Here is a 140,509-nt window from a genome sequence, read left to right as displayed (position 1 = left end):
AAAGCTATATAATAGTAAACTTGGATCAATTTGATAAAAAAAATACACTCCCCGTAAAATTTGAAAATATTTGAATAAGTTTGTTTTAAGTATTCAGGCAATCACCGGGGCAGTATAAATTTTTCTAATATTTTTAATAATTGCCCAAATTGTCTTTAAGAAATATGACCATTTTAATTTGACTATGGATCCTTCGTTTAAGATTTCTTGTTAGAGGTCTCCAATGACGTTAATGACGTTGGCGGGGCTTTTAAGCTCCGTTTCTGGACTTTTAAGTTAGAAGCACTTATTCGTACCGTTTGTGTAAAAAGTCGAGAAGCACTTATAAAAAGTTACGATTCTTAGCTTTTGTTTCATGACTTCTACTTTTTCCCCAAACACTTTAATCACTTATAAGTCTTAACTAACTTCTAACTTCTACTTCACTTTTTTATTTTAAGCAAGAAGCACTTATTTTAACCTCACCCAAACGGCCCCATTATATCTTTGGGTGAGCTTAAAATAAGTGCTTCTTGCTTAAAATAAATAAGTGGAGTAGAAGTTAGAAACAAGATAAGACTTATAAGTGATTAAAGTGTTTGGGAAATAAGTAAAAGTTCTGAAACAAAAGCTAGCATTCCTAACTTTTTTTTAAGTGCTTCTTGACTTCTTATACAAACGGTACGTATAAGTGATTTTAACTTATAAGTCGAAAAGTCCGGCTTAAAAGGAGGGCCAAACACCCGCTATGTAAAATTTGCTGAACTTGTAAGACATATGCTTCAATGGTATTGGCTAAATTAGTTGGCTATAATTAAAAATAGTATGTTATTAATATTTAGATTGTTATAAATAGAATATATCAGTTTAATATGGTAATAAATAACATGTAATCAGCGGGAAGGAAGAAAATAAATTGCAGGAAATGACGTGGAATTCGCTACAAATCTGTAGCGGATCGACAAATATAGCCATCCATAGGAGGATGACTATGATTATACAGAAGGGTTTGTTGTGGTGGGAGTTACATCTTTTTGTGAACATTGGCTATAAAATTTAATTTTGGAAAGCCACCTAAACTTTTAGCTAAAGGCTTGGGAGGGTTGGAGATGCTCTAAAGACTTTTAACATCCGTATATTTATCGAGTGAAATTGGTCTATTGGGCCAACACTTTTAAGAAGTAATATGGTCTTCTAGGAAGAAATTGAAGTGTCCAGACTCCAGATTATATTCACTAAAAATACGATCTCCTCCCATTCAATTTTATATAACTTTTTTCATCATTTGATATATTTAAGATTTTTCTAAATATAATTTTATAATTTATTTGTTGACAAAAATTTAAATATTTATACTTTTATTAAAAAGAAAAGTTAAAATGAGTAATGACAAAGCGGCGGTCGTTTTCCAAATTTTATAATATGTTGGCTGGATTTTAAAAATATAATATGTGTTTCCCGCACATATACAACTCAACGAGACGAGGACTCGAGGAGTAATACAGCCCCTTGAAGCTACGGTTTTTTGGCTACCGACGAGTTTTGGAAGTTACCGAGTTGTAGAAGGAACTTCTGGTTCGTTGTATTATTAGTAGCGTGGCCTTATTCATTTTGAACAGGGGATAACTTTGACAGGTCGACCCACTTCATTCCTGTTAAATTCATATGACATCCAGCTAATACTCCACAGTCCACACCTCCTTCTCCCTATCTTCTTATCTCTCTCCCTCATTTTTTATCCAAATTAAACCACAATGTAAATGTGTCAAAATTCCAGCTCAACTTCAACTTCAGAACTGTGTACTTTTTTCTTTTTTTCTTTTATTTTTTTGTGTTACAGTGTGAGCAGCATTAGTCATGTTCTCACAAGCAGTTGTCTATTGACAATCTGACAAATATTATAAAGACCATATAATTGAGGGTCTAGTTGTGAAAGGAAACATAAAGAATTGAAGATAGTGAAGATAGAAGAAGCATATGATTAGGGCAGTGCAGGAACTCATATAATATGAAATACTGTTGATTAATCAAGTTAGCACTAGAAACAAATTTCTTGTCATTGGTTATCGACATGGACCATATAGGGTCCTCAAGCATATTCTTTAGTGTAAACAATGGAACAAAAATATGAAAATTGGGTAGTACTTTAAATTTTTCCATAAAATTTGTATATAATGAAGATCGTTTTTTCATCGAAGACTATATATATTTTGAAAGCTGAACTTGCAAGATATTTTAATATGAATAACATGTTCAGCTTTCCATACATATACATGATTTATGAGATCTTGGATAAAACAGTTTACCGTACATCGGTACATGTATTATCCATGAGATCTCCGATAAAATAGTGGTATTCATATAACTTTCTTTTTTATATCATATAAACTAATTCCGTGGGAAGATTATTTTTAGTTTGCATAAAAGTTAATTACACAAGGACGCAGGGAATAGAATCATCAGATTCTGATTTTTCAATCATCAGTATAAACAAGGACTGCATTATTTCTGACAATTAAGCAAAAGTGCTAAAATTCCAGTACTCCAGTTAGAAAAAGCCCGGTTTCCACTTATAGAGACTTGGCAAAAGTATGTGACAGCTCTGAACACTTCATTTTCTAGAACCAAGCTTTACAAGTCGATCACTGAACTTTATATTCTTTACATCACATTAAGAATATATTATAAAGGAGAAATAAGTCACAATAACTTTTATATAAGGATGGTAAAGTGGGAATATTATGAGGGAAATTATGTACCACAAAATTAGAATCCAATTGGTCTCTTGTTGTTTGTGGTGATGTAGTGGAGTAGGCTAATACAAACCCCAAAAAACTAGCTACTCCCTCTGTCCCAGTCAATTGTATACGTTTCTTTTTCACTGCTCGACACGCTTTTTAAGGCGCTTATAAAACATAGTTCTACAACTTATTTTTAAGATTTTCTTTTTTTGTATAAAAGTATAAATGTTATACTTTTATACAGAAAAAGAAAATCTTAAAAATAATTTATAAAACTATATTATATTGAAGCATTAAAGTCCGTGCCGCGCCCCCGTCCCCCAATGTATACTATTGATTGGGACGGAGGGAGTACTATAATTCAGGAATCGTCCAGGGGCCTACAGATAATGAATGGAAGGTAGTTAAATGCAGTCAGTAATCAGTATCACCCTCATCAGGTGCTATTTACTGTATTTCAGTGTCCTAGCATCTTAAATTCTTCTATGATCATGAAACTTTGTTTGTTCAGAGTCCTGTTAATAAGAATTAGAAGTTTAAACTCATGTTAACAACCATATTGATGTTTGAATTAGTAATTTTGTTGTCTGGAATGAGAATTCTATGAGTAAATTATCGTTATCCCACCTGACAGAGTGATTTCTATATTTATCATTCTCATTCTCGATTTCAATTGCCATCCATTCTCATATCCTCTATTTCTATTCTCGATTTTAATCATCCATTCTCATTCCCGATTTCAATTCCCAACTATCATTCAGAATTACCTGTTAATTCTTGATCTTAATTCTGTGTAGCAGGAGTGAAAGTTCTTTTGACTGACCCAGCATATATATACATAAATGAAAACAGATACTCCCTCTGTTTTTTTTTATATGACGCTTTGACTTTTGGCACACATTTTTAAGTGCTTTGACCGGGTAGTTAAAAATATTATTTTTTAAATTTTCTTTTTCTGAATAAAAATTTTGATTATATATTATTATTCAGAAAAAGAAAATTCAAAAAATAATATTTTTAACTACCCGGTCAAAGCACTTAAAAGTGTGTGCCAAAAGTCAAAGCGTCATATAAAAAAAAACAGAGGGAGTAGTAAATTTCAGATGAAAAAGTGTGAGAGTAAATTTGACTAACAAATGTATTTTTAATAAACTTTAAAGAAAGATGATGTCAAACATTGAATTTGGCACTTTATAAAGTCCAATACAGCTGCTAAATCACATGGTGATCGAAAATCCATGAAATAAAATACTCCTACTACTCATCACCATCAAAGATAGAATCAATAATTTATTAGCATGATAGCTCCCTAGCTATCTGTAATTGACAATTACATGATCATAAAAAATTGTTTAGAATTAATTCCTGTATATATAATTAACATAAACATCATGACAAATAGCCATCAAGAAAATTTACAGATTAACAAGTTAAATGAAAAGAAGGGTCATTTCTATACTATAGAATTTGCATATCTTTCTTCAATTCTTCTCTTGTTACATATCTGCCCCTTGTAGCTCCATGCACTCATCTGATGTAAATATTTATTATAATATTTTGTAAAGATGATTTTATAGAATAAACAAGAAAATGAGGATCAAGAAAGTAGGGATTGGGAGCTTTGTAGATGAGGAAGCTGGTGGTGGGGTGTGATAATAAAAAGGAAAGTATGGTACAATAGGGTTTGGTGGTGGTGGGGTAGGGTAGAAGTTCCCGGCCGGCGGGAAGTAGTTTCCGGTGGTGGTCGGCGGCGAGTAGCCGTAATTTGGCTGAGAAGGCGGCGGAGGAGAGTAGTAGTTGTTGTTGCCGCCGGAGCTTGGTGGTGAGGGTGGCGGAGGGCAGTTGGATGATGATGGTGGGGGTTGTGTGGGGGCGGGTGGCGGCGGAGATGGGGTGGCAGGCGGCGGCGGGGAGGCGTAGACCGGAGGGTTGCATGGGTTGTCACAGGCGGCGCACATTGTGCATTCGACCTCGTACTTTGATCCTGCCCATGTGTTTGCACTCACAATTCTTGATGAAATTAGGAGTTGTAGTAGGATGAATATGTTGAGTGAGGTTCTTGAGGGGAGGATTGTTTTCATTGCAAGAATTTTGGGAGAGATTGAGAGAGAGAGAGAGAGGAGAGTTAAGTGGAGGGTGTGGTCATAGTTTTAAGGGCTATAGTATGTGTAAATGAGGTTTGTGCCAATTATATGGATACATTGATGTATGGTATGGGACTGTGGTATAATATAGTAGGACCATAAAATACTATCAGTGCCTTTACAAGTGTGAGATTATTTGTCCCTCAATATTTGCTGTACAAAAATCTTCAAGATTCCCATTGTCATCTTTGTTTATCATTCTAAATTCTTCCGGTGAATATTATACTGAAATTATTATTTTATTTAATAGAATAGACGGTATCAATGACGGAATATATTTTTTTAATATTTTACATGGAGAATATATCCAGAAAGTTGTTTAGATCGTGAGTAAGAATGAGAATCGGTAACTTCTTCTAATTCTGTTAACCACGCTCATTAATTATAAACTACATTTCTCTATGATTTTCAATTTTTTTTATTAAATTATCTTCAACTTCGCAGAACTCAACTTCTAAATACCTTTTCTTCTTTATACGATCTTGTATGTACAATTCTTTGTTGGTCATTCCTTAATTGCATAATTAAATATTTTGTTGTTCAGAAAATTGAAGTACCAAAAGTTTAGAACTCATTTACTGTTTTATTGTAAATTCCTACAGGAATACATTGACCTTATATATCTAACCGCATTGTGGGTGTTTGGCGCGGGCTCATAAGCCCGGCTTCTGAATTATAAGTTAGAAGCACTTATTTGTACCGTTTGTGTAAGAAGTCAAGAAGTACTTAAGAAAAGCTATGAATACTAGTTTTTGTCTCACGGCATCTACTTATTTCCCAAACACTTTTATCATTTATAAGCCTTAACTTGCTTCTAATTTCTACTTCACTTTTTTACTTTAAGCAATAAGCGTTTATTTCCCATTATCTTTTAAGGCATTCAGTAATGATCACTGAGCTTGACAATGAGTAACTAACTATGAAAAGAAATGTACATCTACATCAGAGCTGTTGGTGCTTGAGGGTATTACTAGATCTCGAGGATTTGAATACTAGGAGTACCATGGGATAGATCTTCCTCTTTTAATAAGAAAAGGGCAGCTCCATTTATGATTATTATGGTGATATGTGATATGTGCAACGCAAGCATTTAATTGCTACTTTGCTGGTAACAATTTTTTAACAGCTTTTCACTTGGAAGGAGCACGTAGAAATCTGAAATCAGTCTCAAACTCCTTTGACGTGCTACAGACTTTTGGGACTGTTTGGTTAAACTTAACAAAATTATTACTCCCTCGTCTCAATTTACTGGTTCCTTTTAAAAAAAATACACATATTAATAAAATAATTGGTTAAATATAATTTTATTTCATATATCATTAATTAAGTAGCCGTATAAATTTTTACCGCGATGTAACAAGTTAAGAGACGAAGAAGCTAGTGCAGGTAGTTGAGGCGTAGACCACACATCTCTTCCAGGCTGGTAATGATGTAGAGCTGTAGTATTTTCAAAGCAATTGTTCCATTTTGTACAAACACTACAACTACCCATGTTTTCTCCTCACTTTTTCATTTTTACGTTCTCTTCTTTTCCAATTTCCAACAACTTTTGTAATAAACAGCAACGAATTCAGAAGAAAAAGAAATATTTTACAGTTACTATTTACTAAATACTCCTAAGTTTTAGTACAAAGTAATATTTTAAAGTCATAATTAATTTTGAAAAGTAAAATTTTAAAATTATTTTTGATTTGTTAGCAAATAACAGTGGACGGTGAGTCGGTGACTGATTTGTACCAATCAGCCCACTCTGTTTGGATTACAATTATCGTATACATTATTACATGTTGGCATTTTTTTTTCCGCTTGTATCCTCGCTTCTAATATACTGTATACTCTCTTTATGCTATCAATCAATCAATATGCTTATATAAAGGAGAAGCGAGGGGCGTGTAGGTGGCGCCTCTCACATCGCTTCGTTCTATTTTTCTAATTTTTTGTAATTTTTGGATGAAAAATATCAAAAATTAGAACTACCTTTTTTAGTTTTGGGAATATTAGAAGCAAGTTTCAGAATCTCATTTTGTTTCAGATTATTTATGGAATATAGTAGCTTGAAAGTTTTAATCTGATTTTGTTTCAGATTATTTAATTATGGGAAAGACAGATTATTTATGGAATATAGTAGCTTGAAAATTTTAATCTGATTTTGTTCAGATTATTTAATTATGGGAAAGAGTAGCAAACAAGTCTCTCTGTACCTATAAATACCCGTATAGATTGTAGGGTTTTGATTCATCTAAACACAACCTCCTCGCTCAATACCACAAGCCTACCTGATAGTTCTCTTACTCGATTTTTAAAGGAGAAGCGAGGGGCGTGTGGGTGGCACCTCTCACATCGCTCCGTTCTATTTTTTCTAATTTTCTGAAATTTTTGGATGAAAAATATCAAAACTTAAAAATACCTTTCTCTTTCTCGATTTCTAACTCGGAAGTGAAGGCTGTAAGGTTGTTGCAAGCAAATGTCGTTATAAACCGTTATATTGGAGTCGACAAATCCAAACATGGGAAAAAAATATAGTCTTAACATGATATTGATGGTCGATATCAATAAATTAATTATTAGAGATGTATGTTTGTTGGGTATTCTTATATAATATTTGTTTTGTTCATCGGACATGTTTGTTGTTGTTGATTTTTATATTATTTACTTTGTATACATGAAAAAATTATTCATGCATTATCTGTTTGCTCCGTTCAAGCAACTTTTAAGAGAGTAGTTATATTTAAGTTAGATGTTTTTGTGCACAATCAATCCAAAAAAAATTGGAGGAAGGTGACAATGTAAGAACATGATCACTTTAAAAAAAACCAAATAAAATTAAGATTCGTCATGCTTTAAATTGTTAATTACGTGTATAAATTTATTTTCATTTTTTCACCATGAATTATATTCCAATTTTGCAATTTTATTATATATTAGTATTGGTATTACATCAAGATTTTTATAATATAAATTTATTTTATCCTACAAATATTAACTTTGAAACATTAATATACTTTTTATAGACAGTCATAAAATTATTTTATTCTACAAATATTAATATTGAATCATTAATATAATTTTTATAGGCCGCCGCAACGCGCGGTTTCTCAACTAGTCAATATGCTTATATAAGTGAGAAACGAGGGGCGTGTATGTGTCGCCTCTTAGATAGCTCCGTTTGATTTTTCTAATTTTGTGAAATTTTTGGATAGAAAATAAATAAAAATTACCTTTTTTGTTATAGATTAATTGATATGGTATATATCTTAACATAAATTAATCTGATTATGTTTCAGATTATTTATGAAATATAGTAGCTTACAATTTTTTTTAATCTCATTCTGTTTTTTTTTTTTGTTGCATATTAATTAATATGGTATATATCTTGACATAAATTAATGTGATTCTGTTTCAAATTATTTTTGAAATATAGTAGCTTACAATTTTTTAATCTGATTCTGTTTCAGATTATTTAAATATGGAAAAGAGTAGCACACAAGTCTAATTGCACATATAAATATCCCTACAGGTGGTAGGATTTTAATGTTCATATAACTAGAATATAATGTTTATCATTATTAAAACTGAGGATGGTTTCAGATTTGCATCTCAATATCTTTTTGACTTTTACGCACTTATGTTCTTTCAAGTTTACCATCTGTTTTATTGATCAATCAATGTATATTCTTTTACGCACTTATGTTCTTTCAAGCTTACTATCTGTTTTATTGATCAATCAATGTATATTGCTAGATGTCATCAATCAGTTCTGTTAAAGAGCCATATGCTTTTTACATGCAGGGCTTATGTTTTTTACATGTAGGACATGGTGTATATGTCTAAGAAGTAGTACTTGAAAATTAATGACAATGTTAGCGGAAAAAAACGTTTACTTTAAAAAAAAAACACAACTAAAATTAAGATTCGTCATGCCTTAAATCGTTAATTATATGTAGAAATTATTTTCATTTTTTCACTCATGAATTATAGTCCAATTTTGTAATTTTATATATTAATATTGGGTTGCATCGAGATGTTTGTAATATAAAATTTATTTTTTTCTACAAATGTTAATTTTGAATCATTAATATAATTTTTATAGACTGCCACACAATTATTTTATTTTACAAATACAAATTTTAAATCATTATTATAATTTTTATAGGTCGCCGCAACGCGTGACTTCTCAACTAGTTGAATTCTATATATTAGCTTGACTCTCTGAACAAAAATTTGATATTTAGATTTTTATTTAGAAAAATATTATGAAATTATATTTTATAGATATCTTAAAATGCGTGCAGATAGAAAATGTATGGAACATATTGGGAAGGATGGAGTATTTCATTTCTCTTTTTATAGTTTCAGTTATTAATTTATCTTATTAATATCATGTTAACGGTGTTCTGAAAATTTATAATTTATTAAAGAATTAGCAATTAACTTTTATCGAATGCAATCCAATTTGACTAAAACCGTCAAATTTATCAAAAAAAATTACGATAATCCGATAAATCAATCAATTTCAATTATCAATTATTAGTCCCCGGCAGAAGAAAAGTGCGAATATTGTAGTACTTCTACTAGTTATTATTAAAGCAAGCATTATTGATAAACTATTTTACATTACATGTGTGATGTATGTAAGTTGGGATGCAGATTAATGCACAAAGCCAGATTAAGAGCTGCTTCTTAATGGAGTCATCACTCATCACTCATTAGCCGTGTCCGCACTACTATAGTTTATAGTAGTATTGTCATAAACAATAGTAGAGGGCTTAATGATTAATTCATTTGATGCAAGTTTCTATCCATAAATACCAGTGATTGTTTTCTATTTATATTAAGAAGAAATCGTGTAATGAAGGAGATTCCTATTGGTACAGATGGTACTTCGAACTTGGAACTAGCATGAAGAAATTAACGATACTTCTTTATCTTTTGAGTGTTCCGCCGGATCGGTCGCTCAAGATCTTTGGTCTCTACCCGGACCCGATGAAAGAAATGGGATCACTTCTTATGGCCTCGTTGATTCTGATCTAGTTCATGGCATAACTGATTGGTTAATCCTATTGATTCTCTAAACTAAAGTTCGAAAATTTGATCCTGTCAAGTAATAAATTAATACTCTGCTGTCTCAAATCTGATCGGAATTGAATAGCCCAAAATGATAGGTTAATCTTCTGTCATCTCAAATTTAATCACGATTGGATAACCAGATGAGGAGTTAGTAAGGTCTACAAGTCTAAATCATCAAAAACAGTTCAAACATAAAGGCCTTAACATAAACAGTTCAAGCAAATATGGAACAATACAAAGAATCATGTCCTGTGAATAGAATAAATTTCTGTACATTAAGATCAAGTTCTTGAAGATAAAAAAACTAAATTGAAATTGTGTTATTACAGTTAGAGAGATTCTTCCAGTTTGCAAACACCCACAGATTTATCAAGAAACATGTCAAAGATTTGCATCCGCAGCAACCCCTAAAATATGCTTGTTCTTAGTTCATCCTACCTATCGTTGTAAAAAAATTGCATGAGAAAGTGCATCACCATCAGCTGAATGTCATCTTTTAAGTAACTCAACTTTTACATCTACTGTTCTATGAACTTTGAAATACACAAGCTGAACAAGTTATCAAATCAGTTAATGGAGTGAAATCAACCTCCCCTATTTGATGCAAAGCAGAAGTTTATTCAGCTGCAATGCACCCATATACACCACCAGAAACTGCATATCATCCGCATAGCAGGAGCTGAAGTAAAACTAGACAGGAAGGTTATCCAAGGGATACCCATCGAAGTCAAAATCATTTTCAACTGTTACGATCCCTTCTTGCTGCTACATAGGAGCAAATTAGAGATCAGCACAAGACGGAACTTTTAATCAAGAAATACGTAGAAGTTCTAAAACTTTGAACGAGGAAGGACAGAAAAGCTTACATGCTTTAGAAGTGCAGACATGAGGTCTTCTTGATCATATTGGTCAGGCAGTAAATTATTATAGAAATTTCCTTCAAGCAGTTCAGCCTTGACTCTTGGTGAAGTGTCAGTAAAATAAGCATTAAGCTGCTGACCAGTGTTTGGCATATTCCTGTGTCCATTCTCTTCCACTCCCGAGAAGATTCCCTTGCCAAAAGATGAGCTACTGCTGTGGCCACTGGAAGGATAACCTTGTTGCAGTAAAACAGATGGCAAAACAGAAGAATTCCTGCTCTGCTCAATTGCATCTCTAGATGAAAAGCTTTGTTGAACTAGGGCTGCTTGTGAAACATCAAGGTTTCCTCGCATATTTGCATGTTGTAATGTGTCGAAGGCCAATCCAGAATTCTGTATGGTCCAATCTTGAGATTTGCGCTGCTGCTGCCCACTATATACATCATAATTTGAACCCCCTTGAGATCCTTTTATCTCGATAGGTGCCTCTTCTCGGGGTATCACTTTGGAAGCCAGAGATGAAATTCCAGAATTGCCCCCAAGAGGAAAGCTATTCCTCATCAGATCATTAGAGTGGTGTGTTGAGATTCCTGCCACTGGAGAGGTTTGAGAGACTTGATGATTGTATACTGGCCGTGTCAAAACTCTACTTGTCCCATTTGAAACAACATTTGAAACAACAGGCTGCCCGATGGATGGTGGAAGTCTTGAAACATAACTACCACTAATGTCATTTTGTATTTGAGATCTTGACTGTGGTTGAGCCATCTGCATCATCAGAGAACTACCTTGGGTTCCATGAGAGCCGACTTGCATATTAATTCCAAATGAATTGGCAGCTTGATGAAAATTGGCAAGTTGCTTTGGCTCCATATTTGTTGGGATACCATGGAGGAAATTCACCTGCTTACTATTGCTCAGGTGTTGTTGTTGCCCTTCTCCAAAGCGTAACTTTGGAGTTTCAAAACTAAAAAGGTTTCTTTGATCTAGAGGTGATACAACTGATTTCGACGAAGACCTGCCAAACGCTGCTGCTTGAAGTGCTGCAAGATTTTGTGCTGGGAGTTGACCACTTGCAGCATATGCTTGAAGTTCTAGATCATTGAACGAAGATATCGATCCATAAGTTGCTTCTGGGTTCCCCATGAAAGAGCCATTGAGTGCATTCTGGTGCTGGCCGCTTAATCTTCTAAGATATAGGCGATATTTCTGCAAAGAGTTACTGCTGTGATGAGGACTTTCCAAAGGAGATCAAGGAAAAAGTTCGCGAATGGATAGATTATAAAGAACAAATTAAGAGATGCTACATTGCTTCATCAAATTTAAAGAGCTCTCGTGAAAATATCCTCCAAAGATCAAAGAAAATTACCTGAAGGTGACTGGCTACATTTTCTCTAGTGAGTCCAGGAACATTCATCAACTCTAGAATTTTCTTTGGAACAGCCTCTGTAATTACATAAGTCAATATATAAGGAAACAAACAAATCAATATTGTATCATTGAACACCAAAACACATCTTGCAAAAGAGGCCCGTATTGTCCTCTGAAGTCCGAATTGTGAAATTTTAATTTTAAATATACACACAAGTCCTGATAATTTACTTCGAAAGCTCCTAAGAGGCATAAGTATAGGCAACATGATAAGTAATGTAATTTAAAACCTACAAGAGACTTGCCACACGAACCTGTGCTTTATAGTTACTCAATATAGAAGCATTTCATAACTTACACAGTTACATAATCTGTTATAATAGAGACCCGTCATTATACAAAGAAAAGGAATGTAGGACACTAAGTAGATTTAGAGGGAAGATCTACTAAAATATATGTGTATAAGGATACTCTATTAAAACTAACACAAAACTCGCTTCTGTTCTGCAAAAATTAATGAGAAGAACAAGACTGAAAGCTATTACTCCCACTTATAGAGTTTATCAGTAGGCAACTACTCTGGACTACTCCTGAGCAGGATAGGTTCAAATCTCAAAAAAGGAAAAAGAAATCCCACGTATGTGTAATATTACAATAATAGTAAATAGTTAAGCAATGGCATTATTATAGTCTCTTTTTTTTTGCTAAGCGGAAATCGCATTATTATCCCATGAAGATATCAAAATACTGTGACAGATTAAATTCATTGAATAAATTGGTGGATTAGGTTCCTTAATGAGTCTATTACCAATTTTATGTTTTCTGTTCCAATCCAATTACTGATCACAAAATTCAGTTTCCAAACTACTTTTACATAAAAATGCTCACTCAACCTAAAACAACACATCACAACTGGAAAATATATAAGAAAGTGCAAATTATGTCATTATCATTCTGAATATGCATACATGCTTCATTTAACTTGAAAGAAAATGGCTGCTATATAGATCACAATCACATATATGTCTGCAGAACTCAATTAAAAAACTAAGGAAATGATTTTTTAAAGAAAAGATCATATTGATGATAATCATTTTACTTTTGTTCTTCCCGTACTTGCATCCAAATCCATTCATAGCAACACTAAATATATGTCGTGTATGATTTCACATTATTTGCCTCAAGACCCGAATTTAAACCTAGTATGGTTCTTCATTAATATTATAAAAGCTAAATACTCTACAATTCAATATAAGGTTTCAAAAAATTAAAGTAAGAAATAAGTTGGGGAAAAGTAAAAAACAATCATATAATACTATGTATCTCGATTCTTGCCTCTCAAAATGCCGTCACCCCTAAATTTCGTCACCCACTCACCGGGCTACAATTGCACATACCCTTAGAGCATCCCCACCCAACACCAATATAATATATTTGGTGTAATTTTTACACCATTCTAGATTTTTTCAAAATTTCAAGTACCCTTATGTTTGTTAACAAAACATATTTATTAGATGTGTGTCCCATTTATACCCTATTATGTCCCAACAAAACAAATACTTTTGACAAGTTTAGAGGGAATATATCTTGTTACACAAAAGATTACTTTTGGTGTAATATTTATAGTGTAGGTGGGCTCCAGTAGATTTTGTGAGTGATGTAATTTGTACACCAAATGTTGTAATGGGTTAGAGATGGTCTCATAATCATTTAGCTAAATAGTCAACCCCTAACTTTCAGCTCATAAAGATATCATAAACTCGGACCACCCATAATTAGATAATTTTACTTCAAGATCTCTTGTTTTTTATATTTATTTGGGCTCGAATGGGTTTAGTTGACTTAATTTATGTAGCAATAGTTGGTTTGTTCACTGGATGCTATCACTATCAAGTTCTCAAATTTGATAGGAATGATAATATATAACATGAGAACTAGACAACTCGCAAAGATGAAAAGGTTGCCCTTGGAAATTGCAAGAGGGCTTTCCTTTCATGGATCAAAAAACTAGTGTGACAGGAAGTAGATCGTGGCTGGACTTCTACAAATGGTTTTCTTCTACCACTAAAATATATGGATGTCAATATAAAATTAAAAAAACTTCTTGTTGATTCCTGTTCGTCAGTTTGCATGATTTCATCTGCCAATTACCTACATAAATGGTGTCTCTTGGTCCTCAATAATTTGGATAATGTACCAAATGACTTGCTTGAAGATATTAAGCATCTCAGTTCAATTTTCTGACTAAAGTTAGAAAAAGGGACCAACAGAAAATGAGTAGAAGTCAATTTCCCTGGGAGCTTTCTGACTTAGATAGCAAGGAAGAAAATGACTAGGATAAAGTTAGTAAATTTTTACCTCCATCTCTGCTTCCGAGTCTAAAAGAGAAGTAAAGCAAATGTAAAGGAAGTAAAACTACCTTCACTTTGACTCTAACAATGAATTGAATCGGTGTAAAGTTAATGAAAAACTCTTGGAATAATTTTGTAATGCCAAGTTAGTATTCCTCTTAACAATCTTTTACATGTCCAATCAATATCCCCTGTACTTCCTACCTTGGTAACTAAAACTCTTAGGACTCGACATATTTACTTCCTTTACTTCCCACTGTTTCCTTTCCGGGAGAAAATATTGATAAATGGAAAACCAGAAAAAGATAAGATATAAAGAAATGAGAAAGGTCTAACTGACATTCTTCAAGATTTATATCAAATTGGATATATAATAATACCTGAACATATTAAAACTTATGTTTTTTTTTTTGCCTCGTAACTTGACTTCAAGTTTAATCATCTAGTCGTGCTCATGAAAACAAACTAATAAGCCCTCATAATTTTGTTTATATGTTAAAGAACTCTAGAGAATTCTTTAAAACCACGCCGACCGGCTATAGGAACTTGTTTAAAAATTAAATAATATTGGCATACAGCTATAACCAATACATATTATTCATATTTGGCAAACCATAAAAGAAATATCAGAACAGCAAAAAAAAAGTTCTTACTGTCAATTCCAAGTTGATTCGCGGCTGCTACAAACTGTTGGTGAAGCTCAACTGACCAGACAACCCGTGGTTTCTTTAATGACGATGTGTCATCATCTCTATCGTCTGCATCTTCTTCTTCATCCTTCCTTCTCTTTGAGTTTCTCCAACTGCCTTCATTTGCAGAAGACAAGTAATCAGCATCGTCAGGTGTCTGTTGCTGTAGCTTCCCATCTTCCACACTGCCGGATTGCTCAATGTCCTTCCACACATGTTTCTTTCTGCGTACTACATGCTGCCATATGTTCTTCAATGCTTCAAGACGAACTGGTTTGATCAGGTAATCACAGGCACCATGAGTTACACCTTTCATTACTACGTTCTTGCTATCGTCCGCAGACATCACTGTTTGAATAATTATACGTATTGATTAGACCAATTGAACGAATACCATCTATTTTGTACATTAGATTACTACAAAATCCCGGAGAAAGGTAATATGCTGCTTACTGATAACAGGGAGGTCCATCTCCAGTCCAATGTGCTCAAGAAGCTTAAACCCATCCATGTCAGGCATGTGAACATCACTTAAAACAATATCATATCCATTTCTGTTCTCCCTTAGTAGGTTTAATGCAATCTCAGCTCGATTGCATTTTGTCGCTGAAACCCCAGAAAGCAATAAAATCAATAACCAATGACCACATAAATAACTGGATGCCATTGACTTTTCAAAACAAGGATAAATGTGTATCAATAAATGCCAGTTGATTTGTGTATAAAGTTTCCATTCCTAGCAAGGGCTGGGGAGTACTTTTTATACAAAAAACACAGTCAAAGACCAAAACTTACAAAGTTCGGATATCATCAAACACACACACATATAACCCAGAGAGAGAACTAGCTACATACGCCAATCCATATGTAATAGATCTCAGTTCTTGCACAAACAGATACCGGAATAAACTTCGTATCCAGTATCTAAGTTGGCGCAAAATCATACTCCATAGACTTAAACCATCAATTTAACACCCAAATCTCAATAATTTGCTAGTCACTTGCCTAACCTAGACTACTAATCTCTTAAGAAAAACATTAATAACAACAAATAAAGCCCAAAATTGGTAATTAAACTATATCCAATTCACTACAAGAGGACCAAACACTAAATATCAAATAAAACTTTGACCTTTACCAACCCAAACAACCAAACCAAGAAAATCCCAAACTAATCCAACTCCAAATCACCCAAACCTTAAAAGCAACACATGCATACTCACACACAACCCAACATAAATACATACATATGTGTCTTTATACCTTCATAGTGACAAGTCCTGAGCATTTTCTCCAAGATCATGAGACAAGTTGGATCATCATCCACCACAAGGACCCGAAGACCCGCAGGAAACTGTTGGGTCGACCCATGAGAGCTTGAACTTGGCATAGACCCAGATTTAGCTACTTGAACACCACCCAGTTTCATCTTCTCCCCAACTCAACAACACATCTCTAAACCTCAATTAAACCAAACCCCAGCTCAAGAAAACACAAACCAAGAAATACCCAGAATCTGTTTTGACTAGAAAGAGCTAGACAGCATCAAATCATGTAAAAAAAGATGTCTTGTAAATGGGTTTTTTTTATGTGGGTGTGTAAGATCGAAGACAGGGTTGTGTAAGTGAAGGAGTTGAATTTAGTTTGATATATCTGAAATGAAGTTGTTGATATATTTGTGTTGAAAATGTAAGTGTTATTAGTTTAATGTAAGAAGGTGGGACCAGTGGGTCTTCCCATTGAGTATGGATCCAGCTCACTTGCGAGCTCCACAATCTTCACGCCAGCTCAAATCGTATTCTGTAACATATTCACACTACAATTTATTGCAAATGTTTGTGAATATGCTTCCTCAATTCTTCAATATATGATATTTGGTTTTTTTCAGGTGTTTTAATTGATATTTACAATTATAATATAATATATTTATATTTTGAAAATGTATTTTTAAAGATATTTTTATTAAATATACAATAAAATCATTTTGAAGTGAGAATAAGAAATTCAACATCCTCTTGAAAAGGCAGAAAGAATATATGTCATGATCAGTATTTTGAAACTCAGTCGATTAAACTGGTAATCAGTAATCGGATGGATTTTGACATGATCAGCAAAAATTAGGTAAAAATCGGTTAATGTAATAATCGGTGAAAATGAATTTTAGTCAGTGATATTAAAGATATTCTCAGACCATCTGCAATCATTAGAAACTCTTAGCTAAAAAAACAATTGGCATATCAAAAATAAAAATATTTCAACCTCTTGGAAAAATCACACTACGATCATACTCATCATTTGTCTATAATTTTAACCAATCTCCTATGAATGGACAGACCTGTAAGAAATTCGTATGACGCATCATTTATTGTGGTATTGAACTGATATATTATATTTTAATAATTTAAAACAATAATAACAAACATTTTTAGATTATAATCAACCAATATAATTAATACCATCGAATCACGATATTTTACAAATTTAGCAAATTTTACGTAACACCTCACCGGTCCAATTTAGTCACGATTATAGCCAACCCATTAGTGATGGTTGGAGTTTATTAATTTTTGCATGTCAACTCACTTTTTAGCTAAAAGTTTTTCACGAGAAAGTTGTTTTTAAGAACATCTCCAACGAGATTGACTAAATTGATGGATAAATTGGATCAGTAGAACATTATGTAAAAACTGTTCAACATGTAAAGTGCTTCAATGGTATTCACTATATTGATTGCTCATAATTTAAAAATAGCATGTCACTAATATTTTGGATTGGTATAAATAAAATATATTATACTTCAATATGATAACAAATAATATATATTCTTACAGATCTATTATTTATTACATGCTTGTAAAGGTTCGATAAATATAATGATTCATAAGTATTTGGCAATAATTATAGGCAAAAAGATGGTGTATTAAAATATGATATTTTCATGAAATTATTTAAATTTTTTATTTATAATATGTCAATTTACGTATAGCAAAAAAGTTTTTATAGTTGGAATTGCTCCAACAAGAGTTCTATCTATGATTGAAGATAGTACAGTACTCCCTCCGTCTCTAAATACTTTTCTCATTTATCTTTATCACGTTTGTCAATACACACTTTTGATCATAAATATTTTTTGATTTTATATTAGTATTAAATATAAACGTACTATAATGCTGAAATAAACTAGGGCATGCAAAACATATTACACTGGTTTTAATAAATTTAAAGTGGGCGAGAAACTGAGAATCGATGTCATAAAAGCTCATGCATATGACGCGGAGGGTATGCTTTTTCGATTTCAAGTTCGAATCTATTAAGTATTTGCTGCCAAGCCACACTTCAAACTACAAAATTATATATGAACAAATTAAACTCTGATTCGATTATTATATTAATATTTTATTGATTTTTCGAACTCAAAATAATTTTTGATCATTCGCTTCGACAGTCATCAAGAGCTTACGAGCATCTTTCACATCTATACATCAGTATAGCTTCAACGTAAATTATTTATTACATCCGTCTTTTATATTTATCAATAATTTTTATCATTATCTAACACATATAATAACAAAAATATAATTATACACAGATATTATTTTTTGAATTTCTTTCAAAGTTCATTCCAAATGTAATTAAGTTTCAAGTGATTTGCAAGGAAGTGATGGGTGATACTTGTCACAATAATTTATGTATCGTGCACTATAACACCTTGGAGAATTATATATTTCAAATTGTCATGGCCTCCATTATGTAAGGTGTGATCTCGTTAGGTGTAAACCATGTGATTTTACAAATCATAAAATTTGTAAAGTTCTCAACTGGCATTTTAACAATACATTACAGCGCATGCCATTTAATATATCCCATTTCTATAGCAAATGGCTCTGCTAATATATACTTGAGATTATGCTTTACAATTAGATCTAATCCAAGTAATTAAAGATTTCCTAGTTGATACGTAGATCTAATCTCCCCCTCTTATTGTTTGCTTTTTCTCTTTTACTGGGATACTAATCACTTACAGGCATGTAGCTTAAGCACCTGTTATTCCCCCTTTTTGAATTCATATCAAATTATACAAATTCATCACTTGAAAACTATATATTTATAACATTTTCATACAAATAAAAATGTCATATACAATATTAAATCTGAGTGATGAACTGAAAAAAGAAGATGTTAAGTTAAAAAGGAAATACTAACAACTTTGTTGTCATGTTGAATAATATTTTATATAGTATTTCAAAAATTCCTGATTTATTAAATAAATTTTGATTAGCTCTTAAAATATTTTTAAATCCTGATCACACTCTTGTTTAACTAAAACTTTAATTTATCGAAAAGGTCTTTTATAAATCCTGACTAGTTCTGAATCAATATATCAAAATATTAGTTCCGATTCTCGACTTGTACAAGAGCTTGTCTGATTTCTCAAAGTTCACATCAAGTGCAGATAATTAATTTTATCAAATAAATAACTTTAACAAAATTCTAGTTTTGATAGATGAATAATTTAGATAAAGCAATTCTCGTATATCCAGGCTTAAGTGAAGCCTTTAAGTTATCACAAAATAATTAATCCATCTGTTAATTAATTACAATACACGCGTATATACTCCACAAACATGCATGTCAAATTCAACACAAGGCTTGAAACAAGCAGCCGTATAAAACAACACTGAATGCTCTCGAAAGCTAATGTCTACACACAAATTGAAATGAAACAGAGAGACACATAAAGATGGCATAAAAAATGGTTAGTGCAGTCTGCATATTTCACTTTCTTTGATGGTGAGAAAAAAGCAAAACCAGAGGCCACCCTTCCATCACTCATTCTCCTTTTTCCCCCATAAGCCACAAAACAATGAAACACAAGCACAGGGATCTTATGGAGTATTTAGTATATCTCTGTGGTTTGCTTTTTAATCTCGTTTGTCCTAATTATATTTGTTTAGTCTAATCTCTTCTTTTTAAGCTGTTTTTTCAGTCCAGAAGGCCACTCCTCCTGTTCAACCCTTTTTTCCTCCTTTCACTATCTCTTCTGCACATAATTTGGCAGATAATTCCCCGGTTTTCGATGTGTTGTCACGTGATTACCATGCTTGGGCAATCAAATTCTTTTAGTATTAACCCTTTTTTCTTTCTTTTTTTTCATACCCACACATTTTCTCCTGCCTTGGCCGATAAAAACAATATATAGCTTCTATCAAATACGGAGTATATATATTATTGTAGCATATTCCTTGCACTTATTAATTATACTCCCTCCGTCCCTCTGATAACTATACATATGGATTGGGCACGGAGACTAAGAAAAGTGTATAAAGTAGTGAGAGGAGTAAGAAAAGTGGGTAAATTAGTGGATCCCATCAGTATATAATTGATAGATTTGAAAAAGTAGTTGAAAGTAGTGGTTGAGTGGGCTTTTTATATTATAAAAATTTGCTATTTTGGGAAAGTTTTGAAATGTATAGAATTGAGTGGGACATCCAAAAGAGGAAAGTGTATAGAACTAAATGGGACGGAGGGAGTAATATTTATGGATGTAGAAATTGAAATTAGCATTAATCGATTGACCTATATTCAGATTAATCGGAGATCTGTTAAAGGTTTTTTCAATGAATTAGACATTTTTATTTAAAAATGTAGTCAATAAAACGGTAAAATGGCTTTTGAAAAATTATCAGAATTGAGTGTGAGAGCTTTTATTTCAAAAGGGTCACTCGATTTGAACTTCCTATCCTCTGGACGCTCACCCGAATTGAAGTGAGTCCGAATATATCACCAATTCCATTGGGTCTTGCATCTTTCACCAAAACTTATTAGAATTAATCAAAATTTTTAGATAAACTGAAGATATTAAATGATGATATTATAAATATATTAAAATTTTATTATAAAATTGAAAAAAATTACTCCCTCCGTCTCAATTTATAGGTCCAGTTTGGAAAAAAAATTTGTCCCAAAATACTTGTCCATCTCTCCTTTCAATACAAATTTATCTACATATTAATTGTGATTTTTTTGAAACTCAACATTATTCTCATTTCTCAATGCACTAAATCACTATATTTATTGTGATTTTTTTGAAACTCAACTATATTCGCACTTATCAATGCACTAATTAATGATACATGAGATAAGATTCCATCTAACCAACTTTTTTTCTTAATATGTGTGTTTATTTCAAAATGGACCTATAAATTGAGACGGAGGGAGTAATATACTGCAACATGATAAAAAAATGGTACCCATACATGTGTTCATAATTTGTCAAGCTTAAAAGTTGTGTGACGAGTGTTAGTATAAAATAAGTATAAAAATGGGTAGGTAAAAGGGGTAAAGTTTTGATGGTGGAAGAAAGGTGGTTAAATTTAAGGGGTAATCGAATAATATGCGTAACTGTCATTAAGCATTGTGACAAGAGAGTCATTCCACGCCAAGACAATAAAATAATATTACGATTGGGTTCACGTAATGGGCTATCGACACGTGTCATACCCTACAAAAGGTGATGCCAGAATAGCTAAGTATGCTTTGTCAACTTTGCCACTATCTTTATACTCCTATATCTGCTTCTGCCTTTACCCCCCTGGATAATGATGAAAGATATCATGCATATACTTTGTTTCTGCAGCGATTTATATATGCAGGCTGCCATATTTGTGTTGATTCAAACATATGATGTTTTTATGTATTTTTAAGTTTGTGGATGGTGTATAGGCAGCATGTAATGGGATGTGTTGTAGCCGAAAATTATTATGTCAAAAGTTTAAACGGACGATAAGATTTATCTTCAAATAAACGCTGAATACCAGAAATATTTTCTTTTTTGTTAAACCGGTATCGGGGTCAGCTTGCGCGCACCTCCACTAATCAGGTCAGAAATATTTTTGTTTTTGTTAAACCGGTATCGGGGCCAGCTTATGCGCACCTCTACTATTCAGGTCAGACTACTAGCACACTCATACCCGAAGTATGATAACCCACTTACTTCCGGAGTGTCCAGAAGTAAACCTTAAGCGTCTCTGTCAAATCATCTGGTACACCTGGTGCGGGTTATCAGAAATATTATTATTATGACACATGTTTGGAAGATAGTATAAATTAGAGTGGAAGTTAGTCCCAAGCCAACAGCTAGTTGTGTTGTGCCCTACAAATCACGATTCTATAACTCATATTTTTACCTGGAAACTTATAATTGGAGTTGCGTACAAAAAGCATGAATTTTACACAATTATTGGTAGAGTAGCGACGGAAATAGGACATTAACAACATATAATATAAAAAAGTTTTATAATGATATAGTTCTAGGTATTATATTTGGAAAATATTAATATAATATTTTGACATCAATTGAGTTTATTATATTTTTAGGAAGCTAAATTATTTTTTATAATTTATATATATATAAGTAATTTTCTTTTAAGGTCAGGAGCCCCCATTCCTTTTACTAGTTGCAAGTTGCAAGGGGTTACATTCTTAAGTTTTTAGTGTCACGCTCCAGAACCATGCCATATATTCCAAAAGTACAAACATTTTGGACCATATCTTTACTTCTTAGTCCAATTGCTTAGGCCCATAGTGAATTTTTTTTTATGTTAATGACCCAAATAAAAATGTCTGAGTATGAACAACAGACATGGTAAACCACTCGGCCCATAGCTTTACTACACACATTAATTACGTGTCTTGCTGTCTTCTGTCAAGTACTTAAAAAAACATATAATTTATTAAATTACTTGAAAAAAAGAACGTCATATTTCGCAGTACACCTTTAAAATTTATAATTCTACTCCAATAATTTCCTGTTTGGATATATCAGTATCTTTATTTTTCTAACCTATTTTCAAGAGATTTGATCGTATATTTTAAAATATCATTTTACAATTTTCATTTTGAATATAACAATAATATTTTTATTTATAAAAAAAATAAAAAATATAATATTTTTAAACACACCATCAATATTCTTAAAAATGTGTGGACAAATCAAAAAGGCTAATGTAGCGAAATAGAGAAGTTCATTTGATAGTTTTAACTTTTTGAGTGCCACTGAATCAGACACTTTTAACGGTTTTAACTTGGAATAGTAATTTATTATGAAGAATTCGTACGGTATTTTATGGCAAAACTTGCACCGTGTATCTCATATATTGTAATTTAAATAATTTTCTCAGAAGGAAAGGACTTGCAGTATATTAATTCTTTAAAAAAAACAAAACGAGGATCGGTTTATCGCTTAGGATTAATATTATAATTCAAATAATTTTCTCGAAAGAAAAAGACTTGTAATTTTATGTATTACTATAGTAAGACACCAACAAGGATTCGTTGCAGTGGGTAGTTAAAGATTTCTAATTTTCTATATCTTAATTTACACTCTTCTGTATTGTATTGACTGCAAGTATTCAAAGTTTGGTTAGTAACTGATGTGCAGTCCTAAGTAAGTAGTATTAATTTATGGGCTGGCTGACTAATGACTAATTGATCTGTATTTTGTTTCTTATGCATGATCCTATTATTAAAGTTCACCAATAATCACATCCCTGTTTATGAAATCATGCATTTTTAATATTGTATTGTTATGATTTTATATTGCTAAACAACCAATCAGACCATATTTTGATAACTATAACGCTAACAAAATGTGTAAATGTCGCAAGAGCATGTCATCAAATTGCCTATGATTGTGATCGAAATTTGTCTATATTAATACGATCTTATCTTCATTATTGTTGAAGTATATTTAATACTAGCTTGTTGCAAACCACTAATGTGTTAACCATATGACGCTGTCCCTCAGAAATATATGACTATTTTGCCTCTGTTTTTTCCATCACAACACGTTTTTATGATTTTTAGGTGAACTTAAAATAAATACTTCTTATTTGAAAATAAAAAAGCGAAACAGATTTTAGATGTAAATTACGATTTATAAGTGATTAAAGTGTTTGAGAAAGAAATAGAAACCATAAAATAAAAGCTAAGTAAACTCAGGTTTTTATAAATATTTCCTAACTTCTTACGCAAACGGGTATGAATAAGTGTTTCTAACTTATAAACCCAACATTCAAGCTTTTAAACCTGACCAAACACCCCTTAATTTTATTTTTTTTTTATTCCCAACAAGTTCTTCTCCATAACAAGAAGTCAGAATGCCGATATCGAAGAATCATAGGAATTTCCAACGAAATTTTCACGTTTAATCGGTAAAACTTTGGCAGCTGAGAGGAATGTTGTGAAGCTGATAATTGAACAACGAGGTATCCAAGTATACGATTGAATTTATTTTTCTCAATACAGGAGAGTAGTAAATCAAACATTACAACTCACAGATAACGAATTTGATTACAATTTAATCATCACAGCGGCCACAAATAAATATATTACAACTGAAAGATAACTTGAGAAATTCAAGCATACAAAATATAGCAAATCAATAGAGACCAGGATTTGCCAGAAGGTAAGCTTCAATTGCCTTGAACACCATTCCTGATTGTTCAGTGGCTTCCTTGACATTATCTTCCGGGATCACGGCATCACCGATCGGCGTATAAATCGTAGTGTTCTTCACGATGCATCCTCCATCAGTAGGCACCACTGTGAACTTACTAGTGATGGACTCAATTATGTTCAGTAGGAGATCGCCTTCGATTATGCTGTAGGAGTATTTCAATGCCTCGGTGTCGATTTCGTCGATCCTCTGCTTCACCACGGTGAATTGGCTCACTGCAAAATTTTCGACAATTTTGGTTCGTAAATCAAATCAAATATATTTGGTATGGGTTACCTAGTTGTACAAATACCTTATCATCGGAAATAGAGAATTTAGACGAAAATTCAAGTTTACTTGACAATTGTCATACGACTCATAACATTATTAGGAAAATGTATACAATTGCTTGTTAAAGATCAATTCTCCCAAAATCTTGAAATGTTGGGAGTGAGTCGGGAGTGAAACACGGATGTCAATTTTTGGAACATAAACTCGCGTCCGCGTTCTTAATAAATTTTGAGAATATTGGGATTTAGTCGAACCTGAATTTCCCATGATCTGAACTTGGTACCATATAAAGTAATCAATTCTTTCAACTCTTAAGATATTGGGAGGAGGGTTTACTAATATCATATTATTATTCTGACAAGAAACATACCTTCTCCAAGAGTGACTTTCTTGATGGTTCCAGCTCCGCCATCTCCGGAAATTTTCTCGACACTCTTAATAGCCTGGGGCAAAACCTTAGGAATAAGGTTATCCATGTCAAGGAGAAAGCCCTTGAATATTGTTTGTGCAGGGACAGCGGACACAACCTCAACATCAGTAGTAACAGCACCCATAATTTATGGTAAAAAAAAGAAAAAACTTTTATGTGTTGATATACAAAAGAAGTTGATTTCACTTGTGCTAGCAAGCTAAAACTTAATAAGCTATATGGAAATGAATGAATTAGTAGAGGCTATATATACTGCAGGAGCTGAGGTTCCTTGTTTGAACACAATTTGAAATGTACAGGAGCACAATTGGACACAACTCTTAAATAATCAGCATCATGTTGAATTCAACTTGATAGCACATCAAAGATGAACATACATTCTTGGCCACTTTGATTTGGACATTTTTTGTCGCGTTGGAATTTAGATTTGATTCCAGCCTCCTGATACACACATGTATTTTTTTAGTGTGGTCTTCCTCTTCTACAATAATGCAAATATTTTAAATTTATATAATAATTTAATAATATTATTTATTGAGCAAATTTTCGGCAAAAAACTTATGTTGATGCAGGTTTAAGGGCCTAAATTGAGGGATCCAAAGTATGCATGTGAATGGATGAGTAAACTTCTGCTAAAATACAACCGTTTTATGACTCTTGTCTTTTCTTTTATTTTTTAAGAAGTTATATGTCCATTTAATCATACAGGGAACAATGAACGTGCAGCTAATTATATGATTGCTAACAATTATTTTCTCCGGTCTCATTATATATGTTTTTTCTGAAAAAGTTACTATCATAGAAAAAATTATTAGTTAAGTTTTTAATTTTTTTTGTCTATCCCTGATAACTGATATTAAATTATGTTTTGTTTATAGATATATGTATATAGTCAAATATTGTAAATGTAACATTTGAATGAAACTTTTCAAAAATTTTCTTGAACAGACGAACAGATAAATATTTTGGGACAATTTCATTTTTTTAAGGGACAATTAAAATAGAACAGAAGAGTTTTTTAAAAAGAAAAATTAAACAGAAGAGTGTATTTTACTATTTTATACATCGATAAGCTTAAATAAGTGCAAACTCTCATTTATACTCAAATGCTGGCTTGATTTTTCATAGGAAAACATAATTTCAGAGGTTTTTCCTTCTCTTTTTCTGAAAAATATTCAACATATATATTTTTATTCAGAAAAAGAGAATCTAAAAAAAAATGTTAGTACGTTTTTTTTAAAGGTCAAAATTATTAAAAAAATCAAAGCAAATATAATTATGAAACAGGAAGAGTATTTATTTCATTTTGTATGTCACTTGATTTTTTGTATAGCTTTTTAGATCTTCTTAGAGCAAGTTCAAGAGTCCTAAGTTAATAATGGATTATGTTAATAATGGATGTTTAATTATGTTATGAGTTGAATTCATATATTATCAATAAAATCTAAGATCACAAACAGAATAATCACTACTATAATTTCCCATGATAATAAAGGATACGAATGTGTCGGATTTGGACTTTTCTTAATTCGATTTAAAAGGATATTTGAATATCTGTTAAAATTAACCAGAAACTATATAAAAACATGTGTTATCAAGAAGATATAAATTCTATATATAAAAAACCGAGAGAGTGCTTACTGTGGTTGAGTATACACATTTCTATGGATCAAGTACACAGCTAGAAAAATTGACATAATTAATCGTCTAATCACATAATTTTTTGGTTGTGTTAAACATTTCTCATTAATTTATTTATTAATATATAGTGCGTTCATGAACATCTTTTAGCAAGGATGACAGATTTTTATTGATTTCAATTTGATTAATGATTTTTCATCTAATAAAAAAATAATTGTTAGTGTGTGCGCTCATGGACACGCATTATAAATACTCATTAATTTAAAGTGAAGTTGAATATAAAATTTTCTGACGCTCGTTAAATTTGTTTCTTTTCATAATATTCTTTGCGTCCGAGCTAATTGTTTATCTTTGGTTTGGCCATTGAAGTTAAGAAATATGTATAAAATATTGAAAAAAAAGAAGAAAAGTAACTGAAATGATGAAACTGACTATTTTTTATAAATTTTGAAATATAAATACTTGATGAACATCACATAATTAAAACCCTAATGAAACGTTTGGACCCGAGTGATTTAATTAGACAGGGATATAATAGTTGAATATGTACCGGGAACTAGGAAGCAGCCTGTACCGGGCCCGACCATAGCCAGAGTCTAATCCACTTGCATTTTTCTTTTCCCTTTAGTTTTGTTCGCATTTCGTCTCTATTTCCCGGAAATTGCACTTATCAATCAGTTAGATAAACGAACAAAAAAAATGAGTCAAGTAAAAAACAAAGCAGGCAAAATAGGTGCGTAGAAACTAAAAAGCGAGAAGTAATGTTAGTGTTATATAAAAATTATTTTAATTTTATTTAATTGTTTGCTTGTATGAAATTGGTTAATATATGTCAGGAGATTACGGGTATGGACATTTTTTAGTTGGTACTTGTTTCGCCAAATATGGGTATTGGGCCTTGCTTAAGAATTACTCCAATACCTTCGCACCTGGCTAGGGTACATGTCACGGCAGTTCTCACTGGCATGCCTATAGGCATGTATTTTACAAAAAGGCATGCCCAAATGGCATGCCATTTTCCATTAAATATAGCAAAAACTGCTGCATCATTACAGGATCGATACTAAAGTGCACTTACAAATATAACAAAAGTTAGTAAATATTAAGAACAGAACTTATTACAGTACTAATTTATATTAGTAGTTTATCTAATATTTAACTATGACGTTGGACTATATTTTTAAAATTTTCAATATTTATAAGATATAATATTTATATAAATTTTATCATTTATATAAAAAATTAGTAAAAAAGCATGCCAAATGGACAAAAGGCATGCCTAGGGCATGCCCAGTATGGCATGCCCAATCGGGCATGCCCGTGCCGCTGTGACATGAACCCTACACCTGGCACCTAAATAAAATTCTAGGAAAAATAGATTTTTCAACCACTCAATTTATTGTACTTTTAAAAATTTACCATACAACTAATTTTTTTTTCATTTTAATCACTAATGTTAGGTTTGGATTTTTTTTAGCCATCAACTTTGATTCGGATTTGATTACTAGCATTATGATAACTTTTTTTGTCACTAAACTTATTGCGTCTTTAGAAACTAACCACTCAACTATAAATTATTTTTATTTTACTCACTAATGTCAGGTTCAGCTTTTTTTTGGTCACTGAAATTAGGTTCGGATTTTATTATTAGCATTACATTTACTATGTAGCATTATTAAAATATAGTGGTAGTTGTATTTGTAAAAAAAATAAAAAATAATATAGTGGTAGTCTGTAATGTTTTGATGATTTGATATATGTTTGTATCTTTATATATTGTATTTTTCATGTCTCCAAAGTCATTTACCTTGGGTGATAAGAATTTTACACGCATTTTATGGCTTTTAAAAGATGCAGTTTCATAAATACTTTTTTTTCTTCCGAATGAAAATTTAGCGTTTAAATTTTTACACACAAAAATAAGCTATAAAACTATGTTTCATAAGAGTCTTAAATAAGTGTTAAGCAGTAGAAAAAACTGTAAACTAATGAGAGGGAAGGAGTGAGTAATAATAACATAAAATGATGCATTATAGAGAACAATCATTGAAGATTAAGTTTTCTTCTCTATTTATTTATCTTAAAAATTGTAATAAGATAAAGTTATTAAAATTTTTGAAGATAAATTTAAGAGAGATCTTAAACTGAGCTAGTCGATTGAAACTTAAATAACAATAACGAAAGATGATGCATCATATCACTCAAATACACTTTATCTTATGAGAGTGAATTGTTTAAAGTCATTGATTCCATATTCATGATTTATTGAATTTTTAGAATTCTAATTACGTTTTTTCCTGATTTTAATTTTTCATCGGCTCATTTTATATTATTATTACTATATATAAAGATATAAACATCCGACACATCATCAAAATAATACATACTATCACTATGTATAAATAATACTACAAAAAATTATCAAAATGCTAGTAATCAAATCCGAACTTAAGTTGGTGGCTAAAAATAAAATCAAACCTAACATTAGTGACTAAAAAGGAAAAAAAATTAGTTGAGTGGTAAGTTTCTAAAAACACAATAAGTTGAGTGGCAAAAAGATTTATTTTCCCAAAATTCAAAGATGTTAAAAAGAAATATTTGAACAGGATAGATGGATTGTATAAGTTGTGCATGTCATACAATAAAGGGAAGTTCTCCAGAGAAGAAGCTAGGAAGGGAGTAAGTATTGAGTGGGTGTTTGTGTATGGTTTAAAAGCCCAGCTTCTCGTTTATAGGTTAGAAGCACTTAATTCGTACCGTTTGTGTAAAAAGTCATGAAGCACTTATAAAAAGTTAGGAATGCTAACTTTTGTTTCAGGATTTCTACTTATTTTCCAAACACTTTAATCACTTATAAGTCTTAACTTGTTTCTAACTTATACTTCATTTTTTTATTTTAAACAAAAAGCACTTAATTTAAACTCACCCAAACTGCCTCTAAACTTTGCTGCACTGTTTGAAAAGTTCCACTTTTTGAAAGTTCTTGAATAAATAAAAATTATTTATCAATATTGTGGTTTGCTAGTTGCTACTCCCTAGCTAGCACGTTCAAATTTTGGACATTTGCGTAGAGAATAACCTCTTAGCGTTATACGGAGATCTTCCGAAGTCCACTGGACCATTTAAATTTTTAATAAATTATTAAAATTTAAATTAAAATACAAATCAAGTAAAAATCATCATTAATTGATCTCATCCATATCAATATATCATCATTCATCTTCCAAATAACATCACCTATTTAGAGTCAATATCGGTTCCCACTCAATTCATCATGGATCCGTTATAGACTCATCAAGATTCTATATAAGGTTTGAACAGGCTCTACCGGATCAAGTGTCAAAATTTAGTTCCATCATATTTTCCCTAAACTCTATCCGATCTTGTGAGACCCCATCGAAACCCATCCCGAGATACATTCCTGATTCTAAAATATATTTTTTTACTAAAATTTTCGATAGTAGTATCAACGATTGCATTTAATAGAAAGTGCAATGCGATGATAAATTTCTACTTTTAAATCGCATAGAAATTATACAGTGATAGCAAAGGAATTGGACTCTCGTGGATAATGAGCTGATCCACCTATGTCTATGTGTGTCGGAGCAAATCCAAAAATGTCCTAAAACAAAATTTTAAAATATTTAAAATAAATAAATGCTTAAACAATATTCAAATGGTGTCTTAAAATACTAGCACATCTAACGAGCATCTTATTTTTAGGCACCACGTGCTTTAAACCATTTCTATCAATAAAAGAATAATTTCCTTCTATTTGAAAATATCTTTCTCCTCTTCCTTTTCATTTCCCTCTCATAATAATTCAAATATATCACTATTTTAATAATTAGACACAATAATGAAATATATTGTTGAAATTGATATATGAGAATGATATTCTAAATCACTAGACCATCATTTTTTATTATATTTTCAAAACACTCAATAGATTCTTATATTCGAACCGTATATTCGTTTTGGAACATATTACAAAAATCAAACATAGCGAGTGGAACTCCAGACAAGTTTTTTCAAAGTTGTGATTAACCATTTGTCCAAGGGTAAACAATACCCGATCAAAGCAGCTAACTTAAGTTAATTTAATGGCAACTCTATTTTGTTGGACTCAGTTTATTAGTTATCCATTCCTAAATGTAAATTCTTCCAATATATTAATTGAATTAATTAGTTTATCAATACCTGTCACAGAGCTCGTCTATAAAAATTTAAGACATAGCTCAAGTAATCTTTGACTTTTAACGAGAATAATATCATTTTGTGTAACAAATTAGAAAGTAACTCAAAATTGAAAAAAAGTTTAAGTCTAGAGGTACTATCTTAATAATTTATTTTATTTTCATGATTTTGATTATAAAAATCCATATCATTTGATTATATATCATTAATGTGATTATTATTATTATTATTATTATTATTATTATTATATATTTAATAAATCATAAAGGCCACTAAGAATTTAAGAAAGACTCTTTCAAAAATAATTTATTAAACTATTACTCAGACAAAAAATGATATAAAATCTAGACTACGAATCTCCGATACCGACTCCCTCCCCTTTGTGGGACCAGGCCCAATTTATTTAAAAATATAAATAATTATATTAATTCATCCTACCAAACTCACAAAAGAAACCCAATACTATCCCTCCTCGTAATCCAATCTTGTTTACACAACTGAGTGGAATCCGCGTCACATATATTTGACCAAGTTATATCCAGCTATATACTATACTACTATAGTCAATTGTCTCTGAAAAATTGGTTTATGTAACCGAAAGTGACTCCTATTACAAAGTCGTCTTTTTATATACCGATTTGTTTTTATTTATGACATTACAATACGAGCATGATGCAATTTTGCTACCAAGAAATCAAGATCTGGCCTATAAATAGCAGCTCAAACTTCTCTCATTTTTCATCATCCACACTCAATCTTTCTTTTCTACATCTCTTCTTTAGCTCCTTCATTTCAACTGTATAATGGGTGTCCAAAAGAGCGAAGTAGTTATCGCTTCTCCTGTCCCAGCAGCTAAGCTGTTCAAGGGCATATGCCTCGACATCGATACCCTCCTTCCCCAGGTTCTCCCCGGGGCCATCAAGGGTGCTGAAATCCTTGAAGGCGACGGTGGAGCTGGAACCGTCAAGCTCGTCACTCTCGGAGATGGTTAGTACTACTTTTATCAATATGGCATCGTATCATGTTAGTTGACCAACTCCGTCTGTTTATTACTACATATATTTAATTTAAAATAATGTTGATATATTAGTAAGAATCTATTTATCTAGATTTTAAGTCAGAGCCTTAAAGTTATTTATGATTTTAAACTGGAAAATGTATGTCAGTTATAAGTTGGAAACGAGTTAGTTTTTCTTCCGATGACTTTGTTTTATGATAAAAATTATATGCAAGTCATAAATTACATATAAATCACTTATATTTTTGTTATTATATTTTTAATAACTCATATATTAGAAAAATCAAAATTATCCAAACAAATATTTTAAACTGCCAATTATCATATTAATTCACTTTTAAGTCATAAATCATAATTTTAAAGTCAGCCAAACCAGCTCTAAAATCATAAAATACATGCTTACACAGTTTTTACGTAATTGCAGCGAGCCCCTACAAGACCATGAAGCAAAAGACTGAGGCCATCGACAAGGAAGCGTTCACATTCTCATACAGCATCATCGACGGAGACATTCTTCTGGGATACATCGACTCCATTACCACCGAGTTCACATTTACACCCACCGCTGACGGAGGCTGCACCGCCAAAAGCGTATCGACCTTTAACACCAAAGGCGATGCTGTGGTTCCGGAAGAGAATATTAACTTCGCCAATGAGCAAAACGGCATCATTTTCAAGGCCATTGAGGCTTACCTCATTGCAAACTAAGGGATCGGTTTCGCCAGAGCTTGAAGAAACCTTTTGTACAAGTTGCGAGTTCATAATTTTGTTTGCGTGTTTTGGTTTGTGTATTTCATGTTCTTGAAACAAATAAATTGTCTCAGCTTTTGTACTCTCTGTGTGTTAAGAAATCCTATAGTTGGAAACGATTTTCCCTGTAAACATATATATACAATATTTGGTTGTTTTCCCCATTTATCTTCTTCTATGTTTGATAATCAATTACCCGCCAACAATTTCGAATAAGAGGTCGTGAACTGTAAGTAAATATCATTTAAAAATAATTAAGATTAAAAATTTAAATTTTCAAAATGAAATTCTAGTTCCGAATTGGTTGAACGATTTTCCATTCGATTTCAGATTTTGTCTCATTAAATCAGATTGTGAGTTTAATTTGGGTTTGTTAATTAATCAAATTTGAATTATACAATTTGTTAAAATTTTAAATAAACTATTACATACATTAAAATTGCTTAAATGTCAAAATTCCTTTATTTTTGATATTTTTTAAGAAAACAATTTTGTAAGAAGCCGACCTTAATTATTTAGAAAAACGAAGCCGACTAAATAATATGGCATTAATGAATTCAGATTTAATAAATCTAGTAAGCCGGTCAGTCTCAAATCTCTTGTTTGTGAGGTTGACTAAAGTTGGATCATGGATGGTATGGGTGCATAAAATTTCTGAACCATCTGAATCTGAACAAGAACTTAACAAACACGTTGACTATTCTCTACTTGCAGTCTTGCAGACTTGCAGTGTGGGAGTAAAGGAGTAGTATAATGTGTAGAGACAAAAAGTAAGCGGTGAAACGGTCCTCCATTTTAATGATAGCCTAGGCTCTTGCAGGGGCGGACCCAGGATTCTAAACTTACCGGGGTTGGAGAAAAAAAAATTCGCACGTCCAAGAAAAAGACAAATAAGCAAACTAGTATATAAACATGAGTTTTGGTCCATAACAACCATTTGTTACTGAGCCCTTATCCAACACACAGCTTCAGAGTCGTTAGAGTTGTATTTTAATGGTCGGGATGAAAGCTTTTTTTAAAAAAAAATCGGCTATAATTTTCCGCGGATCGGTAAAAAAATTTAATCCAGACCCTTCAAATATAGATCCGACGATCCTGGTAGTGTGTACGGTCCCTGACAAACGATTGTAAGGGACCAGGACCCTATAAACATAAAGAAGTTAATTGAACCGATATACAAAAAAAAAAACAAAATAATTTAAACAATCAATTAGATTATAGCATTATTTACACAATCAAACAAATCCGAATCAAAAAATTCGAATCAATTACAAATTATTACTTTAATAAAAACTAAAAAGAGAAAACAAAAGAACTGTGAACACACATATTTGAAGAGGAGACCGGTATCTCTATGTGAAAACAAAAGCAGCCAGAGGACGCCGAGTCGCCAACGCAGGTTGAGGTTTTTTATTTTATTTTCATGACTTTCTCTGTTTATCATTAGCATTGCAATTCATTCCGTCAGCTCACAATTCATGTGGGCTTCTAATATCACGTGGGCTTCAATTAGATAAGCAAGCTTGAATTGGATTAGTAAATGGATGGGGCTGGATTTTTAATTTGAATTAATTCAATAACAGGCCGGGCTATGTAAACAATATAATACCAGGGCTAGATTAATCTTTTACCTGGGCTGGACTACTAACTATATATAATTGCTAAGTGGGCTGGTAGATTTTGACCCGGGCTGGAGCCAACCCTAGCCCAGCCCACGGTCCGCCCCTGGGCTCTTGGAAAGATTTACTCTCTCTGTCCCATTTTAACTGATGTTTGACTTTTTAACACGTATATTGAAGTGTAAAAAAACAATATCTACACTCAATAAAAAATTTTAATTATTATATCAAATAAAAGTTTAGAATCTAAACTTTTATTTGATATAAATTTTATAAAAAATAATCATGTTTAGATGTAATTTTTTTAACATCTTAAAATACGTGTAAAAAGTCAAAAGCAGTTAAAATGGGACGGAGAGAGTATTATATACTCCCTCACCCTGCTGGTTGTTGGGATGAAGTTTGACACGTATATAATATTTTTTGTCTTTTGAAATGTAAGTTGTTTAAATTTTAATATATATATATTTAAATTTTGTGATTGTATCGTTAAAATTATTATATTTAACATTTTTAAATTATTATATTGATTATATAGTGCATGCGTGTGTCATATTATTAATCAAACATTAGCCAATTGGAATTCAGCGTAGTTAAAAAATGATTGTTAGTATATAGTTATTATGCATTAGAAAACCTGCATGTTAGAGAAGAAATTTGGTTTGCTTCCCAAACTGAGATGAATGCTAGAGAAGAAAGATCCAGAACACATAAATATGGGTTTATAGCATCGTACGAGCATCTCCAACAGATTAGAGCATTTCCGAGAGGTTCTTCATTTAGGCTCCTAACTTAGATTTAAGGAGGGAGACGAAAAATGTTGCTTCAAGAGACTCTTTAAGTGGCTCTTAAATCTTAAGAGCCTCTTGTTTCTCTATCCTCTCTCCTCAAAGTTAAGAGCCACCACATGGCTCCTAACTTATCTTTTTACAATAAAAAAATCTTTCCCTCCAATTCACCTCCATCTTTCACTCTCTTTTGTTGTAGTGGAGTCCAATATATGAATAAAATATGAAATAGAGAAGAGATGTAAAGAGTATTGTTGGAGTTTACACTCTTAACTTTGTTCTAAATGGCTAAGAGCTACATTTTTTATATTATATTTAGGAGCCAACACGGAGACTCTTGGAGATGCTCTTAGTTACTCCCTCTGTTTTTTTTATATGACACTTTTGACTTGTGCATGTACTTTTAGGTGAGTTAACCGGATAATAAAAATTATTATTTTTAATTGGTTTTTTCTGTGAATTAAAATTTTGATTATATATTTTTATTCAGGAAAAAAATATTTGAAAATAATAATTTTAACTACCCGATCAAAGCACTTAAAATATGTGTCAAAAAGTCAAACGTCATATATTAAAAAACAGAGGGAGCATATGAGTTCCTTTTTTTTTTTGATAAATGAGTTAATTCAATAATAAAAAGCCATACGGCATCTACATAAACAGTCGCGTCGAACAAACAAAATACAGAAATAATCACTGATTAATCCATTCATCTTGGAGATAAAATCACGTGATTTGTTGAAGATGATATCTACACAAACTTCGCCACTTTCGCTTCCGTCACAAACAGTTTGAGCTATCGACTGAGAATGCAATCCCTTGACAATTTCTATTACTAAATCAAACATCATACTCACACAAACGGTGAGAAAATAACAAAACTCACACAAACGGTGAGACAACAAAAAACCAAACCAAACGTGATAACCTAACAACCAAATGCGTAAATGAAATATTGGCTAAACCAAGTCAATCTTAGATCTGGGGAACAAAACTCACAGAAACACGATATCTCGGGCCACTTTCAAGGATAAAAGCACCGGGAAGAACGAGAAATCCGTAGTTCCGTGGAATTGAGATCTAAGAAAAGAAGGCCAAATCGGAAAAGGTTTTGAATCCTTAGATCCGGAAAAACAAATGCCAAAGAAGTTTTATTGGAAGAAAAAAGCAAACACAAAAGAAGAGAAATAAAAAATTTTGGGGCTTTCCACCGGTAATGGAAGAATATGCACAAAAATTCACGCCAACAGAGTCCTTACTTAACTCTCACCTTTTGCACACTCTTTCTCATATTTTTTTTTATCTTTTTGTTCAAAAAATTTGAATATAATATAATAATAATAATAATAATAATAATAATAATAATAATAATAATAATAATAATAATAATAATAATAATAATAATAGGGAAGGCAAATAGGGATCATTGTTCGAGTTGTCAATCAATACGGAGTCAATTGAAGTGTTATATATTTAGGATACCTTCTTATTACACAGCTGGAGATGTTCTAGTCTATCGAACTTAAAATTCCTCCAAATACAAAATATTTCTTATGAAGAGCATCAACAGAATAATTTCCAACTAACACCCAATCGAGAAAGAGATTGATGCTTATTGCCCAGTTTGTAATGCTGAAGCAGAGACTACTCTTCATGCGTTCGTTACACCTCATCAGTTCGCTAATTACAAGACTTATTGGGATAGTGTTGAGAGTCTAATTACAGCTACAGAGCATGCTTCCTTTTTAGAATGGTTGAGCAATACTTTCAACCAGGTGAAGAGTTAAATCGGAGGGTAATGCTAAGTTGGGCCCTATGGAAGAACTGAAATGAGTTAGTGTGGCACCAAAGTATTATGGAAATTACAGGGGTGACATGTCTGCACAACGGGCCCTTATACAACACTTTGGGCATGTTTGGGAAAGACAGCTTATGGCTTTTTTTATAAAGAGTCAGCTTCTACTTCTCTTGACCCGTTTGTGTAAAAGGTTAGAAGCACTTAAAAAAAACCGACAATACTAACTTTAGTTTCACGACTTCTGCTTCTTTCCCAAACAATTTAATCACTTATAAATCTTAATTTACTTCTTACTTCTGGTGCACTTCTTTACTTTATGCAAGAGACACTTTTTTTAAGTTTAACCAAACGACCCTTTCTCATCCCTTGTTCGAGTAGTCGAAGAATGCAAAGAGAAGTAAGAATCAGCAGGTGTCACTACAGTTTGCAAAATGACACGCAAATAAAGTAGCCCACCGCTCAGTGAGATATTGATTCTACCATTGATCGTGTTTGGTGTGTAGATGATGCACACATGGACTTCATTCACGTAATGTTGAACGATTTGATAAATTAGTGAAATTTCATTTCTTGGGCAAAAAAAGTCCCAAAGTCTATATAGGTTCTAAGTGAAACCAACTCCTAAATTATACAGCTAAATTGAGCATCAGTGGAATCCATCTTCTCAATTATAAATGCAAATAGAATTAGTACATATAACTAGAATTTAAATTAACATATGTAATTCATGTAACGGTCTACATCGCATGAAATTATTTATCTGAATGATAACATCTTTGTAAACAAAACTGGGCCAAATAGGACCATAACCAAGTTCACGTGTATTCTAAAATGTTAATACTAACATGAGTATTTTCTTTTCAAGGTATAAGTTAATTCTTCAATCAATTAACTTTAAATTTGGACATTATTGAGCAACTTTATGCCCACGTTGTATTGTTTAAACAACGTTTGTCCGGTGTATATTTATGACCTTTCAACTCAAGCTAGCCAGTGAATGCTTTCTAGAATATATCTTTTGAAATTTCAACAAACACAGCACTAACTTTTCTTTTAACAGATTAGAATCGTTTCCTAAACTTTTAAAATTAAAAAATACATTACTATAATATTTATCAACACCTCAACATTCATGTTAGCGTACTATAAATAGGTGCTCTTGGTGCTCTACTATCATCACATCAATCTTCCAGCACAAACCTTGAGCTTAATCTTTCTACTAATTTTTAGCAAAAACATTCTAAAGGTCATGGGTGCCCAGAGCCATTCACTCGAGATCACTTCTTCAGTCTCCGCAGAGAAAATATTCAGCGGCATTGTCCTTGATGTTGATACAGTTATCCCCAAGGCTGCCCCTGGAGCTTACAAGAGTGTCGATGTTAAAGGAGATGGTGGAGCTGGAACCGTCAGAATTATCACCCTTCCCGAAGGTTAGTTATATATCTCACCCCATCTTGTTGATGTATCATTTCTGATACCATATTAATTTGAGGGGATTATTTCCCGACATTGTACAATTAATAAATTTTTTGAATACATATATAATTCTCTGCTGCAGGTAGCCCGATCACCTCAATGACGGTTAGAACTGATGCAGTCAACAAGGAGGCCTTGACATACGACTCCACCGTTATTGATGGAGACATCCTTTTAGGCTTCATCGAATCCATTGAAACCCATCTTGTCGTTGTGCCAACTGCTGACGGGGGTAGCATTACCAAGACCACGGCCATATTCCACACTAAAGGTGATGCCGTCGTTCCTGAAGAGAACATCAAGTTTGCAGATGCTCAGAACACCGCTCTCTTCAAAGCTATCGAGGCCTACCTCATTGCTAACTAAGCTGAACTTTCCACCGTGTTTTAATAATCTGTCGTTTTTAAATTTATGGGAAGAGCGCCAAAGATGCCTCAACTTCATAATTTTATGAGCGGGCGATAGAATTGCAACTTTTTCTTTGTACTCTGTTTTAATGAGCAATTTCATTTGGTAACAATATGTGTAATCTTTTTAAATAAAATATAGTACCGACATTAATGTAATCTTTCTGGATCATCTGTGCTTTCATATGTTACTTATATTTTTTAGTTAAAAATGTAATTCACTTGAACCTTAATGATATATAGGTCATCCCAATTAATTAATTTCAAGTTTCGGTTTGAAATTAGAAAGAGTAAAGAATTTGTAGTATGAACGATGAGTCGATGACAGAAAAAAGAAGCTTGCAGTGTCCCAAAAAGATAAATTTAATTATTTCATTAAGTGAGAATGATAAGACTCAGTAAACCTCCTCAGTTAGTCCATCCAACCCTTATAAGCCTGATAACTGGTGATTAATTGTAATGATGTTTTATTACTATGGGGCAGTTTGGCTGGACTTAAAAAAAGTGACTTATTGCTTAAAATAAATAAGTAGATTATAAGTGAAAAGTTGATTTGGACTTATAAGTTATTAAAAGTGTTTGAATATATATTGATTATAAGTGATAGAAGAAGCTAAATCCCCAAAATAAGCTAGGTTTCCTAACTTCTTTTTTGGGGCTTTTAAGCTTCAATATAAGTGCTTCTCATAATTAGCCAAACACCTCCATTTAAGTAGAAGTCGACTTCTATGTTAAAAAAGCTCCGAAGTCGGTTTGCCAAACACCCCCTATATGGGTCTATTCTTGGCATCTAGACGCTGTTGTTTACTACCTCCATCGCATGTTCAATAAAAGTTTTCTATAGTGTTATTATTTACTTAGAGCAAGTCCAACAGTGTCCTAGTTAGAGCCCTAAATATAATATAAAAAATTATGTCCTAGTAGTTTAGGACATATTCTACCAACTTCAACTCCAACAATGTGCCTTATTTTCACTATATGTTTAATATTTTATTATTAAAAGTTCACTTTCATCATTAAAACATAATATAAAGTAGAGAGAGAAAGAGAGTATTTGTAGGAATTTATTATAAAATATGGGATAGGGCAAGGAGAGAGAATGCCTCAAAAATAGGGCTTAAATGGATTGTACTAGTGATACAAGGCATCACTAGGACATTGTTGGAACAATCCTTTTTATCAAATGCCCTAAATTTTGATTATGGACATGATTTAAGGCTTCTCTTGGACTTGCTATCTTTAAATCACATTAGCAAGACAGTTTGAGCACAAAAACTCATGTCTAGATCAGATTCGGATAATGCTTGAAAATTGTTTGCTTTGCGGAAGTTTGACACTATGGGGTTATGATCTACAGTAATAAGCTACTCCCTCCGTCCCTTCCATTTCTTTACACTTTCCTTTTTGGGGTGTCCCATCCAATTCTTTACATTTCAAAACTTACCAAATATGGTCAATGGGTCCCACCACTTCTCCACTTTTCTTTTCTTTTCACACTACTTTTACTCCACTATCTCCCTTTTATACATTAAAAATTAGTGGGTCCCACCAATTCACCCACTTTTCTTTCTATTTTGAACTACTTTATTCATATTTCTTAACCTCCGTGCCCAACCCATTCGATAAGAAATGGGAGGGACGGAGGGAGTAATTCTCTACCTGCCCGGGGAATAGGGATGGGCATTAATCCCGACCCGCCCGATCCCGACCCGATCCCCGCATCGAATGGTGCGGGGATTCGGGGATTTTTTCGGGTACGGGCCGGGGAACGGGGATGACTTTGAAAAAAAATCGGGGATCGGATCGGGTACGGTTTTTAACATTCCCCCGGCCCGATTTTCCCCGATTGTCGACCCGATCCCCGACCCGATTATTATATTATATATTATATATTATATAAATATATATATTATAATCATTTATTAACATGCTATATACCTCTTTAGGTCAACTTCAGTCATGGATTTTCACATGTTTATAATCATTTATTAACATGTTTATATACCTCTTTAATATAATTAAATTTATTGAAATAAATTTTAATATTTATTTCTATTGTTTCAAAAAAAAAATTATTTCTATTAATATAAGTCTTAAAACTAAAAAGGTCATAATTAAATCATTGAAGATCTGTTTATTAAAATGATTAGGTATTAATTAGACATATTAGAAACTAATTGTAATTATGAATTTAAGTATTTAAATAGAAATTTTAGCTTAAATTAAAAATCCCCGAATCACCGCGGGTATCCCCGAATCCCGATCGGGCCGGGGATGGGGATGGAAAAATAATCCCCGATGGGGATCGGGCCGGGGATAGGGATTGAGTTTGGATTCGGGGATCGGGGCCGGGTATAGCAATCCCCGACCCGAAGGGGCCCGATGCCCATTCCTACCGGGGAACCTCGTCTTTCGTGATAATATATTTTAATCTTGTTAGCTCTCTTTCAACCAATTTCACATGCAGACGTTTTATACGCCAGTATAAAATTGATTTTATGCGTCGCACTTTCTGCGTCGGTTCTATAAGAAACCGTCGTCTTAGACACCTCACACTACAAGAAAAGCGGCTAATTTCGACCGAAATATAATTTCGACCGTATTGACACATATGTGTCATATGTGTCGGGTGCTGGCTTAACCGACACATATTGACAATTTCTCTAGACCTTCTGCATCCGTTCCATATTTAACCGACATTAAACCATTATATGCGTCTGGCTTCAGAATGCCAATGTCTTAAATTAGTTATAGTGTCGGGTATTGAAATGTCGACCAGCTAGGAATGCAATTGGACTGGACCTCTTATATTATTATGTTTTAGAACGCCGACGCCTAAAATACTAGCGTCGTGTTTGTGGAATGTCGTTACTATAGATTAGGTAAATAAAAAAAATTATAAATTCATTTATAATCAAATTATAATAAACATTATGCTGTGACTCTATAAACAAAAAATAAATGGTTATTTCATACTCGAGCACCTCAACATTGACAAAACAGGACAGAACACCCTATCCAACGCAATACTCTTGTCCGAATGTTTCTCAAAATGTTTTATACTAGTGTAAAAAAAAGCCCTAAGTATAATTAAGTAAAACTCCGTTTTAATTGGTTTGTTAGTATATATGTTTACATGACCTACTACTAGATAAGTTAGTTCTCGTGATACTTATAGACGGCAGGCGACTTAGGTCAACAATGGACGCTGGTAAATAACCTAGACTTAATCACTGATAAATAGTTAATTATTGTAATATAGGAATATCTACGGTAACAATATTAGAGCTATTAATTAAGTTACTAATTGACAAGAGAGGTGAGTAAACAGAAAGCAGGTAAAAACAAGAGCTTGCTGGTGTGTGTTTAGTTGTTGTGAGCTCATTTCTTTATAAGCAATATAAACTGATCAAGAGAGCATATACAAATTTAGTACATGAGTAAAACAGAATAGCTACATTTTATTGGTACTGTTTATATAAAAGATTAATAAATCAATTTCTAACTTATAAGTTTGTATATAAGAAGTTGAATTAAATTCTTGTAGTTTTTTTACAACTTATTTTTAGTTACGGTCTTTCTAATGTGTGCCCAAAAGCACACAATAAGCACGTACTTTCATGAAAAAAGCTTGTTTTGATTGGTGGAATTGGTGTGAATCCAGAGGGACTATTAACATTTATTACTCATCCACCAATCAAAAGCTAGTATTTTCATGAAAGTTAGTGACTATTGCGTGTCCATGGACACACCATAGAAAATTCGTTTTAGTTATTGAGCAGGGGAAGTTTATTGAGCAAACAGTGGATTGTTTGAACAATGTCTGTCCGGTGTACATTTATGACCTTTCAACTTAAACTAGTGAATGCTTTCTAGAGTACATTTATTTTCAACAAACATTGCTTTAACTTATCTTTCAGCAAATTGGAATCCTATTCTAAACTTTAAAATTAAAAAATACATTATAATATTTATCAACGCCTCAACATTGAGATGTTAGCGTACTATAAATAGGTGCTCTTGGTGCTCTACTATCATCACATCAATCTTACACCACAAACCTTGAGCTTAATCTTTCCACTAATTTTCAGCAAAAACATTCTAAATATCATGGGTGCTCAGAGCCATTCACTCGAGATCACTTCTTCAGTCTCCGCGGAGAAAATATTCAGCGGCATTGTCCTTGATGTTGACACAGTTATTCCCAAGGCTGCCCCTGGAGCTTACAAGAGTGTCGAGGTCAAAGGAGATGGCGGAGCTGGAACCGTCAGAATTATCACCCTTCCCGAAGGTTAGTTATATATCCAACTCCATCTTCTCGATGTATTATATCTGATATCATATTAATTTGAAGGGGATTATTTCCCGACATTGTACAGTAAATAATTTTTTTTGAATACATATATAATTCTGCTGCAGGTAGCCCGATCACCACAATGACGGTTAGAACTGATGCAGTTAACAAGGAAGCCCTGACATACGATTCCACAGTCATTGATGGAGACATCCTTCTAGGGTTCATCGAATCCATTGAAACCCATCTCGTAGTTGTGCCAACTGCTGACGGAGGTAGCATTACCAAGACCACGGCCATATTCCACACCAAAGGCGATGCCGTGGTTCCTGAAGAGAACATCAAGTTTGCAGATGCTCAGAACACGGCTCTCTTCAAAGCTATCGAGGCCTACCTCATTGCTAACTAAGCTGAACTCTCCACCGTGTTACAATAATCTGTCGTTTTTAAATTTATGGGAAGAGAAGGAGAGATGCCTCAACTTCATAATTTTATGAGTGGACGACAAAATTGCAACTTTTTTTTTTTGTACTTTGTTTTAATGAGCAACTTCATTCTGTAACGTTTGTAATCTTTTTAAATGAAATAAAATACCGGTATTGATGTAATCTTTCTGAATCGTCTATGCGTTACTATTTTACTTAAATTATTAGCTAAAAATGTTATTCCCTCAAACCTTAATGATGTATGTTTGCATACTTCTGGACTTTATCGGTCTCTCTAGCTAGTAATGCCACATTTGATTTGTGAGTACAAGGCTGGAGACCCCGCCGTTGCTGAGTTGTTAGAGCAACTCCGGTGGAGGTTAACTCCTGCATCAGCATTTGTGAAGAGGATCCTGCTTTCAAAATTAGCAAATATTAAAAGTTGGTTGGTCCCACTAACCTCGGCTCCACCCGTGTCTGCTGTGTATTAAGAGCATCTCAGCTTCCCTATATGGTGTACTAAGCTATCAATATAAGGAATATGACATCCCTTAAAAAATTAGGATGCCCACTTCATTCCTCATTTTTAAGGATTGTGGAACCATTCCTCATACTATTTTGAAAAATAAAATATTCACTTCTCTACTTTTCTCCCTCTTTCCCTCCTTTCTCTCTCCTACTTACAAGTTGAATATAAATAATATTATAATAATAATAGGGAATAAAAATAGAGAATGTTGTTGGAGTTTCGATTCAATAAAATGTAGTGATCCCTTAAAAAATGAATATTTTATTATATATTTAGGGAATATGTTAGGACTCTGCTGGAGATGCTCTTACTATATTCCAAGGGAATAAGGGATAGTAATTCCTGATTTTTCGATTATTTTCGGATTAATTCATAATAAGTATTTTATTTTATTATATCATGATTTGTCAAAATAATTTAAAATAATCAAAAAATCTCTGATAAAATTCAAAAAATATCTCATGATTTCAATACAAAATAAAAGTTCAGCTTAGAATACAAAACTACAAAATAAGGCAAATTCTGCCGCTGAATCTTGGTTAAATTACTATGGGTTCTAAGAGAAATATGATCGTAAAAGCTTATTTTATACAGAAAAGTTAAAAAGTTGGAAAAGCATTTACAATAATATTTAACAATTACAAAGATTATAGAACTTAAAAAATGAACGATGACAAAAAAAGAAGCCAGTGCCCCAAATAGATAAATCTAATTAGTGAGTAGTATTTCTTTAAGTGAGAATGATAAGACTCGGCAAACATTCTCCTCGGTTGGCCGTCCAACACTAAGCCTGATAACTGGTGGGTGGCATCTAGACGCTGTTGTTGACCACCTCGATCGCATGTTGAACAAAGGTTTTGTAAAAGAGAGAGCTACATAAGAATTTTTGGCCCTATTTGAAAGTTAGAGGTTTGGGACAAAATTAGAAATTTGGGGTGGTTTAGAGGTTTGACAACTAGAATCCGCTAATATAAATGTTTGGTAGTTAGCGGATTGATATAGAGGTTTAGACCAAAAAGCTAATTTTGAAAAAGATAGTTTGAGGAGTTTTTTGGATTAGAAGTTTTGGTTTGGATCAGAAAAAACTAATCAATCAGCTATTAACCAAACAGTTTTATTGAGGAGAATATACCACAGATACAAGCCAGCAAGGACAAGGGCAGAATAAGAATACAAGAAATATCTTAAGGACATATTAGTCATTTCATACTGTTCAAGTTTGTTAGTTGAGCGGGAACTTGTGTAACAGAATTCAGTTGTGCACTCTTGTATATAAACAGAGCTATAGCTCAGAGATGAATACACTTTTTTTTTGGTTTTACTCTCTGAAATTTCTTTCTTTCCATTTAGAATTTTCTCATGGTATCAGAGCGAGGTTCGCTCGTTTTTCCGCAATTTCCTCGAGTTATCGTCTCCGCCGCACACACTCGTTCATCACCATCGCACAACACCGCTACTCACCGCTACTTCCTTTATCGCTAACGCTATTTCCATCGCTCAATCATCATCTCCACCACTCAATCTTTGTTCACGTAGTTGTACATTTGAGTTGTTGTAAATCGCAGCAATTCAGATAGATCTGTGTTAAAGTCTCTTTGAAACATTCTGTCAAACAGTTTAATGGCGTCGCATTTGTCTGATAATGAAGAAACAGTTACAGATTTTGATGGCGATTTCACTACAATTAGCTTGGAATCAAGTCATCCACTGTATTTGCATCCTTCAGATCATCCAGGACAGATACTTGTCGCTGAATTGCTTACTGGTGATAACTTCAATGAGTGGAAAAGGTCTATGAGTCGTGCTCTCTCTGCAAAGAACAAGTTAGGGCTTGTCACTGGAAAATACAAAACTCCAGGTAATACCTCTCCCTACTTTGATTCATGGCAGAGATGCAATGACATGATCATCACTTGGTTGTTGAACTCCATAAATCCTGAAATTAGGTCTAGTTTAGTGTATGATACACTTGCTTCTGTTGTATGGTCTGATCTGCACTCTCGATTTACTCAAAACAATGGACCACGGTTCTTTGAGATCAGAAAGGATCTAGCTAGTCTAGTTCAAGAAAATATGACTATTTCTGCATATTATACAAAATTCAAGAAACTCTATGATGATATGGTTAGTGCATCAAATGCTCCAAAATGTACTTGTAGTGCTAAGTCTGAAAATGTGCAATATGAAGAGAAAGTGAAAGTTACTCAGTTTCTCATGGGACTCAATGAGAATTTCACAAATATAAGAGGTCAACTTCTCATGATGGATCCACTTCCAAAGATGACACAAACACTTAGTCTATTGCAGCAAGATGAGAGGCAGAGAAACTACTCAAGTTTCAATACATCTGTACCAGAATCTACTGTTCTCATGACTAGAAGTGTCACTGATGGAAACAAATCCAACTTCAAGAAGTCAAACTCTGGAAATCCTAAGTCTCAGACAAAGAAAGGCACAATGGAATGCACTCACTGTCATGGAACTAATCATACCAGGGAGAGATGCTATCATATCATTGGATTTCCTCCAAGAGCAAAACAACCAGCAGGCAAACCTAAGTTTCAACCAAACTCTGGTTCTAAAGTCCTTGCTCAGGTCAACAAAGTTGGTGATAATGGAGATAACTCTACTGCTCAGTCTGCAAGTAACTCCTCTGCAGGTTTCACTGATGATCAGTACCACCAGCTGCTTGCTCTTCTCAATCATTCTACTAACTCTCATTCTGGTGATCCTCCACAGTCAGGTAATTACTGCTCCTCAATGACTACTATTTGCCTGGCTAGTTGTCATACTTCCTTGGATTGGGTATTAGATTCTGGAGCAACTGATCACATAACATGTCACAATACTTTGCTGATTAATCCTATTGTTTGTGATATAAACATTTGCCTTCCAAATGGACACATTGCACATGTCAAGACTAAAGGACAAATTCAGTTAACTTCAGAGTTAATCCTTCATGATGTCCTATACATTCCTGATTTTCACTTTAATTTGGTGTCAATCAGTAAACTTAGTTCCTCATCAAATTTTGAAGTTCACTTTAATGCTCATCACTGTATTGTTCAGGACCCTATGAAGAGGGTGATGGGGATTGGTAAACTTCATGGCAATCTTTACAAACTTATTTTGCCTAACAGCTAATTCAATCCGCTACTCAAAACATTTATTTCAATCCGCTGGTCAAAATATCTAATTTAATCCGTTAACAGCTAACCGCTAACAGCTAATCTCCAAACAGGGCATTTAGAAATTCTTTTTCGATTACAAATATGGCCGTTGGGTGATATATCCGGCGAGTAGAATTATAACAAAATTTCATTATGTTCCTGAACTTTTTTCATTTGAAACTTAAGTGAATATTTACGAAAACCACTAAACATAACAGGATTTTGTTGCAATAAAAATTCTGTATGTTATATAAGTCTTTTGATATACACATACCAGGGACCAAGGTTCCTATCAAGCAAGATAAGAGCCTAGAATTGTATATAATTAAACTTAAAGAAAAGATTAATATGCGTGGCCCGTTCTTTAAATCACAGTAGCAAAACAGTTGAGCAGGGTCCCCCAAAGATATGCACAAAAACTCATGTGTCTAGATCAGATGAGGATAATGCTAGAAACTTTTTGGTGTGTAGAAAACTGACTCTGTTAGCAAAATTTCAGTGCGATTTAGTTTTGTTAAAAGGGTTTGTCCAGTGTGCGTCCGCGGAATTTGATATGTTTGGGAGATTTTGATTGGTGTGGTTGGTATATTTGCAGGAGGGTCTACCATTATTAAGATATGAGAGCCAATCAAAATCTCCCAAACTTCTCAAATTCCGCGCTTAGCATGTGCCCATAGGCACACACTAGAAAAACCGTTGTTAAAATATCATTTTTATATAATTATATCAGCTGAAACGGGGCATGTGTGCAAGATCATTCATAAATGTATCTTTCAATTTTAGGATAACAATACGTGAACATGGGTTATTTTTTAGAGTAGTGCTAACATGCACAAAATTGGGTACAGAATTTTGCACAAAATGATATGGCAACTGAGGTGGAAAGTTTTGATTGGTACTATTAATGCATATACAGGGGGTCCATTTCAATTAAAAGTTGACACATACTCATTATATGAATGCTTTCGTACCCAATTCTGTTCATCTAGCATTTTCCTATTTTTTAACGTGTCAACAAATTCTAATAATTTTACCTGGCCGGTGAACACCGTCTTCCAAGATAATATATTTTAATTTGGTAACCTCTATTTTAACCAAATTCGCATGCAGGACGACTTAGGTTAATACACATTGTACTGTGAGTCTTTAAACAAAGAACAAGTGGCTCATACTCAGCCCTCAACATTGACAAAACCCGACACAACACTCTATCCACCTACTATACTTTTGTCCGAATGCTTCTTAAAATGTTTTTTATATGTAAAATAATGCCCACCCAAGGATAAGTAAAATTCCCGTTTAACCAGTTTGTTACTCCCTCTAATCCATTATAGAGGACGTTTGATTTTCTACACGTATCTTTGGGAGGCTTGACCACATGTTTAAAATTAATATTTTTTAATTTTTTTTATAAATAAACATATTTATGTTATATTTTTATTCAGAAAAAATTGCAAAAATATTAATATTTCTTATACGGTCAAAGCCCCCAAAATCACGTGTAAAAAGTCAAACGTCATCAGTATATATGTTTACACTTACAAGAGGATATTCGTAATACTTTTAGACGACAAGAGACTTAGGTCAAAAATGGACGCTGGTGAACAGCCTAGACTTGGTCAGTGATAAATAGATAATTATTACTCCTTCTATCCCATTTTAAGTGTCCTGTTTGACTTTTGAATGGTCAAATTGACCAAATTTTAACTGAGATTTACACATATAATATAATTTTTAAAAATAAAAAAATTTATGTCACTTTAAAGTACATACAATATACTATAAAATGTAATTTTTAGTTTTTTAAAATAATAACGAATTTGTTCTTTATGCTTGGTCAAAAGTTGGTCAATTTGACCGTTGAAAGTCAAAACAGGACACTTAAAATGAGATGGAGGGAGTATAATATAGGATCTACCATGACATTAGAATTAGAGCTATTAATTAAGTTACTAGTAATAAGTAAGAGAGGTTAGTAAACAGAAAGCAAGTAAAAACAAGAGCTTGCTGCTGTGTGTTTAGTTGTTGTGAGCTCATTTCTTTATAAGTAATGTAAACTGATCTGGAGCATATAGAAATTTTATACAGGGCTAAAAATTTACAAGGATGAGTATAATACTGTATGTGATTGACGCAAAACGAAAATCGTTTTATAATATGTCTCTCGGATTGTCATTATAATAGGGATCACTTACTCATCCATTAAAACCTTGTTAAAACAAATTCAATGAGATAAAATATCTACCAATGATAAAAAGGACAATCTCTCTTTGAAAAAAACAAATAATTCAATAATTTTAATACAAGATTTAAAATTTTAAATAAATAGTTATTTTTGTGTCAGAAATTTTAAATAAATTATTGAGCAACACTGGATTGTTTGAACAATGTATGTCCAGTGTACATCTATGACCTTTCAACTCAAACTAGTGAATGCTTTCTAGAATGGGTCCTGTTCCTTGACAACCGGTTGTTAGATAAGGGTTATCTAACACACTGTACGGGGGCCGTTAGATCTATATTTCAAAGGCCCAGATCCAATCTGAGATTTTAATGTATCCGCTATAAAAAACCGCGGATAGGGAAAACTCCCTTCCGCGGTAAATAACCGCGGATAGGGAGTTTTCCCTTCCGCGGAAAATAACCGCGGATACATTAAAAACCCAAAATTGAATCTGAGCCCTTAGAATATAAATCCAACGGCCCCCGTACAGTGTGTTAGATAACCCTTATCTAACAACCGGTTGTCAAGGAACAGGACCCTTCTAGAATACATCTTTTGAAATTTCAACAAACACAGCTTTAACTTTTCTTTCAACGGATTGGAATCCTTTTCTAAACTTTTTAAAATAAAAAAATGCATTATTGTAATATTTATCAACACCTCAACATTGATGTTAGCGTACTATAAATAGGTGCTCTTGGTGCTCTACTATCATCACATCAATCTTCCAGCATAAACCTTGAGCTTAATCTTTCTACTAAATTTCAGCAATAACTTCCTAAAGATCATGGGTGCCCAGAGCCATTCACTCGAGATCACTTCTTCCGTCTCAGCAGAGAAAATATTCAGCGGCATCGTCCTTGATGTTGATACTGTTATCCCCAAGGCTGCCCCCGGAGCTTACAAGAGTGTTGATGTCAAAGGAGACGGTGGAGCTGGAACCATCAGAACTATCACCCTTCCCGAAGGTTAGTTATATATCCAATTCTTCTCGATATATCATTTCTGATATCATACTGATTTGAGGTGATTATTTCCTGAAATTGTACATTAAATAAATTTTTATATAATTCTGTTGCAGGTAGCCCAATCACCACAATGACTGTTAGAACTGATGCAGTGAACAAGGAGGCCTTGACATACGATTCCACAGTCATTGATGGAGACATCCTTCTAGGATTCATCGAATCCATTGAAACCCATATGGTCGTTGTGCCAACTGCTGACGGAGGTAGCATTACTAAGACCACTGCCATATTCCACACCAAAGGCGATGCCGTGGTTCCTGAGGAGAACATCAAGTTTGCTGATGAGCAGAACACTGCTCTTTTCAAGGCTATTGAGGCCTACCTCATTGCTAATTAAGCTGAGCTCTCAACTTCGTAATTTTATGAGAGCGGAGGAATTGCAACGTTTTCTTTTGTGTTTTGTTTTCGAGCAACTTCATAATTTACAGAGTGAGTGACAGTCAGTGACAGAATTGCAACTTTCTCTTTGTACTTTGTTGTGACTTGTGATGAATAACTTCATCTGGCTGGTAATGTATGCGATCTTTTTAAATAATATGCACTATTATTAAACCAATAATCATATTCATTCTCAATTCTGTGTTTCTCATTTCTCATTTAGTACAAACATTCTTATAAGAAGTAACTCCAGCTTTCTGCTTCTACTTTCCTTGCGTGAAGAAGTAAGGAGTATTTTTAAGAAGTCATGAGAAAGAAGTTGGAAATAGAAAATGCTAGTTTTTCTTTACAACTTCTACTTCTTTTCCAAATGCGTTAATAATTTATAATTATTAATTTACTTCTCACTTCTACTCCAATTCTTTATTTTAAGAAAGAAGTCATTTTTTTTAAGCTAACCCGCACGACTCCATTTATTCCTCACCATTCATAGAGCACTTGATCCGTTTCTGCCTTTTCTATTATTTCGTAAAAAATACTTTGACTTATCCCCGTATCGCATACTCTCAACATTACTTCCAGAGCTTTCTTGTACTGTGTTGCTGAATTCTTCTCATTCACATACTCAAGTTCTTCCTCCACTGCGCTTCGAATAGTATCACTTCCATAGTGATGTAAAAGCTTAATTAATTCCAGAACTTGAAACCGCAGTGTTGGCTTCTCTACCCCGTGCATGTTGTAACTCTCAATGAAATTGAACAAGTCATCAAATAAAGTTGCCATAATTTTCACTAGCTCGTAGGTGATCCTGTTCATTAGTAGTTGATTTCCTTGTTCATCTACTTGCACCGCAGAATAACGATTAGTGGATCTCACACAAGGTTGAATATCCGAAATCCCCAGCTGATTTTCACCTTCACTTACTTCCACATCATGATAATCATTAGTTGATCTCACACAAACTCGAACATACTCAATCCCTTGCTCATCTTCACGCTCCCCTGCTTTCACCACATAATTACCATTACTTGATCGTATACAATCTCGAATATGCTCGATCCCTTGGTAATTTGGCTGCACCAGTTGAGAATGCAGACCAGATTTAATTCTGGCTTCGATGTTCTCGGTACCTAGCTTATATTTGTATAAATCTAAGCGGTTCGAGTGGTCCTCTGGTATAGTGTAGTAATATACCATGGACATATCAGTGGAGGGAGTCCACGACAGAAGTGAATGCACTAGTTCAGACCATGCCTCTTTCGCAACTGCTTTGCTAGTGCTGTCGAAAGCCATTTTTGTTAATGGATGCATAGAGTGTGTTGGGGAAATAGGAGGATTTTATCCACACTAAGAAACGCGTATGCAGAGAGAACCTATTGTCTTCTGTTTAACCTATTAAAGGACTCTTTCTTAGAACTTTCACTAACCATAAACCATTTATACATGTCTATACATTTCTCATGTAAAGGCATTTGGCACAATTGCGAATTCTAATTTCACGTCGTGATAAATTGAAATTTTAAAATATTATTTAGATAATTTTAACATATTAATAGTTTAGGAATTATAAAAATAAAAATAAAAATAAATTCTAAGTAACTTATGTGTCTATGGATAAATTTTATCAAAACAGGTTGAAAAAATTGAATCGCTGAAAAAATAATTTTAATTAATTTTTAGTTTTAAATCAATTTCTGACTTTAAATTGACTTCGGACTCACTAAACGATTTTTTTTTCAAATTCAAAGTCAAAATGACCTTAAAACCTGAATTTAAGACCATGCAAACACGATCATAAAACATCTTTAATCGATTAATTCATGTTCACCAATGCTTTTTTTTTTTTTTATAATATTAGATAAGATAGATGTTTCTGTCAAAAAAAAGAAGAAGATAAGATTGATGGTGAGCTTATAATTTCGGTTAATGGGCGTTTGGCTGGGCTTAAAAGAAGTAACTTATTGCTTAAAGTAAAGAAGTGGATTATAAGTGAGAAGTTGGTCTGGACTTATAAGCTATTAAAAGTGTTTGGATACCGTGGCTTATAATTTTTTAAGTGTTTGGATAACATAACTTATAAGTTGGTATAGTTTCGTAATTTTGTAATATAATAATTTGTTTCTTTTAAAAAATAAATTATTATAATATAAGACCTTTTATTATTAATACATGAAAGATTTATAAATACAAAATTTTAAACTCCGCACTAATTAAAAAAAATAATAACTGCTGATAATACAAGTAAAAAGATAAATCCTTTATTTAAAACTTATATTCATTTAATACAAGTAAAAAGGTATCTTTTATTATTAATATATGAAATAGTTTAGGAAAAATCAATATACTTATATAAAGGAGAAACGAGGGGCGTGTAGGTGGCGCCTCTCACATCGCTCTGTTTTATTTTTCTAATTTTTTGAAATTTTTGGATGAAAAATATTAAAAATTAGAACTACCTTTTTTAGTTTCGGGTATATTAGAAGCAAGTTTCAGAATCTGATTTTGTTTCAATTTTGTTTCAGATTATTTATGGAATATAGTATCTTGAAAGTTTTAATATGATTTTGTTTCAGATTATTCAATTATGGGAAAGACAGATTATTTATGGAATATAGTATCTTGGCGCCTCTCACATCGCTCCGTTTTATTTTTTTAATTTTCTGGAATTTTTGGATGAAAAATATTAAAAATTAGAACTACCTTTTTTAGTTTCGGGTATATTAGAAGCAAGTTTCAGAATCTGATTTTGTTTCAATTTTGTTTCAGATTATTTATGGAATATAGTATCTTGAAAGTTTTAATCTGATTTTGTTTCAGATTATTCAATTATGGGAAAGACAGATTATTTATGGAATATAGTAGCTTGAAAATTTTAATCTGATTTTGTTCAGATTATTTAATTATGGGAAAGAGTAGCAAACAAGTCTCTCTCCACCTATAAATACCCGTATAGATCGTAATATTTTGGATCATCAAAACACAAACTCCTCTCTTAATACCACAAATTTACCCGATAGTTCTCTTACTCGATTTTTAAAGGAGAAGCGAGGGGCGTGTAGGTGGTGCCTCTCACATCGCTCCGTTTTATTTTTTAATTTTCTGAAATTATTGGATGAAAAATATCAAAAATTGAAAATACCTTTCTCTTGCTCGATTTTTAACTCGGAGGTGTCGTTATTCTGCAACGATAAGTGAAGGCTGTTACAGTGAAGGTTGTTGCAAGCAAATGTAGTTATAGACCGTTATATTGGAGTCGACAAATCCAAACACGGGGAAAGAATATAGTCTTGATAGGATATCGATGGTTGATGTCAATTAATTAACTATTAATGATGTATGTTTGTTGGTTATTCTTTTATAATATTTGTTTTGTTCATCGGACATGTTTGTTGTTGTTAATTTTTATATTATTTACTTTGTATACATGAAAAAATTATTCATGCATTATATGTTTGCTCCGTTCAAGCAACTTTTAAGAGGGTAGTTATATTTAAGTTAAATGTTTTTGTGCACAATCAATCTAAAAAAATTAGAGGAAGGTGACAATGTAAGAACATGATTACTTTTCCAAAAAAAAAATAAAATTTTAAGATTCGTCACGCTTTAAATTGTTATTTACGTGTATAAATTTATTGTCATTTTTTCACCATGAATTATAGTCCAATTTTGCAATTTTATATATTAGTATTTGTATTACATCGAGAATTTTATAATATAAATTTATTTAATCGTACAAATATTAACTTGAAACATTAATATACTTTTTATAGACAGTCATAAAATTATTTTATTCTATAAATATTAATATTGGATCATTAATATAATTTTTATAGGCCGCCGCAACGCGCGGATTCTCAACTAGTTAAAATAAAAAAATTATTGGACAAAAACGATAGCAATTACTAGCTTGCAGCGAATTACTTTTAGACTAAATACTAATGCATCGTAATCTAGCGCCAGTGAAAGGAAAAAGCTGAGTATTGAGAAAAAGCCAAGTATGAAGAAAAAGCTAGGCAACGAAGCTTTTTTTCTGAGCTTTTTTTGGTTTGATTAACCACTTCAGGACGGTTGCCAAACATACCACAAAAAGTTGAAACGGGCTTCTGAGCTTCTAAGCCCAGAAGTCGTCGTTCCAAACACCCTATTCATTATTCGATAAATTGATTAATTCTCACTAATAACTTAATTAATATCCAATTAATTCCTATTCACCGATGACTCACCGATAAAGTTGCATCGAAGCTTTTTTTATTCTGGAAAATATCAGTGGCAGCCTGGCAGGCCCACCGAGAGTGTCCGGGATTAGGGTCCAATGCGTATAATTTATGAATTTTTCCACAAATGCTAAGTAGTGTGTTTTAACATAATTAATTCGTTTCAAGATTTCTTACCTTTTTTAACTTGGATTAAGATTCAAGATCTATCCCCCAAGTCCCAACCCCCAACTTGATTCCAGATCCCCTACGGTCTATCTATGTAAGTTATGACTTCTGATCTATTTATTCACCTATACAACTAATAATGTAGTCGTATCTTTATATTTGTCAGAACACAAATATATGTTCAAGAAACTTGAGTTACCGGGTAATTTAACCTCCAGCAAAAAACATGGCACTGGTGAAATCATCCATGCACAAATAGAAATATTACGTTTGGGAAGGTCTTACTTGAGTGTTTGAGACATCTTTGCTCAGTTGTCCTGGAAACGATTTTACGACCCGTGGCTTAGAATCTAATCTCCAAATTATCTGAGATCTTTTATCATTACCCTCAAACAAGTTGCGGTCCTGCAGGATTTTCTAACAATTCTTTCCAAAACCTTCTAAGTCCCATTTGGGACCTGATACGCCCCAGCATCAGTCTTAAAGAATCTAGACTGCCTCTGTAATTTCATCACCTCTATTTTCACATTCCCTGGAGTCCTGTCCAGTTGCTGAGCTAATTAGCTCATAAGCGTGGTTCGCAAGATTAGACAAGGCAGCTACCACATTACGGATTGGTGGACGGGCAGCACCCTCCTCTTGGATACACATGGATGCCACTGCTACAGCCTGGAATAGATATCAGATAATTTGACATATTGATTTTTGAAAAAGAAAACGATAAATGATATTGTGTTTACATTTAAAACTCATTACAAAACATAAAACAAATTAGTATTTTTACAAAATACACGACACGACAACCTTCTACCCATGTTGGATTACTTAACATTATTCACCCGGTGCACATTAATTGACCTTTGAAACTAAAGATAGCAAATGGTTTCTAGAATTTAACTTTTTAATTTTTAACAAACATTGCACTAACTTTTTGTCTGTCGATTGGTATTGTTTTTTAAATAGATTTTTTAATTACGTTGAGGATAAGAATAAACCATGCACTATCATATTAATACAAATTATCAACGTCTCAGCGCTCATGTTCTCGCACTATAAATAGGTGTTCTTCGTGTTCTACTATCATCACATTAGTCTTACAGCCTAATTCCTTTAGCTCTCTTTCTGCAACTTATTTTCAGTGATCATTTTTCGATAGTCATGGGTGCCCAGAGCCATGTACTCGAGATCAGTTCGTCCGTGTCAGCAGAAAAAATATTCCAGGCTATAGTCCTTGATGTTGATACAGTTATCCCCAAGGCTGCTCCCGGAGCTTACAAGAGTGTCGATGTTAAAGGAGATGGTGGACCTGGAACCATCAGAATTATCACCCTTCCCGACGGTAAGTTACATAAAATTTCTATGTCAAATTAATTTAAGATGGCAAATTTTTTTTGAGCAATGCCCTAAGTTGATACACCAATATTCTTGACAACTAAATGTTAGAAAATGGAAAGTTTAAAGCATATTTTTTAATATGTTCTTGATGTAATTTCCGGGACATTTTCTTAGTGAAATCCATTGAGAAATAGAGTTGAATACAGTGGCTTGAAAGAGCTTGAAATGAGAATGTGATTCATTTAATCTGGACAAATGAATCTGGTCAGTATATCTGATAGATACAGATTCATTGAATCTGGACAAATGAATCTGGTCAGTATATCTGATAGATACAGATTCATTGAATCTGGACAAATGAATCTGGTCAGTATATCTGACAGATACAGATTCATTGAATCTGGACAAATGAATCTGGTCAGTATATCTGACAGATACAGATTCATTGAACCTGGACAAATGAATCTGGTCAGAATGTCTGACAGATACAGATTCATTGAACCTGGACAAATGAATCTGGTCAGAATGTCTGACAGATACAGATTCATTGAACCTGGACAGATGAATCTGGACGGTGTGTTGGTGCCTTGGCCTCACTATAAATAGTGAGCCTCGACACTTGAGTTGGAGCACGGGAAAAACACAAACACCATTCTCATTCTTCTCTCTTACACTCTCACCATCTACTCCGATATATACACATATACATACTGTTCTCGGGCGAACTGAGGTGTTGATCGCTGTTGATCGTACTCGTGTCTGTGAGCGGTTCGGTCTGTGCTGTTTTATCCTGGGAGCGATATTGCGACTACCCATCACAGCGTAGTGGGGCAATAATCACTTCAAGAACAGTCTAGTCTTCATCGAAGGGCTAGGCGACTCAGCTGTTCTGTATACTAATTCTAGCGACGGTGTAAGGTGCGCCTTTCTCTTCTTTTCTTGTAATTTATCAGTCACTGATTATTGTATATACGATCTTCGTGCATGCTATATTGTTGTGGTTTCGTTGGCCTACTCTTGTTTATATAATATAACTGCTCTATACATTGTTGCTGTGATTTTCACTGTGACTCCCAACAATCTTGAAGTGATTATCTGTTATATTGTGTAGTAAGCAAGATGGTTAATGAGATTGTGGATTCTGTTGTTGGTGGTGGTGCTGGTTCTGGGTCTGGTGTTACTAGTAACATCGATTGGACTACGTATCGTTTTCCACAGCCCATCGATTTATCAGGTATTCCTGATAAATTCGGTGGGGGAGTTTCTTTTTCTCGCTGGCAGAAAAAGATGAAACTGTGGCTTACGGTTAAGGGTCTGTGGCCGGTGTTACAGTACGAGAAACCAGTTGTGGTACAGGAAAAGGCTGAAACCCTTAAGGCCTATGCTATGTGGGAGGAAAAGGATGGGGTGGCTAGGGCTGCTATTCTAGCAGCCTTAACGAACACTCTGTTCGATGTTTACTCATCTGACTCCTACACTGCTAAGACCTTGTGGGAGAAACTTGATCAAACACACAATACTGACTCGCAAGGGTTGGAAAAGTATTCTGTGGCTAAGTTCCTGGACTTCAAACTGGTGGATACAAAATCCATGACTGAGCAGGTGCATGAGTTTGAGACGTTGGTGCATGCTTTGAAGGAGTCCGGAATGGACCTTCCTGAAAAGTTTTTGGTTATGTCTGTGATTGAAAAGCTCCCTAAGTCTTGGGAAGAGTTTGCACTCTCCCTGAAAAGACAGAAGGGAGAGATCACTTGGACTAACCTGATGCTGGACATCTCTGTGCAGGAGCAGCACAAGTCCAAACAGGGACATGTGATGCCAACTGAATCTGGTAGCTCGAAGGTCAATGTAGTGACTGTGGGACAGAAAAGAAAGTCTGTCGCTAAGAAGGTGAACACTAAGCCCAAAACTGACAAGGGCAAGGCTAAGAAATCAAAGGCCAACAAACCATGTTGGTCTTGTGGACAGGTTGGTCATTGGAGTAAGGACTGTCCTGTAAAGAAAGCAAAGAAAGCTGAGGTGGTAGCACAAGCAAATACTGTGCTTGGAACCACTGATGGGCCTGTGCTTAACATGGTTGTTGGTGAGGTTGTTGCCTCTGAAACCAATGACGGGTATGTTAAGTACAACCCTGAACTATTTTCCACTTATCTGTCTAATGAGTGGTTGATTGATACGGGAGCTAATGTGCACATTTGTGCTGATATTACTCTGTTTGTATCTTATCAACAGGCTCATGGGATGACAGTGACGATGGGGAATGCTAGTGCGGCTCAAGTTCGTGGAATAGGAAACGTGGGCCTGAAGTTTGCTTCAGGGCGTGTTCTATCCCTTACTAGAGTGCATCATGTTCCCGAGATTCGTAGAAATATTATTAGTGGAAGTTGTTTAGTTAAAAATGGCTTTGAACTTTCTTTAAAGTGTAATAAAGTAGTTATTACTCAGACTGGTGTGTTTTTTGGCAAGGGCTACTTGTCAGACGGCTTGTTTTTAATAAATGTGGAGCCTTTTTTAGGCGGTTTTATTAATGATATTTCTTCTCCTTCTGTTAATAATATTGAATCATCCGATTTGTGGCACTCTAGGCTTGGTCATTTAAATTTTGGTGCTCTAAAGAATATGATGAACTTAGAGTTGATTCCAAAGCATGCCATTGATAAGAAAACTAAATGTCAAGTATGTGTGACAGCTAAACTAACAAGGAAACCTTTTCATAGTGTGGTTAGGGATTCTGACTTGTTAGATTTAGTGCACTCCGACATATGTGAATTTGGTGGTGTGTTGACTAAGGAACACTGTAGATATTTCATTACCTTTATAGATGATTGTAGTAGATATTGTTATGTTTATTTGCTTAAACATAAAGATGAAGCACTTGAAAAATTCATTAGATTTAAAACTGAAGTTGAAACACAAACTGGTAAAGTACTTAAACGTTTGAGATCTGATAGAGGTGGTGAATATACGGGAAACACCTTTAATGAATTTTGCAAGAGCAATGGTATAATTCATGAGGTGACTCCACCATATACACCTGAGTCTAATGGGGTGGCAGAACGAAAGAACAGAACTTTTAAAGATATGATTAACAGTATGTTGATTAATTCGGGGTTGCCTAAGTACATGTGGGGAGAGGCTCTGAATACGGCTTGCCATATTCTGAATAGAGTCCCTCTGAAACATATGGACAAGACACCTTACGAATTATGGAAAGGCAGGAAAACTAGTCTAAAGTATCTTCGTGTGTGGGGGTGCCTTGCGAAGGTACTTGTCCCTGAACACAAGAGAAAGAAACTAGGGCCGAAAACTGTTGATAGTATCTTTCTGGGCTATCCTGAAACCACTACAGCTATGAGATTTTTAGTATTAAAATCTGACATAGATGGTATAGTGGCAAACACGATAGTTGAGTTTCGTGATGCAACATTCTTTGAGGATGTGTTCCCTATGAAGACTGGTATACCTCAAAGTTCTTCTAGTGATGATCCTACTCACACATCTAGTTCTATTCCCGATCATGTGAAAAAGATGACAAATGTGGGGGCAAATCCTGCTAGTAGCTCTACTCCTAATGAAGTTGAGGAACCTAGAAGGAGCAAGCGTGTAAAGGTAGTTAAGGACTTTGGAAGTGATTTTATCACTTACAATGTCGAAGACGAACCTTTGACTTTCCGACAAGCCATGGATTCTTCGGAATCTAGGCACTGGAAAGGCGCTGTGAAGAGTGAAATTGACTCTATTGTTTCTAACGGAACATGGGAGTTGGTTGACCTCCCTCCTGGGTGTTCTACTATAGGATGTAAGTGGATCTTCAAAAAGAAGATGAAACCAGATGGCTCAATAGATAAGTATAAAGCTAGATTGGTGGCAAAGGGTTTTAGGCAAAGAGAAGGTATTGACTACTTTGATACATACTCTCCTGTTGCAAGTGTAAGTCTAAATGTAAAGACAACCCTATCTGTTACATAGGGATGATAACTCAACAATAGAACAGGACAAGTAAATAACACTACGCCTGCACCGGAATCGGAAGATACGAAGACAAAGGTTGAAGAAGTCATCTACAGTCTTGAAGGAATAAGTTCACTGGAAGAAGTTCATTAATATGTTCATGCCTCAGTGAAGAATAAAGATTGAAGTATTCAAGATTGTGGAAGCAATGAAGATGTTGTCCAAGTACTCGAAAGATTTCAGTGCAACCCCTGAAGCAAGATATTTCTATATATCTTGGTTGGTTATTTATAATCAACAAACTGAAGCATAAACTAACCCGAAACCGACTGATCAATGTTTGCTGACAAAGGCGGTACAATGTTTAACTTCAGTGTTAGTCGCTTGTGAACCAGACCAGTGCACTAAGCGTCAACACATACGGAGTTTTCCAAAGTATTTATCAATCGAAGAATTGATCAAGTCATAACAAGTCATTTGTTCCAAAGCCAAGCCAAGCCAAGCCAAATGCCAGCTATGCCAAAGCTTACTGCTCAAATGCCATATATCAAGCTTCCACAAAAAGCCATATCAGGAAGTGACCTATCCTTTATATGTGTGCACTTATATATTTGTATATGTACAAATATATTTATATATATATGTATATATGTATATTTAATTAAATATAATATATATAATATATATGTATATATGTTTTTAAACATATGTATATGTATATTTATATGTATGTATATTTAAATAAATATATATGTATATAGTATATGTATTTATATTTTACATAAACAATTATATAATTAAGTGTGTATATATATTATATTATGTGCATAAATATATGTATATTTAGAGAGAGTTATATATATTTTTATATATATATTTATATTTATATTTACACATAGTTATATGTATATTATATATATTTAAATATATGAGAATATATTTAAATATATATGTATATATATGTTACTATATGTTTATATAAATATTATATATATGTATATATTTATATATACTTTTCTTTATATATATTAATGTTTATATTTATATTTATAAATAACTATATATATCTCTATATATTTATATATATATTTACATTTGTATTTACATATAATTATATATTATATATATTTAAATATATGAGAATATATTTAAATATATGTACATATATTATTATATGTTCATATAAATAAAATATATATGTTGTATATATTTATATATATTTTTATTTATTAATATAATAACAACATAATATATTATATTATATATATTATGCATGCATGTGATGATGTCAGGTGTCTAGGGCAACCTAGGGTTTGCATGTGCATGTAGGGTTTCACACAAGACATTACACTTGTGAATGATTTTTTTCTAAGTCATTTATACTGTGAACACACTGGAAGCATACATGGCGCAACATTTGACCTGGAAGAAGTCCAAGGAGTGATAACAGTGGGGAGTCACCACAGTTGGGGCGCAAGTTTATTGCCATGGAATTCTTTCTAAGTCAGAAACATATACACTGTGAAGTCGAGGCGCAAACTCAATATACATATATGTGTATATATGTTTCTGGCGCAACTTGGTTATATATTAACCAGGAGAGAGAACAAGGAAGCTGTTACTATGTGGAGCGCAAGTTTGTTTGTTACTTAGAATTATTCTAAGTAAACATACAAGCATCTCTCTCTGTGGAGCGCAAGTTTGAGAGAGAGATGAGTGACTCCATATATCCCTTGGCGCAAGTTCACTACTTGGAATATTTTCTAAGTACACACATGGCGCAAGTTCCTTTCCTGGCGCAACTTCATGTCTACTAACCAAAGTAGGCGCAAGTTCAGTGGATAAAGGTGGCGCAGATTCAAGTGGCGCCATTTCAAGACTTAACCAGGGTTAGTTAGTGACAAGTCTATAAATACCCATGGATTTTGTTCTCATTTGTAACACTCTCCACCACCTTTATGGTGGAATGGCTTTGTGCCTTGCACACTACTACACACAAATAAATCATAGCTTAGTTTTGTAATATATATATATATTTAGAAGCTAGGGTTTGTGAGTGTAAGTAGTAGTAGCCATTGTAGCCAACCTTCGGGTTTGGATTTATAGCACCCTTCGAGGTATTTATCAATATACAGATATACCTTGGAAAATATTGTGTGTTGGTTTAATATTTTCATATCCTCAGAAACCGACCCAATAAATATCCGGAACACGAAACCCATTACAGGACTGCAATTTGTTTATCCGCAAGATTCGAATGAATTTTAAATTGTAGTGAGTATCGTATTCAACCCCCCCTTCTACGATACTTTGGACCTAACAATTGGTATCAGAGCGAGGTTGATTGATATTCAAATCAGGATCCTTATCGTACGGAAAATCAAGAACCTAGCTTTTGATATTTGATTAGGGGAAATGTTCTTCCGGTTTGTGTTGCTGAATTTGTCCGTAGGCCTAAGTAAGGATTATCTGTCGGATACTGAACTTTGGACCGGGACTTATAAATTTATACTTTATTTTTTAATAAGTTTATTTTATAAATTTGACTTAATTTATTTTAAACTTATTAATTGAGTTTATTATGAATTAATTAAATTTATCTTATAAACTTAATTAAATTTACTTTATAAACTTTATCAAATTCATTTAATAAATTTGTTTAAATTTATTTTGGACTTGTAAAGTTTACTCTTAGACTTTATTAAGTTTATCATAAATTTTATAAATTTATTATTTAAATTTGTATAGTTTATGATTTAAATTTAAGTTAAAATCTAGAATATAAATCTAAGAGGATTTAACTGATTATGGATATAAGTTCAAGTTCAAGGGTTCAATTTAGTTTGTTCTGGAAGTTATGATTTAATTGGAGACGAGACACTTGAATATTTTCAAATATTAAATTTATACAATAAATTTTAATATATTTACTAAATGAATTTGAAATAAATTTGTTCTAAACTTATTCAGTTTATTATGAATTTATTTGAATTTATTTTTTAAATATAATTAAATTTACTTTATAGATTTAACTAAGTTTATTTGATACTTTATTTTCTTTCATCTTTTAAAACTTATTTTTAAATTTATTTTCTTTATAATTTAAACTTAGTTTAAATAATCAAGTGTTCCGTAACCTTTTTAATAATTCTACTCCAAGACAAATCAGATTGACATTTAGTTGAGACAGATCAGGCTGACAGATTACAAGACAAACACCAGGCTTTCAAATACCAGATTCTCAGAACCGGTAATGGAAGTACATTGATGACCCAATCCAATTGATTTCTCAAAGGATTATTAGAAGCAGTTTTCTATGTTCGACAAAGCTGATTGTGATTCGAAGAAGATTCTATTGAAGACTAATTTGGTACTACTAAAAGTGGATTTTGAAGAAGGTACTTCAGGCCTTGATCTGAGTAATTACTCCGACTTGATTATCAGATCACCAGATCAGGATGGGAATTTGCTACATCTACAATGAAGCATCTTTCCAGGGCTCGGAATGTCAACTTTGAATGGCACCACTGGTAGTAGGAAAAGAGAAGTTTTTGCAGAAGAATCTTCAAGGGATTTCAATCTAACTCAGTGATTCAGGGATATACAATTACACAGTGAATTGTATCAATGCTAAATCCATCCAGAATCAACTGAACCAAAGACAGAGAACTGTGGAGGTTTAAGGATATAATTATCGAGTTACTACCGCACCAAATCAGTTTCGTGCATTTATGTCAGAACCTTAGGATTGAACAGAAGAGTTTGTAACTGCTGAATTTGAGGAAGCTCAAGTCGACGAAAGTTAACACTTTTGAAGAATGTGAGGACAGAACTTCAAGGATTAGCATAACACTGTCTGAGAGGTTTAGTCATGTCAAGATTCAGATGGAAGCCATTGGTTTCAAGTGGAGACTCTTCGGGGTTCAGTTCGACAGGTTGTTTGAAAACTGAGTTGGTCAGTACACACAATATTGTTTGGTATCTTTAGCAAAGAAGGATTGCTATATATATTGAAGCCTCGACAAACAAGGATGATAGGGCTTGTCTGAAATTCTAGTGGATGTTTTGAAAGAAGCATCACAACAAGTTCTTATGCTATTTTAGGAAAGGTGTGAGCTGGATCAGTTGCTGATGAGAAGGATGATTATGGTTATCTGGCTATCCAAGCATTCTCTGAAGATGATTCACTTTGCACATCTCAGGTATGAATTCTTTCTAACTTTGCAATACTTATTTCATTATATTCAAAGCATGTTATAAATCTCTGAGTAGAATTGTTTAACACACAAGCACAAGCATGATAGCATCACAATAGATAATGTTAAACTAGTATGCTAGATCACTTTTCTGGTAACTAGGATTGATGATAATCTTGTGCATGTGTCTTTAGCAGATTCTTAACATGTGTATGAATATTTAGGATTTGATTATTTGCAATGGTGAGATTAGAAGCTTTTCTTTGGAACACGACTCTTAGTTTTAGGGGTTATGATCCTAGCATATATAACTTTGTTAAAACACTTACTTTCAGATTCCCTAGTACAATTAGATTTGCTTATCTAATCTGAATTGTTTGTTAAGGAATTTATTTGTTCTATGATGGAATGTCTACCTCGTGTCAGTAGAACTTTTAGAACTTCATGTTAGATCTAAAACTGACTTAGGTAATAGAGATAGTATAATGCCATATAACAACAGAGTGGGATTAGTTTGGATTGATAATGTGATTATTAATTTCTTGTGTCTAATCCATATGCTTTTCGAAGATTATTAAATATATGTAATTCTACTTGCTACCTGTTGCACTTGTGTTAATTGGTTTTAGTAGAGAGTATTAAATCTTCTGAATTGCATAACTGCCTGTCTTGCTCTTGTCTTATCTTTGATTGTTTGCCATGTGTATTCAACATCATGTTTGCTTATTTTCATGTCATGAATGCATGTCTTTGTACTTGCATTGATTTTAGAAAAGCATGTTTGAGAATCACATTAGGGCAATGTCTAAATAAGAATTAGCATGTTAAGGTTGCTTCTGTTGTTACCACTGTTAAAGAAAAATCTCTAATCCATCCGGACCCAGTTATGATTGGGGACCATAGAACTCTTTCCATTTGTGATTGCAGGTTACATATGTTCCATATGATTTTTGGTGCACTCTGTTTGCTGAGTAGCTGAAATCATATGATTCACAAAAAAAATACCCTGTTAGCAAATGTGATCGTGTGAGCAGTTCCGTCAATAATCTTTGAAAGATGACAACAAAGATTCTCTTACGGGACATGCTTGTTTTCCTGGAATGTCATCATGGAAGAATATCTTTCTTGGAAGAGTCAAAGCACACAAATTCCTAGTATCAGACGGTTCTTTGACAAAGGATATTATGTCAGTTCATGGAATAGTGTTTTATCTTAAATCAAGAAGGATGTGAATTTTTCTCGTAGCTAATATGGAACTTCAATTGAAGATGGAGTGAGCTGTTTTGATAGTGAAGCTTCATCGGATGAGTATTAGCTATGGCACTTGAAACTCTCAAACTTGTATGTCAAAACAAGGAGCTCTTTTTATTTGTAAGAAGAGAATTGGTGAGAGGACTACCTCATCTGGAATTCATTATTGGATGAAAGATATGACGTATGTCAATAGGGAAGTCGAAGGACCATCGCACAGAAGCAAAGATATAATCAACATTACTGAGCCGCTTCAGATGATATGTATGGAATTCTACGGATCAGCTAATGTCATGTCTGCAAACAAAGCCAGATATCTTTTTGCGATGATCATTGACTACTCTAGATTCTTTCGTGTTGTTCGTATGTGTTCAAAGGACAAGACGTCACATATGAAGGTTGATCAAGATGAACCCTGATCATTAATAAATCCAGAAAGACACCATTCTTGTCAGTGGCCAATCAGAAGCAAACACTAACTCTTGGTATGTGTTTGGAGGAAAATGCCTCTTTGCAAGTCTTGCATTTGAAGCTCAAAGAATATTTTCCTCAGCTACTCAATGGAGTCTACAGTCTACAGGGTGATTGTGATTAATCAACAGAAGGTGATTGTAAGTCTGGACAGGACATTGAATGACACTTTGCTCCAAGCTGTTAAAGGTGATATTATTGGTATAATAATGATTCAGATCCAAGCAGAATCTCTTTGCGAGGATAAGGATTATTAAAGAAATCCCAGCAAACAGCTTAGGGGGAGCATTTGGTGGATCCACTAGTCAAACTCAACACCACATTGAAGATGAACATGACATATCAAGAACGTATCTGCTTAGACAAAGGGTTTGAGTCTATATCATTCTCGGGTTCTAGTTCTTATATGTTCCTAATGGTGAAGTGAAGATTGGGAGAGCTATTGTGAAAGGATGTTATTTCTTTAGGTTTCAATCTGAAGTGAAACTAGAGGATGATTCAGAAGCTCTTAAAGGGATCCAGATTGAGTGATTGCACAGCAATATGATCTCAATCAAGTTGGAAAGCAGATTGTGTGGATTCTGATACCCTGACCTAAAGACAATTTAGTACCTAGTACTTGTCGGGTATTCAGATTCCAACTGGATATTTTTGGCTCTGTTACGAGGGACAAGCCAATTTGGTTGCTCAGAGTTATTACAAAGGAGAAGGTTATGAAGATGATGGAAACAGAATCTTCAAGTTCAGGACTCTACATCTTAGGGGACTCAACGACCTTCATGATTTAACTAAAGCACCATTGACGAGACTCGGGTTCAGGATATTACAGTGAGCTAGAGGATGAAGCTTCATGCAACATTTCAAGGACTTTGCAGTTGCAGATCCATCGGAATTTGTATTCTCTTTCTTCACCAGCTCTCTATGAGTTGCTATCCAACACCTGATAATCGTCACGGACATGGTATGACTTCTGACTAGCATATTATTTTAACATCTGTTTGCTAAAGTCATATTTGGTATCCAAATTATTACCTCTCATGATACAAGGCACACACAATACAACTATCTGTGCTGTGATACCATGATTATATTATATGTGGACTAACGTCACTTGTGCAAGATAATTGCTAAGTGAATGCAGATTAGTGATATGATAAGTTTGTTGGAAAGTTGCAATTCTTCATGGTCTACTAGTTAGCCTAAAGAATGATGGCAATAAAAGGAAGTCAAGGATCTTTTGAATATGCGCATTTTGGAAGATTCTAGACCTGCCAAGACTTATGCCAACAACCACTGGACTTGATCAAAACAAGAAAGGTACATCAACTGAAATGTCAAGTCTCAGAGGTATTCAACTTATCACTTTACTTAACTGCAAGTGGATCACATACTATATTTTTCATAAGGTATTACTTATTTCATGAGCATGTCTATCGTATTTATTAAATGAATTCATGAGTATTAACATGTCTATACTTAGGACTTGTGAATTTATTTAAAATCCGATACCTCGTGCTTTTTGCTATTATATGTGATTGCCATGTTTATTGCTTTGCATGCTTAGATAGTGATTATATGTTTTAGCATGAGTGTTTGTTATTTCAAATTATTTAAATTATGGTGCATGACAATTAAGTGACTTATTTGTTCATGATTTAAATGATTAGAGATGACATGAAGCATGACTTAATTATGTTATTTTTCTTGATCTATACCTCTTCAACAATTGGTATCTAGTAGAGAACTTTGTCATAATATGGTCGTGATATATCTGTATTTGTGAACATACTTAGGATTATCTTCTAGGTTGAATTCATTTATATTGGTATATAATCTGAAGCATGACTTATTTGTTTCTAGACTTGTGACTTGTATCAGTAATTGGTATGTGGTTAGAATCTAGTTAGAATTTAGTCATGATATACTAGTATTTGTGGAGTTACTTAGATTCTCTCTAGGCTGAATCCATTTATATTAGTGTATATACTTGAAGCATAACTATTTGTGTTGGATATTTGATGATTTATTAATTGATATTTTATTTCATGTCTAACTGCATATAGTTGTGATACTTTTAGTGTTAGTGATATTATTGCATGCTTATATGTAGATCACTAATATTAATTGTTAATATTTTTCTGCGAGGAGTTGTGTGAGTTTACTTGTACTTAATGCTTACATGTATAGGACTCGTGAACTTTTCTTCAACTTTCCCTCGGGCTTGCGAATATCTTTGTATGATTGTCATGATTTTAGTTGTTATATGCTGATATGATAATTATATGATATTGCGTAGGTAATTATTATTTTATCTTAGTTAAATTGTGATCCACAATTATATGCTTATTTGTTTCATGATTAACTTTGATAGAATAATAGAAGCATGATTAATTCATTTTTGAAATATTTAATTGGTATCTATTTTTGATGCTTTATTAATGTTTTATTTGTGAATTGATTGTGATGTATTGGCACTGGTGAAATATTGTTGCATATTTCTTAAAACCACTAGTGCTAATATATTTTAGGTGTTTAATATTCTGAGTACAAGGGAGACAACATAATCTTTATTCAGTCTCATATTTATGTTGTGGAGTGGTGAGTTTCTTCAAAGAAATTTTATTATCAATTGATTTCAACAATTGGTATCCACTACTCTATTTCATAAATATTTCTTAGCATATTTTGCATCTATACATGTAGCGTCATAGGACGAGACATCGATTATCTTGTATTTGTGTACTTGGTGATCTTTGTCACTTGCAGCGTCTGTTTTGATGATGTGCTAGTATGAGGCCTTTTCACTAATTAGTGTGGCGAGTGCTTTATACACTGTAGCGCATAAATTTTCTTGTTTCCTTTTTAAATTATAGTGAGAAACAGGAGTCTGTGTCTTTTTCAAAAGACAAGTTCATTTAAACCTTTTATGCATAGATTCAGACTCTCGTACTCAAACCAGTTTTTAATGGAAAACTTTGATTCTTTCATCGGTTGTGATTGTCATTCTTTATGCAAATCATTTTTACAATCACAACTGATTCATTTTTTCTCAAAAGATTAAATGCAATTGCTTTCATTTAAAATCATAGATTTTCTAAAATGCATTTATATCTCTTTCTGTTCTTCGGAACTTTATCAGCCTCTTGGCTTTCCTAGATAGTCATAAGGTTGAAAACCAACAATCTTTATCCCAGACTATAAAACCAAATTCAGAACACATCCCAACTTTCCCCCTGGAGTAATAAGGAACTTTTCAAACAAAAAGTCAATGAGGGAGAAACTGTACTTGTTGCAGCAAATAAGGATGTGAGGGATAGTGTACCCACAGCTCTACCTCTCAAGAAGAAAAGGTGCTTTTGAACTTGAGGTAACTGTTGCTCATCTATATTTTCTCAAAAGAATATAGAGCTGAAAAGGCAATAAAACAGTCTCTGGAATCATTCTCTCAACAGGATGAGTCCATTGAAATTCGCTCGTCAGCCAGAGCATCTTGTATTGAGTCAAGCACATCATCAGTAGTCACTCTGATGAAGAGCCTAAACTGAAAATTTTATGGACACAATACAAGAGAGTGCACAGTAAGGTTAAAGGTTTTGTTCCAGAAGCAACTTCTTCATTTACCATTTTACGGTAAATAAGATGGTTGATGCCTTTACAGGTGTAAGGAGGAAACGAGGATCTCAATTGCCAAATCTTCAGGATTCTCGTCTCCCTCCACAGATAAGAACAGATCTGGATCCAATCGGAATGGATTTCCTATTTATAGGAGATCGGCAACTCTCTGACTATGAGTCAATATATTGATGAGTCAGTTGAGGATCGGGGATTTACGAAACCCCATTGCACCGCCAGTGACCTCTCTTGAAGGGGCTATGGTGATTTTCTCATGCAGGTACAGAAGACCATACTTTGAGTGCTGAGAGAAACACTGTGAGCCAAACACTGAGAGTTAAACACTTGGTGAGATTCTGAGAAGAACTAGTGAGACATCAGAATGAGAAATATGTGAGCATGAGTGAGTGCAAACACATAGGATTTTGAGAAGAGTGAAACACTTGTGAGGTACATATAATAATAATTGGTATTGAAAGCTCACAAGTTGTTGAAAGAATTGACGGAAGCAACTATAGTTCATTCTATTTCACGGTGTGAACCTATGGTTGATGATTCTCTTGAATCAAGTGTCTTCACAGACATTGAGGAGGACTTAGGCCTTTGCCATAATTAAGCCTTTGTCTAACCTCCCAGAGCAAACAACTCTGGATCCTTAATTGGATAAGCCACTTAGTGGTTGGCAACTTGTGGACCATGATTCGGATTTATCTGATGAGTCTACAGGGACTGGGAATTACGAACTCCCATTGCACCACCGGTGACCCCCTTTAAGGGTGGCTAAGGTGATTTTCTTGCAGGTACTCAGCATTTTGGAAGCTCAGTATTTGTGTGGAGGGATACACTTACAGAACTCGTGAGTGACACCCTTACCCAAAAAACTGAGAGAAAATTGAGTGTTGAGTGATACACCTGCAGAACATTTTAGTGAGACACCCACTAATTACCAAATTTATACCTAAAGACATAGTGGATGTTGTTACTGGAATGTCAGTTTTTTATTCCTTACTTTTCCGTTTGGAACCTATTCTTTCAGCATAGGCACCAACCCAATCAAAGTAAACCCTTCTTCTGAACTCTTTCTTCGACCCCAGCTTTAGCGTTGTTTAGTTCTCTACGGGGATATTATCTTTTGGTACAGGATGTATTGGACACGTTCCTTGACCATATTTGATACCACATATCCTCGGAGGATTCCACAACTAAGGGGGAGAATATATTTAGGGGAAGAATATATGAAAGGGGGAAGAAAAAGTAAGTTAGCTTTCTTCTACTGTCTACAACTAAGGGGGAGTAAACTACTCTTTAGTGGTGTACTACTGAGGGGAGATTCATCTTTCAACTAAGGAGGAGGATTGATCTTTCATCTAAGGGGAGACAACTACTTATCACTAAGGGGAACCTGATCAAGGTAACGGGAGGAGAAGTATAAGGTGATACATCTATTCTTCAGTAAGTGATAGACAGGAACTTATTCATTACCACTGAAGAATTCAATGAATCTGCTGATTATTCTTTGCATAATGGAATGTTTTGAATTCTCTTCAAGACAAACTATGAGGATTATCTGGCAGGTAAGAAAGGACCAGAGAAATAAAGGTGATATGCACATTTGTTATTTCTATTCATGAAATCTGGAAATGTACTATATGATCCAGAAACTTTGTAGCATTATTTACTAGTCCAGGACTTTACTTTTTCTAGTGTTAGTTGAGTTATCCTCCAGAGGATTTGCTTGTTATGATTAACAAACAAATAGGGGGAGATTGTAAGTCTAAATGTAAAGACAACCCTATCTGTTACATAGGGATGATAACTCAACAATAGAACAGGACAAGTAAATAACACTACGCCTGCACCGGAATCGGAAGATACGAAGACAAAGGTTGAAGAAGTCATCTACAGTCTTGAAGGAATAAGTTCACTGGAAGAAGTTCATTAATATGTTCATGCCTCAGTGAAGAATAAAGATTGAAGTATTCAAGATTGTGGAAGCAATGAAGATGTTGTCCAAGTACTCGAAAGATTTCAGTGCAACCCCTGAAGCAAGATATTTCTATATATCTTGGTTGGTTATTTATAATCAACAAACTGAAGCATAAACTAACCCGAAACCGACTGATCAATGTTTGCTGACAAAGGCGGTACAATGTTTAACTTCAGTGTTAGTCGCTTGTGAACCAGACCAGTGCACTAAGCGTCAACACATACGGAGTTTTCCAAAGTATTTATCAATCGAAGAATTGATCAAGTCATAACAAGTCATTTGTTCCAAAGCCAAGCCAAGCCAAGCCAAATGCCAGCTATGCCAAAGCTTACTGCTCAAATGCCATATATCAAGCTTCCACAAAAAGCCATATCAGGAAGTGACCTATCCTTTATATGTGTGCACTTATATATTTGTATATGTACAAATATATTTATATATATATGTATATATGTATATTTAATTAAATATAATATATATAATATATATGTATATATGTTTTTAAACATATGTATATGTATATTTATATGTATGTATATTTAAATAAATATATATGTATATAGTATATGTATTTATATTTTACATAAACAATTATATAATTAAGTGTGTATATATATTATATTATGTGCATAAATATATGTATATTTAGAGAGAGTTATATATATTTTTATATATATATTTATATTTATATTTACACATAGTTATATGTATATTATATATATTTAAATATATGAGAATATATTTAAATATATATGTATATATATGTTACTATATGTTTATATAAATATTATATATATGTATATATTTATATATACTTTTCTTTATATATATTAATGTTTATATTTATATTTATAAATAACTATATATATCTCTATATATTTATATATATATTTACATTTGTATTTACATATAATTATATATTATATATATTTAAATATATGAGAATATATTTAAATATATGTACATATATTATTATATGTTCATATAAATAAAATATATATGTTGTATATATTTATATATATTTTTATTTATTAATATAATAACAACATAATATATTATATTATATATATTATGCATGCATGTGATGATGTCAGGTGTCTAGGGCAACCTAGGGTTTGCATGTGCATGTAGGGTTTCACACAAGACATTACACTTGTGAATGATTTTTTTCTAAGTCATTTATACTGTGAACACACTGGAAGCATACATGGCGCAACATTTGACCTGGAAGAAGTCCAAGGAGTGATAACAGTGGGGAGTCACCACAGTTGGGGCGCAAGTTTATTGCCATGGAATTCTTTCTAAGTCAGAAACATATACACTGTGAAGTCGAGGCGCAAACTCAATATACATATATGTGTATATATGTTTCTGGCGCAACTTGGTTATATATTAACCAGGAGAGAGAACAAGGAAGCTGTTACTATGTGGAGCGCAAGTTTGTTTGTTACTTAGAATTATTCTAAGTAAACATACAAGCATCTCTCTCTGTGGAGCGCAAGTTTGAGAGAGAGATGAGTGACTCCATATATCCCTTGGCGCAAGTTCACTACTTGGAATATTTTCTAAGTACACACATGGCGCAAGTTCCTTTCCTGGCGCAACTTCATGTCTACTAACCAAAGTAGGCGCAAGTTCAGTGGATAAAGGTGGCGCAGATTCAAGTGGCGCCATTTCAAGACTTAACCAGGGTTAGTTAGTGACAAGTCTATAAATACCCATGGATTTTGTTCTCATTTGTAACACTCTCCACCACCTTTATGGTGGAATGGCTTTGTGCCTTGCACACTACTACACACAAATAAATCATAGCTTAGTTTTGTAATATATATATATATTTAGAAGCTAGGGTTTGTGAGTGTAAGTAGTAGTAGCCATTGTAGCCAACCTTCGGGTTTGGATTTATAGCACCCTTCGAGGTATTTATCAATATACAGATATACCTTGGAAAATATTGTGTGTTGGTTTAATATTTTCATATCCTCAGAAACCGACCCAATAAATATCCGGAACACGAAACCCATTACAGGACTGCAATTTGTTTATCCGCAAGATTCGAATGAATTTTAAATTGTAGTGAGTATCGTATTCAACCCCCCCTTCTACGATACTTTGGACCTAACAGCAAGATTGACAACAATCCGAATGCTTGTAGCATTGGCTTCCGTACATGGTCTTATCATCCATCAGATGGATGTAAAGACAGCTTTTCTTCATGGTGATCTTGAAGAAGAGATTTATATGGATCAGCCTGAGGGATTTGTTGCATCTGGCAATGAGAGCAAAGTATGTAAGTTAGTCAAATCCATCTACGGCTTGAAACAAGCACCTAGAGACTGGCACAAGAAGTTTGATGACACTGTTTTGACTTTTGATTTTATAGTTAATGATAATGACAAGTGTGTCTACTATAAGGTTAAAGGAAATGAACATATTGTGTTGTGCTTGTATGTGGATGATATACTACTGTTTGGAACCAATATTGAGATTATTAACGAGACAAAGAATTTCTTGAAAAAACACTTTGAAATGAAGGACATGGGTGAGGCGAATGTGATTCTTGGACTCAAGTTGACTCAGTCAACTGAGGGAATAACCTTGTCACAATCTCATTATATAGAGAAATCTATACTTGAGAAGTATGGTTATTCAAATTGTAGAATTGCTAGTACACCATATGATCCTAAAGTTGCTCTTATCAAGAATGTTTCAGGTGTACCTGTGTCTCAGTTAAGATATTCTCAGATTATTGGTAGTTTGCAATATCTTGCTAATGGTACTAGACCAGATATAACATATTCTGTGTCTAAGTTAGCAAGATATACAAGCTGTCCAAACAGAACTCATTGGGATGCTCTAGATAGAGTACTTAGATATCTGAAAGGCACCATATATGTTAGGTCCAAAGTATCGTAGAAGGGGGGGTTGAATACGATACTCACTACAATTTTAAAAATTCTTTCGAATCTTGCGGATAAATAAATTGCAGTCCTGTAATGTGTTTCGTGTTCCGGATATTTATTGGGTCAGTTTCTGAGGATATGAAAATATTAAACCAACACACAATATTTTCCAAGGTATATCTGTATATTGATAAATACCTCGAAGGTGCTACAAATCCAAACCCGAAGGTTGGCTACAATGACCACTCCTCTAAATATTACAAGCCCTATCCACTACAAATATTTATGGTACAAAACTAGGCTAGGGTGTGTGTATATTTGAGAGAGTTTGTGCATAGCACTTGGCCATCCATCCTGAAGGATGATGTGAATTGTGAGAACCACAATCACATATTTATAGGCTTTCATAAACTAACCATGGTTAACGAGTTCGTCCTGGACGACTTGAGTTCGTCCTGGACGGATTCGATTTAACAAAATAAATCTAACTCCCAAACATACTAGTGTTGGCGCCAATTACATATACATATACATATATGAATATGTATAGCAGAGTTGCGCCAAAACAGTTGAACAAAGGAAAGTCAAAGTTTGCGCTTTGGTCAAACTTTGCGCTTCCCTTGAAGTTGCGCCAGGAGTGCCTCACAGTGTTTTTGACTTAGAGAAATACAACACTCCACAAACTTGCGCCTTGGATACAGTTTAGAGTCGCAACCTTTGACTTGGTCAAAGGTTGCGCTCCAACCCCACTGTGTTGACCTCACTTAGAAAATTCTAAGTAAAAATTGTGTGAAGGTGAGTGTATGGACAGGAGGCGCAACATTTGACTTTTTAGGTCAAATGTTGCGCTCCATTCATCTGTACAGTGATGGCTTCACTTAGTCACTTTTCCAAAGAAGAAACCAAGCGCAAGTTTTGACTTTCAGTCAAACTTGGCGCCTGATTCTTTCTTCTCACAGGGTACACTGAGGTTGAGCACTTAGGAGAAATCTTCAGTCTTCAAAGTTGCGCCCCTACAGTGGAGAGCTCCACTGTTATCTCTTCTCCCTCACATGCAAACCCTAGGTTGCCCTAGACACCTGACATCATCACATGCATGCATAATATATATAATATAATATATTATGTTGTTATTATATTAATAAATAAAAATATATATAAATATATACACACATATATATTTTATTTATATGAACATATAATAATATATGTACATATATTTAAATATATTCTCATATATTTAAATATATATAATATATAATTATATGTAAATACAAATGTAAATATATATAAATATATATAGAGATATATATAGTTATTTATAAATATAAATATAAACATAAATATATATAAAGAAAAGTATATATAAATATATATACATATATATAATATTTATATAAACATATAGTAACATATATATACACGTATATTTAAATATATTCTCATATATTTAAATATATATAATATACATATAACTATGTGTAAATATAAATATAAATATATATATATATAAAGATATATATAACTCTCTCTAAATATACATATATTTATGCACATAATATAATATATATATACACTTAATTATATAATTGCTTATGTAAAATATAAATACATATACTATATACATATATATTTATTTAAATATACATACATATAAATATACATATACATATGTTTAAAAAACATATATACATATATATTATATATATTATATTTAATTAAATATACATATATACATATATATAAATATATTTGTACATATACAAATATATAAGTGCACACATATAAAAGATAGGTCACCAGATATGGCTTTGTGTGGAAGCTTGACATATGGCATTTGAGCAGAGACTTGATACAGCTTGCAGAGGCTAGGAATTTGGCTTGGCTTGAGTTTGGAACAAATGACTTGTTATGACTGGATCAATTCTTCGATCGATAAATACTTTGCAAAGCTCCGTACGTGCTGACGCTTAGTGCACTGGTCTGGTTCACAAGCGACTAACACTGAAGTTAAACATTGTACCGTCTTGGTCAGCAAACATTGATCAGTCGGTTCCGGGTTAGTTTATGCTTCAGTTTGTTGATTATAAATAACCAACCAAGATATATAGAAATATCTTGCTTCAGGGGTTGCACTGAAATCTTTCGAGTACTTGGACAACATCTTCATTGCTTCCACAATCTTGAATACTTCAATCTTTATTCTTCACTGAGGCATGAACATATTAATGAACTTCTTCCAGTGAACTTATTCCTTCAAGACTGTAGATGGCTTCTTCAACCTTTGTCTTCGTATCTTCCGATTCTGGTGCAGGCGTAGTGTTATTTACTTGTCTTGTTTAATTGTTGAGTTATCATCCCTATGTAACAGATAGGGTTGTCTTTACATTTAGACTTACAATATATCTTGGGTTGCACTACAGGAGATATCCGAGTGTGCTTGAGGGATATAGTGATGCAAGTTGGATAGCTAAGAAGTCTGGTTCCAATGGAGTGACTGGATATCTGTTTACCCTTGCGGGTGGAGCAGTATCCTGGAAGTCGACTAGACAGACTATAGTAACTCGGTCTACGTTTGAGGCCGAGTTGTGTGCATTGGATGCCACGGGTACGGAGGCTGAATGGTTGCATGGACTCATGTCTGTGTTACCTGTAGTAAGTCGTCCGCTACCGGCAATTTCTGTTCATTGTGATAGCCGTACAACTATCGACAAGATCAGAAGTGCCAAGTATAATGCTAAAACAAAGAGACACATCCAAGTTAGACTTAAGTCTATAAGGGGTTTGGTGTCTGATCGGACTATTGCTATTGAGTTCATTGGAACTCAAGATAACATAGCTGATCCACTGACTAAAGGGCTTGAGCATGCTGTTGTCCTTAAGTCAAGGTTGGGGATGGGACTGATAACCCATCATGATTCATCTACAGCGGGAACCCAATACATCTGAGAGGAGATCCCTCAAAGTGTATTCAATGTGGTAAACAAGTTGTAAGGGTGGATCGGTAGTACCTTTAACTACAATGTAGATACTCATGCATCTGAGTCTATCCCCTGCAAACCTAAAAGGTACTGACACTGCAAGTATAGCAAGAGTTTTTAGAACTCTGAATGGGGTCAAGTCATTTGACGAGATGGTTGCAGTACATCTCTGGAGATGCCCAGCTAAGCGAATGTAATTGTGAGGTCGCAATTAGAGGAAAGGGTTATTCCTTGAAACATTCGACGAACAGGATCGAGACACGACCATTAATGTCTTAAAGCCGTAGATCGGCACCATAGCCTTTGACTTGTCGTCGTCTATGGAGTGTGGTTACACCCAACGGATAGAGATTCAAGGTGAAACAATCCATCTATATCCGGTAGCCATCGAAGTAGGGGACTTAGGAGGGTTCAAACCCGGAAGGGTACCTACTCTGAAAAACAAGTCATGATGGGGACTAATATGCATATCTATATGGATTTGTGGGGGATTGTTAGAAAATGGAAAGTTTAAAGCATATTTTTTAATATGTTCTTGATGTAATTTCCGGGACATTTTCTTAGTGAAATCCATTGAGAAATAGAGTTGAATACAGTGGCTTGAAAGAGCTTGAAATGAGAATGTGATTCATTTAATCTGGACAAATGAATCTGGTCAGTATATCTGATAGATACAGATTCATTGAATCTGGACAAATGAATCTGGTCAGTATATCTGATAGATACAGATTCATTGAATCTGGACAAATGAATCTGGTCAGTATATCTGACAGATACAGATTCATTGAATCTGGACAAATGAATCTGGTCAGTATATCTGACAGATACAGATTCATTGAACCTGGACAAATGAATCTGGTCAGAATGTCTGACAGATACAGATTCATTGAACCTGGACAAATGAATCTGGTCAGAATGTCTGACAGATACAGATTCATTGAACCTGGACAGATGAATCTGGACGGTGTGTTGGTGCCTTGGCCTCACTATAAATAGTGAGCCTCGACACTTGAGTTGGAGCACGGGAAAAACACAAACACCATTCTCATTCTTCTCTCTTACACTCTCACCATCTACTCCGATATATACACATATACATACTGTTCTCGGGCGAACTGAGGTGTTGATCGCTGTTGATCGTACTCGTGTCTGTGAGCGGTTCGGTCTGTGCTGTTTTATCCTGGGAGCGATATTGCGACTACCCATCACAGCGTAGTGGGGCAATAATCACTTCAAGAACAGTCTAGTCTTCATCGAAGGGCTAGGCGACTCAGCTGTTCTGTATACTAATTCTAGCGACGGTGTAAGGTGCGCCTTTCTCTTCTTTTCTTGTAATTTATCAGTCACTGATTATTGTATATACGATCTTCGTGCATGCTATATTGTTGTGGTTTCGTTGGCCTACTCTTGTTTATATAATATAACTGCTCTATACATTGTTGCTGTGATTTTCACTGTGACTCCCAACACTAAAATTGCGAGATCCATAACTGAAAATGTAATAATGCATATATGATTGTGCAGGTAGCCCAATCACCACAATGACGGTTAGAACTGATGCAGTGAACAAGGAGGCCTTGACATACGATTCCACAGTCATCGATGGAGACATCCTTTTAGGCTTCATCGAATCCATTGAAACTCATCTTGTAGTTGTGCCAACTGCTGACGGAGGTAGCATTACCAAGACCACTGCCATATTCCACACCAAAGGCGATGCCGTGGTTCCTGAGGAGAACATCAAGTTTGCTGATGAGCAGAACACAGCTCTTTTCAAGGCTATTGAGGCCTACCTCATTGCTAACTAAACTGAATTCTAAACTGTTTTACAATAATCTGCCACTCCTTAATTGACGTGTGCCGCAGAATTGCAAATTTTATCTTTGTAGTATACTTTGTTTTAATGAGCAACTTCTCGTGAAGTTGGTAATGTATGTGTGATAGTATTTTAATGAAATAAAGTGATGTGGTAACTTAATTTTCCAAATATGTATCATTCACTATTCTCCATTATTTGAAAACTTATCAACATAGTCTTATTTGGCATTTTAGAATTTATGGTTGGCCCAATATTAGAAATAACATAATAACATGATAATGATGATATGTCCATTCCAAATTAATCTTCGAACACACTTGCTATGTATCATATTAATCCTCTTAAAAAACCTTTTTAGTTTATTTATTTCTTCAAATTGTAAGTTTATAAAAGATTTTTAGGAATGAAGACAGTCAATTTCAACAATATAAAAACAATGAGTGCTCCTATAAGTATTTTTATAGATATTCGTTTAACATATATATATTACATTCAAATTAAGCAATTACATTTGTGTTATTTATATCCACGGGAATATTTTGAAAAGATTTTATAAAATTCCTTAGAAGTACATCACCCACCGCAAGAAGAACGGCTATTTTCGACCGTTAACGGTCGAAATTAGTCATTTTAGACCAGAAATGAACGGTGAAAAATGACTGTTTTTCCTTGTAGTGACCTGAAACTTTCAAGGTCGGTTCCTCAGTTTCACTTTTAGTTTCATATTATTTTGTTTTTGTTTACATTTTTTGTTTTAGAAAAACAAAAAGATTTGGAGATGGTATTCAATTCGAGGACAGTTATTGCATTCAATTTAAAAGTCCAAAAATAACTAATAGCATGACCATTCTTACAATGTGATTTATATTGGTTCCAATATATTTTTCTAACAAATCAGAGATACACAATCATTTTTCATAAACTATTTTTATTTACATATAATTCTAAAGTATATAAAGTTTCTAATAATAAATAATTTTTAATATTATAAGGGGTACTACTGCGGTGGGAAATAGATAGACAAGATAAAAAATACTGTTTTAACTTTAAAAAAAATTGATTTGATCGTGGTGGGTCTGGGCCTTAGATTTAGGTGATTCCTAATTTGTCCTGTTAGTTAATATGTAAATGATTAAGTAGAACATACTCTTATACCAAAGGCATATTCGTTCTGCTTCCAAGTTAGCACCAAAGTTATTATTTTTACTTTTGTCTTTACTTGATCATTAGCTATATATATATATATATATATATATATATATATATATATATATATATATATATATATATATATATATATGCATGTGTCATTAATTAAATTAATTTTTGAATTTAAATTTTACATAAGCGGTTGATTAAAGGGATCTTTTTAAAAATACCCATCTGTAAAATTATTTTTTTAAAAATACTACCATCTTTTTCATTGTTTTTAAAAATACCTTTTCATAAATTTTTTTTTTCAAAAATACGATTTGTAACTTTTGCAACCTCATTTGCAACCTTGGGCGGCGCAGCCGTAAAAATTGCAAATGAAGTTGCAAATAAAAATGGAAAGTTGCAACTGTTGCAACTGTTGCAACTGCAATTGCAACTAGTTCAACTGAAAACTGTAAGTTGCAAAAGAGGTTGCAAAAGTTGCAAATGAAGTTGCAACTTTTGCAACTGCAGTTGCAACTTCATTTGCAACCTCAGTTGCAACTAAATGCAACTGAAAACTATATATAGTTGTAAATGAGGTTGCAAAAGTTGCAAATGAGGTTGCAACTTTTGCAACCTCAGTTGCAACTAAATGCAACTGAAAACTGTAAGTAACAACAGATGTATGGTGTGCCCCTGGCGGGGCCATTAGATTACAATAGAATCAACTGAATGCAACCATATGCAACTGAATACAACCATATGCAACCATATATGCAATTACAAATCCTGATTTCAAGTTCCAGTTTTCAAATGTCATTTTCGACCTCATTTTCGGAATCGATAATGAGGTCGAAAATGACATTTGAAAACTGGAACTTGAAATCAGGTTGCAACACGGCTGGCGCCGCCTGTAGTTGCAAATGAGGTTGCAAAAGTTGCAAACAGTATTTTTGAAAAAAAAAAAATTTATGAAAAGGTATTTTTGAAAATAATTCTGGAAGGTAGTATTTTTGAAAACAATAAAAGAAAAGGTAGGTAGTTTTGTAGATTTCCCTTGATTAAATAGATTAAATGATAAATATCTACTTAGCTCTTTTTTTGAAAGAAACCAGGAATTTCATTAAACAATAGTCTCATACATAATAGACTCCAACACTATTGAGACGAAGAGACCGTTTGACTGAGTTTAAAATAAGTGCTTTTAGCTTAAAATAAAGAAGTGAAGTAGAAGTGAGAAGCAAGTTAAGACTTATATGCGATTAAAGTGCTTGAAAAATAAGTAAAAGTCCGTGAAACAAAAGCTAGCACTGCTAACTTTTTATAAGTGCTTCTTGACTTTTTACACAAATGGTACAAATAAATGCTTCTTATAATTTATAAATCTAGAAGCTGAGCTTAAAAGCCCAGCCAAACCCTCCCTAATTCTTTGTAATTATCAGTCAATAGTAGGAGGAAGCAAATGAACTTAAAGTGAGTTTTGTTTTGGATAACTGCAAGTCTCTTCTTCGTTCAAATCCTGATTTATCAATCTCTTTTGTCAGAAAGCAAGCGAAAATCACAAATTTGGTTAGGAAGTCCATCATTCTCAACTAATGAATGACAAAATGATTAAAGTTAGAACGAATGCCTGAATTTACGAGGCTTTTGTGAACTTGTTATCTGAGAAAATCCGATGTAAATTTGTAATTAGTAAACTGATCGCTTACATGGATTCAGGTTTAAAATTTTTGCGTAAAAGAATCGTTTCATTGTATTCGAGTTTACTAGTTTACTACTGGTTGCAGCTTGGCTTCTCACGTTCTTTGAATTTTATAGGGGTGATAACATCAAAATAAATTGCAATTTTTTTATGTCAATTAATTGTAATTAATATTTAGCTAATTTTCTCATTAAATTAAGCTTATATATTGTTAAAAGAATATATATTATATTATAATTTTGTTAGAAGCTCTCGATTAGGAAGATGTGTAATATATTTTAGATGTTAAATAAATAATAAGCTCCACAATTAGCAAAAAATATAAGTTTTTGTACATTGTCGGTGAACATATCTTATATACAGATAATATTGTTTAGACTGCAACCTCTTTATTTGCAAATCACGTGCAAAAGAACCTAAAATATACATGCTACAATATTGTTATTTAGGAAAAGAACAAAAGCCCATATGCAGCACCTCAACATTGACCTTGAGTTCAAATTGCAAAAGCGAAAAAAATGGCCACTAGGTCTCAGTAATACTACTATATCGGTTTTTCTAATGTGTGTCATGAGTACATCTAAGCACTAAAATAGATAAGTTTGGACAGTTTTAATTTGCTTAACTTTTTTAATAATAGTGGATCCCCGGCCGTTACAACAACCACATCAATCAAAACTCTCCAAATGCTCATGGTCACACATTAGACAAACCCTTAGTATATTTGTTCTGCTTTTATGTTTGTAACTTAGGCTCACGTTCAAGAGAGAATCCGTTCTTAAAATAGAACAAGAATACTACTAGGTTCTGCTGCAGAACACTAAATTTCAAATAGATTTTTAGGATCTAAATTAAATACATGTTTTTTCATCGTTATGTGTGTTAAAAATAATTTCAAAACATAATACATAGATATTGGTATTTTTTGTCAATAGAAATTCTGCTGCAGAACACAACTAATACTAAAAATAAAGTAAGATTTGTATAAATTCTCTTTCTAATGGTTCTCTCTTCTTGAACATGACGCTTGTAACTTATAACTTATAAAATATATAAGTAAGCCATATTCAGTGATAAGTTTTTACGTGCTTGAACAATCTTTTTTCAAATATCTTTTTGTGATTTATCAATTGGGTAAACTTTGACAAGAAATTTTGAATTCTTTTCCTATTATTTCAAGAAACTGAGCCACATAATTTAAAGATAATTGCACATATTTTTTGTTGATATAATTTCCATATATACAAATTAGAGTTAAAATATGATCAATTTAACAAGAAAAAAGTTAACACGATTACATATTTGAAACAGATCAAATACATGATTAATCAAAATTGTCCAGAAACAATAATATCGTGTATATAAAATGATAGATGAAATAAAATATATTTGTATGATAAGAAAAGTCTTTAAAATAAATCACACCACCCATAATTTATATTTTCTTGAGATATTAGTAGTTATTTTCTTTAATAACTCAAAAATTGTTTAATATTTTAAAAATATAAAAATAATAAAATATAACCGTATTATTTGACATCATCTTTAGGAAATGTAGTTTTCTGAATATAATAGACAATAACATAATTTTGAAAAACTGAAATATATAAATAACATTTATTAATAGCTAGCAAGACAAAACCAAAAATCATATCTTAAATATTAATTTATAAATCACTAAAATCGGTACTGCAGGATACCAACCTATGCGCACGTTGGTATCCCGATCATGTGTACATTTACGACCTTTCAACTCAAGCTGCTTGCAAAATGAAAGCTTTCTAGAATGAATCTTATAATACTATTCCATCAATTGGCAAATTGGTCGTGCAATAGACTGGAATTCATTTCCAAATAAAAAAAACCGAACATGCATTATTATAATATTCATCAGCACCTCAACGTTCACTCGTTCAGGAATCCAGAGCACTATAAATAGATGCACTCTCTGCTCTAATATCATCACAACAGTCTTACAGCATATATAAACTTGAGCTATTTCTACTCCTTCATTTCACTAATCAATAATTTGTAGAAATCATGGGTGCCCAGAGCCATGTACTCGAGATCACTTCCTCAGTCTCCGCAGAGAAAATATTCAAGGGCGTAGTCCTTGAGGTTGATACAATTCTCCCCAAGGCCGCCCCTGGAGCTTACAAGAATGTCGAAATTATTGGAGATGGCGGTGCTGGAACCACTAGAAATATCACCCTTCCCGATGGTAATTAGTTTATGTATAAAATTTTGTACACAATTATGTGCACCAAATATTTTTCTTTTATAATATTTGAAGACAAATCAATTTGCGAGCAATGTACCTTAATTCTCTCGAATTAATAATTTGGAGATCCTAACTGATACATTTATGATTGTGCAGGTGGCCCGGTGACTACAATGTCCATCAGAACTGATGCAGTGAACAAGGAGGCCTTCACACTTGATTCTACCATCATTGGTGGAGACGTCCTTTTGGAATTCGTAGAATCCATTGAAACTCATCTCGTCGTTGTGCCAACTGCTGACGGAGGTAGCATTACCAAGACCACTGCCATTTTCCACACCAAAGGTGATGCCGTCGTTCCTGAAGAGAACATCAAGTTTGCAGATGCTCAAAACACTGCTCTCTTCAAAGCTATTGAGGCCTACCTTATTGCTAACTAATCACCAATATGAGCAGACTAAGTTATGAAGCCTCAGCTTCATGAAAATTCGCTTGTGGCAGATCTGATTGAGAGTTTTAATTGGTGTATTTTAATTTGTAACTTAATTTCCCATTGTATTTTGATGTTTTATGAAACAAATAAAATGTATCGAACAACGTTTTCGATTGATATCTCGAGTGTTTCTTAAAAATTGATCCATCCGTATGTTGATATTTTAATTGGTGCGTTTTGCAACTTTAATTTCTGGTGTATTTTAATGTTTTCTAATGCAAATGAAGTTCATGCATGAGATAATGTTTCCTTTGATACATGGATGTTTTAAAATTGATCATTTGTCCGATTAATTATAGAGTATGCTTCTGAGTTGTGGTCGAAGTTTACACCGATATTTAAATATTTGACCAAAATCCCAAATTTTCAAAAAAAATGATCAAATTTTGACTCCGCTTTTTAAGTGTGACTCCCGTGAAATGTCACTTAACAGGAGCCACATTTTTTAAAAACGGAGACAAAATTTGACCATGACAATTTGGAACTCATTAATTGATTTAATAAAAATTATAAAAGGAGGTGCATGAATTTGTTTGAAAATTGTGATTAAAATTAATCAAAATCTACATATAAATTTTCATATGTTAAATAAGTCTGTGAGTTTAATATATAAATACCCTAAACATTAATTAATCTAATAAATAATTATGTTTTATAAATAAATAATATGTATGTTGATCCTGAAAGCTTTCATATAATAATTATTGTGGCTTAGAATCCACTCTTTTTTTATAATCAACTACCATTAAATTTTATTTATCAGGCTGTTTACTCAACTAGTGTTTCAAGGCTTTATTAGTGAGACCAATCTAGGTTTATAATTTTACAGTTTATTTAATATGAACGACTTGTAAATGTCCGACGGAACAAACCTTCCACTTAATCATTCATCTTAAGTTTCGTCACAGGAACAGTATTAATTTAATAAAAAAATGTGTCGTAACTAATAAAAATAAACTATTCTCCGAGGAAATGAATAATCACAGGAGCACGAACTGTGAAGATGGTGACAAAAGTCCTCTTTTATTATTATTTCTAACACATATGTATGTTAATATGAAATTTGAAAGCTAGTCAAAAATGTTGTTTGTATTCAAAAGTAAATCTTAAATATTAGTAAATAAAACTTATTATATTTCGTAGTATTTGATTATTTTGATTGTGTTGATAATTGATTTATATTAGTTGTTGCGTGACTTTACTGCCTGCACGGAGAATGTTTCTTTGAACAGGTTTATAATTCATTTTGGACACTAAGAAATGGCAGGAAAAATATGAGATTTAGCGTATTTCAATCACATGACGGACAAATATACACGGAAGTTGTATATAGCAAGTTATAAAATTACAGTAATATCAGTTTATCTTTCTTTTATTTTAGAAAAATTGGACCTAGGAACATGAAACGTACACATTTGTTGTAAGTTATAGGATTTTTAAATTCAAATAAATAATAAAATTGTAAAATGAATTTATGACGGATTATTTTAGTAGGTTAAAAAGTTTCTGTAAAATACACATAAGTTACTTTTCAATAAACATAAAATAAAGTCCTTGCCAAAAAAAATTAACAGAAAATAAACAATTTTACTTTTACCAGGTCGGTGAACCTCGCTATCCACAGGATTAGGGGTGCCCGCGGGTCGGGTTGGGCGGATTATATGTTAAACCCTAACCCAACCCATTTAGTTCGGTTTTTTTAATTTTTAACCCAACTAATGTTCGGTTTAAATTTCATCGGGTTGGGTCGGTTAGATTTTATTTCGGTTTGGGTCGGTTTGGGTTGGGTAGAATAGGTTACTAGAAAATGAGTTTGAGGTATGATCACTTAGTTTTGTAATTTCACAATTTTTTCAAGATAAGTTGAGCTCATTATCAAGTTTGTTTGTCAATAGCTTAGTTCTTATTAAGCTTCACAATTTTTTTTAAGACAAGTTGAGCTCATTATCGAGTTTGTTTGCCAATAACTTAGTTCTTATTAAGCGGAACTCATAATTCGTTCAAATTAGTTATTGTTTCACACATTTATTATGAATTTAAGTAATATGTGATATAATGTTAGTTTAGATAGAAAGACATCTAAAAGTGTTTCAGTAAAAAAAAAAATATATTAAAACTAAATAAAATATGCGGGTCGGGTTAGAATGGGCGGGTTATAGGCAAAACCCTAACCCAACCCATTTAAATCGGTTTTAATAATTTTTAACCCAATCAAAATTCAGATTAAATATTTTCGGGTTGATTTAAAGTCGGGTTGGGTCGGTTAGATCGGTTTGGGCGGGTTTTAATAACCCATGGGCACCCCTACACAGGATAATATTGTTTAAACTGAAACCTCGTTTTTTGCAAATTCACATGCTAAAGAACTTAAAATATACATGCTACGAGATTATTTATGTAGGAAAAAAAACAAAAGTCTCTATTGTGAGCAGCTCAACATTGACCAAACATACGCTAGAGTTCAAACTATCCAAGTGCAAAAAAATTGACCATGTGGGATGGGTCTCAGTAAATATATACTCCCTCCGTCCCAGCCATTTGTATACAAATGGTTGGGACACGGAGACCAAGAAATAATGTAAGAAATGAGTAAAGTTAGATGAAAAGTGGGTATAATGGTGGGACCCATTTATATTTAATAATAGATTTGAGATAGTGGAGGAAAGTAGTGGGTGTAATAGTGTTTTTATTATTATAGAATGGAGATAGTGGAAGAAAGTAGTTGGTGTAATGATGTTTTATATTATAAATGTTTACTATTTTTGGTATGTATACAATTGGTGGGACGTCCCAAAAAGGAAACTGTATACAATTCACTGGGACAGAGGGAGTAGTATATATAACTGTACAAGTGTATCGGGTTTATTTTTACATATAATTTTTTCTCTCCGTTCTTTTTCTCCCACTCTCTCTCAAAACCCTAGCCTCCATCACATATTTTTGAAGGGGCTTCCATCGGTTTCCACCGGTGGAAAGCCCCGATTTCTTTTCTTCTGCTTTCTTATTTTGAAATCTTATTTTCTATTCAATAAGTTCCCAATTTATTTGGGTTTTGTTAGTCTCTCCTTCTTGTGAGAGTTGGTTTGTTTTGTTTTGGTGTGTTTTTATGTTTTTCATGACCGAGGTTATAGATCGGCATGATTTTCATGGGTTTGATTCAGGTTTGAAGGTTATTATGAGATCGCATCTATGGTCGATTGTTCAGAACATTCAGGTGAAAACCAATCAGATGGAAACAAGTGTTTATATTCAAATCATCTTCAAATCGCTTAGTTGCCTCTTCAAGAAGAAAGGATTCAACAGCGATATTTTTCGGCGTCTGTCCAATTTCGATTATATTTGTAGATGCCGTATGGCTTTTAATTAATGAATTGATTCCTTTTTATCAAAAAAAAAAAAGATATATTCCACGACAAATTTATGGGTCACGTGACTCATTAGGTTAAATAAATTACGCATGGATAGAATAAATAAACTAAATTGTCACACAGTACATCCATATACACATGCGGTTAGATATAATATTAAAAAAACTACATGAATGTTTGGATCTATAATTATCCATATATTAAAATCTATTATATATTAAATTTATTTTAAAATTATAAATGACGTAGAATAATATAAATTATATTATAGCGTACAATAAATAAACTTTACTTAAAGAAGTTCATCTGAAATAAATTCATACTCTATAAGGCTAAAGACTCATATAATTAAGTGGGTTGTTGTTGGGGAAGGGCGACATTGTGTACATAAAAAAGGTTGGCAAAAGAATATGAAAGGATGATTAAGAAAATTTTCAACAATAAACCATGTTTTCTATTCTTTAATCTCATTAAAAAAAAAATAATTATCTAGTTAGTAACTCAAATGTCGTTAATGTATCAAGTTGATCATTGAACTGAAAACGGTATCAAAATAGTCACTAAAATCACCGGTGATATGTAAATTATATAAATATGAATAAGACCAGCTTTCTCCATGCACGTTGGTATTCCTAACATGTAAATTTAGGACCTTTCCACTTTGCAGGCTAGTGAATGCTTTCTGTTAGTCTTTGATTTTTACTGATGATAAACAACTTTCGAATATTCAGATAATGATTTGGATTAAGTCTGTTATTTCTTTCACCTATCTTTCAGGAGGACTTAATCAAGTTTGTTTCAACAAACTTTCTACTGGATAAACTATAATGTCCTTTTCTTATATTCTGGTTTATCCAACTTATCCTGATATTTAAACTGTTTTGTTTCTAACGTTTATTATTCCAACAGTTTAAATTGTTCAAATAGTTATAACAGATTGTACTTTCCAGGATTAATTCATATATCTGTTATATTTGTCCTAAATACTAGCTTGTTGGTTTATTGTCTAACAGCTATAATTCAAACTCTCCAACAGCTATATTTCACAGGCTATAAATTAGCTTGGACTTCAACTCAGAAGAGACAAGAGAGCTTTCAACGTTATCAATTTTTTCAGAGCTTCAATTTCTTATATCCGAGTGAAACAAATTATTATCTGAGTTGTACTTTAATTCATTTCTATTCACTTGTGCCGGGTTGTGGCAATTAGATAGGATTACAAATTCAAGCTAAGTTAGCCAGTGGGCTGGATAGCAGGTGCTAGGTGACAGTGGTGTCAAAGGGAAGGGTTCTTCCAGAGGCTTGTAATTTGTAATCGGCAAACTGTAAGCTTTATATTATTGTTTAATAATATAATCTCTGTACTAGTTGGTACGGGGACTTGGATGTAGGCCATAGAACTGATAGGGGCCGAACCAAGTGAAAATTCTTGGTGTTGTTCTTGCTTATTATTCTGTCATTTAATTGCTGTATTTTATCTGCTGTTAACTGCTTCTGTTTATATAAGAGAGACAGTCTCATTTGCAATTGAGACAGACTCATTTGTCTGACAGATTAAGTTTTGTGCCCGGTTTAAAATTACATTTGGTATCAGAGCAGGTGCATTTTACCTTGTTTTAAGTGTTTGTTTTGCAAGATCCTATGGCACAATCAAGTTGGCAAGAACGTCGTTCAAACAATGTTCCACCTCTTCTTCTCGGCACTGAAAACTATAGCGATTGGAAATTCATGATGAAGATTTTTCTCCAGAAGGACACCTACGAGTGGGATGCTGTTGAGAATGGTATCACTATTCCTATGAGGGATGGCAAGCCAAAACCAGTCAAGGAACTCACCACTGATGAAGTCAATTCTCTGAACTATAATGCTCGAGCTATGAATTCACTTCTAAATGGCTTATGCGCTACTGAATTGCGTAAGGTCTCAGCATGCACGTCTGCAAAGCAAGTCTGGGATACTATTGTCGTCAGTCATGAAGGAACTTCTAAGGTTCGAGAAGTCAAGCTGGATCTGTTGCTCAGTGACTACGAAAGTTTTAGACTTGAAAAAGATGAGTCCATCAAGGAAGCTCAAGGACGTTTCCTCACTCTCATGAATTCTATTGCTCTACTGGAAAGGCATATTCCTCAGGCAGAAAGCAATCGCAAAATTCTCAGATCATTGCCCAAGAAATTTGCTCCAAAAGTAACTACTCTTCAGGATTCGGCATTGATTTCTCAGATGGAAACTCTCACTCTCTTCAGCGAATTGGAAGAATTTGAAAACCAATTGCGTAGGTATGATGAGGAAGAAGAAGCCCCCAGAAAGAAAACTCTTGCTCTCAATGCTGACATTGACTCCACTGATGACTCAGATGAAGAAATTGCTCTTTTGACAAAGAGATTTCAGAAATTTTTGGCCAAAAAGAAAGCTGCTGCTCGACCCCAGAAACAATTCAATTCATCAAAATTCAATTCACCAAAGAAGGAAACCAAGAACACTTCTACTGATGATGCGTGTTTTGAATGCGGCAAAAAGGGTCATTTTAAAAAGGATTGCTTCAAATGGAAGGCTAAGAAAGCTTCTGGCTCAAAGGAAAAGAAAAAGAGCAAGGCCTTACTGACTTGGAGCGATGATGAATCTGACGTCGAAGTGGACACTGATGATGAGCTAGCACAACTTTGCTTGGCAGGCATTGAGGAAGTCTCCAGCGATGATGAAGAGGTACATTCCGTTACTATTTCTTTTAATTCTGAAATTCCGAAAGATCTATTAGCTCTTCAGGTACAGAACAGGAAGCTCCGTGATAAAAATGCATATCTTAAGAAGGCTCTAAATGAAGTGCTAAGTGAGTTGGATGATTCGCTCAAAGAAGAATCTTATGCCGTGGAGAACAAACTTCTCTCGGAGAAATTGGCTGCACTGGTTGAAGAGAATGATTCTCTGAAAGGTGAAATTAACAAAAGGGATTCTGATCTAGCGGCTCTACGGGAGGAAGCCAACATTGTTCGTGAATCAGAAAAGATGAAGGGCATCACTCAACAAAGATTCGATGAACTCCAGAAAAAGATTGAATTGTTAAAGAAAGATTTGGCGAAATTTGTTCACGGTGAAGGAACCTTGGATGCTCTATTAGCTAGTCAGAAATCTTCACTTGTAAAGGAAGGATTGGGTTTTAATTCTGGCTTCAATTCGATCAAAAAGAAAGCATTTGGAAAAGGGAACAAAAGATCAAAAATGAAGTACAATATGCCATATGAAAAATGCACAGATTGCAACAGAAAGGGCCATCCAACATCAAAGTCGATTCTTTGTGACCTTAAGAATCATTTTGCTAACCATTTTGTTCGTGCTTCTCCTAATATTGTGGAAATGTGGATTAAGAAATCCGAAAGGCATTTATATAAAATTGTTGACACTAACACTGCAGGACCCAAGATGAAATGGGTACCTAAAATATAAATATATATTTGTATGCAGGTGTGTTTGAAAGCTAATATTCCGCGAAACAAATGGATCATAGACAGTGGCTGTTCTCGCCATATGACAGGAGACAAATCAAAATTTCTGTCTTTAGTGGCCAAGGAAGGAGGTTTGGTTACCCTTGGAGATTCCAACACAGTAAGGATTATTGGTAAAGGTACCATAGGTAACGAAAAATTCTCCATAACTAATGTTCGTTTAGTTGATGGTTTAAAATATAATCTTATTAGTGTGAGTCAACTAACAGATGCAGGGCATAGTGTCAAATTTGCTAAAGATACATGTTTTATTAGTTCTAACTCTAATGAGGCTCCTTTAGTAGCCAAAAGAAAAGGAAATATTTTTGTCTTGGATTTTGATGAGCAACAGGAAGAAATATGCTTAGCAACCATCCAGGACCAACAAAATCTATGGCATAGACGTCTCGGTCACGTGCACATGGATTTATTGAAGAAAATATCTTCTCAGAATCTAGTTCGAGGTCTACCTAAGCTAAAGTACAAGAAGGTTGAACCATGCACCCCGTGTCAATTGGGTAAGCAAGTTCGAACTTCATTCAAGACCAAAAATCAAGTATCTACTACAGATCCATTGCAATTACTTCATCTTGATTTATTTGGTCCAGAAAGGTATGTAAGTCTTGGAGGTAAGAAATATGCTTTCGTTATAGTCGATGACTTTTCTCGTTTTACTTGGGTATTATTTCTTCGTTCAAAAGATGAAGCTTTTACTGAATTTCAAGATTTAATTACTAACCTTGAAACCAAGTATTCCAAGAAACTCAGGACAATAAGAAGCGACCATGGAGGAGAATTTGAGAAGGATTTTATTACTTATTGCAAATCCAGAGGTATTTCTCATGAATTTTCAGCTCCTCGTACACCACAACAGAATGGAGTAGTGGAACGAAAGAACCGTACTCTCCAAGAAACTGCTCGCACATTGCTTCATGAAAGTAAATTGCCCCGGAAATTTTGGGCAGAAGCGGTAAATACTTCTTGTTATGTTCTTAATAGAGTTCTTATTCGTCCTATTTTATTAAAAACTCCTTATGAATTACTCAAGAAAAAGACTCCTAACATCAGTTATTTTCGAGTCTTTGGATCTAAATGTTTCATGCTAGATTCTATGCCAAATCGTGGCAAGTTCGATCCACGTGCGTTTGAAGGTATATTTCTTGGATACTCTACTACTAGTAAGGCATATCGATTCTATAATCCTGATAAAAATAAAGTAGAAGAATCTATTAATATTACTTTCAATGAATCTGACATTGATCTGGTCAGAGACGAGGAAGTTTTTGCAGATTCTTTAACTCAGACCCAAAGGGGTCAGTCTCATTCAGAAAAGAAAGCGTCTCATTCAGCAAGTCCACTGCCTCATTCAAGTCAGGCAACTCCAGAACAGAATTCTTCTCCTGAATCTCCTGAATCTCCTGAATCTTCTGGATCTCCTAAGCTATCTACTCCTGTACATCAATCTAAAGAGGTTCATCCGATTCCATATCAGGCTGATAATTCTAATGAAGAAGAAATGAGTTCTATTCAACTGCCAAAGTCATCTCGAACGGTCAAAAATCATCCACCAGACAATCTTCTCTCTGAGATTGATCGAGGCATCACTACACGCAGCCAAGTGCGCAATTTCTGTGCTTTCTATGCTTTTGTTGCTGAATTCGAACCTAAAAATGCCCAGGAAGCTGTTGAAAATGAACAGTGGTCAATGGCAATGCAAGAGGAATTGAATCAGTTCGAACGCTGTGATGTTTGGGAGCTCGTTCCTCTTCCACCAGGTGCCACACTCATTGGTACTCGTTGGGTTTTCAAAAATAAAAAGGATGAAGATGGCAATGTAATTCGGAACAAAGCTCGTCTCGTGGCTCAGGGATACAATCAACAGGAGGGTATCGATTTCGATGAAACATACGCACCTGTAGCTCGTCTCGAAGCTATTCGGATTCTTATGGCATTTGCAGCTCACAAAAACTTCAAATTATATCAAATGGACGTTAAAAGCGCATTTCTCAACGGATATCTACATGAAGAGGTCTACCTAAAGCAACCTCCTGGTTTTGTTCATGAAAAGCATCCTGATTATGTCTATCGTCTTAAGAAATCAGTCTATGGTCTTCGACAATCTCCTCGATGCTGGTATGAACGCCTTAGCACCTTTCTTGTGGATTCTGGCTTCATTCGTGGTACACTCGATCCTACACTATTTATATTTCATAAAAAGAATGATTTCTTATTGGTTCAAGTGTACGTTGATGATATTGTTTTTGGCTCATCTAATGAATCACTATGCAAGTGGTTTTCAGATTGTATGCATCAGGAATTTGATATGAGCTTAATGGGTGAGTTACAATATTTTCTTGGCTTGCAAATTAACCAATCTGCTGCAGGTATCTTTCTACATCAAAGTAAATATATTAGAGATTTGCTCAAAAGATTTGATCTAGAAAATGTCACTCCTAAGGCTACACCAATGAGCGTCAAAACAAAACTCACTAAAGATGAGGGTGGTAAGCCAGTAGATGTAACCAAATATCGAGGTATGATCGGTTCATTATTATATCTTACTGCCTCTCGCCCCGATATTATGTTCAGTGTATGTATGTGTGCTCGTTTTCAGGCTATGCCCAAGGAATCACACTTAAATGCTGTTAAACGAATATTTAAATATTTAAAGGGAACTAACGACTTGGGATTATTCTATCCTAGTTCCCCGTCTTTCGATTTAATCGGCTTTTCAGACGCAGATTATGCAGGTTCACAAACCGATAGAAAGAGTACAAGTGGAGCTTGTGAATTTTTAGGTGATTGCTTAGTTGCATGGCATAGTAAAAAGCAAACATCAGTTGCTCTTTCCACTGCCGAAGGAGAATACGTCGCTGCAGGTAGTTGTTGCGCACAAATTTTGTGGATGCAACAAACCTTAGAAGATTTTGGTATTAAATTTTCTAATATTCCTATTTATTGTGATAATACCTCTGCGATTAATATTTCTAAGAATCCTGTAATGCACTCTCGCACAAAACATATTGATGTGCGTCACCACTTTCTTCGGGATCATGTTGCTAAAGGTAATATTGAGCTTATTTTTATTCCCACTGATAATCAGAGGGCTGATATTTTTACTAAACCATTAGCTGAAGATAGATTTTGCAGGCTTCGCATGGAACTCGGTATGTGCTCCGTTTAATTTGTATGTTTCACAACCGTTTTATTTGGTATGCTTATCTGTTACATAGCTCAGCTGTATGATATTGTGATAAGTACTATTTAAAATATTAGTTCCGATTTTTTGATCTCAGTTAACAATTTCTGTTGTGTGTAGTCAAGCTGTTTCAACGACGGTCAAATCTAATTGCGTGTGGTTATACTTCTCTCGTAAAACGCGCCTCTTACTCTTACGCCTTCTCACATCTCTCTCTCTCCCTCACGTCTTTTCAGTTGTCTATATAATTAACACTCTCTCGTTTTCTTCTCTCCTACTTCACTCTATATCTCTGCACGACTTTCTAAACCCTCTTCTCCATTTCTACCATGGCTAACCTCCGCTCCGGTAGCAAGCGTTCGGCAAAGAAAACAACTGTCCCTGACAAACTCAAGCGCCCTCGTGTCTCTCCCGGCCCATCCTTAGGCTCCAGTGATGATGAGTCCTCGCACTCTCCGGTCCGCATGTCTCCACCATTATCCAAACCCTCCGTTTCTCTGACGAAAGACATTCTCCGCGAACGAATGGTCGACCCCAACCTCTTCTCCACCATTGGCGTCACTCCGTTGTTCGAGTCTGCAAAGTGTGTGGTTTTGCTCTTTCCTCCAGCGGGTTATTACCCCAACCTTGTTCGGGAATTTTATCAGAATTTGGCTCAGCGTACCGACACTATGTATGAATCTACGGTCAAAGGTGTTCCAATGACTTTCAAATCTGACTGGCTTGCTTCGATTTTTGGTGTTTCTGACAACGGTGTTTGCCCCTTCACTACACACCAACCATTCTTGGATGATGACCTACTTCCCCTTGAGGCTCAAGTTCAATCGATTGTTGGCGATCACTTCGACTCCTCTGGCGCTACTAGACCCCTGGTATCTGATCTTTCTCCACTTAGTCTATTGCTTTTCAGACTGATTCATACCAATGTGCTGCCGCGCAAAAGCGGTCGTGATAGAGTTACATATCAAGATATTATTTTGCTCTCGCTTTTACAATCCCAGCGTCCTATTAATATGTCTCTTCTCATCCTTAAACATATGGTTCATTGTGCTTCCCATGATTCCATGCATTATCCATATCCTGCTCTTTTAACGAAACTTTTTAATTACTTTGAACTGATCACTGAGTTTGATGAATTTGTTCCTTTATCGGATACTTTTGATTCTCGCGTTTTATTAGCTAATCGCTTGGTTGTTTCAAGCGATGATGTTCTGTCTTTCTCTACGGGACCCAAAGTGGGGTCTTTTGCTGCTTCTGGTTCTAAACCCCCAGTTTCCAACCCCTGCAATGATGACCTCCTCATGACTCTGGTTGAGAAGGTTGATTCCAACAATAAGCTACTTCATTCCCTTCAGGCTCAGGTTGCTGGTATCACTGGTGTTGTCCAGTCTGTTTCTCCTGTGTTAGACTCTATCAATGACAAGCTTCTGTGCATTCAGGCTCTTACACAGCGGTTTGGCAAGTCTTTGGACTTCGAATTTGGTACTTTGCAGGAAAATTTGCTCACTTCCGCAAAGGCTTGGGAAAAGGAATTTGTGAAATTGTTCTTCATGCTTGGTTCGGAAACAAAGTTCATTTCTCAGCAGGTCTCGACTCTGACTACTAGCACCAGTGCTCAATGGTTTAAGAAGAAGGACTGGATGGGAGACTGTACACTTGCAGAGATTACCCCACCTCTCCCTTTACCGGCTGTTCCTCCTCCAGCTGTTTTTGGCTTGACACGTGCAGAGTACCGTTCGAAGATTCTGGATTGGCTCGAGCTTCGTGATGGGAAGGAACCTCCTTCTGATTTTTATGAGACTCAGTTTACTGAGTATGGCAAGCCACCACAGTATCCAGACGTCTCTCCATCAGGCTCTCGAAAGAAACGCGCCAAGGGTAAAGCTGCTGAAACAGTCGATCTTGACTGATTTTTTATGATGCTGTAGGGGGAGAATTCTCAGACTTTGAATTTATTTATCTATTTATTTTCTGTGTGCTGTTAAGACTAAGTTGGTTTTGATTGTTGGTTTTAAGACTGAGTTGGTATCTGCCTGGTTTATGGCAGTTTATGTTTATGTTTTTGTGGACATGGATAATGATGGTTATGATGGTTTTTGTTAATGCTTTAGTTGTATGTTAATTGTGTTATTGTCCGAGTGTTGCATATTATTTTGTCCTTGTTACAGTTTGCTTATATTATCTATTACATATCCTGTATCAAGTGATTTTGACAGGGGGAGCAAAGTATATCAATTCAAAGTGTTCATCATCATAAAAAGGGGGAGATTGTTAGTCTTTGATTTTTACTGATGATAAACAACTTTCGAATATTCAGATAATGATTTGGATTAAGTCTGTTATTTCTTTCACCTATCTTTCAGGAGGACTTAATCAAGTTTGTTTCAACAAACTTTCTACTGGATAAACTATAATGTCCTTTTCTTATATTCTGGTTTATCCAACTTATCCTGATATTTAAACTGTTTTGTTTCTAACGTTTATTATTCCAACAGTTTAAATTGTTCAAATAGTTATAACAGATTGTACTTTCCAGGATTAATTCATATATCTGTTATATTTGTCCTAAATACTAGCTTGTTGGTTTATTGTCTAACAGCTATAATTCAAACTCTCCAACAGCTATATTTCACAGGCTATAAATTAGCTTGGACTTCAACTCAGAAGAGACAAGAGAGCTTTCAACGTTATCAATTTTTTCAGAGCTTCAATTTCTTATATCCGAGTGAAACAAATTATTATCTGAGTTGTACTTTAATTCATTTCTATTCACTTGTGCCGGGTTGTGGCAATTAGATAGGATTACAAATTCAAGCTAAGTTAGCCAGTGGGCTGGATAGCAGGTGCTAGGTGACAGTGGTGTCAAAGGGAAGGGTTCTTCCAGAGGCTTGTAATTTGTAATCGGCAAACTGTAAGCTTTATATTATTGTTTAATAATATAATCTCTGTACTAGTTGGTACGGGGACTTGGATGTAGGCCATAGAACTGATAGGGGCCGAACCAAGTGAAAATTCTTGGTGTTGTTCTTGCTTATTATTCTGTCATTTAATTGCTGTATTTTATCTGCTGTTAACTGCTTCTGTTTATATAAGAGAGACAGTCTCATTTGCAATTGAGACAGACTCATTTGTCTGACAGATTAAGTTTTGTGCCCGGTTTAAAATTACACTTTCTAGAATAATATTATAATATATACTATTCCATCTATTAGAAACTGGGCTACATTTTGATTGTATTCCATTTCCGAATTTTTAAATTTCAACATGCACTATTATAATATTCATCGGCACCTCAACGTTCAAGTCTCCAGCACTATAAATAGACGTGCTCTCTACTCTAATTTCATCAAACAATCTTACAGCATATATATACCTTAAGCAATCTCCACTACTTCACTTCAGTTATCAATTTCCAGAAATCATGGGTGCCCAGAGCCATGTACTCGAGATCACTTCCTCAGTCTCCGCAGAGAAAATATTCAAGGGCATAGTCCTTGAGGTTGATACAGTTCTCCCCAAGGCTGCCCCCGGAGCTTACAAAAATGTCGAAATCGTTGGAGATGGCGGCGCTGGAACCATCAGAAATATTACCCTTGCCGATGGTTAGTTCAATATCCTATCCTTCTGTATACTATTTGTCGTTTTTATAATACTTCAAGACAGATTATTTATTTTCCGAATAATGTGCCTTAAGTGGATACTCCTATTCTCTCGACTAATACATATATGATTGTGCAGGTAGCCCAGTGACCACAATGTCGATCAGGACTGATGGAGTTAACAAGGAGGCCTTCACGTATGATTCTACCATCGTTGGTGGAGACATCCTTTTGGAATTCGTCGAATCCATTGAAACTCATCTCGTCGTTGTGCCAACTGCTGACGGAGGTAGCATTACCAAGACCACTGCCATATTCCACACCAAAGGCGATGCCGTGGTTCCTGAAGAGAACATCAAGTTTGCAGATGCGCAGAACACTGCTCTCTTCAAGGCTATCGAGGCTTACCTCATTGCTAACTAATCACCAATAAGGTTTAATGAAGTCGTCACTGTCGGATTTATGAGCAGAAGGTTAATTAGTAAACCGCAGCTTCATGAAAGTTCGCTTGTGACAGTTCTGTTTGGTGTATGTTGTAACTTTATTTCCCTTTGTATTTTGATGCTTTTGTCTGAGACGAATAAAATGTACCCGAGAACGATTTCGATTAATATATCGGTGTTTCTTAAAAGCCTTTGTATTGCATAAGCTTATAAAGTCCTAATTGGTGCAATGTGATGGTAAAATACTAGAAAGCTAACACCGGCTAGTTGGCACATTTTTAGCGATTATTTGTGAGGTTATTCACCGGTGAGTTTCCGCTTTCTACGCTATCATCTTAGTGGACGTTTGTTTTTAAACATTGCATGTAATTAATCTGGTTTCAGTAGGAGAAGTATACTATACAGCAGTTTTATTTTCCCAGTTTGCTATCTTTACGTTACAAACAGTATATCATCAAACTTCTTATGTTTCTACAGTCTAGTGGTTACATATGGAGCTTTAGAGGCGATAACCTCTTGAGAAGAAGTTGGAGGTTAATTTGATTTGATGTTTATACAATACTTCATAATTTGATTTTGAATGGCAACTTTGTGTGCTTCATTTGTTAAGGAATGTACGTGATGGTTTCATATTAAATATTGTGCATGTACTATTATAATCTTTCTGAATTAACTCCGTATATATTACTTCTCACTTCTACGTTATTTTTTTCTTTTATATAAGAAGTTATTTCTTTTAAACTCACCCAATTAAACACTCCCATGGTGTCTTCTCTTCGATAGTGTAAGTTTTGCAAATGGTTAATCGAGAAGAAATGTGCTAAACATATCAAACATTTACACAACATTATACTTAAAATAAAAGTGCAGCAAAGAAATGGAACTCATCGTCGACCTACTGCAACAACATGAAGTAAGAAATAAATGCTTGTTTGAACAAATCCAGAGTTTCGCACATGCGGGTTAGTGTCGTCCTTTCTCTCGCCGGATCTTCGATTTATTTTAGAGTTAAAATTGAAAGATAAAGTGGGATGATATTTTTACCATTATAAATTATAACATATGATCTCTTGTTTTGGTATATAGGCATTTTTTTAAAATTTTTTTAATTTATTTAAATCTCAGACGTGTATTAATTCCTTAATCCAATGGTGTTGGACGTGGTCTCCAAACACTCTACCATCGATCAACTAAATTTGAATTTTTTTAATTTCGATCGTGTAAGATCGAAAATAGAGGCTTGTCGAAATCTACTATCGAATTTAGCTACGTTTTCTAGCAGTGAAATACGATATATAATATTATAAAAATATCATTTATTGGTCAAGATATAATTTGAAATCTTATAAATTTGGATCATGCGCCGAGTATCGTCAAACTTAAATCGTCATCTACATTTCGTCTCTCTTCTCAAAATTAGCAAGTACAGACGAACATGAACTGAAATGACTGGAACCATGCATATCTTGGTAACATTATATGCATTTATATCATCAAGATAAGTTTAAGAACTCATGCCAATCCATCATACAACAATATATAGAAACCAACAAAACAAGTGAGGGATTTCTGGTCCATAAAGGAGGCTCTGAGTTTGATCCACATCAAGATCAAAGTCTATCTGTTTACTAGACTTGCCAAATATATAAACCAAAATTTTTTAATTTCGAAATTTGACATCAGGTACATAAGAAACCTCACTATAAATAGAGCTACTTGAGTTCTCTCATTTCATTGCAACAATCTCATTACATCTTTTACTTCTGTTCTTGTTTCAGTTTTCGAAGAAAATCATGGGAGTCCAAACAACCCAACTCGAGCTCCGTTCTCCAGTCCCGCCAGAGAAGATGTTCAGGGGCTTAGTCCTCGAGATCGATAACATCGTCCACAAGGCTGCGCCTGGAGCTTACAAGAATGTTGATGTCAAGGGTGATGGTGGACCTGGAACCATCAAACACATTACTCTCGGCGATGGTTAGTTGTTTTATACATGTTTACGACTTATAAGTCAGAATCAGCTTATTCGTAGTTTCAGCTAATTTCTTTGAACATGCAGATAGCCCCTACAAGACGATGACGCTCAGAACCGAGGCAATTGACAAGCAGGCTATGACTGTTGATGTCAGTGTCATCGAGGGAGACCTCCTCTTGGGGATCATTGAAAAGGTCGAAAATCATCTCAAAGTTGCGCCAGCTCCTGGTGGAGGCTCCATCTGCACCACCACATCGAAGTACCACACCAAAGGCGACGCCGTCGTGCCTCAGGAGAATCTGAAGTTTGCTGATGAGCAGAACACCAAGCTTTTCAGGGCCATTGAGGCCTACCTCTTGGCCAATTAATCTCAACTAAGTTATCATCAAGTCGGGTGTTTTGTGTGACATGTTCAGGCTTTATCTAGCCTGCCAGTGGTATAAATAAAGAGTGTTTGGGTACTGTAATATGTACCAACTATGTGTATGTGTTCTGCAGCATATATATCAATAAATGTTTACAGTGACCAGCTTAGCAAGATTTTACAATATCCAAACACTTTTAATAACTGATAGTCCAAACCAAATTCTTATTTATAATTCACTTTTTTACTTTAAATAATAAGTTACTTCTTTTAATTCTAACCAAACGGCCCTTCATGTTTTACTTCAACCAGACAATGCACCGACTATGTAGGACTCATATTGTACTGCATAATGACCTTCTTCAATTCTTGTTCGAATTGAGTAACCTCATAAAAAAGTAGCATAATCAAAATTGCTGATATCAAAATTTGAAACCCAAATCAATACATATCCTGTAAATATCAAAATTTATCATACAACTTCAGCTTCTTTACTTACTAATACACAAGAACTTAAATAAGTCGACAGTAATTCTGTTTTACTCATGACGCGGACAGTTAAATGGTAAAAGTATATATAATTTTCAACTTATAAATTACTTGTAGATAAAACAAAGAGTCAGGTAATTGGACTTGCCTTTTCTCAGCAATTCAGAACAAGATCTATGAAACAAAATAGTGCTACAAAACCCCCCAAAAGAATAGAAATTTTTCCAAATGATAGTAAGTTTGGTGACGTAAAGTAAGTTCGGTCGATTGCAGGCGCTGTGAGGAAAATAGCCAGATCTATGTAAAGGTTTCAACAGCTCCATACACTTCAGCTTCGCCATGTTTACTAGAAGTAATGCAACAAACATCCAGCATTTTGATATTACCTTCAACAAAACCCTCCTAATCCTCATTATCACTACTACTCTGAGATTCTTCATCTTCTTCACCGTAGAGGAATTCTTCAACTTCCTCATCTTCACTTTCATCAGTTTGGGGAAGAGGTTGAAAGGATTGACTTTTATTGTTTGCGGCCTTGTCAATCTGCTATGCAAAATAAAAGTATAATAGAGTGAAAAGGAAGTTATTAAACAGACCTACGCAGGTAATGTACAGCTCTGACCTGGGCTGTTACAAGTTGCAAGCGACCAGCCAGCTGTACCAAGGAGTTAATTGCTTCTCCTTTCGATTTTGTAAGCTGTAAATGAAAAAATAATTTGTAACCTACTCTAGTGAACATAGACGGATGTGGGATAAAACATTGGCAAAAGGCATGCTCATACAAAATCGCAATGCAGCAACGGGAAAAAAATCAGATAACAAGGTGAACTTTAATCCTAGACTTCTATTGCAATATGGTGCCTCCAGTTTCAAATTAAAGTTAAAGCATCATATCACACATTACAGAGGACGAGTACATACATGAGTAATCAATAGAGAAAGTAGTTTTATCACCACTACTTTGATGTAACGTGCAACGAAATTGAAATATATTGTCCAGGAGTGATCTAAATGCCTGGTCTTAGTAAATCAGAAATCCTTTTTTTTTGTTTGGCAAGTTAGTAATTATAATTCAAAAATTGACAAGATTTGTTATATATTTTATCCTAAGCAGCATCAGAAAGACGTCTAATATGTTACAAAACAAAGCAATTTTGACTATTAAACAAAAATATATATATGATTAACTAAAAAATATTGATACGTCTAACCTTGTACAGAGAATCAAGCAATCTGGTATTTGGTTCCTCAGATACAATGTAGTGGCTGTGAATTATTAATAGACAACGTATCCATGGAAGTACAAGCTTTCCTGTGCTAGATCTGTTAAAAAGCATTACAAAATATGTTACCAGTTACCAGTAAAAAGTTTGCAAGTGAAAAAGTTGCAAACACCAACACAACCTTTTAATTATTAGATAATATCTGCAAGGTAATTAACTAGTTTACCTCGTCTTCCACATAGCTAACAAATCTTTCAACAAATTGTATGCATCTCCGGGCACCATGGATGATATAGTTGCTCTCATCTGAGGTCAGTAAATGCACTATAAGAATAACACTTCAATAACCGCCTGAAATACACTAATACCTTCAGGTCTAACACCACAAAACGAACACCTGTGTGACTAGAAAACCTAACCCATAAGCACGACTTATTTCAGGTAAGAGTAATGACTATCGAGCACTGCAGCCACGTAATCAACTCACTTTGAACATAATGTGAATACATATTAAATAGATGCCAACAACTGAGATAAACATATATCTTCATCATTAGTTAACATTATTGGCTGCACAACATTTGCATCATCACTATAGTGCTATTCACATCCACTACATGCCATCGACAAATTTTTCAAGTGTAGAAGATATCAATACAAGCTTCAAGAGTAGGAGTGGTTGCATCCTAGTCTATTATTATAATTTAAAAGCAAGAGAAAATTAGGTCCTATATTCTATCATGGCGTATAAGTGCAACCACTCCTTTCAAGGAACATCCATCATGATTTGGTTCAGCCAAATATCTAGTTCTCCATTGTTTAAAGGCATACAGCATACAATAAGCGCCACAAACAGTGAGTATGACGATGCAAATTGTTAATACTGAAGGCAGCAATGCCAGTGGCAAAGGTAGTGAAGATATTGCAAATGTCTATCAATGCATGCTTAGATCAACCCGATTCAACTCAGAAAGGGAACAAACCTTTTTCTGTGGCATGTTGGCTTCAAGATTGATACCATTTAGTAGTGTATTATCAAACTGCGAGTTCGATGAAAGATCAGAATCACTGCTTAGTATTCCTAGGGATATCAGTCGCTCTTCCATGCAATGTGTAACATCATCAAATTCCACAAGCTCTGATGTGCCAATATAATTTAAATTGTTAAAAAGAAGCACTAAACAGTATGAAAAATGTTGTAATTAGCTCGATTATTTAGAACAGCTATTATGTAAAGGATCAATAATCAAACACCCAAAGCACCATAGCAAATTTTAATTTAGAACTGAAAGTATAAAAGAACGAAAAGATGAATGAAAATAGGACCAGATTCAAAATATAAACCATGATGATAAATTCAACGAAGGGACAACCTAATCCACCATAGTATATAGTATAATTTTTAATGCTCAAGCATGTACGCAGTCAATTTATATATTTTTAGGATTAACATATAAACATATCATCAGAATTGATCTCTCACCTAGATTAAATATAATTAAGGACACATAGATACCATATATAATCGCATTTATAACCCTCTCCAAGTGCCTGAGTACATACAACACAAAAGTGGCACCAATACAATCCTAAAAACAAAGGACAGGTATAGAGGACATGCAGGGTGCCTTCATTGCTACAAGCTCGTCATTTAGCAAATAATTGTTCAAACGACACTTTTATTGACAAAAGCAATTTAAAGCTCATATACAAGCATGGCCAAAACAACATAATTAAAAACACATAAATCAAGCAAATCTCTTTCAAGATGCACTTTATTACTAAAAATGTGTCCTGTCACATGTGCAGGGATGCATAACAAAAGCAAAATAACTTGTACAGCTTATAATGGCATGAAATCATAATTCCAATCTAACTGCTTCTCTTCAACAACAGTAGTTTTTGAAATCTATTACTAAAAAGTCAATTCAGTTTTAACTACAAATATAAGTCTAATGCTACTGCAATTTGTAGCAAAGAAACATACCATTGCTCTTTCCAGACTTCGCTACAATTTGACCATTTACCCCATCAAGAATCTTGGAAATTGGAAGTGAAGCATCCTCTGCATTTGCACGGTCTAGCGCAGTAACTGTTTAGCAAAATTAGAGTTATTAGCAATGCATTCAAAGTAATCTTTCTTACAAGACCAGATTTGAAAACGCAAAAGAACAAATGATAAACCATTAAGAGTTTCACATGACTATAGAATATCAAGCTACAACTTTTCTCAATGATCCAACCCTTTTAAACATAGTTAAGATGGAGACATGTTCTAATATTCCTGATTTTGAGTGCTCGTGCATAGTTCATAACAGTCAGAAATCATGATCAAATGACTTTTCAACAAGAGTGAGGAACCTACTTTGGGTAAGCGCAGTCGACCCTTTCTTGCCTTTCTTGATCTGACCATGTGGTAAGAGAATTCCATCTGCGGAACTATTCAACTTAATGTCCTCACCAGGCTGCACTAGGATCTTTTCAAATGATGGCTTTATTAGGGAACCATACGCAGCAAACAAATGTCCAGAGGAAGACTTTGCAGCTGCTTGTAATTTCGCAGCAAATACAGTAGGCACAACACCATTGTTCTTAGAATGTTGATCTGACGTGGATATAGAGACCTTTGTGGGCTTGCAATCTCGCAATTCATCAATGTTCTGTCCGGACCAAAAATAACAAACTCCAATTTCTGAAATTGCCAATACACATAGACCTTCATCGTCATTATCACCAGTAGCAATGCACCTGCTATCTAAAAACACAGCAGGATGGTCCATTGCAAGAACAAAGCTTGCTAATTTCTTCTTGCTGCCATCTATTCTCCATGCTGCAACATATCTTTCAGCAACTGCAGAGGAGAGAATGTATTTTCCATCTTCAGAAAAGATCATACAGCGAACAGCAGCCTATTTAATTCATGTTAACTTTGTTAATAAACGAAGAACATCAAAAGTAAGGGGTAATATTAGTATGTTTAGGAATGGAGTATGAACTGAGAGATGCTAAACAATCAAAATGCATGCAAGTATACAGAAGAAATATAAGACTTTACAGGATGGCCTGAAAACTTCTGTATCTTTCGGTGGTCTGAACAATCAAAAACTTTTAGCTGAGCTGCTGCAGTAGCTAATGTTTTTCCATCTATACAAGAAAGCATCAAGTAACCTATTAGCATAACAACAAATAACTAGGATAATAATTAGAGTTAAAAGATGATTTTACCTAAAAGATGATAAAGAATTTAATGGTATAAATTTCTCGCAAACTTTTATTTACATACAAAATTATAGAACCAAAGGCAGATTAATTATTACGACTAAAAGAAATCAGAAGAAAGCCACTTCCAAAGTCCATATACATTTTGCAATCACAAGAACAATGACCCGAGTACATTAACAGCCCAAACAAAAACTAATATAAATATATAAAACTTACAAACAATTATTAGGTCAACCAAAAGCCATTAACCAACTGAAGTTGACAAAAACGACGATGCAAATCAAGTCAATGAATTTTTAATTCCTACAAAAGTCACTCGTTTTTTTTTGCAATTATCTCATTCCATAGTACCAAGATGTGTCCCTTAACTTCTTTTGTTGGAACTTGTGTAAAAGCATTAAAAATCATAGAATCACGGCACACAGCTACAATGAGACAACAAAAATAAAGCATGAAAAAACAAAGTTTAATTGAACTTGGCTTACAAACTGGCTATTGGTGATTATAACCCCGATTTCCAGTTACTTTGCATACAAGTATCATATGTGTGTGTGCATCCGTTGAATATCTAATTAAAACAATACAATGCCCGTGTGACTACAATACCCAGTAATCCGGCATACACCAACTTTTAAGTATAAGAAACATAAATACAAAATTCAAACGGCCACCACTCGTTCATTTATCATTAGGCTTGAAAAATCAAGAGAATATATCAGTTTAATTCATTTTGTAAAATCATGAGAATATGCCAGTTCAATTCATCTTGTAATGAACATGTACCAATTAAAAAGCAGGTAAAGTGTGATTATCAAATTAAAAATAACTAAAGTTTTCATACATGCCTGATGAAACAGACATAGAAGATATTGCTTTCGAAGAAGCTTTGAACTTGCGCAATAAATTTCCAGTCAATGAGTCAAGTTCACAGATCATCCCATCTGCCCCTGCCGTGTATATGCAAGAACCGTGTGCGGGGAATGATACGGAGGTGACACCCCTGAACACAATATAATTGAAATAAATAACAGTCTTACAACCAATATACAGATCACCCCTATAAAAATTATAAACACATTGCTCAACTATTCTATTGAATTTAAAGAAAATTAGTCTATAAATTTTTATCCTTCTCTGACAAACTCTAACAAGAATGCCACACAAATCAACCTCAGACGCAAGCCACTCACCCGGGATGACAATCACTAACTCTCCACTTCAATTGACCAGCTGATACATCCAACGCCAATACATCACCACTACCCGTTCCTAATATCAATAACGAACTCCCTAGCTTTCTTTTCTTCTGCACAACATTAATCGCCTCACATCAAAACATACACAAAACACAACTCGTAATCCACATTTCAAAACAAATTCCTAAATAAACAACGAAACACGAAAGAAATCAACCTTTTTACCCAACGAGAGCCACTTCATACACGTATAATCAACCGAACGATGCCCGCCTTTCGTACCCCCAATTAAATCATCAGAACCAGCTGTACCGATATCCGCAAACTCAGTTTGCACTTGGCTCTTCACAGTGTCCCAAATCTATCACATATACACACAATTACATACAAATAAATTCAAAAAAATCAATAAATATGTGAATTAGATACACACAAATACATATAATATGTGAATTTAAATAAATAAACACAAATACATATAAATATGTTAATTGAATTAATACCTTAATTCGACCATCACCGGAACAGATGGCGAAAAAATCGAGAGCCGGGCTAAATGAAGTCAACACATCTCTTATATTGGCACTGGTCATCGGAAATTAATTATGACGACGCCGGAAAATGTTGCCGGAAAAGAGGGGCAGAGAGATGTAGGCTATTGGGGCGCTAGGGTTTTGGTCAGGGTTTAAGAGGGTGTTCTCAAGTATGGATTGTAAACGACAGCGTTGAAGGACACGAGAGAAAATTGGGTAAAAAGAATTGTCGGGGGTAACAAAGGAAAATTAGAATTTCGGAAAAAATAATAAGGCCGAGTCTGGTTGTCAGAGGGTTTTTTTTTTTTTTTTTAAAAGATTGTCAGAGGGGTATTTGTATATAAAAAATCCCTAAGAGTCAAAGACCAGTATATCTATATCTATAAAAAAAATATATATATCAGGTTTTCTTTTTTTGAGATTGAATTATATAAGCTAAGTTCTATAAGATTAATTTCATAAAATCGATCACTTCATGTCTTCATCACATTATAAAAAAGGTAAATGCTGATTACGTTCTATTCAATTATCTTACCGGATAATTTTAGTTTGATATTAAAACTTAATATGTTTTATTTTGAAATACACGACACAATACGTAAAAATAATTACAAATAGCATGGTGTTTAATCCGTAACAATAATTACAAATAGCATGGTGTTTAATTCTAAACAAATCATATTTCATTGCATATGAGTTTTTATTTATTTTGTTATTTAACCCTTCAACATTTCAAAGATTGTAGAAAGGGGGCGTGAATACATTATTTAAAATATTTTTGCAGATTATTGATGTACTCAACGGAGACTGGGAATAAATAAATATAAGTATTAAAATTAAATTTTGAATAGACAAAGTTCTTTATCGTTTCAGGCGGGGTTTTATTCTTCGCAAGTAATTTTTTATATTGAAGATTTCTTTTGTGTTTTCAACACGCCTTTATATAAAAGATTGAAGAGCTAAATTTACAAGATTTGCCAAATTGCATTACGTTGATCTTCTTCTCTAATTTGTTAGATGGCTTAAAATGATATATAACATTTAGTTATATATCTCAAATTTGCATAAGTTTGTACTTTTTCTGATTAATGGGTCCACGTGACTACACTATCCTTTCCTTTTACTGTATCATCAATTAATAACTTTCAAATTTAGCAATTGACAAGTCAATAAACAACCGTTAATAGTCTTATTGACTAGGGTTGGCAATTCAGACACGACCCGATAACCCGACACGAATTCGACCCGCAAAATACGAATTCGGGTCAGGGTATTTCGGGTTCGGGTCGATTTCGGGTTGACCCAAAATTGATCCGAAAAAATCGGGTCATTCTCGGGTCGGGATCGGGTAACCCGAAATTAACCCGCATATATATATTATATTAATTAAATAGAGAAAAATTCTATGAAGACTACTATTTCATCGTAGACCTTAGAGACCACTTATATTTTGCAATTAAAACACTATAAAATTTATTGTTTTGCGAAGTACATTCTATAAGTATCACTATTTCATTGAAAATGTTGAAAATTATTAATGCTAAACAAGCATAACATGTATGTTCTGCACACTAAACATGGTTTTGTAAAATAATATGTTTTTTAATGTTTTATTCGCCAAATGTATAAAATTTGCAAGATTGTCAATAAAATAATGATCTTTGTAGATCATGGTTCGAAAAATAATACGTTTTGCAATGTTTTTATGGAGTACTTTAGTTGTAGGATATAAGTGGTCTCCAAGTCTCTAATGAAAAAGTGGTCTCCATAGAAATTATCCCTAATTAAATATTATATATTAAAGCTTATACTTAACATACATCATACAACCCTACAGATACTTATTGATTTTCTTTCTTTTTACAGATCTGAGCGGCCGCCTTCATCCTTCTCAACCCTAAATCTCTCAGACTCTAGCCTTCGAATTCCAAATCCAAAACCATCTCTCTCCTTTCGAATCTCCTCCCCTCTCACTCCCTCTTTACTCCGATTTGAGTCTCTCAACTGGATTCATATCTGATTTTGTTTTTCACTTTCAAAAACTCTCCCTCTACTCGAACTCTCACTTGCCGAGTCGCCCTCTCCACTGGATTCGTATTTGGTAAGTTTCACTCAAACTCTCACTCGAACTCTCCACTGGATTCGATTATCTAATCCTGTTTACTGTCTTATTGATGTAGATGGAAAGTGGCAGCGAAAATATGGAATTGAATCAAGAAATTGAAGATGATGTGGTGGAGGTAGAAGTCCAAGAAGCACCTCCGGACGGGAATGTAAGCGTTGAAACCAGTAGCACGCAGAGTAGAAGGCGACTTAAATCTGATGTTTGGGACCATTTTGAGATGCTTCCACTGATACCACCGAACAAAAAACAGCGCTATAAGTGTAAAAAATGTGGTACAACCTATGCTTGTCCTAGTACTTTTGGTACCGGTAATCTTCATAAGCATATAGAAAAATGTGTTAGGAGAGATACTAGAGACATTGGTCAGATGCTTATAACCCGTGAAAGTTCATGTTTAAATTTAGCAACTCCTAAATTTAGCCAAGAGAGATATTGAGAATTACTTGTTGCTGCTATTATCATGCATGAGGAACCATTTCAGTTTGTGGAATATGAGGGTTTTAGATAATCTATTTATTGTGACTTGTTTTAGGAAATCTATTTACTGTAATAGTGATATTATTTTGCTGCAATTCTAGTCTTCTTTCTTGTATACCAGTTAGAGCAATTTAATTAGATTACTTTATCAGGCATCTTGATTACACTAGTCTGTTGTTGTAGTGTTAATTCACAGAGTACTACATTAATGAATATATTTATGTGTATTACTTTAAATGCTCTGAAATTATGTAATTGTCCTTGAATGCAGAATTGCAGAGTATGCTTTATATGTGGATGGAGGTGACTGGTTAGGTGCACTGATGCAGTCCAACTTTCAAGCTAAATTAAATTGCAGACAACATATTTCCACTTCCTTGTGACATTTAAGTTGAATTTCCACTTATTTGTATTCAAGTTGTAATTTTATTATGAAATTTAATTATGAATGTTTGAACAATTTCTATACGTGTGTAATGAAATTTAAGCTCCTGTGAGAATATGACAATTTCTCCTCTGAATTACATGATTTATGGCTATTGACTAGTCATTGTTAACTTATGAATCGGAAGTGATAATTTTTTTACTCTTCATTCGTTAATAAGTTAATTTAGACGTTAATTTTTATTTCACTTGTGCGTTTTAAGTGATTTAGAATATTTATAATTTGACATTTCAACTGCACACCGTCGACAAAAACACAAATCTCATCTTGATACCTAACATTGAAAATTATCTATATTTTTCTATAACACATCATCGTGATCAACAGATACCACATATAATATTTTATAAATTAGTACGTCACATTATTAGATTTAATTTATCAATTAAAAATACTTATATAATCTGTGATATATATCAATTTCAATATCATCTTTCACAAATAATTAAATTTGCACCTAATATTTCATACAATATACCTTTTTTTACATAGTAAAACACATCTGGAACCCCTCAACAGAAGAAAACACTTGGGCCCAAAATTCTGAAAAGCCCTAAACCAGTTCAATTAGCACACAATCCACAAAACACGGGTGTGCTAGCCCAAAACCCGACTCACCAAACCAAACCCACACAAAACCAACAAGTAGCAAAACCCTTATTCTAAAACCCTGTAATAATCGTGCCTCGGAGTTAGATACAGAGCTTTGTATCTATTTTCTCACCAATGGCGGCCAACGATTTCCACAAGCGAAAGAGAGCTGCTGGGTCTAAACCCGACCCGGAAAAAACCCATATCAAGAAACCCAAATCACCAGCTTCTTCAAACAAGAGTTTTGAGAAATCATCAAAGAGTGAGCCAGCAGCAAAGTTTAACAAGTTTCAGAAATCAGGTGATAATGGGGAGAAAAGTGTGCCCAAAACGAAGAAAGAAGCTAGAATATTGGCAAAGGTATCATCTTTTTACTTGCCCATCTTTTAACTTTTAAGCTTATGTGTGTGTGTGTGTTTTTCTCTGTGTAAGATGATTAACTATACATGTCGAATTCAAGAAAGGAATGTAAAATGAAAGAACGGTTGTGATTTGAACTCTTTTAAGGTGCTGTTTTATCTATTTACTTGAATTGAAGGAGAATGCAGCAATGCAATGATTTTATCTGTTTGTTGAAATGCAATTTAATAGGATCTTTTTTTTGTGAGACGTGAAATGTGTAGTCCTTGCGCTGGTATTGGAAGTGATGAGTGGATAGGGTGATAAGAATAGCCTGGTTCGGGAGTGATGTGTGAATTGTGTGACCAGAATGTGATTGGATATGAAATTGCAAGTACTGAAATCAGGAATAATGAGGTTTGGAAGAGAATAAAATGGGATTAATTGATTTGCTTAATGCAGAGGAGAGTATTTGTGAAAGCAATGAGTTGCTCGACTCAGGTTCTGAAACTGAAGTGCTTTCATCGTCTGCAAGTGCTGCTTTCTTTGATCAAAACTTCCCATCGCTTCCGTATTGCTCACAGATCATTAGTTACAAGGTGAACCATGATATAAAAAAAACGCGAAGTGATGTTTCTTGCATCAACCATGCATTATGTAGTATCAAAGAATTATAAAGTGCTCAAGTTTAAGCACTGCCTTATGAAGAAGCTCATAAGTCATAAGTACCACCTATAAACTTGGCTGAATTAAATCACCAAAGCAATTGAACCTACAAACACGCGGCATCTGGGGGTACATCATATGTTGGTTGTAACCAGTAACTTAATATACGAAAATTAACTCTACTTGTCTTCCACTAGTTTACCATCCGTTTTGGAATCAGTTGCAGTAGTTTGTGAAAAAGCAAAGACATTACTGAGATTCTTGAAAAATGACTGGGCTGAAAATGAGCTGAACCTTTTACGAGTCATAGCAATTTAATTGAGCATTCACTGGGAATACCTTCTTCATAGATTCCAAAAAATATATTCCTGGAGAACTGTCTTTCCAAATGGTATCAGTTAGCAGGAGATCCACTTCCTCACCACTAGTAGCTGATAATATTCACAAATTGATATATTTAATTGGATTATAACCAATTAGATGATGAGATGTGTTTAAGTAGTGTTCAACGTTTAGTTGTTATGTATGTTAGTTTATAGGTTTGCTAATATATGCTTGTTTAATCATGTATGTTATATAGGCTGTAATTTGCTAACTGCATCACAATTCTTTGAAAAATAGCATTTATTTTAATAATATATAGCCTTTTTGGTTGCTTTTATGTTTTTGGTTTATCCTATATTTATATATAAATATTATGGTTAATATACTAGCAAAGCTTAAGTTTTATGTAATTTTTAAATTTTAACTAGATGACGATAGTGACTTTATTTATGTTTTCAAAATTTAATTCACGGGTTTTGGAATATATTGCAGGAGCTTGCAGATGCTAGGAAGAAGAAGAGGAAGCAGCATTTTTCTCTTGAACAGGTTTGTATTTTTGAGTATCTTGTATTGTAACAAGCAGAAATTTTTTGTTCTACTCAGTGTCCAGTGATTCTAAACTGTGTCAGGTTTATGTATTATAAAACTTTAGTAGATGTTGATGACTGTAGAATGTTAAAACATATGCAGCAACCGGATTGAACTATTAACCTAATGAGGTGGATTGGTCCTTGTATTTCTGGGTGCTAGTCCTTTTTTCATCTCTTAATTGTCAAAAAACCTGTTAGACTCCAAGACTTGTGTCACTTGCGTGATTTTAAATTTCAGTTGCACATAAAAATTGTGAACTTTGTACTGCTATTAAAATTTTAAATTGTTTACCATATTGCCCCTCTCTAATCATCCATGATTTTAGTAAGGACAAGCCCACTGGATGAAGATAAGCTGCAGTATATTATTATTGTACATCTTGTTAGATTTTCACTTCATCGCGGAGATGGACATGATTTTAATCTCTAAAGCAGTACCTCAAAAATGGAATGGAATGTAAAATTTGATGGTTTATGCTTTTATTATATTCTTAGTTTGCTTGTGCAAGCATAAGGTGGAAATCATGCCTCAATCTAGGGGCTTCATTCACCAAATATTCCTCTCTTTGTTGTCCTTGTTTTTTTACTTCCGGAAGTTTGGAGGCAATTTTAGTGCCTTGTCCCATTTTTCCGAATGCAATGCTTTTTTCTGCTATGCATTTGTGTGTTATACTTTTTTACTTACACTTGTCCTCGTGATACTCTGTTTTTGGAATGAGAATGCATGAGGTCTAAAACCAGTACTAAATTTTGCTTTGTGAACTATAATAATGACCTTCAGATTCATTGTCTAGTACTGGAAATCTGGGAAATCAAGTTCTTCGTGGTTGTATTCTTAATAAGTTATTATATTTCCCAAATTTACAGGAGCTTGCATCACTATGGGAAAAGATGAGGTGTCGGAATATTAGCAAAGAAGATAGATCCAAGTGTGTATTTAAACTTTAATGTTCTACCTTTCTTATAATTATTGCTCTATTACATATGTAAATAATATATTTACGAACCACCTTTGTAATCTTTATTACACTTCACTTGATGCATCCTTTTCTAACATTACCTTTTAACTTTAATTTAAATGTATACATGTTTGACATACGCATAACCGATTTATGATGTGGTAGGAGTAATAAGCATATTTACATTAGAATGATCTTCTGAGGGATACCAAGTCTCTTATTTGCAAGTAGCTAATGTTTGTTAGAAATTTTTGCGATAAAGACTCTTCAGTAGAATGTTTTTTCATTAACCCCATTGCCAATCCCAAGTATGTCTCCACCAAATGATAAGCAATGTTTCTAACATCTTCATTTTTTATGTAATTGAAATATCTACGCGACTTAATAATCATCATCTCTTCACTAAATGGAATGGAACTGATAATTTGTGATCTTAAAATTAACTGAGATGACATAAGTAGGCTGGTCTGAGCCAAAGCAGGAAGTAGGTATTGGACTTGAGTTATAAATTAAGTCTCTATATGTTACAAGACAAGTTTTATATTGGCGTCTTTCAGATTTCAGATGCCAGTGATGTTCAATAACAGAGTCATGAAAACATTCTTGACACTTAAAAAATTGCTGATGAGCAGGTCAAATCTGTATCAGACTGAAAAATAACAAAATATGAAGTTAAAAATGTATACAATTTTACGTGTCAAAAATGAGGTCAGCAATGCACATTTACAGTTTTCTATCAAATATATAAATATCATTACCTTTTAAAATTATAGGTGGATTACTGAAGCTATAAAGAAGATGAAAGGAAAGATTCCAGAAATTGCTGGCTCCCATGTTTCATCTCGTGTACTGCAGGTAATTCTTGCTGTTCTGTTTCTTGATGTTGTCGCTAGGTGATTTGTACGGTTTCAGCAGCGTGTGTTGACTATTTTTTTTTGACTTTAGACTTGTGCCAAGTACTGCTCAGAAGAAGAAAGAAATGCTGTGTTTGAGGAGCTTAAACCTCAATTTCTCACCCTAGCGCGTAACACATATGCAGTACATCTCATTACAAAGATGTTGGATAATGGTATAGTCCACTTAATGATGATAATGTTGATCTTAAATAACATTTCAAAGTAGTCAACTAGTCATGTCATTAAAGTTTTCTTCTCTTCCCTGTAGCTACAAAGAAACAGCTGGCAGATTTTATTTCCACCTTACGTGGGCATGTTGCTTCTCTTCTTCGGCATATGGTTGGCTCAGTTGGTAAGACAAAAATCTCTTTTCTTGATAAAGGTTATGTTAATCGAAAAATATTGAACTTTATTATAGCCTTGTTCTTGAGAGTTTGCCTGACTTTAGTGTTTCTATGTTAGTTCATAAACAATATCATTCTTTATCTATGTTATTTGAGATTTGCCAATAATTTTTTTTTCTGCCTCTCACTTTTTCAGTGGTTTTGCGGTAGAGTAGTGCTAACAAATTTTAGTGACCGTCTTTTCTCATAAATTGCTCTTCCTTTGGAGTATTAATCTCTTTCTAGGTCTATTCTGGTAGTTTGAAGTTCTGTATTAAACAGTATTAAACGCTACTTGGTTTTGCAGTTGTGGAGCATGCTTATAGCTTGGGAAATGCAGCTCAAAAGCAAGCTCTGCTGGTTGAACTTTACTCTACTGAGCTTCAATTGTTTAAGGACTTGGGGACTTTGAAAGAAAGAAGGTATATAGTACTAGCGCTTTTGAAAACTTTTTTGTGGGTCCGTCTTTTTTGTTAGTGGTTTTAGTTTCAACATAAAAATAAATGTTCATACATATCATACTCCTACTTACTCAGTGTTATAGATTTTGAATTAATATTAAAATCTAATACTTGTGACGTGCTCTTCCACTTGTTAAGTTTTGCTTGTGTGACTGACAAATATGCCTAGTGGCATCCCGGAGGCTATCCTGATCCATAAATTTTACAGTATACATGTTGAATTATTGTAGCTCGTGACATTGGACATAAGCTGATTTAAATCATTTTCTTACATCTATATTATTAATCTTGTCAGGTTAGTTGACATAATTTCTAAGCTGCAACTGCAAAAAGCTTCTGTTTCAAGGCATATGACTTCTGTGGTACAACCAATCCTGGAGAAGGGGATAGTAGATCACTCTATCATCCACAGGTTGTTGATGGAGTATGTTACTATTGCTGACCAGGTACTGGAAATGTTTTGATGTACTTCTTATTCAAGCATTACTTTAAATGATTTTTGTAACTGTGTCTTTAAGACTTCAATTGATTTTTTTTTTTTTTTTTGAATCATATTGGTTGAAAGTCTTCTGCGGCAGAGGTTATCCAACAATTATCGGGTCCGCTTCTCGTTCGGATGATCCATACAAAAGATGGATCCAGGATTGGTATGTTGTGTGTCAAGCATGGGAATGCTAAGGTGTGATACAAATTTTCCAAGAGTTCTAATTTCTAAATACGTTTCTGTAAGGTTATAGCTTTTATACACATGATAATTTGATTGTTGTCTGATAAGTTTAAGCCTGTTATTTATCTCAGGAGAGGAAAAAACTTATTAAAGGACTCAAAGATCATGTGAGCAAGATAGCTCATGATAGATTTGGAAACATGGTAAGATTGTAATTATATAGAAGTAATCCAACTATACATTATTATATCGTAATTTGTCTAATTCTTACATGTTAGCCAAGGCTCATTATCACGAGTGTTAATGATTTCAATTTCTGTTACTTGGGTTGCACTTATATGTAGAAAGCACGTGGTCCCTAAATTTCAGCATTGCTATTTTTTCAGCTGCTTGTCTGCATTTTTTCACATGTCGATGACACAAAACTTGTTTCGAAGGTTAGTATCTGCAGGTTACATGAAGATATTTCAAATAATAAAGTAGTGTTACTCTGCTGTGCTTACTACTTCAAATTAGCTTGGGGTGGGATATTTTTTATGTAATAAAAAAATTTATTTTGATTGGGTTTACCGCTTCAGGTTGTCATCCGTGAACTAAAAGCTGTATTGAAGGAGATTATTATGGATAAGGTATTTATTTTTCTCTGCCTTCTTTTCTATGTAATTAAATGAGAAGAAGTTGTTTGCTGTACAACTACATATGAAAAATTGGAATTATGAATTCGAAACTGCAAGGAATGTTTTGTGTTGCAGCCTGCAACCTATAACAGACACCTTCTTTGGAGAAAAGCAAGCTTATTTTGACCCAAAAGAATACTGTAGAAATTACTACCTTCAATACTGTATCATACCATCAACTTTAGGTATCTATCTGATAAAATCTTGTAGGTGCAAGAAAATACAGATAAGACTCTAGATATAACATGTTTTGATGTGGGACAATGTGTTACAACTTGCAGTTCAGTAAATAGGTTTCCCCTTGTCTCCTAGACATGAAGTGCTAAAATGCATTTGCTGCAATCACAAAAGGTTTACTCGTTTTAACTATTAGCGTTAATCTAGACATCCTAGTGTGTATTGAAGTCTATTTCCAATACCCAATGAGTCATAATTATCTTTTCTTCTTGGGAACAAAAAGAAGTCTCTTGTTTGCCTCCACGTACTGACAATTTTCTTGTCATTACATTAGCCCTGAACAGTTTGAAGATGCTCTGAGCAGTTTCAAAATATAGATGCCCTTCACCTAACTATTACTGGTGTAGCGGACATTTCTAATCTAACACTTCAACTTTCAGGATGGAAGGCGTCCACTGTTGCAGCTACTTCATCCCAATTGTCCACGTTACTTGAGTCCAGATGATCTAGCCTCCCTTGATTTATCAATTTCTTCATTGTGCACCAAGGCAATCCACTTCTGCTTAGTAATAAGTTAAGATGTAGAATTGCTGTTTGCATCAGGACTAATTTGTCTTCTCCCCACATAGGTAGAAACGAGTTCCGAGTTGACCGAGCAGAACAAAGCTTCAGATATTGTTCAAGCTGATGAAGACAAAAGCAACTCTGAGGAGCTTACTGCCAACAAACATTCCAGCTCAAGTGAAATGCCACTGTTAGGCGAGGGAGGAAAAAAGGACCCAGTTCTACGAAGACGAGAGTTGTTGATTGACAGTGGGCTCGCAGAGGTTTGTTACTCATCATAAATTTGTGCTCATCTTAATGATTATAGGTGATAAGTAAAGTAGGATTTATAAGTAATTCAAGTGTGTGGATAATGTGACTTATAACTTATCCAAGTGTTTGGATAATTTACTCATAAGTTGTTTAGTAATTTAAACTTATAAGTTGATATATATATTTTTATAGAAATTAAATTGTTTCAATACAAGAAACTTTACCAGTACATGAAATTTGTTACACATTCAAATTGTAAAAACTCTGTATTGAAATACAAATCAGCAGAAAATACAAGTTGGAAACCACAAGAGAGCAAGAGAGGGATGATGAGTAGGTCAACTTCGGTGTTCTGGGTTGTGTTAGATATAACAGTTGTAGAAGATTGAAAAAAAAGCAGGTGTCTACAACTTCTTGATTTTTTCTAAAAGAGCCCACAAAAGTTGCTAGACTTCTTTTGCCAAACAGCCTTCAGAAGTAGAAGTAGGCTTTTTGGAAAAATGAGCTGGGCTTCTCATTGCCCAAACACTGATTTAATTTTCTGTACTTTGGTTTGGCAATGTGTATTCTCTTTAGTCTTGAGGATCTATATGAGTTTCTTTACCTTTTGTTTTACTGATACTCATAGTTCGATCTATTTAGAGCCTCATTGATGTATGTGGTGAAATGGCTGGAGAATTACTAGTATCAAGATTTGGCAAAGAGGTTTTGTATGAGGTAATTATTCTACTCATGTACCAGTATATGTTCAATTGTATTCTTTTAAATCTTAACCAGGTCTTGCAAAGGCACCACCCTGATGTTTTTCTTAACCACATATGTAGGTAGCGACTGGGGGTTCTGATGGAATTCTTAATGATTTGGATGAAAAATTGAACACTTTGTATGAAGCTGTAGCAACTCTTGTAGCAAAGCCCAAATCAGAGGGATCCGAAGAGGAGCACCTCCTTGAGAATTTCCATTCCAGCAGAACTATAAGAAAGTTAATTTTGGATTGCCCCAACTTCGCTACTGTTTTGTGGGAGAATGCTTTGGAAGGAAAATGTGAAATGTGGGCCCAAGGCCACAGGTTAGAGTGGATAAAATAACCTTTTCTATTTTATAGGTTCAGTGCATGTGCATGTTAAGTTATTAACTAAATTAATCATGGGATTGCAGTTGCAAAGTAGTTACTGCGTTCTTGGAATCTTCTGATTCTTCCATCCGAGAGCTAGCAACGGAAGAGCTGCAGCCCTTGATAGATGCTGGCACACTCAAGGTACCTGACACCAAGCATTCAGTTGAAGCTGATTAAGTTTCTCTGAGAAAGATGACCAGGAATGGCGCAGGAAGTATCAGTCAGACATAAGTTCGGGGAGGTCACCCGATCTGATTGATCTGTCTAGCAACCTCAAATGAGCATGAAGAAAATGGAGTTTACCAAATTTATATCCTTGCATGAGGTTTTTGCTACAATGAAGAGAAGCCTTTGTAATACGAGTGATTTAAACCTTAAATTGTCCATCAGAGACGTAACTTGCATACTATATATGTCATTTTCAGCATTTTGTTTGAGCTACAATATGAAGCAGTTGACATAGTAATATAAGGAGTTCTTGATTCTTTTATATTTACCACGAGTTATCTATTCAGTAAATACCTTCAAAATATGTTCGTACTATTCGACTCCATCAACCTAGTTACCCAGACATGCAGGTTCTAGTTTAAGTGGTTCTCTTGATTTTAAGATTGAATGCTCATGGTCCTCTTTTCCGCAGACTATTCTCTCAGATTCTAAGATTATTACCTTTCAGATTTGTGCAGTTTCTGTAGCCTTGTGGCAGATAATATAGTCTGATGGAATGTTGGATTGGATCTAATTTGTTGATGAATTGGAAGTTGTGAATTCTGTTTGTACAGTTCCTGGAGCATTAAGCCCTCACATGCCAGTGTACTATAAATCTCCTACTATTCCTTAAAAGAAATTCACTGATTTAGCAATTACATTATGATTTGACTAAAAATTTCTGATTTATCTAAAAAGTTTCTGATAAATCTCCTATAAATCCTGAACCGGTAGGTCAACGGATTATTTCTGATTTCCGATTTGTACAACCATGCACTTATATACGGAGGATAGACATTTTTCAAGCACATATACAGAATTCCAAGTACTCCCTCCGTCCCAGTTAATTGTATACGTTTCTTTTTCACTGCTCGACACGCTTTTTAAGGCTCTTATAAAACATAGTTCTACAACTTATTTTTAAGATTTTCTTTTTTTGTATAAAAGTATAAATGTTATAATTTTATACAAAAAAAGAAAATCTTAAAAATAATTTACAGAACTATACTATATTGAAGCATTAAAGTCCGTGCCGCGCCCCCGTCCCCCAATGTATACTATTGACTGGGACGGAGGGAGTATAAACAATCAAGTACTACATGTACATTTCACGACATTATAATCTGATTTAGACAGAACAGCTTGTTTTAGGTGCCTGGTCTCCTCAAGTTTGTGGTACATGCATCATCTATTCGAGTTCGATGTCTATCATCTACTCCCTCCGTCCCAATGAATTGTATACAGTTTCTTTTTTGGGATTACCATCAATTGTATACATTTCAAAAACCGTAAACTTTTATAATATAAAACATCATTACACCAACTACTTTCTTCCACTATCTTCATTCTATAATAATATAAATACTATTACACCCACTACTTTCCTCCACTATCTCAAATTTATTATTAAATATAAATGGGTCCCACCACTATACCCACTTTTCATACAACTTTACTCATTTCTTACCCATTTTCTTGGTCTCCGTGTCCCAGCCATTTGTATACAAATGACTGGGACGGAGGGAGTATGTCTACCACAGTCATAGTCAAGTGTTTATTTATTATTTGTTGTAATAAATGTTTGAGTTCGATATTTATATGTGAATAATTGTAACACCCCTATCTTAAATTAAGACGAGAGGTTACCTACAAATCCAAAACCTGCAAACAGAGCACTAATATATATTCCAAACGATGATAAACAGTTCTAATAAGTTCTAGAATGATATAAATCCTCCAAAATAATTTAATCCAAATAATGCGAATAAATAGAATCTCTAAACAATAAAATCCGAATAAATGCTAGAAGTCCATAAAGTCCTAAACAATGAAAAGAATGGGCTGCTCTCCATCACACAGTCCCGAATCCCCCTAAGTACCTGCCAGAAGAAGAATACGGCATGAGCCAAATGCCCAGTACGGATTGGAAACATTTACAAAACAAGAAACATTTAAAATATTTTGACAGTAATATAAATCAGTTATTTTAAAATAATAGGCTGAAGCAACAAGGGGTTAGGATATTTCATACCGAGATCAAATCAGAACATATACATATACACACATCATAGGGTACCTAATGTGTGCAACAAATCGGATAACGTGTACGGCATATACAACGTCACCGTCAAATCACAAATCATATCAAACTGAACTGGGTGCACCCACGTATCCTGAACATATAATCAAAATGGCCAAAGCTCCTCCCAAGAGCTAACAGAAGGATACGCCGTGACCGATCACACTGTCACGGAAGTGTCATGTCAATGGTGCCGCAAAGACATGGCTGTAGTACCCCTACAGCTGGGTAACTCGGTATACCCTATATCTCTCTAAGGGTTTAAAACAAAATTGTTTTCACAACTTAAAAATCTCAGGGTACAGATATTTCAAATAAACTGAGCAAATCATATTTTGTAAAATCTTTGAAAACCGCATCACAAATATTTCAATCTTTCAAAACAGAATTTTTAAAATTTTTTTCGGAAATCAAAACAGTCAAATGAGTAGCGCAAAACAACCTTAGCAAATAGGACAGATCAAAATTATTTCATACCGAAAGGAGTAGCGCTGAATAAAAGGAATAGAATCCGTACCTCGAAAATAACTAATCGAACACTCACGAGAATCCGGAAATAGTTATCTAAACCCTCGGCTCCGAACCTATAAACAAAACTACGATTTATTATTAAATCATACATAAATACTAAGCCATTGACTAAACATTAGTGCTATTACTAATGCATTGCTGACTTAATTATTAACCTCGACATCACTACAGATTGGAGTCTTAGCTTTGTTAATCTAATTAATATATCAAACCCACCTGACCACTTTGATCGATACTGTATGACAAAGGTCCGAGGTGTTGCATGCTAATAAAATACTAATGAATACAAATCTACTACTCAGGTGGACTATCAACCTTAACCCAAAACAATAATATTAATATACTATATACTGAATGATGTACCTTCTCCGTGGATAACTAAGCTCTAAGAGCACCAGCAGCGGTGGGGGTTACTTCATCTGCCCCCACTGACACAAAGATGACACCTCAGCTGGTGGTGGATTTGTGAAAAACTGACCCCGAGCTTTCCAATGTAAAGGTCATTTTTTACTGTGCTCACAAGTAAAATGCAGAACAAAGAAGCATAAAACTGCTATAGGCTGTTAAAAAAGGGAATGGAAATAATAATATAAAACTAAACTGTCCAGGCCCGGGGAAGAGGCACCGGACCAGTTTATACTATATGCTACATTGCTGTTCAGTGCCACAATATGGTGGATAAGTCATTTCACGAGTCCCAAGAGCAAAAGCAGCCCCGCGCTGCGTATGCTCTAAGACTCCCCGCGGCTTGCTCCCTGTTTCTTCTTAGGATTTTTAACCTGTAAATTTCCTTTGTACCTTCCAAAAGTTACGGGGGTGTATTCGATTGGGATTTTAATGCATTGTTTTTAGTCTATGGATTTTAATAGATTGTATGGGATTTTGATTTTTTGCGGATTCTTGATGAAATGTCGCAGAGTTGATAGGATTTAGGTACAATGCTTCGAAATCCCATTGAATTTGGTGGGATTTCAAAAAACTTAAAATACACTGAAGAATGCCACAAAATCCATCATTTTATGAAATGAAAAAAAATCCATCAGCATTTGAATACCATCAGATTTTAATGGATTTTAAACAATCCCAATTGAATACCATCGGATTTTAAAGCATAATTTAAAATCCCAATTGAATACCACCAGATTTTGTAGCATAGTTTAAAATCCCAATTGAATACCTCAAGATTTTAATGGATTTCAAACAATCCCAATCGAATACCCTCGGATTTCATGAATGCAAAAAAATGCTTTAAAATCCCAATCCAATATTGTGTGTCCGAATTTGTGTTCTACCGTTTCATATATGCAAATTCAATAAAAGCCATTTTCTCTTCCTTTTTCTTTCCATGCATTCATACATTTTGTATTAGATATGTAAATACGTAGATGTAATCAATGTTACAAAAGGTTCAGTCATCTTCTCCGTATCCGATTTCGAAAATTCTTCACGATTTTGGATTCAAATTCATCTCGAATTGTAACATTGTATGCCTCAATGCCTATAGGCTAATTCTGATAACGTGATATTTGATTTTGAGTCCAAAATTCGATAAAATGTGTCGTTGATTCGATCAATTATTTTTTGATTTTGGTAATGATCCAATGGCTGCTTCAACAATGGCAACGGCAGCCGGAATGGTGGTGATTCTGTACTATGTGAGCAGGAAATTATTGTCAACGAAAGTGGATGACGATGATGACAACCGCGATGAGAATTCAAAGTCGAGTCGATCCGTGAAGAGGAGAATTGCGAGAAGGCCAGCTCATGCGCCAGCTACTTGGTTAGAAACTATTAATACGCTTACAGAGACGCTGAGGTTTACTTATGCTGAGACGTTGGGGAAATGGCCTATTGGCGACTTGGCTTTCGGAATTAATTATTACATGCGCAGGCAGGTGCGCTGATTTATTTGTCTTTTGTTTTATGTTTTGTTGATGTTTATTATTTGTGAAGAAGGAAGGTCCGCTATATCTTCAAATAAAAGCGCACCTGCCTTGACACGCTGAATAATTCAGCATGTTTGGTTAAGATGTGTTTATGTGAAATGTCGGATGTCTGTGCTACTGTTAGTGACCATATATGATTTAGGGATAGTTAATTTAAGCTGAATGATTTAATTTTTTTAATCTTTTCTTACCTCATGAGTAAATTGTAATATCCTCCTATTTAGTATCCTTGCAATTTAATTATGTTCTCTGATTTATAATGCTCCAGAGTATGTGTCACTAAAAGTTTCGACTCTAGACTCTTCTGTTTTAGCACATTCTTGTCAATGTCAATGTAGTTGCCGGAACTTCTGAAATATGAAGAGTTCTAGGTATATGTTTTTGGCTCACCTGGAGTCGCGTAGTTTGGATTTTTGGATAGTTTACTGACAAGGTTATATATCCGCGATGCAGGGTAATCTACAGGTTGCAAGCGTATATGCAGGAGATGATTGTGTTCAGCTCAAGGGACCAGATATTATTGCTGATATGAAGCATTATTTGTCATTGTTAACATGTTGTATACTTTTCTCAAAGAAGCCCTTTCCAGTTTTTTTGGAGTCTGCTGGCTACACTCACGAAGATGTTATTCTCCGGGAGCCCAAAGCTGGGGTATGCAGATTTGTTTTACATTAAGTTTGTCAATTATGAAATCTTCTAAATGTTAAGACTGTTTTGTTTGCATTTCTAATACAGATTTTAAGGCCTGCTTTCACTATATTATGTGACAAAAATTTAAAATGCTTCCTGCTCGTGATACGGGGGACTCATAGCATTAAAGATACGCTAACTGCTGCAACAGGTGCAGTGGTCCCTTTTCATCATTCAGTTTTACATGATGGTGGTATTAGCGATTTGGTATTAGGATATGCCCACTGTGGGATGGTTGCTGCTGCTCGTTGGATTGCGAAGCTCAGCTGTCCATTTCTACTAAAGGCTCTCAATAGCTTTCCTGATTACCAAGTAAAGGTATACATAGCATATTTACCAGTTTATTATATGTATATTCTTAAGCCTTCTACATATATGATTCTGAATTAGTATCAGTCATACCCCAGAATTAGGCGTGTCAATTTTAGTTGGCAGCTTCTTAAACAAATTTTTCTATGCTGTATGCTTGGGAAATATTGTGATCAAAAGAGTTTGGTTTACTTGTAGATAGTTGGCCATTCACTTGGTGGTGGTACTGCTTCTCTGTTGACCTACATTCTTCGAGAACAGAAAGAGTTTTCGTCAACCACTTGCATCACATTTGCACCAGGTATGTCAATGAGCCCATTTATGAGGAGTTCCTTCATTGATCTGCCCCGTCTCACTTCCCTTTACTCACGTACTCGTTGCACCTAGCCTTTGGTATGTGAAGCAGCAATTCGACTATTTTAGTTCAAACATCGTCTTGCATTATAATAAGACCAGTATAAACAAGAGACTGAATTTTCAGAAGTGTATTTGCTTATTTGATAAGAATAATTATCTACCCTGGGCCGAGTACTGTGAAAAATGTTTATGAGAAACCACCTCATTGTTAGTGATTAGCTTTCATTAATTTTATGCAAAATCCCTTTCTGGCAGCTGCTTGTATGACATGGGAACTAGCGGAATCAGGGAAGCATTTTATTACTACCATTATTAATGGTTCTGATCTTGTTCCAACTTTCTCAACGGCTTCAATAGATGATCTTCGTTCAGAGGTATGATAGCTTCTCTTCCTTTTGATAAGTTATTTGCAGATAGTGCTTCCTCTATCACAATCCATATGAGCTCATTTCAAATTTTAGACCCCTGGTTTCTACATCAGAAGTGCTTCCATATGAGATCATTTATAATATAAAATGTATACTGAAGTTCCTTTGTCTGAGAGAGATTATTTATTTAGAATCCTATCATCAGGTCACAGCATCGTCTTGGTATAATGATCTGTTAGATCAAGTTGAGCATACAAGAGTTCTGAATGTTTTTTACCGCTCTGCAACTGCTTTGGGATCTCGACTCCCAACAATGGCTAGTGCAAGAGAGAGGGTTGCTAGTGCAAGTGCCCTTCTTCGTCCTGTTTCTAACAGTACACAGGCAAGTTCTTTAGTGCAGCTCTATGTGTTTGAAAGTCCGGCCAAGTATAAAAAACTTTTTCTAAGCCTATTCTAAGTACAATTAAATCTTTATTTTGCCATCCCAATTTAAAATGTTATATTTTGATTGCAGAGTATTAACTGATAATTTACCTATAGGGTGTGATGAGGCGTGCCCAGAATGTTGCTGAGGCTGTCGTTAGATCCCGCTCAACCCTGGCATCATGGTCATGTATGGGAGCTCGTCGACGTACTGTTGCCTCTTTGCCAAGCCCTAAAGAAGAGGATTCGCCTGAAACGTCACTTCTAGGTGAGAGATCAAGTTCTCGGTCACTGCATCCTTTTAAGAGTGAGACTGCAAATAGAGTTCCAGATGCAAACCGTGTCAAAGGAAGTACTTCTAGGGGGGTATTAGGACATGATGAGACGGATGAAGAAGAAGAGGTCCTCACAGATACCAGAGTCAGTAGTAGTGCTTCCAACATGGGGGACATGAGCGAAGGTGAATTTTTGTATGAACTGGAGATGGAACTCCAGAGGGGAGATAATGGAGCTGAACAGAAAGTGCAGCAGAAAGCAGGAATCACAAAGGAAGAAATAGAACTAGCTGTCGAAACTGATACTAAACCAATCACATCTACTTCTGATGTTGTCGAGAACCTCCACTTGTATCCTCCTGGAAGAATTATGCATATAATTACTGTAGTCACCTCTGAGGCAAGTGATTCAGGTCAGGATCATATAACTGAGGAGCATGAACATAAACATGTTAGTATCTACGAGACAAATAGGGAATTGTATAGTAAGCTAAGATTGTCAAAAACTATGGTTAATGATCACTATATGCCCATGTATAAGAAGATGATAGAATTGTTAATCAAAGAACTGGAAAAATGATGAGGACTGTATTTGTTCATTGAAAAGTATATGATACATGTCCTATTCGAGTAACGAGCCAATCCTTATATATGTCTTTGAATTGCTGAGGTTGCACGGACTGGACAGGGTTTATTGGCACTGTTATGTTTGTTTTTAGTTTCCAAATAAGTTGATGACTTAGATGCAAAGATAGACGCCTGAACTGAACACATTCGTATATTCCAAGAAGTACGGTGAGAAATGTAAGAAGTAGAGAGACTGTTTCCGTGTCTAAGAATATGAGGGGCGGGGAAACTAGGTAAACTGGAAGATAATAAAAAAGTTAAAATTTCAGAAGTTTCCTGATTCTGTCAAAAGACATGAACTACTTAGAGAAGAACACTAATTTGTTGGATTAAGCCCCTGTCCACATCAAGAAACTTAAGAAAAGTATGCTAGTGGTTTGGTGATTGAGCTTGAACAGTGTAGTATGTCTTCTAGAAAACAGCCAACAGAAAGGAGAAGAAATCATTTAAAATATTGATAACAGAAGCCACCCTCAAGTTTCTTTTGTTTTCTGTCTTATACAATTTAGCAATGACTGATGAGTCATAACAACTAAAGTTGGATAAGATGAAGCCACTTTCCTAACAAAAACTCACGTTTAAGGCCAAACTAAAACAGCTTCCTCCTTCTTTCCAGTAACAAGTCACAGCCAACTTCTTTAGAACAGCACCATTCTATATATAATCCTAAACACATCCAGTATTCTTCATAGTTCATTCAGATATTATTTTCTCCGTATCCAACTTTACACGAGTTCCTTTCCAAGTCTCGGCATCAAGAAATCTTTGAGTAGTAGTAAACTTTGGGGCTGAAAGTGCTGAAGAGTAATGGAAGTAGAAACATTTGTCATCAAGGTGGTCATGTTTGTGGTTGTTCAGGCTCTGGTTTATTTAATCCTTTCGAATTCGTCTAATGTCTTCTCTGATAACAAGTTGATAAAATCACTTAGTTTCAAACCAGCGCGGTCACTTAGCATCAGCCGTATGCTTGCTTCCATCTCTGATTTCCCACAGAGTGGTGAAGGATCCCCTTTATTAACAAGTTCTTCATCTGTAGAATTCTCTAATTTGAGTTGTAACTAAAAATGTATACAGCAATACTAGTAGCTGTGCAGTGCTTTTGATGCCTGTGGTTCTCAAATGTAGCAACTCAGTGTCATGGACTCATGGGGTATTCTTTGATTCTTAGTCTTCCATTATGGTGTAATATAATTGTTATAATCAGAAATACAATTAAGACTATTGTTTCTTTGATTCATTCATGTTTTTCTTTCACATTTCAAATTCTTTGTCAAATACGAAACGAGAGAAATACTGCTCCTATATATTCACCTGATGCATCACAAGTTGAACAATGAAAAGTTATTGCCTCAAAGGGATGTGAAAGCTAAGGAGCTGAGATACGTCTGACAATATTAAATAGCCCTGAACAATATAACTGCCCGGATTTTCTGACTCGGTATTAGAATTCTCAATCATAAAAGCGGTAGAATTAGCTAATAATTATGTCACTATATAGAGTAGTAGTTCAATCATAAGCTACTATAACACAGACACCATCTGTAGCCAATTTATCAAATTTGATCATCCCTGGTAATGCTTGATGTGTCACTTCAGCCTCAGAAATAAAACCGAAATCCTTGATGAAGTAGTTGCTGACAGCTCTTGATAAATAGAGCCTAAGAGCAGAAATGAAAAAATTCAATCAATTTATAAATGTTGTAGCATATTGCCTCACCTGTCTCAGATGGACAGAGCAGTAGTACCACTGTAAAAATAATTAATTCCAGGATGATGCTCAAGCTCTTGATCGATAGCAGAACAAGTCTTCAATTAAGCTTGTTCCCAGGTACTAAGCTGATGAAGGCATTCACCAGACTGGAGTGACAGAGCTAAAGTATGCCTATGTATAAAAATAAGAGAATTGTTTATCAGAGAACTGGGAAATTCATGAAGACTGTATTTTTTCAATTTGAAGAGTATATAACATGTGACCAATCATGAATACAGGATATAGTCCTATTCGAGTAGCAAACGAATCAATTCATACTTTAATAGATGTCGAGGATTTTAAGTTGCTCTGAGTGGATAGGGTCTATTGTCAGTGATATGCCTGTTTTAATTTTCGATTAGTTGATGAATGAAATTCAGAGATATACACAGGCCTTAATTGTTTTCCAAGAAGCAAAGAGATACCATAAAAAGTACAGAGACTGTCTTTTCCCCGGGTGCCTGGGATAACTTGGTCAATTTGTAAGATACTGAAATAATTTGGAAAAAATCAGAAGTTTCAAGAAGCTGTTAATTTTATAGTCTTCAGATGAAGCCCCTGTCCAAACCAAGCAACTTGAGAATATAATGCAAGTAGTCTGGTGATTGAGGCTTAACATTATATAATTTTGTCTTCTAGAAAACAGCTAGCAGAAAGGAGAAGAAATCATTTAAATTATTAATAACAGAAGCCACCCTCAAGTTTCTTTACTTTTCCTGTTTATACAATTTAGCAATGACTGATGAGTCATAGGTCATAACAACTAATGTTGGATAAGATGAAGCCACTTTCCTAACAAAAACTCACGTTTAAGGCCAAACTAAAACAGCTTCCTCCTTCTTTCCAGAAACAAGTCACAGCCAACTTCTTTAGAACAGCACCATTCTATATATAATCCTAAACACATCCAGTATTTTTCAGAGTTCATACACATCTTATTTTCTCCATACCCAACTTCACGCGAGTTCCTTTCCAAGTATTGGCATCAAGAAATCTTTGAGTAGTGATGGAAGCAGAAACATTTGTCATCAAGGTGGTCATGTTTGTGGTTGTTCAGGCTCTGGTTTATTTCATCCTTTCAAATTCGTCTAATGTCTTCTCTGATAACAAGTTGATAAAATCACTTAGCTTCAAACCAGCGCGGTCACTTAGCATCAGCCGTATGATTGCTTCCATCTCTGATTTCCCACAGAGTGGTGAAGGATCGCCTTCATTAACAAGCTCTTCGTCTGCAGAATTCTCTACTTTGAGTTCTTAGTCTTCCATTATGATGTTATATAATTGTTGTAATCAGAAATACAATATAGACCATTCTTTCTTTGTTTCATCCATGTTGTTTCTTTCACATTTCAAATTCTTTGTCAAATACGAGACGAGTCAAATGTTGAAATTTTCTCATTAGGCCTAATAAGTGAAGTGAACAAATTTGGAAAAAGATTATATGTACAGACATGATATGAGATGATCAATCATCAAAGTGATCATCGTTCAATTCTACAAAAATATAATAGCAATCTTAACGAGCTTGTAATAAACAATGGCAACCAATTTTTGATCTTTCCTCAGCTAGTATCAGCTGATTTCTTGTAGCAACTTAAAGAGTCTCCCTGAGAAGACGACGAAGCAGGGTGAAGAAAAAGGCAGATAGCTGAGATATCATCGATTGCAATACCCCTCCTCTTGCGTTTCCATGCACGAACAGCATGCTCAACCAATCTCTTGGCAGATGTTTCCCTGTCCAGTGCTAAAGAGACAATCTCAATGGCTTCTTGGTTAGAGATAACATCCCAAACCTAACAGATCAAAATATGGAATTAATAATATGTTCAGAATAAAAACCAGAACAAAAATATCATAAATTAAATTTTGCATCAATCAAGATGACTACAATTGTATGCTTGTGTAGCTAAATCACATCATACCCCATCAGTAGCCAATATAACAAAATGATCATCACTGGTTATGTTCCGCTGTGTCACTTCTGGCTCAGAAATAAGACCGAAATCCTTAATAAAGAAGTCGCCAAAAGCTCTGGATAACGCTAATCCTGGACCTCCTGGTGTCTCTCCATTTGGCATCCAGATCCTATACACCCCAGGCTCATCACTTGAAGAAAATACTTTCCCTTTTGCTCGTGTAATCCTCTCGGTCTCCTCTGATATAAAGAATCCAAGTATGAAAAATGTCAGTACCATAAATTTTACTCATGTACTAACTAGTATTCTTCCAAGCCTATTTCAGATAGAGGAATGAGTGAGGAAGCTTACGAGGCAAGTTGGGTTTACAGTCAATAGTAAGCTGAACTGGCTCCAAGTTACCATCACTAGAGGTGGCTGCCAGAACTGCCCGGGAATCACCAACGTTTGCTATAATCAAGACATCGCCCTGAAAAGAATCATACTGGAATTCTAACACAATAGCACTATGGCAGAACACAAGTTGCTAGATAAGGTAGAGCTGGAATGCAGAAATGCATTGATTTAGTCTACTTATCAGTCACCTGTCTAACGATGGACAGAGCTGTCGTACCACTGTGAAAAGAATCAATCCCGGGATGTTGCTCAAGCTCTTGATCAATAGCAGAACAGGTCTTCAAGTAAGATTGTCTCCATGTACTGAACTGATGAAGGCTTTCACCAGAGTAAAGTGATAGGGCTAGAGCTTCTTGCCAATTGCAAAGCAAAGAACAAGGCATCGAATCCCTGACCCTTTTAGATATAAGGTGACCCCAAGGACCATGTCCATCAAAAACACCACAAAATATCATGTCTTCTTGACATCCAAAATTCTGCAAAAAATAACCAATCAGATACAATAGATTCCAACTATCTGTCATTAGGCTACTCCTTGATTATCTATCTAATAAGCACACTGCATACCTCCCACACTATAACGGAATCTTGATTCTCTCCTTTCCTTCCTCTCTTAGAGTAGGCAGAGGCGAAATTTTCAGACCCTCCAACGCTGACATATCCAGGAGAACTTGACAACAGATTACTTTTTTTCGCCTCCTTAGCCAATGCATCTGCAGCTTCCTTTCCACCATCAACCTTTTTCTTCCCATTCTTAGTCGAAATATTCTTTGCCAAGCCATTGATTAGTAATGAAAACTGCACCATCTTGAACAACTGCATGTTCAAAATTTTAAGTCACTTAAGAGTCTTCTACTAAGGACTATGAACTTGTCTCCATAAACTAACATGTATATCTTAGCCTCTTAGGTCCTAAACCTTAACATGTGAAGAGTAGTTGCTAAACTTTAACAAAACTAATACTTTTAATTTCTTCAAATGAATCCAAAAAAAAAAAGATTAGCTAGCCTAGAGAAATGGATCTATAAGATGACAAAGAAGTAGAATTGAAATGAAGAAACTAAGTGCATGTTACAATACATTTTATACCAAATGAATATGATTTGATCAAACAAAATATGAACTACAATCACCTTGTTACTTGCTTTGAATGATCTTCTTTACTGAATGATAATACTGATCAAAACTCAAACGAGACACTGGAAAATCCAACTCTGCAATAAATCTCCGGTTGGCTAGGGAGCGATATTTGTAGTATTCAAATGCTTCAGATAACTTGTCCTTCTTCAAACTCATGCGTCTTCCGTATATATAGACGTTTACTTTTTCTTTTTCTTGGATAGTGACCTCGAATTTATCATTTTTTTTAAAGATAAAGATGACAAAGCATAAATGGTCCCGATATTATTTTGCAATCCAAAAGTACGCGTCTTTTACTCTTTTAATGTCAGATCGTGAAGCGTTTTGAAGACCTGCAAGCTACACACCATTTCATATATCGTATCACTTAACAACACAAAATCGTATAATGTTAAATAATAATTTTTATACCTAAACATAACATGATATAGTATTTTCTTCTAAAAATCAAAATGTTGGATTAACGCGTTAATAAATAATATTTTCGGTCAATTTTTCACAATTATAACATTTTGGACATTACTTAAAGCAACCGTGATATACAAAATTTTCTTATTAAAAATCAATATGAAATGTGTTAAATTCCGATTTAGTTCCGTCGCTAACTTTTCTGTCGAATGATAATAATTTGGCGCATTTCTTTCCGAAGTCGATCGGTTCAAGTGTAATAAACAAAACATAATTTTATAGTGTAAAAAATCGGAAATTACATAACAATCCCTAACAAGTGTTAGAAGTCGATGCTGAATGAAGTTGAAGGTAATGATACCAAGTTAATATTGGCCAAGCAAATGTTCTCTGCTGATGATTGTTTTCGAATAAAAAATTGTACGGATTGTTACTTACAATGATGGTCATTTAGATATAACAATATAAAATTAAGGGGCGGTAATAAAATATAGTAAATTCATGGTTCAAAATCGATTGTCAATTCAATAAGCTTGGTGGAGAGATTAGTTGAGCTTAACTTTCTGATTAAAGCAAATACTTAAATCAAATAAATTAATCGAATAAACTAGGTAGAGTGTCTAGTCTTCTTGTTACATTATGATTATGTTAATTTTTTATGTAATCGTCAATTCTATTGGTAGTTTGGCTTTTGTGCACTAACAGACATGTATATCTAAGCATGCATGTCACTATTAAAGACTTAAAATGACATGATTATAAAATTTGGTGATCAATGATCATAATCATATTTTAATAAGCATGTCACTAAATATGATTTCTGTCCATAAATTTTTTTTCCCTCAATACGGGGGGAACAACAATGCCGACGTCTGTTTGGGTGAAGAAAAACTTTGTTATACAACTGATAATTTATTATAATAAATTGTGTATTTTCACACACACAAAAATACACAACCTCTTGCATCCTAAAACTCTAGTCGTCGATGATAATTTTTAGTCTTGTTCTAGTTCGTCGAAGGTACTTCTCGTATCGTCAATCCATTAATCCATTTTATCCTGATAGGCGATCGTTCATCACATACGGTGAGAGCGAAATACGCTTTAAGAAGACAGTTACACACTGAACTCGAATTCTGTTCATATATTTTTCGTTTAATTTCTGTCTCTTACGCACTTATTCTTTTTTCGATACTTTGCACACACAAACACACAGTTTGATGTTTACACAGATTGTATAACATTACTAACTGTCCATTCTCGTTAAAATATAACATCAATGTGGTTATTTGCATTTTGTGAGTTTATTTTGTATGATATTATGGGATCATATCAGACCAAATCAAATATATGCAAGTACAAAATCTGTTTCGAGATTATTTTAGTTATTTAAATTTTCTGGGATTAAAATAGTTTGTGATGTAGAATAAGAATGAACTTAATTTTAATAAATATAGGTTTTATTATCACAAAGTTCTTAATTTATTAACAATTATTTTAATCCAAAAAAATAATCTAAGAGCACAACAACTCATATCTAAATATGAAAAATATAAGATGAAGAAAGATTATCTTCCCTTTATTCCAATAAAACGGAAACATCATACGTGCAGTAATAATATGACAATGTTGAAAATATCAAAGTTGTAGTATAATAATTTCAAAAAAAAAACCGATAACATAATTTTATCTGAGAAAATAAAATAATCATAATTTTTTAAGGCTACCGACATGTTCAACCTACAAGGTTTATTATATCTACAGTTATTTTTCATACTTCCTATTTTTTATTGTTAACCAAACTGACCAAACAAAAGACGAATATGGTTACTACAGTTAAAAAACATGGTTGCTAAATGCAAATCAAAATTGCTTAGTGCAATTCAGAGAGATTACATTGCTGCCCTTCTTCTTTTTCTGTGCCGAGGCTGTATAAAGACGTGTAATCTAGTTTAAGTGTAACCATTTAATGCACAACCCTAATTTTATGTGTCATCATTTAATATAATCAAATTAATTCACGTCCGTGTACATAGTATCTTATCTAATCATTTATATATATTCAGATTAATTCACATATGCACAGTATCTTATCAACATAGTGCAATGTACTTAATATACATTCGTATTCATACTTTCTCAATACATGAATCTATATTTTTTAGATTAATATTATTAATAGTTAGTTTTTTCATATTCAATCACTCATCTGTGTATATATATGTACAATAATTCTAGTTTTACTATACTTGAACAAGAAAATTTTCTAATTTCATACGTGAAAAGTAAAATTCTTTCCTGACGTGAACCTCATCAACTTACTTGTGCACAACTCTCTCCACTTCATCTCATGTCCTTGTATAACGCAATCATCCAACTTTATCAACCATCTGCATGACCTTTGTAAGTGATCTTTATATCTTTATATATTTTTTTATATAACCTGTAATGTATGGAAGCTTTACTGATCAACCTATTTGTTTGTTTAAGGTAATTTGATATTCTTGCTGACATCCCTTACACTTTCATCACATCAACTTGTGCTTGGAATATAGAGAGTTTCATCAACCAGCACCTGACTGTATGTAAACACTACTTTCTTAAAATTACATGATGCATATATATATGTGAACATTTTTTTAGTATATTATTATATGATCATGCATGAATTGATCTTATATTTTTTTTTCTATGTGACTGATTTTATGTTTATATGTAAGCCATTACTTTTTCATATTTCTTATGTGTGGATTTCATTTTAAAAAATATTGTGTTGTCATTATTTTTTAATTTTTTATAAATATTCGCTCTACAATACTTATAATATTTATGTACGAGAAATAACATGATAAATAATAGTATATATTTTTTATATATTAACCTTTACTTTATAATTTATGTTGGTTCGATATCAAAATAATTTATTTTTAAACAATAACATAATAAATAATAATACATAATATTATGTGGCCTAGTTATATATATGTTATATTTTTATACTTTTAATGGATCACGAATTCATATTTCACCATGAAAGTATTAGTTTATCATATACTATTCTCTCTACTAATTTATTTTTTAATACTAAATATATTTATCCGAAAAAATAATATGATAAATAATAATAATATGTTAATTTTATTTTTCTAAATTTCAAATTTTTACTTGTAACATAATATATATATATATATATAATTAGTGGATAATAATAATATGTTTTGTTTTTCTTTTTCTAAACAATATTGTATTTACTTTCGTTTTTCTATCATCCTATGTGAGTGTATATGTCACTTTCTAAATTTGCCAACTTATTTATTTTTGTATTGTGATATGATATTTCAATGAAATATTATTAAAAATATTAATAGAAAATATATTGATTTGGGATTCAAATTTCTTGATAGCTAATGTGATTTTGTCGCTAGTGATATTATCATGTGATTTTGTGCTATATACTACAATTTAATAACTGTTAATGTTTTTACCCTAGGTGACAGTATAATTATTTTTGTATACAGGAATTATCGTATAACCATGGATGGAGAAAAAGATTTTTCAGTAAGTTTAAAATTATTTTTCTTGAAAATTTTCTCATAATTCTTCTCACTACTCATGTGAAATTCTGAATTTACATTCTTCTCTAAAATTGTAGGATGTATATTTTGGTCTTAATTCGGGCTCACCGGTGAATGTTGGTCACTTATTTGAAACAGACAAGTCATTTTGTAGTCGACGTGACTTGCAAATATTTGTCAGAAATGTCGGGCAAAAAAATAATATAGGCATAGTTGTTACTGCTTCTAGAGGTGGTGATGGCAAGGGATTGGGTGATGCAGTTGTATATTTTGGATGTGAACGTTCTTTATCATATCGTAGAAATAAAGAAAAGGACAATACTTCTGAAGTTAAGAATAAGAAGCGCAGCAGCGGAACCAAAAGATGTAATTGTCCATTTCGTCTCAAAGGAAAGGAAATTTCTGCAGGAGAATGGAGATTATTTGTTATTGACGGGAATCACAATCATGATTTTCCTATATATAACGTGGGTCGTTCAATAATGAGCAGGTTGTCTGAGGATGAAAAGCTTAAAGCAAAAGAGATGACACAAGCTCATGTGCCTCCTTCTCAGATCTTGATTTCTATAAAGAATGAAAACAAGGAGAACTTAACAACGATGAAACAAGTGTACAACTACCGGCAAACTCTAAGGAAGGAAGAAATGGGAGATCGATCAGTGACTCAACAGCTTTTGAGTTATTTGAATAAAGAATCCTACTTTTTTTCGTATAGAGCTTCACCCACTGATGTGGTTACTGATTTGTTTTTTGCAAACAAAAAGGCCGTGCAACTTTTGCATCAGTTTTACTATGTGCTGATTATGGATTGCACATACAAGACAAATAAATACAAAATGCCATTGCTACAAATAGTTGGATGCGTACCAACCGGGAAGAATTTTGTCGTTGGGTTGGCATTTTTACAAGATGAGAAAAAAGACAGCTTTGAGTGGGCTCTTCAGTGTACAAAAGCTCTCTTCGATCAAAATCATCTCCCGGAAGTCATTGTCACCGATAGAGAATATGCTTTGATGAATGCAATTGATGGTGTGTTTCCTAGTAGTTATCATATGTTGTGCACACGGCATATTGCAAAAAATGTGGAATCTCGGGCAAAAGTTGGTACTAGGAGTGAAATATTTGCACGAGGATTCGTGGGTCGCTGGAATCAGATTGTTCATGCTGAGACAGAAGTCGACTATGAAGAAAAAGTACAACATTTTCAAAATACTTATGCTAATAAATCAAAATTACTAATGTATGTGCAGAATACGTGGTTGATTCATGCAAAAAAATTTGTGCATGCTTACACGAATAAGGTGTTGCACTTTGGAAATCGAACCACTAACAGGTATAATTTATATTTATTATTATTTCATTTTTAGTAACTATTCTGTACTATTTTAATTGTTTTACTCCTATTTCAGAGTTGAAAGTGCTCACAACGCATTAAAGAGATTTTTGAAGACATCGACCGGAAGTTTGGACACAATTTGGTCGAGGGTGCACTCATTTTTAGAACTTCAAGAAAATGAAATTAAAGCTAGTTTTGTCAGGTCAACAAACAAAGACCTTCATATCAGTGTTTTACATCTGTTGACCGGGTTGACTGGTAAAATTTCTCACGTCGCCATTAAAAAAGATTTATGAGGAATATAGTCGACATGAAGTAGACACTAATCCTGAAACTTGTGGATGTTATTTGCGAACGTCACATGGTCTCCCTTGCGCACACGAGATGAGATTGATGGATAAGGAAGGAAGAGGTATCGAGTTAGACAATGTTCATGTCTTTTGGAGAACTCTTCATATGGAAGGTACTTCTTATTCTTCTGATGATCACCAAACACAATTCCAATATGATGATGAGATTTTATGGTATTACTTTGATTTGATGCTGAAACAATCATCAGAAGTGAAAAAAATGTATATATCTCAACTAAAAAAGATGATACACCCAGAATCAGTTACATTGGAAGAGCCTATTAGTGATCGAAAAAGCAAAGGTCGCCCGACATCTAGGAGTTCCACAAAAAGAGATCCTTCGTACTTCGAGCATGTTGACAAAAAGTTTAAATCAAGTAATAAGAGTAAAACTTCGATGAGAGAAGAATACATACCTTCAGAAATTCCACATTTTATCGTTCCTTATATTCATGAATACGTGAATGTTCTTGGGGATGGTAATTGTGGGTATAGATCAGTGGCTCATCAAATTTATGGGTCAGAGGACCAGTGGAGAAGGGTGCGTATGGATTTATATGATTTCATAGAGAGACGTATAGACTTTTGGGCAAAAGTATGGCATAAAAGTATAGAAGAAGCATGGATTACGCTACGCAAGGTTAATTACTGTGAAAGTCCTTGTCCAGTGGAATATTGGATGTCTATGGATGAAATGGGTCCAGTAATTGCGACTATGTATAATGTGATATTAGTTGGTTTACACCCGATAGAACTAAAATTTGGTAATTTGACATATTTGCCGTTATATGTTCCAGAAGGCATTGTTCGTCCAGAAAAATTAATCTGCATTGCCTTTCTAAGAAAATCTAATCACTTTGTTTCGGTATGTACAAACTATTATCAATATGATCATCCTTAAATTATTAAATTGTATGATGATACTCAACTAACATCATAATTATTGTCTGCAGATTTCTTTGATGGATAATTGCCCTATTCCAGTGGTTTATGGATTTTGGACCAGATTTCGTGAAGATTCTGTACAGGGATGGGACACTCCTTTGATGTCTAGGATTGAGAACTGGAAATTGATATGTGGCTAGATGTTAATATGTAATTTATTCAAACATTGTAATATACATTTGATATTTATTATATATTTTATTGTGTGCTTAATATTAAATGTTTTTGTCGTATGTTTTCAATATATCTAACTTGTTATTTTTACTCTAAGGCATGCTTGTTAGTATTAATTAGTCAATTGTTATCTTAAAATAAATTATTCTATTACCTATCTTTAAAAAAATAATCCTTTAAGTAATGTTTTTATAAAATAATAATATATTTTATAAATAATTGTTAGGTCCAAAGTATCGTAGAAGGGGGGGGTTGAATACGATACTCACTACAATTTAAAATTCTTTCGAATCTTGCGGATAAACAA

At 34.0% G+C, this 140,509-nt stretch overlaps 18 protein-coding genes across 20 annotated transcripts; 13 read left to right on the top strand and 5 right to left on the bottom strand.

Annotated features, from left to right (window-relative positions):
* Nucleotides 1-3,990: 3,990 nt before the first annotated feature.
* LOC108197781 (extensin) lies at nt 3,991-4,927 on the bottom strand. Its single transcript, XM_017365479.2, has one exon. The coding sequence runs from the start codon at nt 4,799-4,801 to the stop codon at nt 4,292-4,294; it is 510 nt and encodes a 169-aa protein (XP_017220968.1). The 5' UTR covers nt 4,802-4,927; the 3' UTR covers nt 3,991-4,291.
* Nucleotides 4,928-10,156: 5,229 nt separating this feature from the next.
* On the bottom strand, nt 10,157-16,880 carry LOC108199603 (two-component response regulator ARR2). Of its 2 annotated transcripts, none has more exons than XM_017367503.2 (6): nt 16,466-16,880; nt 15,656-15,808; nt 15,167-15,550; nt 12,161-12,237; nt 10,798-12,000; nt 10,157-10,696 (listed from the first exon to the last, which is right to left on the bottom strand). In XM_017367503.2, the coding sequence occupies exons 1-6, from the start codon at nt 16,629-16,631 to the stop codon at nt 10,622-10,624; spliced, it is 2,058 nt and encodes a 685-aa protein (XP_017222992.1). In that variant the 5' UTR covers nt 16,632-16,880; the 3' UTR covers nt 10,157-10,621. The 2 variants fall into 2 exon arrangements, with proteins under 2 accessions (XP_017222992.1, XP_017222993.1); XM_017367504.2 differs by having other exon boundaries at nt 10,157-10,693; nt 16,466-16,874.
* A 7,576-nt stretch (nt 16,881-24,456) lies between these two features.
* LOC108197591 (pathogenesis-related protein 2) lies at nt 24,457-25,765 on the bottom strand. The gene is made up of 2 exons (XM_017365244.2): nt 25,360-25,765; nt 24,457-24,934 (listed from the first exon to the last, which is right to left on the bottom strand). The coding sequence occupies exons 1-2, from the start codon at nt 25,541-25,543 to the stop codon at nt 24,642-24,644; spliced, it is 477 nt and encodes a 158-aa protein (XP_017220733.1). The 5' UTR covers nt 25,544-25,765; the 3' UTR covers nt 24,457-24,641.
* Nucleotides 25,766-31,923: 6,158 nt separating this feature from the next.
* On the top strand, nt 31,924-33,189 carry LOC108197644 (pathogenesis-related protein A). Its single transcript, XM_017365317.2, has 2 exons — nt 31,924-32,244; nt 32,700-33,189. Exons 1-2 carry the CDS (start codon nt 32,061-32,063, stop codon nt 32,981-32,983), a joined length of 468 nt encoding a protein of 155 aa, XP_017220806.1. The 5' UTR covers nt 31,924-32,060; the 3' UTR covers nt 32,984-33,189.
* A 5,209-nt stretch (nt 33,190-38,398) lies between these two features.
* Nucleotides 38,399-39,285, top strand: LOC108198850 (major allergen Dau c 1). The gene is made up of 2 exons (XM_017366629.2): nt 38,399-38,660; nt 38,789-39,285. Exons 1-2 carry the CDS (start codon nt 38,480-38,482, stop codon nt 39,070-39,072), a joined length of 465 nt encoding a protein of 154 aa, XP_017222118.1. The 5' UTR covers nt 38,399-38,479; the 3' UTR covers nt 39,073-39,285.
* A 3,855-nt stretch (nt 39,286-43,140) lies between these two features.
* Nucleotides 43,141-44,015, top strand: LOC108198848 (major allergen Dau c 1). The gene is made up of 2 exons (XM_017366627.2): nt 43,141-43,404; nt 43,533-44,015. Exons 1-2 carry the CDS (start codon nt 43,224-43,226, stop codon nt 43,814-43,816), a joined length of 465 nt encoding a protein of 154 aa, XP_017222116.1. The 5' UTR covers nt 43,141-43,223; the 3' UTR covers nt 43,817-44,015.
* A 6,358-nt stretch (nt 44,016-50,373) lies between these two features.
* On the top strand, nt 50,374-51,358 carry LOC108198846 (major allergen Dau c 1). The gene is made up of 2 exons (XM_017366626.2): nt 50,374-50,723; nt 50,837-51,358. The coding sequence occupies exons 1-2, from the start codon at nt 50,543-50,545 to the stop codon at nt 51,118-51,120; spliced, it is 465 nt and encodes a 154-aa protein (XP_017222115.1). The 5' UTR covers nt 50,374-50,542; the 3' UTR covers nt 51,121-51,358.
* A 5,269-nt stretch (nt 51,359-56,627) lies between these two features.
* LOC135148302 (major allergen Dau c 1-like) lies at nt 56,628-80,217 on the top strand. Its single transcript, XM_064082873.1, has 2 exons — nt 56,628-56,882; nt 79,755-80,217. The coding sequence occupies exons 1-2, from the start codon at nt 56,702-56,704 to the stop codon at nt 80,036-80,038; spliced, it is 465 nt and encodes a 154-aa protein (XP_063938943.1). The 5' UTR covers nt 56,628-56,701; the 3' UTR covers nt 80,039-80,217.
* A 4,622-nt stretch (nt 80,218-84,839) lies between these two features.
* On the top strand, nt 84,840-85,721 carry LOC108198849 (major allergen Dau c 1). Its single transcript, XM_017366628.2, has 2 exons — nt 84,840-85,109; nt 85,266-85,721. The coding sequence occupies exons 1-2, from the start codon at nt 84,929-84,931 to the stop codon at nt 85,547-85,549; spliced, it is 465 nt and encodes a 154-aa protein (XP_017222117.1). The 5' UTR covers nt 84,840-84,928; the 3' UTR covers nt 85,550-85,721.
* Nucleotides 85,722-90,611: 4,890 nt separating this feature from the next.
* Nucleotides 90,612-92,411, top strand: LOC108198479 (uncharacterized). Its single transcript, XM_017366233.1, has one exon. The coding sequence runs from the start codon at nt 90,612-90,614 to the stop codon at nt 92,409-92,411; it is 1,800 nt and encodes a 599-aa protein (XP_017221722.1).
* A 6,575-nt stretch (nt 92,412-98,986) lies between these two features.
* Nucleotides 98,987-99,878, top strand: LOC108198830 (major allergen Dau c 1). The gene is made up of 2 exons (XM_017366607.2): nt 98,987-99,250; nt 99,387-99,878. The coding sequence occupies exons 1-2, from the start codon at nt 99,070-99,072 to the stop codon at nt 99,668-99,670; spliced, it is 465 nt and encodes a 154-aa protein (XP_017222096.1). The 5' UTR covers nt 98,987-99,069; the 3' UTR covers nt 99,671-99,878.
* Nucleotides 99,879-101,414: 1,536 nt separating this feature from the next.
* On the top strand, nt 101,415-102,188 carry LOC108198795 (dau c 1 isoallergen Dau c 1.0301). The gene is made up of 2 exons (XM_017366574.2): nt 101,415-101,664; nt 101,747-102,188. The coding sequence occupies exons 1-2, from the start codon at nt 101,484-101,486 to the stop codon at nt 102,028-102,030; spliced, it is 465 nt and encodes a 154-aa protein (XP_017222063.1). The 5' UTR covers nt 101,415-101,483; the 3' UTR covers nt 102,031-102,188.
* Nucleotides 102,189-102,584: 396 nt separating this feature from the next.
* Nucleotides 102,585-108,976, bottom strand: LOC108200108 (uncharacterized). Its single transcript, XM_017368180.2, has 12 exons — nt 108,660-108,976; nt 108,374-108,517; nt 108,151-108,266; nt 107,806-107,960; nt 106,794-106,882; nt 106,104-106,647; nt 105,726-105,830; nt 104,722-104,876; nt 103,965-104,044; nt 103,727-103,838; nt 103,138-103,212; nt 102,585-103,058 (listed from the first exon to the last, which is right to left on the bottom strand). The coding sequence occupies exons 1-12, from the start codon at nt 108,747-108,749 to the stop codon at nt 102,918-102,920; spliced, it is 1,806 nt and encodes a 601-aa protein (XP_017223669.1). The 5' UTR covers nt 108,750-108,976; the 3' UTR covers nt 102,585-102,917.
* A 3,399-nt stretch (nt 108,977-112,375) lies between these two features.
* Nucleotides 112,376-120,891, top strand: LOC108200085 (pumilio homolog 24). The gene is made up of 17 exons (XM_017368147.2): nt 112,376-112,687; nt 114,149-114,202; nt 115,114-115,175; nt 115,979-116,060; nt 116,151-116,274; nt 116,370-116,453; nt 116,792-116,906; nt 117,241-117,391; nt 117,511-117,624; nt 117,744-117,815; nt 117,999-118,049; nt 118,191-118,241; nt 118,907-119,014; nt 119,096-119,293; nt 119,925-119,999; nt 120,107-120,351; nt 120,441-120,891. The coding sequence occupies exons 1-17, from the start codon at nt 112,463-112,465 to the stop codon at nt 120,574-120,576; spliced, it is 1,947 nt and encodes a 648-aa protein (XP_017223636.1). The 5' UTR covers nt 112,376-112,462; the 3' UTR covers nt 120,577-120,891.
* Nucleotides 120,892-124,526: 3,635 nt separating this feature from the next.
* Nucleotides 124,527-128,218, top strand: LOC108198478 (uncharacterized). Of its 2 annotated transcripts, none has more exons than XM_064083324.1 (7): nt 124,527-125,112; nt 125,617-125,814; nt 125,899-126,171; nt 126,361-126,463; nt 126,775-126,893; nt 127,093-127,269; nt 127,428-128,218. In XM_064083324.1, exons 1-7 carry the CDS (start codon nt 124,819-124,821, stop codon nt 128,163-128,165), a joined length of 1,902 nt encoding a protein of 633 aa, XP_063939394.1. In that variant the 5' UTR covers nt 124,527-124,818; the 3' UTR covers nt 128,166-128,218. The 2 variants fall into 2 exon arrangements, with proteins under 2 accessions (XP_063939394.1, XP_063939395.1); XM_064083325.1 differs by having other exon boundaries at nt 127,066-127,269.
* A 3,196-nt stretch (nt 128,219-131,414) lies between these two features.
* On the bottom strand, nt 131,415-133,566 carry LOC108197649 (probable protein phosphatase 2C 73). The gene is made up of 6 exons (XM_017365323.2): nt 133,408-133,566; nt 132,842-133,090; nt 132,463-132,750; nt 132,230-132,347; nt 131,885-132,117; nt 131,415-131,755 (listed from the first exon to the last, which is right to left on the bottom strand). Exons 2-6 carry the CDS (start codon nt 133,079-133,081, stop codon nt 131,525-131,527), a joined length of 1,110 nt encoding a protein of 369 aa, XP_017220812.1. The 5' UTR covers nt 133,082-133,090; nt 133,408-133,566; the 3' UTR covers nt 131,415-131,524.
* Nucleotides 133,567-137,356: 3,790 nt separating this feature from the next.
* Nucleotides 137,357-139,029, top strand: LOC108198477 (protein FAR1-RELATED SEQUENCE 11-like). Its single transcript, XM_017366232.1, has 4 exons — nt 137,357-137,380; nt 137,475-138,590; nt 138,648-138,730; nt 138,807-139,029. Exons 1-4 carry the CDS (start codon nt 137,357-137,359, stop codon nt 139,027-139,029), a joined length of 1,446 nt encoding a protein of 481 aa, XP_017221721.1.
* An 88-nt stretch (nt 139,030-139,117) lies between these two features.
* On the top strand, nt 139,118-140,168 carry LOC108198476 (uncharacterized). Its single transcript, XM_017366231.1, has 2 exons — nt 139,118-139,948; nt 140,037-140,168. Exons 1-2 carry the CDS (start codon nt 139,118-139,120, stop codon nt 140,166-140,168), a joined length of 963 nt encoding a protein of 320 aa, XP_017221720.1.
* The last annotated feature ends 341 nt before the right edge of the window (nt 140,169-140,509 follow it).

Source organism: Daucus carota, chromosome 8 (assembly GCF_001625215.2).
Source record: "Daucus carota subsp. sativus chromosome 8, DH1 v3.0, whole genome shotgun sequence".
NCBI classification, from domain to species: Eukaryota; Viridiplantae; Streptophyta; class Magnoliopsida; order Apiales; family Apiaceae; genus Daucus; species Daucus carota.
This window is presented reverse-complemented; position numbering and strand designations above follow the sequence as displayed.

Bases quoted from the DNA above. Each gene is read 5' to 3' on its own strand.
- LOC135148302 (XM_064082873.1), top strand. From the start codon at position 56,702: ATGGGTGCCCAGAGCCATGTACTCGAGATCAGTTCGTCCGTGTCAGCA. The intron at 56,883-79,754 runs GTAAGTTACATA...ATGATTGTGCAG, and splicing joins AATTATCACCCTTCCCGACG to GTAGCCCAATCACCACAATG.
- LOC108197781 (XM_017365479.2), bottom strand. From the start codon at position 4,801: ATGAAAACAATCCTCCCCTCAAGAACCTCACTCAACATATTCATCCTA.
- LOC108198476 (XM_017366231.1), top strand. From the start codon at position 139,118: ATGAGATTGATGGATAAGGAAGGAAGAGGTATCGAGTTAGACAATGTT. The intron at 139,949-140,036 runs GTATGTACAAAC...TATTGTCTGCAG, and splicing joins AATCTAATCACTTTGTTTCG to ATTTCTTTGATGGATAATTG.
- LOC108198795 (XM_017366574.2), top strand. From the start codon at position 101,484: ATGGGAGTCCAAACAACCCAACTCGAGCTCCGTTCTCCAGTCCCGCCA. The intron at 101,665-101,746 runs GTTAGTTGTTTT...TTGAACATGCAG, and splicing joins ACACATTACTCTCGGCGATG to ATAGCCCCTACAAGACGATG.
- LOC108198849 (XM_017366628.2), top strand. From the start codon at position 84,929: ATGGGTGCCCAGAGCCATGTACTCGAGATCACTTCCTCAGTCTCCGCA. The intron at 85,110-85,265 runs GTAATTAGTTTA...ATGATTGTGCAG, and splicing joins AAATATCACCCTTCCCGATG to GTGGCCCGGTGACTACAATG.
- LOC108200108 (XM_017368180.2), bottom strand. From the start codon at position 108,749: ATGACCAGTGCCAATATAAGAGATGTGTTGACTTCATTTAGCCCGGCT. The intron at 105,831-106,103 runs GTAGGTTCCTCA...TTTGCTAAACAG, and splicing joins GTCGACTGCGCTTACCCAAA to TTACTGCGCTAGACCGTGCA. The intron at 103,059-103,137 runs GTCAGAGCTGTA...TTTGCATAGCAG, and splicing joins TGCAACTTGTAACAGCCCAG to ATTGACAAGGCCGCAAACAA.
- LOC108198479 (XM_017366233.1), top strand. From the start codon at position 90,612: ATGGCACAATCAAGTTGGCAAGAACGTCGTTCAAACAATGTTCCACCT.
- LOC108197591 (XM_017365244.2), bottom strand. From the start codon at position 25,543: ATGGGTGCTGTTACTACTGATGTTGAGGTTGTGTCCGCTGTCCCTGCA. The intron at 24,935-25,359 runs GTATGTTTCTTG...AAAATTTTGCAG, and splicing joins GAAAGTCACTCTTGGAGAAG to TGAGCCAATTCACCGTGGTG.
- LOC108198846 (XM_017366626.2), top strand. From the start codon at position 50,543: ATGGGTGCCCAGAGCCATTCACTCGAGATCACTTCTTCCGTCTCAGCA. The intron at 50,724-50,836 runs GTTAGTTATATA...ATTCTGTTGCAG, and splicing joins AACTATCACCCTTCCCGAAG to GTAGCCCAATCACCACAATG.
- LOC108199603 (XM_017367503.2), bottom strand. From the start codon at position 16,631: ATGAAACTGGGTGGTGTTCAAGTAGCTAAATCTGGGTCTATGCCAAGT. The intron at 15,809-16,465 runs GTATAAAGACAC...CTGGGGTTTCAG, and splicing joins CAGGACTTGTCACTATGAAG to CGACAAAATGCAATCGAGCT. The intron at 10,697-10,797 runs GTAAGCTTTTCT...GCTCCTATGTAG, and splicing joins TGTCTGCACTTCTAAAGCAT to CAGCAAGAAGGGATCGTAAC.
- LOC108198850 (XM_017366629.2), top strand. From the start codon at position 38,480: ATGGGTGCCCAGAGCCATTCACTCGAGATCACTTCTTCAGTCTCCGCA. The intron at 38,661-38,788 runs GTTAGTTATATA...TCTCTGCTGCAG, and splicing joins AATTATCACCCTTCCCGAAG to GTAGCCCGATCACCTCAATG.
- LOC108198478 (XM_064083325.1), top strand. From the start codon at position 124,819: ATGGCTGCTTCAACAATGGCAACGGCAGCCGGAATGGTGGTGATTCTG. The intron at 125,113-125,616 runs GTGCGCTGATTT...TCCGCGATGCAG, and splicing joins ATTATTACATGCGCAGGCAG to GGTAATCTACAGGTTGCAAG. The intron at 126,464-126,774 runs GTATGTCAATGA...CCTTTCTGGCAG, and splicing joins TTGCATCACATTTGCACCAG to CTGCTTGTATGACATGGGAA.
- LOC108198830 (XM_017366607.2), top strand. From the start codon at position 99,070: ATGGGTGCCCAGAGCCATGTACTCGAGATCACTTCCTCAGTCTCCGCA. The intron at 99,251-99,386 runs GTTAGTTCAATA...ATGATTGTGCAG, and splicing joins AAATATTACCCTTGCCGATG to GTAGCCCAGTGACCACAATG.
- LOC108198848 (XM_017366627.2), top strand. From the start codon at position 43,224: ATGGGTGCTCAGAGCCATTCACTCGAGATCACTTCTTCAGTCTCCGCG. The intron at 43,405-43,532 runs GTTAGTTATATA...ATTCTGCTGCAG, and splicing joins AATTATCACCCTTCCCGAAG to GTAGCCCGATCACCACAATG.
- LOC108200085 (XM_017368147.2), top strand. From the start codon at position 112,463: ATGGCGGCCAACGATTTCCACAAGCGAAAGAGAGCTGCTGGGTCTAAA. The intron at 112,688-114,148 runs GTATCATCTTTT...AATATATTGCAG, and splicing joins AAGCTAGAATATTGGCAAAG to GAGCTTGCAGATGCTAGGAA. The intron at 117,816-117,998 runs GTAAGATTGTAA...CTATTTTTTCAG, and splicing joins ATGATAGATTTGGAAACATG to CTGCTTGTCTGCATTTTTTC.
- LOC108197649 (XM_017365323.2), bottom strand. From the start codon at position 133,081: ATGGTGCAGTTTTCATTACTAATCAATGGCTTGGCAAAGAATATTTCG. The intron at 132,751-132,841 runs GTATGCAGTGTG...TATTTTTTGCAG, and splicing joins ATTCCGTTATAGTGTGGGAG to AATTTTGGATGTCAAGAAGA. The intron at 132,348-132,462 runs GTGACTGATAAG...GATTCTTTTCAG, and splicing joins CTCTGTCCATCGTTAGACAG to GGCGATGTCTTGATTATAGC.
- LOC108198477 (XM_017366232.1), top strand. From the start codon at position 137,357: ATGGATGGAGAAAAAGATTTTTCA. The intron at 137,381-137,474 runs GTAAGTTTAAAA...CTAAAATTGTAG, and splicing joins ATGGAGAAAAAGATTTTTCA to GATGTATATTTTGGTCTTAA. The intron at 138,731-138,806 runs GTATAATTTATA...CTCCTATTTCAG, and splicing joins GGAAATCGAACCACTAACAG to AGTTGAAAGTGCTCACAACG.
- LOC108197644 (XM_017365317.2), top strand. From the start codon at position 32,061: ATGGGTGTCCAAAAGAGCGAAGTAGTTATCGCTTCTCCTGTCCCAGCA. The intron at 32,245-32,699 runs GTTAGTACTACT...ACGTAATTGCAG, and splicing joins GCTCGTCACTCTCGGAGATG to CGAGCCCCTACAAGACCATG.